We start from the raw sequence: 121,705 nt of genomic DNA, 5'->3' as shown, positions 1-121,705 counted from the left end.
TCAATTTCCCTTCAGGACCCTTGGCAGGGCCTCCTAAATTAGATGGCCTAATCCGGGTGCCTAGATCCGGAGCAAAAAGATCCTTAAGATGAAATTCTCAAAGTTCGCTCTCGAATTTTCGTCACAAATGCACTCGTTAATATTCCAATTGAGTGAGCAACAAATACGAAGTGTTTTAGGCAGGGAAAACGGGATTTCAATAGCCTTATGTCTCAGGATAGGACATATATGGAAGAAATCATAAGAATTGAAAATAGGGAGTTGATTCTTTGCCAGGCACAGTAGAAGGAGACCTTACCAACGTGGTATATTAAAGCCACAATGGAAACTTCTTGTGAGTATTACCTAACACGTGTTTCCCATCTTTTACCTTCCATTTTGGGTTTCACACTACAATCTGTATCCTCTGCTGGTCCCTTCTGCCCAAGCCAGTCGCCGATGTTGTTGAGTAGTAACATTAACCACTAGCCCCAGTTATCGGAGATGGAAAGCCACAGAAAACAAAACTTACTCTAGAGAAGTATTAACCATCAACCTATTTTTACCAGCGGGGGTGTAGCTCAGTGGTAGAGCGCATGCTTTGCATGTATGAGGCCCCGGGTTCAATCCCCGGCACCTCCATGTTATGTGTTGAGTCTACCTTGACTCAGCTTAACTGCTTTTTCAAGAAAACACAGTTTTAGCCTCCTAACCTTTTTTTTTCCTCTTTTTTTTAAATTTCCGTTTATGCACACATAGGAAGCAAAACCTCAACCTGTAGTTTGCCTTGAATTTTTCTCCTGCATCTCTATGCTGTGACTTTCCACATCAGCTAAGACGATTGGGAGAGCAGAAAGAAGACAAAAAGAGAACTCAACAAAGGGATTCCAACTCACTTTGGCTCCCATTTTGTACTATCACTAAAGAGACAGAAAGACGAGAAGAAGGGGAAAAAAGGGCCCTGTGAACATTTTATTATAGTTATTTTTGTTTTCTGGGCCAAATAAACAGAGCAGAAGTACAAGTATTTGTTGACTGATTTCTCGACCAGTCTCTAGGCAGAAAGCGCAGGGGAAAACTCCATCCAGCAATGAACAAGGACTGCTGTGGCTCCTGAGTCTTTTTAGATAAGTGAGTGGCAGGTCGCTGGTCACTGGGATGCAGACTATGGGGAAATTAGAGACCTTCCAATATGACAACAGGAGAAATAAACAGGGAATAACACATTTCCAACTGATATTCCACAAGACTCCTTTCTCTACATTCCTTCTGTCACCCTATTTTCCTTGTTTCAAATTAAAAAAAAAAATGTGTCCTGTGAATCTCCATTAGCAGCAAACAGAGGTCCACAGTCGAAGCAGCAACAGTCAGAATGGAAAACAGTAGAAGGCGAGTGGATCCCAAGGTGTGTTGAGCACTTCCATTGGTAACCAAACAAATATTCCCTCTGTTCTTTCTTCATCAGTCCAATCACATCTGGTTTGTATGAGTAAGGAATTCCTAGGAATTTCTGATCCACAGATGAAAACTTTTAAGAATTTCCAATGCTTTATGGTTCCAAAACGGCTTCTACCTGTGTACACATTTCCTGTTGAATCTATGTATCATAAAGAGCAAACAGAAGGCAATGTTTGCTCCAAATTCATCAGTCTAACTGCCATTCTTTGTCAGGCTGGGATGTCCTGGATTTTCTTCTGCAGTTAAAATATCCTTTGCAGGTATTTGGGAGAAATACTGGTGAAGTCAGCTTGGCTGCATATCGTGGGCCCAATTATTTATTTGTTTTAGGATGGAGTTTTTTGAATGAGATAATGCAGATATTCCACGTAATCTCTCTTTCTATTAGCCACTCTTTCTCTTCAGACACATTAAACAAACAGCGGGATATTAACCGCAGTGGACATTGAACAAAGATTTCTGTTAGGGGCATTTAGGGTTTCTCAAGTGGAATGTCAGATTCCAGGACCAATTCCAAATCTATTGCATCAAGAACTCAGAGTGGAGTCCGGTGATGCTGCTGCTAAAGTTTGAGAAGCTGTGAAAGTCGGAGGAGACAGAGTCAGGTGTACGCTGAGGAGCCAGTCATCCCCACCCCGCCCCCTCGCCGGGGTCTCCAGATCCTGTTCAATCCAGGACTCAAGCCACCGAGGAAGCTGAACAGGGCCTGGTTTTGCCTACTTCAGGAATAGAGAGTGGGTTTCTCCTCTCTTTGAGAGCCTCAGTATTTTTGATGACTTTGGAGGTCACGCGAAAAAGTCCGTGAGTTTTCTGTGAAGGAAGTCAGCGTAGGCACTGGGAAACGCCCTCCCTGGAAGAAATCTTCCATCTTACCCGCCTTCTGCTGCCTTCGCATTGCTGTCTTCTCCGCACGCCCAAGCCACTGCCGTCTTTCTACTCTTCTAAGGGCCTCCTAATTGTACGATAACTGGTTCTTCCCACTCCTTATGCTTCAAGAAGCGGGACATGGGCAACATTGGGACCCTCTGCCAAAGTACACATGGGAGTCTAGAAAGAAACCTGCGAAGAAAAGACGAAGCCGTTAGACTCATCCAGGGGTTCACACTCCTAACCTTCGTAGTCTAAATCCTGCGTCCCTACCGACCCAACTACTTAGAAACAAGCCAGTAGCACTTCTGAAAACTTCCGAATTCAAAATACTCTGCTGCTCCCTTGCCTTGATTGTCTTGTACGCTTTGTATGTTAAGTCCAACAACCTAAAAAGACACTCCTATCCGCCCCTGAAGTGCTAAAGAGGCAAGCACATCGCAAGTCCAGCGATCTCACCGGCATCCCCCGACGCTAAAATCGCCACCACACTCGTGCTCCCGACGGCCCCGAGGAGCTTTGAAAGCTGCGACCGCCTCGGCACACCGAGGGCTGGAGGCGGGTGGGCTTGTGGCTGAAGAGCGCCTTTAGCTCGACTTCTTCCACGCGCCATGGGCGCCCCTGCGTGTCGCCCACACAGAGGGGGCGCTGCGGGGCCAGGCACCAGCCGCTCCCGGCTCCTCGCCCGCCCACACCGTCTGCGGACCCCGGGCTCGCTCGCGCTCTCTCTCTCTCTCTCTCTCTCCCCCTCTCCCTCCACCCCCCACCCCGCGTCCTCCTCCGTCTTCGCGGCTTCCCTCTTTTTCCTCCCTCCCTTCCTCTCATTTTCTTTCCTCCTTCCTTTGTTCCTGCCCTCTTTCCTTCCATTTTCAGTCACATAAAAACAAGACCAGCGGAGCCGCCAGGTGTTTCCGCATCAGTTCTAAAAACTGCCTACCTCTAGAGCTCAAGGATTTTCCACCATGCTTTTTTTTTTTTTTTTTTTTTTTAGCTTTATAGTTTTAAACTTATATCCAAGATCCATTTTGAGTTAAATTTCATGTAAGGTATGATTTATGGATTGATTTATGGCTGTAGATGTCCAATTGCAAGAAATGTCTATTTTTCCTCCTTGGAGTTACTTCAGGACTTTGTCAAATCCAATTGGAAATATTTATGTTTATTTCTCTATTCTGCTGTATTAACCTATGGATCTCTCTGTCTACCAGTGTGTCACTCTTACTTAATAGTCTTGAAATCAGGTAGGCTGATTTCTCCTCTGTAGGCTTAATGATTATTTTAGCTTGGCTTTCTGTATAAACTTTGGAATAATATTGTCTGTAGCAACAAAAAGTCTTGCCATGATGCTGGTAAGAATTTTGTTAAACCTGTATGCTGCATTCATTTGGGGAGAATGAGCGTCCTGCAAGCACTTCTCTCCATTTGTTTGTTTTCTTTTACTTCTTCCATTGTGTTTGTTAGAGTCACATCTGAGTTATTTTCATCACAGGTTGTATGACATTGTATCTAGTTTCACTGCCCACATGTTCATCGGGAGTACACAAAAACATAGTTTATTTTTGTACATTTTCCTGTTATCCTGTGACATTGCTGAACTGAATTTTTAGTTATTGGGGGTTCCTCTCCTCTTTAACTTCCTTGGGTTTTCTATGTAGATGATAATGTCATTGGCCCATGTGGCAGCTTTGTTTTTCCCTTTTTTTCATATATCTTTTCTCGTTTCATTGCAATGGCTACTAAACCATCCTGCACTTTGCTAATGATTGCGGTGTGAGTGGAAAACTTGGTGATGTTCCCTGTCTTGGGGGGAAGCACTCTTTCGCCATATAGTATAGTGTTAGCTGTTTCTCTCTATTCGTATTTTTTGAGAGTTTTTGCTTTTTATCATAAAGAGTGTTGAATTTTAATAAATGATCTTTCTGTTTCAATGGCTATGACCATGTGATTTTATTCTTTAGATTGTTAATATAATGAGTTATAATGATTAACCCTAAAATATTTACCCAGTCTTGCATTCTTGAAATAAACTCCACTTGGTCATGGTGTATAATTCTTTTTACATATTATTAATCTTTTGTTAATAATTTGTTAAGTACTTTTGTACCTATATTCCTTTTTGTACTATCTTTGTCTAATTTTGGTTTCAGGATACTACTAACTGCATACATGAATTGAGAACCACTCCCTCTTGGAACAGATTGAATATAGTTGGTGTTAATTTTTAAAACATCTTTGAAGGACACATTTCTCTCTCTCTCCCCTTGAGTTTTAAAAAGGTTAATTACCTTTATAGTTACAGGGTTATGAAAAATATTTGTCATATTGGGTGACTTGTGGTAGTTTGTGTTTTTCAAGGAATTAGTTCCTCTTATCTAAGTTGTCAAAATTGTGTTGTAGAGCTGTTCATTATATTCTCTTACTATCCTTTTTGATTCCTGCTGAGTCTTTAAGTGATATCCTGTTTTTATTCTTGATGTTGGAAATTTGTATTTCTTTTTTCTTTGTCATTATTGCTGAGGGTTTTATTTGGTTGACCTTTTTAGAGAACTTTTGTTATTTTATTCTGTTTTTTATTTGTGTTCAATTTCACCAATTGTTTTCTCATATTTTTATTATTTCCTTCTTTCTATCTTCTCTGGGTTTATTTTGCTCTTTTTAAAGTTTCTTCTAATGAGCGCTTAGATAGTTGAGTTGAAAAAGGTATTTTCTAATGTATGCAGTTAGTGCTGTAAATTTCCCTCTCAATGCTGTATGAATGTGTCTGAGAAATTTTGATGTAGTCTATTTATTTTCATTTTTATTCAGGTCAATTGATATTTTTCTATCCAGTAAGGCTTTCTTTTTGTCCCATAGACTATTCAGAACTGTGTTGTTTAGTTTCCAGGTGTTTGGGGTATTTTTCTGTTATTTTTTCTGTAATTGATTTTTTAGTTTGATTCAACCATAGTTAGAGCTACTGCTACAGGAGTCAATCATTCTAAATTTGTTGATGTTTGTCTTACAGTCCAGGATATGTTCTACATTGGTGAATGTTCTTGTGGACTTGAAATGAATGTGTATTCTACTCCTGTTGGGTGCACTGATCTGAAGATGTCAATTGGATTCTGTTCATTGATGAAGTTTTTAAGCTGTTCTGTGTCCTTGCGGATTTTCTGTTTAGTTTGTCTACCAACTATTGTGAGGGAGGTATTGAAGTCTCCAATTTTAACTGTCTCTTCTTTCAGTCCTATCATTTTTCTTCACATATTTCACAGTTCTGTTGTTTGGTGCATATACATTTAGAATTATTTTATCTTCTAGGCAAATTTCCTGTTAATTTTCATTGTTCTGAAGTTTAGTTTATGTGAAATTAACAGTCACTTCTGCTTTTCTTGAATTGATGTTTGTATGATATATATTTTTATTCACTTAATTTAACCTACCTATATAATTATATTTGAAGTCAATAAACAGCATGTGGTTGGTTTTTTTTTTTTTTTTTTTTTTGACGGGCAGAGTGGACAGTGAGAGAGAGAGAGAGACAGAGAGAAGGTCTTCCTTTTGCCATTGGTTCACCCTCCAATGGCCGCCTCAGCCAGCGCGCTGCGGCTGGCGCACCGCGCTGATCCGATGGCAGGAGCCAGGTGCTTCTCCTGGTCTCCCATGGGGTGCAGGGCCCAAGCACTGGGCCATCCTCCACTGCACTCCCTGGCCACAGCAGAGAGCTGGCCTGGAAGAGGGGCAACAGGGACAGAATCCGGCACCCCGATCGGGAGTAGAACCCGGTGTGTCGGCGCCGCAAGGTGGAGGATTAGCCTAGTGAGCCACGGCGCTGGCCTTGTTTTCTAATCCACTCTGTCAATCTGTGCCTTTTAATTAATATATTTAAATCATTCATGTTTACTGTAATTATTGATATGTTTGGGCTTAAGTCTGGAGTTTTATTTTTTGTTTTATACTTGTTCTTCCTTATTGCCATTTTCTTTTTCTTACCTTGTAATGGATTAGTTGTACATTTTCTAGAGTTCCATTGTCTACATCCAAAAGATCACTCACCATGATCATGGGACATTTATCCCTGGATGCAAGTATGGTGCAAAATATGTAAGTCAATAAACATAATACATCTCATCAACAGAATGAAGGATAAAAATCACATGATCATTTCAATAGATGTAGAAAAACTCAAAATAAAATAATTGTATTTCAACATAATAAGGGCTGAGACTAGTCCACAGTCAACAAACACCATACTAAATGGGGAAAAGCTGAAAGTGTTTCTTATAAGATCCAGAACAAGTAACGAATGTCCACTTTTACCACTGTAATTCAACACAGCACTGGAAGTTTTAACCAGAGATTTTAGGTGAGACAAAGAAATGAAAGGCATACAAAGCAGAATAGAGGAAGTCAGATTATTCCTGTTTGTAATATGTGATTCTGTATAAAGAAAAACTTAAAAATTTCACCAAAAGACTATTTGAACTAATAAACCAATTCAGTAAAGTTGTGGACTACAAAGCCACATAAAAAAATCACTAGTGTTTTTACATCCCAATAACAAATTTACTGAGAAAGAAATCATAAAGCTATTCTTCCTAATAGCAACAAAACATAAAAATAAACTACCTAGGAATAAATTTAACCAAGGAAGTAAAAGACCTCTACAATGAAAACTACAAAACACGGATTAAATAAATTGAAGACACAAAAATGGAACGATTTCTCATGTTAATGGATTAGAAGAATTAACATTGTTGAAATGTTCATACTACCCAAAACAATTTATAGATTCAATGCAATCCCATCAAAAAACCAATGTCATTCTTCACAGAACTAGAAAAAATCCTAAAGTTTGTGTGGAAAAGCAAAACATTCTAAATAGTCAAAGAAATCTTGAACAAAAAGAACAAAGTTGTAAGCATAAGATACCTGAATCTGAGACATACTATAGAGCTATAGTAGTTAAAACAGTATGGTACTGATGTAAAGGCAGACTCATAGACTAATTAAACAGAGTGGAGATCCCAGAAAGAAACACATCCATCTATAATCAGCTTATTTGCTGACAAAGACACCAAAATATATAATGAGGAAAGGACAAACTCTTCAATAAATGGTGTTGGGAAACTGGATATCTACATGCAGAAGAGTGAAACTTGACCCTTACCCCAACTTTTCACTCTGGAAGTATCAACACAAAATGGATCAAGGATCTGAATGTAAGACCCAGAACTACAAAAATGCTAGAAGAAAACAGGGAAAACACTTTAAGACATCAGTCTAGGCAATCCTTTTTTGGATAAGATCTCAAAAAGCGTAAGCAACAAAAACAAAAATAGATAAATGGGATTATATCAAGCCAAGCAGTTTCTGCATAGCAAAGGAAACAATCAACAGACTAAAGAGACAACCTAAAGAATGGGTGAAAATATCTGCAATCTATTTATATGACAAAGGATTGATATCCAGAATGTATAAAAAACATTAAAAAAAACCCTCAATAACAAAATACTCCAAATAATCCTGTTTGAAAATGGTCAGATGATCTTAATAGACATTTCTCAAAAGAAAAAATACAACTGGCCCAGTAAATATATGAAAAAAGTGCTTAATATCACTAACTTGGTGAAATGCAAATCAAATCACAGTGAAATATCATCTCACCCCAGTTTGAATAGCTATTATTAAAAGAATAAAAATAAAAAATACAAGCAAGGACATGGAGAAAAGGAAACTTATAAATTGTTGATTCTACATATAGAAAAACAATTCAGTATGGGTGGGAATGTAAACTAATACAGTTATTATAAAGAAAAGTACAGAGTTTCCTCAAAAACCCATAAATCAATCTACTATATGATCCAGCTATCCCTGTATATTCCAAAGGAAATGGAATCAGCATATTAAAAAGACACCTGCACTTTATGTTTATGCTGGCACAATTCAGACTAGCAAAGAAGTGGAATCAGCCTGGGTGCCCATCAGTGGATGAATGGGTAAAGAAAATGTGAGATACACACACACACACAATGAAATATTAGTCAGTCATAAAGAATAATAAAACCCTGTTACTTGTAGCAAACTGTAGCAAATTATGTTAAGTGAAATAAGCCAGTCAAACCTTGTTATTTGTAGCAAACTGTAGCAAATTATGTTAAGTAAAATACACCAGTCACTGCATGTTCTTTTTTTTTTTCACTGCATGTTATTTTATCACATGTAGAATACTGCATGTTCTTGATCACACATAGAAACTAAAAAAAAAAGTTGATCTGTAGTGATTACTAAACATAGGAAATGGTGGAGGAGGGGTAATAAAGGGAAGTTGGATAATGGGTAGCAGAACACAGGTAGAAGGATTGTGTTCCAGTGTTCCACAGCATGGCTGAGTGACAATAGTTCTCATCAACCTATTACATATTTCATAAAGAACCAGGACACAGGAGCTCAAAGGCTCCAACAGAAAAAAATGATACAAGGTGGAGATGCTGATGATCATGGTTGATCCATAGATGCTGTATTAATGTTTGAAATATCACAGTATACCTCAAATATACATATAATTATTACATGTTAATAAAAATTCATAAAACTCTTATGAAATGTAAAAATGTTTAAAATAATTTCAGTCATTTATCTATTGTATTTTTGAATAATCTCTGTATACTCATGGGTTCTTTAATGTTCATCTAGGTATCACATTATATATTTAACTTATTACAGTGTATTAGTGTCACTATTTTGCCAGTTTAAATGAAGACTATCACCCTCCCTTTTTGTTATTTTTTCATTTGTATATAATTTTCTTGGCTAATTTCTCTACAATATATTGAGAATCACAAAAGTGTTATACTTTTTACTAAATTATGTCAAACTAATTTAGAAAGCTCAAGTGCAGAAGAAAAGTTTATTATATTTAACCGTATTTTTTCTTATAATATTCTGTATTTCTCCCTTATGTTCAAGATTTCTTCTTTTAGTATTCTCTTTCTATCTTGAGAACTTAAGCTATTCTTGTCAGGTAGTTCTGCTGGCATCATATTCTCTTTGTTTTCTTTCCTCTTAGTATGTCTTGATTTCTCTTTCAGTCTTGAATGTTATTTTCTGTGGATAACGTATTCTGGATGAACAATTCTTAATCTTTCAGCAGTTGAAAAATATTGTTCCACTTTCTAATCTCTACCATTGCTGATGAGATAGCCACTGTTGTCAAAATTGTTTTTCAATATAGTAAATGTGTTATGTCTCTTTTGCTGCTCTTAAGAGTTTTTTCTTTGTTTTTAAAATATTTATTTATTTGAAAGAGTTACAGAGAGAGAAGGAAAGACAGAGAGAAAGAGATCTTCCATCCACTAGTTCACTCACCAGATGATCACAATGGCTGAGGCTGGGCCAGCAGACTGAAGCCAGGAGCCAGGAACTTCATTCAAGTCTCCCACGTGGGTGGCAGGGACTTAAACACTTGGGCCATCTTCTGTTGCTTTCGCCAGGCCATTAGCAGGAAGCAGGATCAGAAGTGGAGTAGCCGGAACTCGAACCGGTGATCAAATAGGATGCCAATGCAGCAAGTGGCGGCTTAACCCGATACACCAGATGCCAGCCCCTTTCTCTGTTTTTAGACTTCAAAAATGTTGATAGAACACTTTCAGTCATCTGTTGAGGGAGACTTCCCTCTTAAAACCATGTAAAACGGAAACTCTCTGAGTCAGCATTCTCTACAGAGTTCTATCCTTGCATATAATGATGTGGGGGAAAAAAACAATAGATTAGGCTACCCTCTGATGGACAAATTAGTCAAATAAATCATTCCATGTCTGCAAAGTATAAAGTGAACAAAGTCCTACTCAAAATGTAAACAGATCTTTGAGCCTCTCTTTGTACTTGCTCAATGAACTTGTAGCCTGGGATCTCAAGTTAAAAGCCCAATATAAATTAAAAGCCCAATAAAAGCCCTTAGTGATATACAGGCTTCTACTTTCTTTCCTTTTCCTCTGACCATCTACTTTAAATTTCTACATTTGGCCAATTCCTTTAATATGTTGTGTTACAATATGCTAATCACATCTTGAGTTCTCATTGTGAAGAGGTATCTGTTTAAGAGAGATGTTGTAATTGCTGGGAACATATGTTTTCCTTCTCTCTTGTTTGTCTTCCTTCTCTGGGTTTTCAGACCTGGAGATGACTCATCTCCTAGACAAATCTGCCAGGATTCAGACCATAGACATATAGGGTTTCATTTTTGCCAAGTACTCTCGCCTGAATTTCTCCATGCAACCTTCCCATCGCTTCAGTTCATGTCTCTCTGCGCTGTCTTGTACTTCCTTCTTGCAACCTTTGTAGGCAAAAGAGAAGAGAGCTGAAGGAGGAATAATCTGAAAACACAAAAGAACATTCCGTAATGGAATCCTTTCTTCTGTGTACGGAACTGCCATGTAGGCATTGTTTTGGTAAGTGGACCCTAGAGTGGCTGACTGGAGAGGAAGAGGCCGACAATACACATCTTTTGGTCTGGCATTCGTGGCTGCATTCCCTGGTGTTATGGCGATCTAAAGGATTTAGAAACACTGGAATCAAACACAGCAAGCCTTTTTTGCCAATTATTGGTTCTCTCTAAACATTCCCAGACAAAGGCAACAATGAATCATGGACTTTTTCTAAATAGCCAAGTGTCTGAGGGCATGTAGCTGAGTGGAGAAGAAGAACTTAGCAAACAAAGGGGTCTGGATTTAATTTTCTGCTTCTGTGTACTTACTCTCATGTAACTGCTCAGCCATGACCCAGCAACCTTTTTCCTTCCTTTCATATTCTTTATCCTACTCCCCCTCATCTCCCTTCTCATCCACTTTCTCTTCCTTCTTGGAGGCTTCACTGTTTATCACATCCTAAGAAAAGGGTTGTTTCTAGCACTCATCTATTTCAACCCTAAGGGCTTTGGTATCTCTCAAGGTGAATTATGTCAGCACAGAGAATGCTGGATTGAATCAGACTACAAAGAAAGACTGCATGGAGGATCTCTCCAATGGGGACAAGCATTCTACCAACTCCATGTAAATCAGCAGTGCTCTTTTGGTTCCAACCATGGTATATTACTGAGGAACTAGGAGACTATGCAGACTAATAGAAAATAGTGCCAGGTTCAGGAAGAGAAGTATTTTTTGCTATTTCCAAATAATTCAACACTTCCAAGAAATCAAAAAGATATAGAAAATGAGAAAATTTGTAGCTGGTTTACCTTAGCAAATTTGTGGATTTCTTCTCTTCCCTACCCTACTAATAAATAGGACATGGTTGGGGGACAATGTGTCACCAAAAAATAGTCCTGAATTATTCCATGGATCAATTGGGAAGGCGAGCTTAGAGCAAAGGATCTTAGGGTAAAATACTTGGAGCTTTTCACACAGGGGAAGCATTTGCTTGAAATTACAGATTTTTCTCCTTGGAGAAAATACCTTCATATCCCTGGGATGGAAAAGTTTGAAATGGATCATATCCTGATATTTCCTGTTTTTTTCCACCCTCCTCATGCTTGAGCCTTCTGGTTTGGATGTGACACTTCAGGGAACTCACCAGGTGGCCGCGTGGCCTAATGGATAAGGCGTCTGATTCCGGATCAGAAGATTGAGGGTTCGAGTCCCTCCGTGGTCGTCTACTTCTTGTTTGGAATTGTTTAAATCTACTCCAACTGGCTAGGAACAAAAGACTTGGACTTTGCCACTGGGTACCTACCAAATAAATGGTACTTGTAAAGCAAAAGTGAGTAAAGAATTGTTACTGATACTATAACAAGAAGCATCACAATTACTTTTGAACTAATTAAAGATGGGGAACACAGCAACCACTTCTTTGTATAAAGTGTTAGGAAAACCTTTGTTGCAGCTTCCTTGAAAACAAAGGCAGGTTTTCAAAATGTTATCTCAATACAAACAGTAACAAGTCATGTTAATAGTACGTACCCTCCTCATCTTTATTAAGGTCTAATCAACAAACAAAAATTGTAAATGTTTAAGGTGTATAATATGATATTTTGATATGCATTATGAAATAATTAATAATAATCAAGCTAGTTGACATATCCATTACCTCATGTAATTACCTTTTTTTTTTTTGGTGGTGGTGGTGAGAACATTTAAAAATCTATTCTCAGCAAATTTTAAGCATGCAATACATCAGTAGTAACTATTGTCACCAAGAACTCCATTAGAACTCCAGAAATTACCCATCTTGTCATTTGAAAGTTTATGCCCTTTGTCCAAAATCTGCTCATTTTCCCACCCCTCAAATGAAATGAACCAGACATGGAAAGACAATTTCACATGATCTCATCTGTGTGTGGAATCTAAAGAGGTCATACCCATAGGAACAGAGGATAGAATGGAGATTGCAGGGGCTAGGGATAGAACATACACGTAATACGTGAGAAAAATGGCACCCTACCACTGTGGTTTTTCTCCCCAAAGCTTATAACCCCAGTCTAATGATGACAAAAACAGCAGACAAATTCCAATAGAGGCACATCCTTGAAATAGCTGAATAGTATTCCAACTATCGTGGTCATCAAAAACAAGAGAAACTGTCACAGCCAAGAGAAGCTCAAAATATGACAATTAAGTGTGACATCCCAGAAAAGGAAGAAAAGGAAAAACATATTAGGCAAAAACGAAGAAAATCCCAGTGAACTATAGATTTTGGTTAATAATAATGTATCAATCAATATTGGTTCAAGCCGGCGCCGTGGCTCAATAGGCTAATCCTCCACCTTGCGGCGCCGGCACACCGGGTTCTAGTCCCGGTTGGGGCGCCGGATTCTGTCCCGGTTGCCCCTCTTCCAGGCCAGCTCTCTGCTATGGCCAGGGAGTGCAGTGGAGGATGGCCCAGGTGCTTGGGCCCTGCACCCCATGGGAGACCAGGAAAAGCACCTGGCTCCTGGCTCCTGCCAGGATCAGCACGGTGCGCCGGCTGCAGCGGCGGCCATTGGAGGGTGAACCAACGGCAAAAGGAAGACCTTTCTCTCTCTGTCTCTCTCTCTCACTGTCCACTCTGCCTGTAAAAAAAAAAAAAAAAAAAAAAAAAAAAAAAAAAAAAAATTGGTTCATGAATGTACCATCCTAACATTAATTATGAGTCTATCAGTTACAAGAGAAATTTGGCTTATGCTACATGGGAATTGTATAATAGTGTTTCACATTTTCTGTAAATTTAAAACTTCAAAAATTGAACTCCACTTATAAAATAACAATTATCTTTCTTTTACATACTTTAGTAAATATTTTTTCTAGAGAATGAATGCATTTCTTTTTAAAAAAAATTTTACTTATTTATTTGAAAGGCAGAGTTAAAGAGAGGTAGAAGCAGAGACAGAGAGAGAGAGAGAGAGAGAGAGAGAGAGAGAGGTCTTCTATTCGCTGATTTAGTCCCACAATGGCACAATGGCACATTTCTTTCTTTTCTTTTCTTTTTTTTAAAGTATTTTTGTTTTTTTCTTTTTTTAACATTTATTTATTTATTTGAAAGCCTGAGACACACTGAGGGAGAGACAGAGAGAGATCTTCCATCTGCTGATTGATTGCCTTTCATTTCTTTAAAGTACTTTTGCTTTTTTAAAAAGATTTATCTGAAAAGTAAGAGTTGCAGAGATCTCCCATGTGACGGTTCAGTCGGAAGTGGTACAACCAGGACTCAAATCTGGTACCCATTTGAGATGGGGGCATCCTGGCACTGGTTTTACATGCCACACCACGACCCTAGGCCTGGTTGAACGCTTTTCTAATAGGGCTCTTGTACCTGTTAGTACCACATTTAATATGACAATGACGTATAGTGGCCTATGCCACTCGCTCTGATTTTTAGAAATAGTTCCTTACTACTTTCAGCACAGGCTAAAACAAACGGTAAATAGCTTAACCCACTGCAGCACAATCCCTATACAAACAAACAAATAAAAATTATTTATTTGAAAGGCAGAGACAGAGAGAGACAGCACTCTGGGTACTGAGGATACTATCACTCTCTTGATCCAAATTTGTAGGTATGACACTTCACTTGACCAAAGTGGAAGCTCCCAGCATCTAAACACAGAGACTTGGGGATCTAGAACATTCCTTTCTTTCTCATTCCGAAAACTTACAAATCTCAATCCTATAGCAACTTTTCAGTCTCGACATTGTGCCAGTCTAGGTCAATGTTTGTTCGTCCATTTGAAAGAAGAGCACAGAAAACTGTGGGTTCAACGGTATTGTAAATCGCATCCCATCGCCAGTCAAAATAGTGTTCGTCAGGTCCCTACGGAGGCGACAGAGCAAGTAAGTAGCAAAACGCACTGCAAGTTATTTCCCGGGCTGCTCCAGGAGAAAGTTAGGTTCCGTAGCCTTTTGTGGGGGAGTTAAAAAGAAGTGTGGGTAGACGGAAAGTGTCCGCACAAGAACTGGATGTGAGCCCTAGGTTCCCAGATCAAGGGCCTGATTCACTTCCAACTGAGCTATGGAGTTCGACGGAGCAGGTGCGTAGCCGTTCCATCCAAAAGCATTCCCTCGCTGCTTAACTTTTCTTCCTCTTTTTTCCCTCTTGCATTTTAAGACCAAAAAAATGCCCAGAAATCAGTTGCGGAACTATTATCGGAACTATTCACACGCAGAGCTGCAGGTGGGTTCTGCTTCCTGGTTGCACGCTGCTCCCGGGGAAGGCGGGGGGGGGGGGGGGGGGTTCTGCGCAACGTAGCCTTTCCAAGGTCTCCAAGTCCAGGGCCAACGCTCCCCAAACCCGCGGCCACAGGCCCTGGAAAACGCTCAGCCTGTTTCCTGCGACGGGAAGGGCAGCGGGCACTCTGCGCAACACGACCTCGGGCCAAGCGAGCCTTATCTTGAACACACGCTTTGAAACTCCCTAGAAAGAAGGAGCCCCTCCCTTCCCAGGCCGGTAGAGAGGGCTGCGGCTCTTGGGGTCACTTTCCGCCTCCTCTCCTGACCGCGCCCTGCGCGCTTAGGGACCCATCCCCAGCCCGTTTCCTCTCCGGTCCTCCTGGCCTGGCCCCCAGCCGCCTCCGCTCTCGAGCCAAGAGCCGGGCACCCTTGATCTCCGACCTGGGTTTTGCGCGCACGCCTCCAGGCTGGCTGAAGCTCCCAGGCATCTGCCTTTTCGGGATACGGTTCCTGGGACCTACAGATTCCGCACACCGGTCCTCTACGCTCCCCATCCACGAGCCAGAAGGTTCAAGGTTTTCTCCAGAAATTCGTATTGGGATTAGGAGTCACATTTTGGCTACTTTCCATTCTCCAGGAACGGATGAAATCTGTGGACCTGTGCGGGGCAGGTGGGTTTACGAAGACCAGATTTGCTGCGCAGTTCGTGCCCAGCGTCTCTTGTCCTTTTTTTTTTTTTTTCCTCGCTGCGCGAATAGCTGCCGCACGTCCCAAGCCGGCGTTGCAGGCAGTGACCAGCAAGCGCGTGCAAAGACCGCGGAGGCGCACGCAATAACTATGGGCGCCACTTGGCACAGAGAGCTAGAACTTACTGTCTTTCCTAACCGAAAGTCTACATGCTTTTAGAAAAAGTCCCCGCTTCCCCCGCCCCGTGGCCCCTGGTGACCGCCGTGCCCCTTGCCCCTGTGAGCCGACGTTAGCAACTTCAGATAGGCGGCATCACGCAGCCCTGGGTCTGCCACGCTGGCTTATTTCACTTGGCAGGTTGTTGCCAGTGGGGGCGTTTCCTTCGTTTTAAAGGCTGAGTAGCATTCCATTATACTAATACAATGCGTTTTCTTTGTCCATTCATCTGCGACTGGACAATTGAGTTGTGTTCTTATTTTTTTTTTTTATCGCGAATTTATAACGAATGTGGCAGTACGCTTTGAGTGCAGGATCCTTTTGAGATCCTGATTGCAATTCTTTTGAATATATAGCCAGAGGTGAGATTGCTGGCTCATATGGTAATTCTGTTTTCAGTATTTTCAGGAACCTCCAAACTGTTTTCCACAGTGGCTGCACCATTTCACATTCTCACTACATTTTGTACAGTTTCCAATTCCGCCACAGGCTCACTAACACTATTTCTTTTTTTAAATAAAACCATGCTAATAGATGTGAGCTGGTATCTCATTGTGGTTTTGATTTGCGTTTCCCTAATAACCTATTTGTATATCTTCTTTGAAGAAATGCCTACTCATGTCCTCTATCCATTTTTAGATTGGGTTATTTGTTTTGCTATTGGGTTGCCTTTTATATATATATATATATATATATATATATATATATATATATATTATTAGATCAACAGTTTGCAGATGTTTTGTCCCATTCTGTTCGTTGCCTTTTCACTCTGTTGATTGCTTCCTTTGCTGTGCGGAAGCTTTTTAGTTTGATGTAGCCCCACTTGCCTATCTTTGCCTCTGTAGTTAGTCTTTTTGGTGTCATATCCAAGAGATTATTGCTTAGACCAAGGTCTAGAAGATTTTTCCCTTGTTTTCTTTAGTGTTTTACGTCTTAAACTATTTTTTGTGTGTGTGTGTATTAATATCTTTTCTCAGCTTCCCACCTGGATCTATGACGATGCTTCAAAAAGTTTGTGAAACAGTGAATTAAAGGACGATACACGTTTTCCAGGAACTCTGGAAGCCGCGGGGTTGCTAGTTACTCCGCAGCACGCACAAGGCTTTACTGTGCTCCCAGGCACCACCTTTTGTGCGTGTTTGACAGCGTCGGGGGCAGAGAAGGACGCTTTAGGAAGGGAGAATCAGGAGGATTCCGTACGAGGACCTCTCCCACCTTGGACTGGAACTGAAGATAGTTGGCTAAAAACAGCCCTTGAAGAAGAGCTGGCTGGGAAACCCAGGGGTCTTTCGGTCCAGAATGCATTGCTTGTTAAAGAGCGGTTTCAGAAATGGAGGTTAAAACGATCAATCTGTTGAAATTCAGGACTTTAGAGAATGACGTAAATTGCAAACATGGAGTATCAGAAGAGCGCACCCATCAGTATCGTTGGGGGTGTAGCTCAGTGGTAGAGCGCGTGCTTAGCATGCACGAGGCCCTGGGTTCGATCCCCAGCACCTCCAGACCTCCTCGTGAACTTGGCTCATCCCGAGCTCATGGGCTATTCAATGTTTTGCTGTGTTTGTGTTCCTACTCCTGGAGTCGGTGAACTATTTGGAAACCTACTCAAGCTAAGGACTTTGCCGCTTCTTGGGGCTTGCAGCACTACTGCTTGCACCTAATTATTTCCTGCAACAAGCGTGCTGGCCAAAGGAGACTCTTGCTGCCATTTCTCGTGATTATTAAGAAGCAGGGAAGAAAAAGACGGAACAAGAGGAACTTTATCAAGTCCCAGCTGTGCTGTGTCAGTCGACAGGTGCATACTCAGCAGGAAATTCCCCTTCTCATTTTCCTTTCCGGGTTCGTCCCTGCTCTGCCCCCCACACTCAGATCCTTGGTTGGGCAAAAGGTCAGTTCAGTTGCACTCATGGAGCCTGTTATCCCAGCTCTCTCTTGAGGAAAGAGGGTTTAGGAAGCTGCCCAAGGGAGAGACGCCTCTGGTGAAAGAGGCTTCCCACTTCCACAGCTGGAAGAGCAGCTGGGTGCTCTCCAAGCCACCCCAATTCAGCAATAAAATAATGTACACGTAGGTGAGGATGGACAGCCAACCTTTCACCTCCTCCTCTTCCAATATCTTCTCTGTATGTCCCTTCACCTCCACTGCCTCATACCTCCCTACTCACCATCCTACTCCTAGCTAACGTCCCAAGTGGCTCGTTCATGCTCATTCACGCCGTGGCCAGCAGCTCCACTTTGTAGGTTAGCACTCTCAGAACTGGCTGACCATCATTTAGGGGAGGCTTTCCAATGATATATATGGATCCTCATCCCTCCCCTAGTCGGGGGTTCTCGGTTCACTCAGGAGCTGTAAAGTGGAAATTATTGCCAGTCTAGAAAAACAATCAGAGACAGATTCTACAAAGAATAGTAATGGTCGCTTGGGTATAACAAAACACACAATGGGAATGCATGTCACCATAAACCGTGGGCATACTCAAAGAGGTTGGGGAAGGGCAAATCTTTAAAAGTAAAACTGTGGAGCATTAATCTGACGTTCTGAAAAAAGTAATCCTTGGGCACAAGGATTAATCACCATAATGACCTTAGTCTCAGGTTGAGCAGAAAACTGCTGGGCAGATGTTCTGGTAGAAGTAGTTTTTGTATGATGCTGTTGTAGACACTGGGTAAGGTTGTGATTCGGACAGGGTCTTTGTGACAGTTACTGTCAGGCAATCATGAGTAAGAACCTTTCTTTCATAATCTCCTAGATTTATCTATCTACTTATTTGTTGGGGCTGACACAAGCGATTCCATTTTGATTCTGACACTGACAATTTTCTCATTCCTTTCACACTGGTATACAAATAAAGTCAAAAATTTCAGGAACCACTGCATTCCAGTCTAAAACCCTTTAAGTCCGTATTGGAGGGCTGCTTCAGTCTTACTCTATTATTCTTTTTGGTGCTTTTTCATCTCTAAGCAAAGGCAGTTGCTTGGTTATTCAAAGGATGGGAGGTAACTAGAGCTGGAAGAAACTGAGAGATTGATATATAATGTATTCTGATATCCAGGAGGATACAGATTATGCTCAGATAAGAAAATATTAGAGTGGAAATTAAAAGAGAAGACACAATGCTTTAGGATTATCCCCTAAAGTTCATTATGTGCATGTATTTGGACACCCTGGATTTTGGCAACAAGGGGGAGCATCTATTCTTTGCTCCTCTGTGATGGCGGAGGTTTGAACCTGCCCAAGAGCAAACAGTAGTAATGAGGAAGTTGCCAAAAAAGTTTGATTTGCTTTGCTTTGTTGTTCTTGTTCAGCTGCAGAAACGCTTTCTTGGCATTTTTGAAATGGATCTCAGGGACAGAACCGCAACGTCCACAAGACAAAGTCACCGCCATGTTTCCCAGTCTTGATGACTGCAGAGTTTGCTAGAGCAGTGATTGGGCAGTATATACTTACATGTTTTCCTTGTGACGCTTTCTCTTTCCAACTAGATCTTGTGCCCTCCTACCAGCTTTTCTCACTGGGCTGATGCCAGAAGCTGTGGGTGTGCAGCAAGCTCAGTGTGATGGCACGGGAAAGCCATGTCATGGCAGAGGGAACCAGAGAAGGAGAAATGCTTCCAGAATGCCAAACTAAAGCCAACTGAAGCTTTGCGGTCTTAGTGTTTAGTTATTCCCTCTTCCCGAAGAAAGGTATCTAAACTACGGATTCCCTCAGGGATTACAATAGCCAGAATTCCATTGCTTTACAGAAACTCCTTATTTCTTGGGACCTTTGACAGCTGCCTGAAAGATTCCCTGAGTGTATGAGGGTTTTATGCCAAAAAGAAAAGGATGCCCTAAAAATCTGTGGCAAAAAAGGGACAAAGTTCCAAGCTAGTTTTCCCTGCTTTGCTGTGAAGATCAAAGTGAAAGAAAGTTCATTCTCTTGTTCTTTGCTCAAAGATAATTTAGACAACAGCATGACCACAATATATACCTGAGGATAACCCGGAGGCAGCCTTGGTATGCTTTGGGGCTTACTTGATTAAAGTGTCTGCCCTGGGTCTGTGTCCCAGAGGAAAATGAGTTTGTGATCAACCCCTGCCTCCTCTCCAGGTTCTCGAGGAAGTAGTAGGGTGCTTTTAGTGTGTTTAAACAAAATAAATCTGATTCATCATTAAACCCACATTTTGAAATCACCCTGTTCTAATAAAAAAAGGTACCATGCAAAGGCTTTGGCAAAGAAGAAATGGAGCTGATTGTGGTACATCTTTTCAACACATGACTTGTACAGAAAACGGAGTGCAGAGCAATGATAAATGAGACATATTGTTTTTACAGGCTCCTTAGTATTTTTTTTAAATACAAGTAACTTACAAATCTATTAATATCTCCCTCCAAACACCTTTGGTCACAGCTGCCTTTGGGACCTCTGTTGTGGTGTATTATTAATGTATTTAAAGATGGAAGAACAGGGGCTGGCATTGTGGTGCCCCCAACCCATATGGTCACCTGTCCTAATCCTGGTGGCCCAAGTGCTTGGGTCCCTGCCACCCACGTGGGAGACCCTGATAAAGCTCTTGGCCCAGCCCAGGCCACTGTGGCCATTTTTGGAGTGAACCAGTGGACAGAAGGAGGGAAGATCGCTCTCTCTCTCGCTCTCTCTCTCTCTCTCCTGTCTCCCCTTCTTCTTTGTAACTGCCTTTCAAATAAATAAGTAAACCAAAATCTCCCAAACCAATGTCTAGGTAAGCAATTTGAGCATACGGCTTGCCAATAGTGAGATTTAACTTCAGCTAGACGTTTTGGGTTGGAGGATAGTAGGGCGTTGATGAGTGTCTTCCATCACTTATTTTGTGCACATTGCCAGTGGATATATATTTACTACGAGGGTACTTCAACAAAAGTTCTGGAACTTCTTCCCCTGAACATTTAAAGGACCCTCTCCCACGGAATAGAAACAACTCTTGCCAAAACCTGAGATCTTCCCTTTGAAATCTGCTGTAGATGGTTGGCTGTAAGCTGGCGCGAATGACAGCTAGCTCTCCTCCGTCTTCCAAATTGTGTTTTCAGCGTTGGCGTGGCCGCGGCTTGGCTCAGTGCCTTGTTAGGTTGGGCCAACCTAACGTCCCACCCACCCCGAAGAACCTGCGACCCGACGCCGCGCACCTGCAGAGCCTCCAGCTGGCGTCGCTCCCCGGAGGCGCCGGCGGGCGCGGTGGGGCAGCGGGGGAAGGGAGGCGTAAGGAAGCCGCAGCCAAATTTTCCCGCTCCCCGACCTCAGGCGTCCCGTGCTCCCGGAACTGAGGAGTTGCAAGGCAAATCGTCGTGAAGCTGTTTGTCTTTATTTTTTTCCCCGTATTTCCGTCCTTTATCTGCTCGACCGTTTAGTGATTCTACTAAATCGAACCCAGAATGAAAAGGTCGTTAATTTGGCTGCAGCGTTGGGGCTTTCAGCTGGAAGCAATCGTCACTGTGATTGCATTTCTTTTTTGTAGTTATTTCCTTCTGTGGAAGCCCACGTCTAGAGCAGCACTAAAGCTCAGGGAGCTGAAATGATTGATTCCTAGACTATCTAAAGAATTAAGGTGCAAACAGGAAAAAACCTGAGTGGAGGAGCCGGGGGTTGAACCCGGGACCTCGTACATGCGAAGCACGCGCTCTACCACTGAGCTACACCCCCTCACACTGCAATCTCTTGGAGGAACTTCTATAAACTAACTTTTGTTTTTTCAGGCGGTTTCCTCTTTCTGCCGGCTGGAGAAAGTCCTCCGAGTTTAGCCCCGCCCGTTAGGAAATGGATTCTGGATGCGGAACGCGTGCTGTCTGGCGGATTCACCGCCAAACTCACTGCCGGTTTCCGACTCGAGGAGTCCCCCACTCCCATTGGCCTTCTCCAAGCTCCCTCGCACCAGCCCGCGCGGCAGGGACTTGGCTCCCCGGGGAAAAGCACAGGTCGTAACAGCCCTGGAATGGAGCGCTCCCAGCCCAAAGGCAGCCGCGGGCCGCCGCGGGGTCGCGTGCTCGGCGGCCGCGCCTCCCAGTCCTCCGCCCGCGCCTCCCGTCTGGGATTGCCTGCAGGCTGGTTGTGCGCCCGCATCTCGAGGCGTCCTAGGAGGATCGTGTACCCAACAGGTTCAGAAACAAACCAGCAAGCAGAACACCCTGGAAGCCCCACTGGCGTTGTTCTAGGCGGCGGGAAGGAACAGGGCCACAGCACAGCCCACTCGCGGGGGAACCGTCTGTGCACACGCAGGGCTCTGGGGGTCTTCCGAGCGTGTCATCCACGAGTTCGGAAATGCGAGCAAGCCCAGGAAGGCCCGAGGCAGAGCGGGTGGACGGGGCAGGTCCGCGAGGGCCGGCCGCTCTCCCCGGCTTTCTCGCAGCGTTGCGTGAGTGGTCGGTGACCTCCACGGTGTAAGCCTCGGGTCTTACCCTGCTGCTTTATCCCGACCTTCCGCGTGGCACGGACGGAAGCACACGAGGACTCCAGCGAGGTTTTCACTGACTGCCTTAGGACACGCACAGTGTTTACTGGGGAGGGTGGGGAAGGCTAAGAGCCCGCACTCTGCAACGTTCACTTGAGAAGCTGGCTTCAGAAGAGTGTGCTAAACAAGGCAGAGCCCGTTTTGACGAAAACTGGGGACCTTTCGAATCATGGGATGGGATTCCCGACTTGAGTCTACACTCGGTGTAGGGCTCTTCCAAGCGCGCCTTGGCTGTGGCCTCTTGGCCTTTTCTGCCCATCTGTTCTCTTTCCCATCATTCAGCGAACTGTGAAATGAAACCCAAGGAGTCTGCACTCACTCTCGTGTTCCTTTGCTTCGACTTGTGCTGAGGGGTAATGTTGGTAGATCTCAGCAGCTTGGAATGGAACTAGGTCAGTTCAAAAGCAGTGTATGGGTGATGGATTTCCTCTGGACGTGAGCAGGGAAACCAGTTATTAAAGGGAATTTTAAAATGGGAAACTTAAATGTGTTCTTGAAATACAGTATCGATGGAGAAAAAAGAATGGAGTTCAAGATGACCTAGAGTCTCCTTCATGCTTAGACCATGTGAATGTTCTACGTAGCCAGCCTGAAATCTACAGTTGGTGATCATCCTGATTTCTGGGTATTCTAGTTGGTAGGACAAAGTCTACTGCATTTAGCTTCACTATTTTGGAAAATCCTAGATAGGATTTCTCCGTGCACCCCCCCCCCCACCATGAGAATGCTAACTCTTCCCACTCCTGTTAGTTCATGCCAAGGTCTACCCACAAATAGATTACCAGAGTGTCAGATCCATTCCTCCAACAGGCAGAGTGTCAGGTTGGAACATGTTCTGTCTTCAATGATTTTCCACTTTCCTTCACGTCTGCCCCAAAAGTGTTAGCAAGACACAAAAGAGAGTGCGGAAACAATTTCGATTATTTTACCTATCCACAACTGCATATCAAACTACTCAAGATCAAGTCATTGAAAAACATCAAAAATCAACCACATTCACTTTATTTGCTTGTAATTCCCTGAGTCAAAAACATGGGCATGACCCAGCTGGGCACCTCTTCTGTTCCCCAGACGTTTGCTGGGATTGTTCTCAGCGCTGCACAAAGCTCACAGCTGAGTTGGATTCAAAGGTCCTGGATGATTTCAATCACGTGCCTGGTGTATCAGTGCTGTTTTGTGTGGTTTTCTTCTAGCCTTTCTCTTTCTGTGGTCCAACTTGAGTTTCCTCAGAGCATGGCGACCACACAGTATTCTGACTTCTTACATTGTGGCTTCCAAAATGGGTATTCCCAGAGAAGCAAAAGTAGAAAATGCAAATATCTTTGGCCATTTGTGAAAAGAAACAGCATCAATTTTCTGGACCCTTTTAGAAGACCTTCTACTATTTCCACAACCTGGATTAGAAAAGGAATTAGAGGGGCGGGCACTGTGGCTCACTTGGTTACGGGCACCGGGTTCTAGTCCCGGTTGCTCCTCTTCCAGTCCAGCTCTCTGCTGTGGCCCGGCAAGAAGTGGAGGATGGCCCAAGTGCTTGGGCGCCTGCACCCGTGTGGGAGACATACCTGGCTCCTGGCTTTGGATCAGCGTAGCTCCAGCCGTAGCGGCCATTTGGAGGGTGAACCAACGGAAGGAAGACCTTTCTCTCTCTCTCTCTCCCTCACTGTCTAACTCTGTCAAATTAAAAAAAAAAAAAAAAAAGGAATTAGAAAAAAAAAAGTAACCATGCAGGAACATTAAACCTTCAATCTTCAATGTTTTTGGTTGACTGTTGAGTTACTCATCAGGTCACATAACTAACTCATGCCCAATGCTCCTACTGCCATACAAAAAGTGAAATCATACAGTGGATCAGGAACTTTCTCTTCCTTACTTTAAAGATATCACTTACTCAAGAGCCTAATCACAATTGGATCAAGATTCAGTAATAACCTTCTGAAACCCCTATTACTTAAAAGTAAAAAACCACAAAATGAAAAAACTTGGTTCAGGTAGCAATGTGACTCCCATCTAAGTTCCTACTAATAGTGACTGGGCTTGAGATGGGGATTCCCAAACTAGGACCCAAATTCAGCAATGAAGTTTGGGTAGATGGCTATAGAAAATGCCAGCAAAGGAGGAGAGTCAGAAAGGTGGTGTAATTAAATGCTTGATTTGCCAAGGAACAGTACGTGCTTGCTCCAAGGAGGGAGAGAAACTTTTCAAAAATGGAAGTTTCTTTTTGGAGTACAAACTTGGATTGTTTCCTGTCTTTTGTTACAATGATTTTATCCTACAGGTTTTAATGCTTTCATATTCAAGGAGAAGATTGAGTACAGACAGGATAATAGGAGAGTTGATTTTACGTAGGTATGTGCGAGATAAAGTGAGTTATTGGAAGTGGAAAAGTGAAACAATCATGGAGGTGCTGGGGATTGAACCCAGGGCCTCATACATGCAAAGCATGCGCTCTACCACTGAGCTACACCCCCACCTTGAAAATTATGTTTGTTTTTTGGATAATATATTAGAAAGCATGTGATGTTCATTTTCTGTATTTTCTTTGTACAGTTATTAAGGGCAAAAGTAAGATTAGTTGAAAGCCTATTCATTAATTCTTCTATTTCTATTGAATCCATCTGTGTTGTTTTGGTTTCTGTTTGTGGTTGTGCTCTTGGAGTCATTGGATTCCAGACCAAATTGCCTTTCTCAACAGCAATCTACAAGTTAAATCCAAGATAGCTACACCTGAAAACACAGGTATACTGATGTCCTATGTGCAAAATGGAGACCAGAGTCTCATTTCCAATGGAGTTGTATCCCTCAATTTCACATTTTGAGAAATATCTTCACATTGGCAAGACTGAGACAGAGAGAGAGAGAGAGAGAGAGAGAGAGAGAGAGAGAGAGAGAGAGAATGAAACTGTTTTAATGAGTCAACCTCCTCCCCAGGCCTCCCTGCCTCTTCATCCCAGGAAACCAATGATTTGCTTCCTGTCTCTACAGATTACTCACATTTTCTAGAGTTTTATATGAATGCAATGATAAATATTACTTTTTGGTCTCGCTTCTTTCATTCATCATAATTATTTTGAGATTCACCCATATTGCATGTGTCAATAATTTATTTCATTTTATGCTGAATTGTATTCCATGGTATGGATCTAACTACCCCAAAATTTGTTTATCTATTCACCTGGTAGATGGCTTGTCTCTCATTTATTGGCTATTACAAATAATTCTGATATGAGCATTTATGTGCAAGTCTTTGTATGGACATATTGTTCCTTTTCTCTTGGGTAAATACTTTGACTGGATATTAGGATTGGTATATAATTAACTTTTTAAACAAGTGTCAAACTGTTTTCAAAGTTATACTACTTTGCATTACCACAAGCAGTACATGAAAGTTTTATTTCCTCTGCATTTTTCCAAAGAGTTGGTGTAGTTAGTCTTCTTACATTTTAGACACTCCAATAGTTGTTCAGTGGTATATTGTTATGATTTTAATTTGTATTTCCTTAATGACTAATGAACATCTTTTCATATGCTTACTTGCCATTCTCATATCTTTGATGAAATTTCCGTTCAAATATTTTGCCTATTTTAAAGTGAGTTTCCATATTATTGACTTTCAAAAGTATCTTATATATTCTATATGCAAATCCTTTACCAGCTACTCATGCTTTATGAAGATTGTCTCCCAGTCTGTGACTTGACTTTTTATTCTCTTAACTATATTTTGCAGAGCAAAAACTAAAAAAAAAAAAATTTTTTTAGACAAGGTCCAAGTTATCACATTTTATGTTCTCCAAAATCTTTTCTTAACCCAGGGTCACAAAGACGTTTTCTTCTAAAAGTTGTATAGTTCTGTGTTTTATACTTAGATCTATGATCCAATTTTGGTAGACACTTTAAGCTGTATAGTACACACTTTTAAAAAAAAATGAACACTGACTTTAAATGATATTACTTCATATATAAAGTTTAGGAACTTGTATCCTCTTCCAGAGTTTGTGCTATTTTCAAACGTTTAACTTCTCCATGTGCTGTACATTGTGTCTTTGTGTTTTAAGCAATAATCTTAAACAGATTAAATTAATGGTCCGAACCCCACACTCCACCTCACTGTATTTATTATATCATTATCATTTCCTGTGCTTTTCATTTCATTCTGTGGATCCACACTTCTTTATGTAGAATCAGGCTGAATTTTTTTCTTTAGTGTTTAAAGATGTTGCTCTTTTGAATTCTCAATTATTTACAACAATTTAGAGTGGAATGATGGGAAAAGACCTTTTTCTACTTTTAATGGCAGCAAAACAGCCAAGTTTTTTAAAATGAAATCTTTCTGTATTTTTTAATCTCATATTATCTTTTTTCTTCTATTTATTTATTCTATTTCTCCATTTCTCTTGGAAAAAATTATAAATTGATCACTGATTTTTGTTTTTTTTTTTTTTTTGTCATTCAAACACATAGTGGACATTTAGACACATCTGTCTCATTTAGACAAATGTAATATGGTGGGGGAGAAGTGGGAGATGAATCTTACAATAATTCATGAGTTTCCTAACTTCTGAAAATTAAAAAAAAAGCTTTTCCGTTGTATAAATAAATATTTTCAAGGGAAATTCACTTCCCAAACTTTCCTTATCTCTAGAAAAAATTAATAAATTATTCTATAAATTCTTATAAATGGAGTTGCTTTGCTGATTTGGCCCTAGGAACTATTAAAAATTTAAATAAAAATAAGAAAACATAAGACTTCTCTGGAGAAAAAGGGAATTTAATGTCTAAGACTTTATAGTGCTATAACTGTTATAGCTAAGATTTTAATCTAATCAAGGCATCCAGTATCCTGATTAATAAAAATGTATTTTGACTCTTGAAAAAATATTCTCTTTCCCAAATTCAGATCATAAATTCTAAAAAATAAATATTTTCATATGCTTTTGCCTTAAAACTACCTTAGAGTTTCTCAGTCAGCTGCTGATCCACTATAAATATTTGTTCCAGTTTTTTTTAAAAAAGAGGGACACTGCAAATAATTAACTATAGTATTGTGCTCCACACTTTAATTAGCTCAAAAACAATTGTGACTGTGTTCCGTGACAAATTTCACAATGTAGAAAACAAAACTCTCTCAACTTAAGAGTCTTACCCACCCTACATGCATTACATACAAGTGATCTGGTATTGGTATAATTGTGTTTCAGCTGCCGTGCACCCTTCTCAGGGAGGGCTGGGACTGTCCTGGAGCGGATACCTTGTCACTGGGTCTGCAGTTCAGCAATCTTTCCTTTGCTGTGGACATTGGGCAGGGTCCAGCATCTCCGTGGGCGGCCGTCATTGGGTTTTTGAGAACCAGAGAGGCGGGTCAGTCACTGACCGGCAACATGGCTCTCAGGAGTGCTGCACGGTGGCGGCGTGCAGACCTAAAATGATCGCCGTCTCCTTCGCCTTCGGGATCCTCCTCTGTTCTTTAGCCACCAGCAGCCGCCCTCCGTGCTGTCCACACCTTTTCTCGGCTCAGGTAAGTGTGGTCCAGCGTCGCCCCACGTGTGCTCCACTGACCTCCGCACCACGCAGGACAAAAGCTGATGGCAGAGGATAAGAGAGGAGACTTCCTGCTCAAAATTACCATGGCAGCAAGAACCTGACGCCGCGTGGACAGAATCAACCTGGGTTTCCGCTTCTCAGCAGCTCCGAAGACGATGGAAGACGAAAAACCTAAAGAAAAGTGCGGAGCCCCCAGCCTTTTCCCTTCAGCTGCCGTCACGTTCCGAACTCCTGTCATCCTCCCTTCTGCCTCCCTCGGCCAGGGTGGGATTTAACCAGCACACGTGACAACAGTAGATTTCAAGTCGCTACAGGTGATAGATGCATTGTACAATTAATAACACTTGGGAAATCCGACTTGCTAAGCGGAAAACAAATGTTCGAAAAGAAGAGCAACAAAACTGCCTTATCAAGGAGCCGAAATAGCTCAGTTGGGAGAGCGTTAGACTGAAGATCTAAAGGTCCCTGGTTCGATCCCGGGTTTCGGCATAAGTTTCCATTTTTTTCCACAACTGCACACGGGTAGCTTCAGCACAGTGTTTATAATTCAGAAATTAGCAGTGTCCGCGTAATTTAATGGAGTTGACCGCTAAAAGCTATTCTCATTGCTTGGAGGAGATGTGTATGGGCTTCTTTTTTTTTTTTTCAATAAAGTGTTACAGAGTCTCTCAAGACATTGAAAAGGTGGAATTACCTGGGAGTCACTGCGGTGTGAGGTGCCCACCGCAGCGGTGCAAAGGGCAAGAGCACCAGATGCCTTTCCAGTCACACCTACGCCTGTCCTCAACGGCAGCCAACACAATACGTGAATGCATGAATTCAGACTGAGGCAGGGACACTAAATTGTGAAGTTCTTATAATCTCACGTGCTACTCTTCATTCACTGTTTTCCTCTCTTAAAATGTAAAATCCTGTGCTCATTTCCATAGCGTACACGCCCATACTGGAGTGCCGCGTGCGGTCTGCCCCGCCGCTGTGCAAGGAAGACCACGAACGGGGTAACTCTTCTAGCCACATGCATGCATTTTTCTCCTACTAATAAAAAGAACGTTTTCAGCTTGCAGGCAATGGTTTATCAACCTGGGGTAGAGGATTCCATTGCAAATACCCCAGAACTTTTGGAGCAAGCACGATTTCAGCAGCCCCTTCCAAGTCTTAAACTGAATTGCAAACAAAGCGGGATCTTCAATCTCTGTGCCTCAAACTGTAGCTACAGAGCTCACTCACTGAGGTACGGATCAGCCAAGCTAGGGCACACACATTTCACTACTTCAGCTGGTAGTTCTTGTCCCCGCCAGTCACTCTCCTCTACATTCTCCCTGTGGCAGAGAAAATTCCATTGTTTAAAAGGAGCTGATATAATCGCTCTCAAGAATGCACGATGAAAAATCCAGAAACATCACATCTGTCTTCTAAGACAAGCAATTCCAAATAAGGCTAAGATAAGCATCAGCTCACCTGTAAGCTGACAGAGGGGAATAGAAATTCTGTAGACAATCTGAGGAAGTATCCGAGTCATAATGGCCAAGAAGCTCCGGGTCCAAGAGCCGCAAGCTCATTCTTTGTTTTTGGAAAGCACTCATGAATGAGCACTTAGTCTCCCAGTCCTTCTTGCTCCTCCTCACTCCTTGCTATACCTGCGTTCCAGGGACCCTCTTCTCCACCAGACTCAGGTAGCAAACTGCTGGGTGTACATTTCAGTGAGATTGCCCCTTAAGCATCTTTGTCATACACAAACCCAGTGTGTCACCTCTTTTTCTAGCCCCAGCCAAAATTCCCAAAGCACAGCATATGCCCAAGAACCAAACAGCAAGCAGCAAATTCTACTCTTCTTGTCTTTACTGGCACCTGAGAGCCACCACCATCCTCAGAGGCCAAGTTGCCACCACCTGGCAGCCCTCCTGGATACATTTCTCCCTCCTCCCCTTCCAATCAACAGGTTTCCAATCTTACGGCTGTAAACATTGCGGCTGTCCAGCCACTTTCCTCTTCATCCTTAAGCTAATCTGGAATTCATCCCCAGGTGCATGCACTGTAAGGGCCTGCCCCTTAGGATAGCAGCCTCCCTTAGGTTGTCTTTGTACTTATGCTAGGACATAGTAGGTGGTGGCTACATAATCACTGATAACTGATGCTCAAACGCACTGATCTTGTTTTTGTCCACGCAACATGTGCTCCCACCACAAGGGCCTGATCAGGACAACCAAACTTTGCTGTGGTTCTTTCAAAGCCTTGGAAACCAGCAACTGTTCTACGGAGAAGAAACAAACGTTAACAACTGTGCCACATGAGCACCCTTCAAAGTGCTCAACCCATCTCTACACGATGGGATGGCCACAAAGATGCTTTGAAACCCAGGGATGTGCTGGGAGAAGGAAGTCGGATGGGAGAGGGGAGATTCAAATGCTTTAACCAACTTCTCTTACGGGTAAAGGGTTTTTGCTCTCCACTGAGCTAACGGAAGTGGATGTCAGAATCACTTTAAACGATAGATTCCTGCTCTTCCCACCTTACCCATGTCTGTAATCCATTCTGGCGCGTGTGCTGGACCCAGGAAGCTGTAGTTTCTATAAAGCTCTCAAGTCATTCCCCATTACTGACAGCTGATCTACAGCAGGAAGCAGTTTCCCTCTTCCTTGGAACCCTGCTCTGGCTGAATCTGGTCTATGAGCTGTATCACTTTGTTAATCTATTACAAAATGTGTTTAGTACGTTACCTAAATTTGTCATATAGTTAATTTTTTTTTTTTTTCAGTAACACCCCCAGCACCGTCTGTGAGTTCATGGGCTGGGCAGGGAGCTGACTCGTGTTATATAAGAGCTGCGGAGTTGGAATTTGTCAATTCCGTCTTCGGGAATTTACGGAGAAAGTAAGGCAGAAGATACGCTGAGCCAGGGTTGCCTGGCGAATTAAAACAAAACAAAACAACAAAAAAAGAGAAAAGTCTTTAAAATGCGTGACTGGGTCGCCTAAAGACCACGCGCGTCTGCTTCGAGGCTCAGCGGCGGCGATTTGGGCACCTGCACGAAGATTCTGACAGAACGCTGGCTCCGTTCTCCGGTAGCGGCTCAACCGTTGCTCACCCTCTTTCTGCCTCCCTCTTCGCCTCCGGATCCACCTCGGCCGAGGCGGCGCTCCGGGTCCTCGCCCCTGGAGCTCCGCCCCCTTCCCGCCGCGGCGGCGCGGCTGAGCGGCTGCGCGGCTCGGGAGCCGGGGGCCGGCAGGGGGCGCTGTGCGGCGGCGCGGGAGCCCCTCGGGAGACGCAGCGGACGACCCGGATGTCGCTCTCGGCGTCTGGGGTGGTTCGGGGTTTGAGGCTTATCCCTGCCCCTAGAGAACATCCGTTCAGAATATTGCTGCCCAGTGGTTTCCCCAGGGAGTCTGTTCGCAGCCCCTTCCGCTTGGGTTCTGCCTGTGGCTTGAGCCGCCCAGAGCGGCGTGGCGGCTCCGGGGCCCACGCAGGGAGATTGCAAAGAATGGCGCTCGGTGGAAGCGGTGACAGGGTCTGGGCGACTCCGGGTCCGGCGAAAGGCCGAGGGAGAAGAACAGGCCAAGAAAAGAACAATGAGTTTACTCCGGAAGGATAGTCAGAATTACAGCAGGAATGCAAAAGTACTAATAAGAAGAAATTAAAAGTAAGGTGCGTGGGCCCCGTGGCTTAGTTGGTTAAAGCGCCTGTCTAGTAAACAGGAGATCCTGGGTTCGAATCCCAGCGGGGCCTTAGGAGTGTAACACTCTGGTCGTGGTGGGGGAGCGCCAAGTTCTGGGCTGTGGTCTCTTTTCTGCCACTGCCTCCCCACTCAGCCAAAAATCTTGAATATACGCGAGTTTGGAATATATACACAAGGCGAAGCCATCCTGTTGCCTTAGTTTTGGAAATTGAACTTCTATTGGCTTTTCCTGTTACATCAAGGATTCCAGTCTTGATTTCATGTAAAGAGTTAAGAACCATGAACGATGTGGAACAAGTCATCGAAATTCAAAGCTGGAATATAGTCTGCAGGCATGGGTTTCAGTACCACACCTGCCAGTGCCCTTGGACTGGAGTTCACCTCTAGGTGTGTGGAGAGATTGAAGGTGGGGGCTCTTGGGTGTCTTTAATCGGGGTCTATGAGTGCATCCTCAGAATGCAGATTTAATGTTCGTGGGGGCTGGCTACATAATGTATGGATCTGCTGCCTCTCTTTGTGCCTGTCATGAAAATTTTTAATTTGCTGTTTAATGTCATTCTAATTAAGAAAAAATAAAATTGGACATTATCAGCATGAAGTTTGTATTGCACAACATAAAGTTTGTAGGGCATCGCCGCAGTTGTATGTCTACAGAGAAGTGAGAAGCAAAAAGCGCCACCTGTGTATTGGGCCTGTTTCCTTTGTTCAAGTGCCCTGCTTCCTGTTCCATGGAGTAGTGATTCCAAAGCTCAACTACAAAAATATAATCATGGAATTTCAAGATGGCAAACTCAGATTGTAGATTGCCGAGATCACTAGCCTTTGATGATGACTAATATTTGTACAAAAACCTGATTTTGAACGAGCAATTTTAGATCTTCTAACCTTGGATCTTAGATCTTCTAACTTTAGATCCTAGTCTAAGGCCTTTCTAGTTGAACTCTTTCAGCTTGTAAAATCATTCTTTTCATTTTTTTCTTTCAGTATTTCAGTTGTTTTCAACTTTTGGTTTTAGAGTTTCCGATTTCCTGTGTTCCTAACTGCCCAATATACTTGCCCATGCAGAAAGACTTGGAGTCTGCTGTTTTCCGTGTGTGCTGATTGGATCCAAGAGACAGAAGAGGCGCTAGGGATCCAAAGAAGACCTTTCTGCTCTTTCAGATCCTGTCGGTTGACTCACAGGCAACTCAGAGGATTAAGGAAGCTGAAGAAACAATTTCTTGGAGTTCCCCATTTTTCTCTTCTTTTAGTTTTGATGCTTTTTATAATGTTCAAAGACGATGAAAAATGGAGCCCAGTGATGCTATGACTTTGCTGAAAGAACACAAGATATGTGAACATCATGAGATCAAGCACTTACCACAATATTCCCATTTTACATGATGGTAACTGTCAGAAAAATTAAAAATGACATTTCTCCTGTCGACAGAATTTGTCTCAAAAATATTTATTCATTCATTTATTTATTTTCATTTATTTAAAAGTCAGAGAGAGAAGACAGAGAGATCTTCCATTTGCATGGCCCCAACAGCCAGGACTGGGGCAGGCTGAGCCAGGAGCCAGGAACTCCATCCTGGTCTCTCACGTAGATGGCAGGGAACCAACTGTTTGAGTCATTATCTGGGCCTCCCAGAGAACACATTATCAGGAAGTAGTAGAGTTATGACTGGACTCCAGGCACTCTGATATGGGATATGGACACAGCATGTGGTGTCTTAACCACTGTACCAAATGCCTTCTCCACAGCAGAATTTATTCACAATTTTTTTTAAATAGAAATAAGACTGTGATCAAGTGCATTTCCAATTGGCTCATCTTTTACCCACGTAAGGAAACCATTTACTATGGCGAGGCAATTAAACAGTTTAATTTTAGTAGGCAAAGAAATGTGTCCAGAGAAAATAAATTTAAGATTATTAGCCTTTTGGTGAGAATAACTGATCAAAGACTAGGGGTGGAAATTTGATGATGAATAAGACACTTATGTATTCTCAAAGTGTTTCCTTAGAGATTTCTTATGCAAATGGTAACTTGAGCAAGAAGGAACACAGCCAACCTCACCTTACTCCCAGATGATCAAATTAACATCACCATAGTAGGAAGATGATCATCACGCACCCCTTGACTCAGCATTACCCCTACGGCACTCTGACCAAGAATGTAGCATCTGAATCTGATCAAGAGGATAACAGTCCACCTTCGTTGCTTGTATGTAGATAGCCCATGTTCCAAACACCATTTTGAAGAAAAACTGTAAAACTTTTAGAAGAAAAAAAATTGGAAAAAAATCTTCAAGACCTAGGACTAGGCAAAGATTTCTTAGACTTCACAACAGAAATATGATCCATAAAAGGAAAGCTTAATTCCATCATAACTAAAAATTATTGTTCTGTGAAAGACGCACGTCGCAATCTGAGATTCTGCTGATCCAACCTCTTTCATCCTGATTTTCAGAGCAGTCACATCAACATCATCATTGTCCTCTGTCTCCTTCTGGTTTTCATCTCTGGCACTTCCCAAAGGTGTGAACCTATAAAACAAAGCTAATTCAGAAGGTTTGAATCAGGAGTGATTAAATGAATTCCAAATCTCACATGAATAAAAAGATATACACAGTCATGCTTCATATTATGTAGTCGGGTAAAAAGCAAATAGCTTTCAGCCCCAAAGCAGTCTAATTTTTCTGAAGATTCATATGAATTAAAAATAACATCTGATTTTTCTAATGTAATTTATGTCTGTTTTTAAGTAATAGTTTTAAAGATTCTTCAAATTGGGGATCAGAAAACTATGGCCTGTTGACCAGATTTCACCTAATGCCTTTCCTTCCTTCCTTCTTTCCTTTCTTGCCTGCTGATGTAGGATGGGTTTTACATTTTCAAATGGTGAACCAAAAAAAAAAAATCGAAAGAATATCTCCTGATGTACACATTATATAATATTCAAATTTCAGTGTCCATAAATTCATTAGGTTTTGTATTTACATACTTGCCTGCTACAGCTGGAGAACCGAGTACTGCAGCAGAGACCCGTATGATCCTCAAAGTTTGATGAATTTGGCCCCGGCTCTTCACAGAGTCCATAGCTGATTCCTGCCATCCACTTCTGGATGTGACATTTGTCTTATGCTTGTCTTGGTGAGAACTTTCGCGTCCTTCTTTCTTATTCTCATATTCCATTTGGCTTAGAGTTTTTCTGGGCCAGATGTGAGAGATGTTATGCCAAAAGTTGAAGCACAAATTCCTACTTCAGATGTAACTCCATGGGGTTCCTGAAGAATAGGCTCCGTTTGGACAAAGGAAACAAAGAACAGGAAAAAAAAATCAGCTGCCTCACCTGAAAGCTGGTAATTTGAAATTGGTTTTATTTGGATTTTCTAAGGAAGTTAATGGAACTTAATGTCAATAAGAATGAATCTTAGACTTTTCCATTTTAGTGGAATTGTTTATTCCTCCTATAATAATAATTAAAAAAATCCTTGGTGAGCTCCTTATCGTCAATTCATAATGAGTGCTTTCCAGTTTTCACTCCATCCACTGACAAGTGGCTGTCTCTTCCATAGCCACAGAATCTGAATCCTCAGATGAGAATCCCCTGCAATGTTTCATCTGGACACAATCCCAAAATTGCACCTTACATTTGCAGGCATCATAAACTCAGCAGCTCCAAACCCAAACACACCGGCTTCCCTTTACTGCCATCCAGCTCTCCAAAAGCAAATATACAGCGACCTGGTAGCTTCAAGCAGCAAGTCTGAGCCTGCTGGAGCTGAGTGAAAGCCATCTCGTCCACACGGGACAAAAACCTGAGAAAGTTCTTTTAAAAAGCATCCCTTCTTTCTTTGTCGCCAAATCTTCAAGTCTAAATTCTGTGCCAGCTGCACTGCTGTCTCCACGCTTTCCACTCCTGATCTTCATGCCGCAGGGAGCAGGACAGACTACGGTGTGGTTCTGCAATGCCCCTGCAAACCAAACTTGGTTCAGACTCCCTCTGATCCGGATGAGAACACAGAAAATGCCCAGGTATGGCTCTCCTGCAACCCTTTACGAAGCTGCCAATTCCAGTAGCTACTGCCCCGAAGACAAAACCTTAACCGTACAAACACCCACCAAAGGGCTCAACCTGCTGATCCGCCAGGGAAAGGCACCGTGAGTTCCTACCAACCACAGTAACCTGCAACAAAACAAACCTCCTCTTCTTTGGAACCTGCACTGTGAGGCTACTCGGGTTCTGTTACCAGGGAAAACGCAGGAGAGGCGTGGAGCTCGGGTGCAACCCTGTGCAAATACTTCCCTGTCCGAGTAACTCAGGGTTTCCAAGTTCACTGCCCCAGGCTGCGGCTCGTCAAGTCCTCCTGCAGCTGCTTCTTCGGCCTGAAGGAGGCGCTGTGTGCAGGGCGCTCGGAGCCGGCCCCTCTCTCCGGCCCCTCCGTCCTCGCGGCGCTCGGAGCCGGCGACGCAGGCCGCTTCCGCGCTCCCGGAACCGGATTCCGGGCGCTGCGTTTGCCGCAGCCGACGCGCCCATGGCTCGTCACTTCTCGCCCACATTGAGTTGCACACGCGGCTTCCCCCTCACTTCCCGAGCAGCGCTCCTGGTGCCGGTCTTTTTTATCCCCGAGCTCTGCTTAAGGTCAAGGATTTCCGAGTCCATCCTGGGCCTGACGGGCGATAGCAGTCCGTGGAGGCCCGAAGTTACGGGACAGCCCAATAGCTGGGTTCAGAACGAAACTCGAGTGTTTCCCAAACAGCAGAGTGGAAGAGAGGAGGCTGACGTCTCGGCGTAAGTCTTGGGGAACACAGAGAGAACCGGAGTAACGGTTATATAGCAAATTTGAAGCCACTTTGTATGTCCGGGGGTGTAGCTCAGTGGTAGAGCGCGTGCTTAGCATGCACGAGGCCCTGGGTTCGATCCCCAGCACCTCCACTTCCGTCGCTTGGACTCTTTTATCCGCACAGTCAGCCGCAAATGTCACCAACTTTGGGTGCACTGTGCAAGTGGTATTGAAAACTCGCGAAAGTGAGAAAAATCAAAATCGGCCAGTCCCGGGACTGTTGCCAGTGCTCTCTCCCCCCTTCACCGTCAGCTTCTTTCTCGTGAAAGATGGAGCGTGGGGGTTTCCTCTCCATTTTTCCTACTTTCTTACCCTTCCACATCTGGCATGAGATACCCTCTTGCACCCTCTAATTTTAATTGTGATTAAATGCACCTATCGTAAAAGTTACTATCAGCAATTTGGAATGGATAGTTCGGTGGCATTAGGTACATTGATTCATATGGTAGTACAACCATCCATTCCCAACACTTTTTATTTTGCAAAACTAAAACTATACCTTTTAAGCAGTGATTCTCATTCTCACCTTCCCCCAGCCACTGGCAAACACCATTTGTGTTTTTGTCCCTGTAATTGAACTAATCTGTTATTCATACAAAGGGAATCATGTAGTATTTGTCTTTTTGTTATTTCACTTAGCATGATCTCCTCAAGTTTATCCTTGTTGTAGCATATAGCAGAATGGCCTTCCTTTTTTAAGGTTTAACAATATTCCACTCTAAGTATATGTCACATTCACGTCTGTGGACACCTGCCTTACCTCCATACTTCAGCTATTGTGAATAATACTGCTGTGAACGTGGGTGTACACGGAGGTCTTACAGACCAGACTCCTTTGTATATATACCCAGATTTACTGGATCTAATGGTCACTGTAATATTTTTAATTTTGGGGGGAACTCCCCATACTACTTTCCCAGTGGTAATATGTTACGTTCTCATCAAAAGTGCACAGTTTCAGTATCTTCTACATCCTTGTCCATATTTGTCATTTAGTTTTTTTTGAAGAGTAGCCATCCTACCAGTGAGGTGGGAACTCACTGCGGATGTGATTGACGGTTCAGTACACCTGGTGACGCCGAGCCTCTTTTCACATACTTGTCCGTCATTTGTATATCGGCTTGGGGAACTGTCTGCTCATGTCCTTCCTCATGTTGGAGTTGCATTTTCTGCTTGTTGTTTGTTGATTTTTAAAGGAATTCTTTATATATTCTAGATATTAAACCCTTATTAAATACACAATTTGCAAATATTTTATCCCTTCTATGGGTTGCTTTTTATTCTACTGATAATGAATTTTGATGCACAAATTTTAAAAAAAGTTCCATGAAGTCTTTAACATTAATTTTGTTATTGTTGCTTTTGCCTTTGGTATCATATTCAAGGAATCCTTGCCAAGTTCAGTGTTATGAAATTTTGTTCTGTCTTCTTCTATGAGTTCTATAGCTTTACATCTTACACATGAGTCATGAATCCATTTTTAGTTGCTTTTTGAGTATGATGTAAGTAATGGTCCAACTTCATTCTTCTGCATATGATTATCTTGTTTTCCCAGCATCATTTGTTGGGAGGATTATCTTTGCCACATTGAATGATCTGGGCATCATTGTTGAAAATCATTGGGTTATGTATGTGGTGGTTTATTTTTGACTATTCTACTCCATTGATTTCTATGTCCATCTTCACAACAGTGCAATAATTTTCATTACTATGGTTTTGTTATGAGTTTTGAAATCGGGAAGTGTGGGTTCTCAGGCTTTGTTCTTTTTCAGGATTTCTTTTTTGGCTAAATGAGGTCCTTTGATATTCTATGTGAACTTTAGGATAGGTTTTTCTACATCTGCAAAAAAAATAACAAAGACATTAGGATTTTGATGGGGATTGCATTAAATCTGTAGACTGCTTTGGGAAGTATTGACATCTTAATATATTAAGTCTTCCATTCCATGAACATGTGATGTCTTCTGTTTAGTTATGTATTTCTTTCAGAAATGTTTTGTAGTTTTCATCAATCTTGTCTTATTTTCTGGCTTGAGTCCTAAGTCTTTTATTCTTTTTTTTTATGGTATATAAAAAAATACATAGAATTGTTTTCTTAATTTTCATTTTGGATTGGTCCTGGTTAGTGTATGAAACTGCAGCTTACTTTTGTGTGTTGATTTTGTGCTGTGATACTTTGCTTATTTGGTATATTTGTTCTAACAGCTTTTGGTTTTTGTGTAATCTTTAAGGTTTTCTGGTATAAGAAAGATCATATCATATGCAAACTGATAAAAATTTTTTCTTCCTTTTCATTTTGGACACTATATTTTTTTCTTTTTCTTTTCTAATTACTCTGGCTAGGACTATCAGTACTAGATCTTAGAGGAAAATATTTCAACTGGTCAGCAGAGAGGATGTTAGCTATAGCTTGTCATATGTGGCCTTTAATGTGTGAAGTTATATTCCTTCTATATCTAATTTGTTGAGAGGTTTTTTTAAATCATGAAAAGGTGTATAATTTTGTCAAATGTTTTTTCCTGCACCAGTTGAAATAATTGTGCATTTTCCCCCTTAATTCTGTTAATGTGATGTATCAGTGTGATTACATCAGTTTTAACATGCTGAACCATCCTTGCACTCCAGGAGCAACCCCTATTTGATCAAGCTATGTAATCCTTCCAATATGCTACTGAATTTGGTTTGCTACAGTTTCTTGAGCATTTTGGCATCAATATTCATAAGGAATATTAGGCTGGCGCTGCGGCTCACTAGGCTAATCCTCTGCCTTGCGGCACCGGCACACCGGGTTCTAGTCCCGGTTGGGGTGCTGGATTCTGTCCCCGTTGCCCCTCTTCCAGGCCAGCTCTCTGCTGTGGCCAGGGAGTGCAGTGGAGGATGGCCCGGGTGCTTGGGCCCTGCACCCCATGGAAGACCAGAAGTACCTGGCTCCTGCCATCGGATCAGTGCGGTGCGCCGCATCACGCTGGCTGCGGTGGCCATTGGAGGGTGAACCAACGGCAAAGGAAGACCTTTCTCTCTGTCTCTCTCTCTCACTGTCCACTCTGCCTGTCAAATAAATAAATAAGGGATATTGGTCTGTAATTTTCTTTTCTTGTACTATTTTTGTTTGACTTGGATGGAAGGATAAATATGGCCTTGTATAATGTATTAAGGAGATTCCCTTTCTCTCCAATTGTTTGGAAAGGTTTGAGAAGCATAGTTTTCTTTAAAGATTTGTAGAATTTGCTGGTGAAGCTATCAGGGCAAGGCTTTTCTTCAATGGAAGACTTTTTATTACTGATTCAATCTCCTTGCTAGTTATAGATCTATTTAGATTTTCTTTTTTAAAATTTTATTTAATTTTATTTAAGTTATACAAATTTCAGATTTAGGAACATAGTGGGATTTTCTCCTCCCCCCTACTCTCCCTCTCACCCACACTCCAACCCTACCTCCCCCTCCCTCTCAGATTTCCATTCTTAATTTTTGCCATGATCTATTTTCAATATACTTAATGATCATATAGTTAACCTTACTTTAAGTAATGGAGTTCAACAAATAGTATGAAGAAAAAGAAAATAAAACAAAGCAAAACTAAACAAAACACTGTTCTTCAATGGAAGAGACAAGGGCTGTAAACAATCATTGAATCTCAAGGTGTCTGTTTCAGCCCAATACATTACATTTCAGGTATTCCACTCATTACATAAGATCAGGGGAAACATGTGATGTCTGTCTTTTGGGGATTAGCTTATTTCACTTGGTATAATGGATTCCAGTTGCAACCATCTTATTGCAAAAGATAAGATTTCATTTTGTTTTTTTATTTTGAAATTTAAATTTCGGATTTAAATTTAAATTTTAAAGTTTGAAATTTCAATTTTTTAAAATAAAACTTTAAATTTAGTTGATATAATTGCCCACATTTATGGGGTGCTGACTTAAATAGAGGTATGGAGGCACCTGGTTTACAAGCCCTGATTAGGATGATAATTAGCCTTTGTTTCTGGTGCAGTCTCCAGCAGTATTTGGGTAAACACTCCCATGGTTTAGTATCCCAGGCAAAGAAGGGGGAAACTTACAAGAATGGCAATACCAGGGAGAAGTTGTACTACATCTCATCACCCCCTCAAAAAATAGTTGCAAACAGTGGTAAGCAGAGGGTTTTTAATCCCCTTCTTTAAGTCTTATAGAAACTTATATTATCCTGATTCACGCCCTTGTTTTCTATTAGTTCTGGGACTCTGATTCTCAATAGTAATGAGTTGTGGCATCCCTTCTCTTATGATTATTAGGGATTTTGGTTGTTTAAAAATATTTGCCTTCCATACTACAGCCTCTTGAGGGCAAATTTCTTGTTTGTTTAGGAACATAGTGGGATTTCTTGTTAAGCTGAGTAATACTCCTTAGTGTATATATACCATAATTTCTTTATCCAGTCAACGGTTGATGGACATCTGAGTTGATTCCATATCTTAGCTATTGTGAATTGAGCTGCAATGAACATGGGGATACAGATAACTCTTTCATGTGCTGATTTCTTTTGGTTTGGGTAAATTCCCAGGAGTGGGATGGCTGGATCATACAGTAGGTCTATATTCAGATTTCTGAGGTATCTCCATACTGTCTTCCCTAGTGGTTGCACCAGTTTACATTCCCATCAACATTGGATCAGAGAAGACATTTTATATGAGATATATCTTTTTAAAATCTATGGAAACTTAATTTGTGGTGTAACCTATGGTTTATCCTGAAAAATACTCCACCTACACATAAAAACAATGTGTATTTTGTTGTAGTGTAGACTGATTACATATGTCTTAGACTGGCTGATTTATTTTATTGTTCAAATTTCCATCTCCTTATTTGTCTTGTTATATTCCCTATCAAGAGTGGAGTATTGATGCTAATTCCACCTGCTGTTCTAGCAATCTTTGCTTCATATAGTTTGGAACTGTGTAGTAGGTGTCAATATACTTACAATTGCTGTGTTTCTTGTTGTCTCTTTTGTTAACATATAATGTCTTTCTTGGATTTCTTGGCAACCACAAAGGAAAACTTACAGTAAATGCACAAAAGATTAAAAGTAGGAAATCAAAATATATTACTATAGAAAATCACCTAGTTACAAAGGAAAATATGAGAGTAGTGTTTATCAATCACTATCTTAAATATAAATATATTAAATTCTCCAACCAAAATACACAGAGCAACAGAACTGATTTGAAAAAATGAGATCCAACTATATGCTGCCTACAAGAAATTCACTCCCTGTTTAAAGGACACACACAGATAGCAAATTAAGGGATGGGAAAAGATGTTTTGCAAACACAGAAACCACAAAAAAGCAGAGGTAGCATGCTTATATCAGGTAAAATAGACTTTACATAGAACTCTATCAAAGGGACAAAAGTAGTGATTATATTCTTTCAAATATCTGTATCTTTAGCAAACTTTCTCTCTGTGTCAGTGAGTCCTGAGAGGGAAGGTAGTTTGACAGCTTTGCTCAGTCCCTTAACTTTTCTCTGTCTTTCTGTGTTTGCCTTTTTAAAAAAATTTATTTATTTGAAAGTGTGAGTTACAAAGAGGGAGAGACAGAGAGATCCTCCATCTGCTGGTTCACTCCCCACATCAGCCAGGACTGGGCCAAGCTGAAGCCAGGAGCTTCATCCGAGTCTCCCACATGGGAGCAAGGGCCCAAACACTAGGGCCATCTTCTGCTGCCCTTCCCAGACTACAAGCAGGGAGATAGATTGGAAGTGGGAGCAGCCAGAACCTGAACCAATGCCCATATGGGATGCCAGCAGGTGGTAACTTTATCTGCTGTGCCTTTATCCCAATCATTCCCCCAGCCTGGACAAAAAGTCACTTCACTTGAAGTTTACTGAGTTGTGATGTTGTTTTAAAAATGATTTGTAGCCCATGGAAACTTGTGTTCAATTCTCTGAGCAGTCAGAACTGCTCAATCATGTCTGAATCACCCAACAGACAAGGGAAAAGCTTCTCCTGACTTCCTGACCCTACTGCCCCTTTCCCTGCTCATCCACTTCCATCAGCCAATCCAGCACAGTCAAATACCAGACCCAAGAAGACGACATGAAAGAAGTGGAGTCCTAATCTTTCTTGGTTATGTAAGTAACTTAGGGAACATGGACACTTGTCAATGCAGATGCTGAAAACCTAGTTGGAAATCTGAGTGCCAGCTGCTATTATCTGATCTATATAGTTCAGTCTGAGAGGGGGGTTAGGGTTAAAGTCTTAAGGACTCTTGAATTGACACCCGGTTTTGGTCTGGCAGTTATTCTGATTGATTGTAAATTGACCCTCAGTGGAGATCTTCACATGCCATGTGATAGAAAACACACAACCCCACCTACCTAGAGGACTTAAGATCCTGAGAAGTATTAGAAAGTAGTAAGATGAAATTCACTCGCTTCTGTCGCTCCCCCTCTTCATGGAGGAACGACACTAAACCCTGCCTAGGCTTCATATCCGAGTCACGGCACAATTATGTCGCTCCCCCTCTTCGCGGAGGAACGACACAGGACCCTGCGCTGTTCTTTTGTCTGCTCGGCCCTCCCCGGGTTTACTGCTGGTTCTTCCCGGGTTGGCTACCGACCCTTCCACCTCCGTGGAAGGGCGGGCCCCCCTGCCACTTTCCCCACTTCCGCGGGGGAGCGGCACACCACCGGCCGGCTCTCTCGGGGGCTGCACAGGTGTTCGTCTTAGATGTTCCTGGTGCATGTTGTCTCTCTCCTCCTTTATAGTCCTCTTCCACCAATCCCAACTCTGCTACCCACACGCCGAGTACGCTGCTCTCCTGCAATCAGGAGCAGGATCAGCTCCTGCAGGTCATCACTCAAGTTGGCGAGAGGCAGCTGCGTAGAAGTTGTTACTCCCTTCTCAGTGCCATATTGTGGGAGAGCAGATGCATAGAATAAGTCTTAATTCCAGTAACAGTCCAGTCCGAGTTGCTCCCCACACGCTTCTACATTTTTAATTTACTCACTCAAAAAAACAAGTTTCTTGTTTACAGAACTTTAAAATCATGAAGTGGAATACATGAATTAACACCACAATGTAGATGCCTGAGGTAGTGTAGTCAAAGGGGCAGTGTGCACTGTGTGTGGCAATTGGAGGGATGAGAAAATATAAGAGATGACTAAATTTTGTGTGTGTTTCCAAACACAAGCACTGACAGTATAAGAAGAGTTGTAAGTAATTTTTTTTTTTGGATGCTAGTTTGTTTAGCAAAAAACAAAACTTCACAAAAAGAAGAAAAGTGTATTGCGTTAGTAGAAACCAACAACAGAATCTCTGTTAAGTCTCACAAAGGCTTCCAGGGTAGGAGAGGGTGGGAATCAGCTACTTCATGGAAAATGAACAAGACTCCATAGACACTGGAGCTTTGCATGTCCTGTTTATCCAACAAACACTGTAATAACCTAGAGCCCCATATCGCCCATTGTGTTGCTTTTGGAATCTCCCGTAGAGAAATGACGATTTCCATTCCATGAACACCAATGCTTCTTTTCCCTCTTACTTCATAACTCCATTGGATTATGTATGAAGCCACATGTAAATCAAGGCAGTAGGCAGGGCCATAACTATAAAGTCTCCAGAGAGCATTGGGATCCTGGCCTCTGTGGTTCCCTAAAGAACCCATATTCTGTACATTTTGAGCTTTTTCCAGGGATAGGAAGTAGCTAATACCTAGGGCCTCCAAGACTCTACCCTGCCCCTGGGAGAGGCAGCACACCTCAGATGGTTTCAACCCCGATCAGTCTCTGTGGTAACAAGAGTTTCCCATTCCATCACAGCAGGATCTAAATTTATATGGAAACAGAAGATAAAACACTCAGCTGCTAAAGAAAAAGCAGCAAGTGTCTGCAGTTCTGACACTATTCGAACTTGATGGGTCTGAAATCTTTATGAAAATGTTACGGGTGAAATGGTGGTGGAGAAAATATTATTATCTCAGTTCTTTGTCTCACATGGAAGAAGAATTTCCAAGCAGAAAAGCCGAGAGGTTTTAAGGAAGGATTTATTAGGGTCAGAGACCTCCAGCCAGAGTGGCGTGGAGGGGGCTTCCAAGAGGAAAAAAACCCAAGGAGCTGGTGGTAATGGGTTTTTTAAGCACGATTTGGGGGGACAAAGAAAGTACAAGGTAGGGACAAAACCCATCAAAAGACCTGATTTGCAATCTTTTATGCTGTCTGGCTTGCTCATGATAAAACAAAAAGCCATTAAAAGGGTGGGATACCTGATTTGTTTTACAGTAAACCGAGAGCTCAGAAGGGTGCAGTCACCACTCCCTTGCTATTCTCATGATAAGATTGGAAGCTCAAAAGAAGTGGGCAGGCAGGCACTTTTTTTTTTTTTTAAGATTTATTTTATTTATTTGAATGACAGAGTTACAGAGAGAAGTAGAGATATGGGTGAGGGGTAGATGGGTTAGGGAAGGTCTTCCATCTACTGGTTTACTCCCCAAATGGCCACAATTGGCCAGAGCTGAGCTGATCTGAAGCCAGGAGCCAGGAGCTTCTTCTGGGTCTCCCATGTGGATTTGGGAGTCCAAGGACTTGGGCCATCCTCTGTTGCTTTCACAGGTGCATTAGCAGGGAGCTGGACCAGAACAGGAGCAGCTGGAACTGGAACCAGTGCCCATATGGGATGCTGGGGGTGCAGGCCAGGGCTTTAACCCATTGGGCCCAGGCAGGAATTTTGACCTTGCTAAAGATAACTTTTGGGAGAAAACAAGCATTCTGCACCCCAAACTTCCACTGGGAACACTCTGACTGCCTATTAACCCATCTGACTCCTCACAAAATAACTTTACAAAGATGTCTGCTGAACACGGTGATAGCTGAGTCTGGAATTCTGCAGAGCAGGAAATCTGGAGAACTGGATTTTCCTGTGACTGTGGACAGGAAGGCCCCTGGGGAGAGAGTAACATAAAGACTTGAAAGGATTTATTATAATTGGGGATTTTAGAGCCTCAAATGTATTTCCTGAAAACAAAAGAAAACCTTGCCTTTCGGCTGACTTTGGATCCTAAGATTCTTGTTTCTCCTGGAGCCGTCTTCCTGTTCCCGTCTGTCTGCTCCACAGCCGCCTCGCCCGTGGGCACATCCATTCCATCACTAGGGAAGCTCACAGGAATGGGGGCATTTTCCTGAGATTTCGGATTCCTTCCTTTCCCCGACTTCCTCCTCATCTGCTATGCTGCTCAAAGGATGAGCAAGGGAGCGTGAAATGATTCCAAGGAGACAATTCAGATGCTGCCTGGGGGAAGTTTAGATCCTTTTGGAAGAGATAAGACAGAACAAAAGAATTCACAAAACTTGGCGAAACAGACTTGTGTGTACGTGCACGCAGCAATGTTGAACAGTTACCGCTGGGTCCTGCAGCTGCTCCTCCCATCACTGAAGTTCTAATTTGAAAGACGGAAGGCAGGATAGGGAGGAAGAAGAATGCCAGCATCAGCCACATAGCCTCTCTCAACCTCCTGGCACTTCCTGCCTTGCACCATTATTTTGCGTGATAGACCAGACGGGAGTTTTGGATGAAGATCGAAAGCACAGTGTAGGAGGGGTTGGATAGTCATTCATTCCATTAGAAACTCTCCAGATCTTGTCTCTAGAGGTTAGGAGCCTTGAACCTTGATGGAGTCGACTGGGGTATTGGGAAGACCTCAACCGGGAGAAGGGTAAAGCAATGAGTGACAGGGGAGAGGATGAGGTGATGTCGGGGCTAGCAAAGTAGGGCTAAGGGACTGGATGTGGATGGAAGAGCAGATAGGATGGGTCTGAGCGTGGCATCATTTCTCTGCCCTCTAGGTATGAGGAAATACTGGAGTCCCACGTGTTTGAAGGAAAGTGGGCAGAGAACTTTTATCCCCTAGGAATATGCACTCTTTTTCACATGAACTGTTAGTTTTTGAGGGCATCTTGGTGCGTTTCTCATATCTGAGCATTTGTGCAGTGTGCCCAAGTCACTGGGTTGTTGTCTGAGGCGTGGTGGTGGCTGGTATTGATGACTTTACAGTCACATGAAACCAAATGGTTCTGTTGAGAGCAGGCTGGTGAGTGCAGAAATGTGACTGACCAACTGCTTTTGACTTGAATATGTGAGATATGTATGCAAGGAATCTGTTTTTAACCCATTACCTTGTACTGGAAAAAAGTTGACAATAACAAAATACAGTCATCTTACTATGCTGTGATAGATACATTATGTGGGCCTGGATAGCTCAGTTGGTAGAGCATCAGACTTTTAATCTGAGGGTCCAGGGTTCAAGTCCCTGTTCAGGCGTGGAGGATGTTTTTTCTTCCTCCTATGTCCATTTGAGTTTGACCTAAGAAAGTAGTCGTGCCTGACTGAAGGACTACATTGGAGGTTCCAGATACTGGCTTTTGTCTGGGGAGGTAAGTTTAATAAACCAAACTTCCTTGAAAAGGGAAATCATGAACCTGGTCCCTTGTTAAGGCACAAGGGAAAGAATGCTCTTTGCTTAATGGTAGTGTGCTTTGCTTTTGCTATAAACAGTCATAAGACTGGGATGGGGCCAGAAAGGAGGAAGAGCCTGGATTTGAGCATGATTCATAGATGCCTAGAAATTTAAGATGAAGTCTTGTGGAAGTATTTGGCAAACAGTCTCATAAGCCCTGAGACAGCAGGAATCTATGACTGGGATTATTGATTCCATGCTACAGAGGAGACAGACAGCAGGTAAAGTGAGAATTGAAAGGATTCATTGTGATTTGAAGATTGGGAGCTCATTACTGGTATCTGTAGAAATTTTTATAGCAAACTAAAGTAATCTTGGCTCTGGATTCATTTTGGATATGTTGCTGAACTTTCCCACAAATCCAAGGAAGGACTTAGATATCCAGATGAGGTGATTGCCATCTGCTCTGCCCTCATGAGACTTTTTTCATGGTCATAAGAATCTCATGAAGTAGTGTTTAGACTTGGGAGGACCCCGTTTGTCTGACAGAGCTTGTCTTCCTGCTTTGCCAAAAGGTTCATTAGACTGTTAGAATGTGAGACTAGGGAGCAGAAAAGAGACGGGTTTCACTAAGGGAGAGATTTAAGCTGCTATCGCATGCAAAGAGCTGCAGGCATCTATGTGTGGAGTGGGAGGATGGGGCTGGTTTAACTTGGCTCTGTCTTGGTGTAAAGCACATCTAATGTGATATCCTGTGCCCCTGGTAAATCATTACTTTATTGCAACTGGAGCAAATTCCATTCCAAGAGCACATTTCTGAATTTCTGATGTGGAATATTTTTCCCCTTGTTTGACTACAGCTGTCCCTCAAACATTATTTCATGAAGTTCTGTGACAACGTCTTATCTAAGTGGATACTCCAAAAAGTTTGTGGGAAAATGGCATTAGAAGATAAGTTTATTTTGGTGAAAGGTTTTTGAAATCCACATGTAGTTTTTCCGTAATACATTTTTATGAGTTTTTGAAGATCCTTCATATTCAATAGAAAGTTGTGGCATTAACTCTTCAGTTACAGAATTTTCTGAGGAACCCAACATTTTGTTCAGAAAACAAAAACATGCCCAGGCTTAATACATTGTCTTTAAAAAAAAAAACCCAAAACATATTAATCAACTCATCTAGGTCCTGAGGCAAAATAGAAGCCAATGGAGGGCATGTTAGAACATCACAGAAGCCATGCTGGAGGATCATTCAAGGTTGTCGGAATGTCATTGCACACACCATGCATAACATCCTTTGATATCACAAAAACCCTTTTACATACATCACCCTGTTCCAAGATATGCAAAGGGTAAAGACATATTTTCTAAAATTTGCCCTGTGTCACCACCTTTTAAATGGTATTAAGTTACAGACTCAGATTATTAAACTGCAAATCTTGAGCTCTTGTCTCATATCCTACTCAATCCAGACTTATACAATTTAATGGTTCTCTTTTATTTTATATTTTATGTTAGGTACAACAGACACATACTTCCATGAGAAACAGGATAAATATAATGTAATTATTTTATTTTCATACATTTTGCTTGAGCATTTTCAATTCAGGCCCATTGGAGGCATGCAATGCTTATTTGTTTAATGTCCCAGCTTTCAGAATGGGATGCCTTTTCATGCCTTTTCATGGCCATCCTGCTCCAAGATTGTTCTGTTTATTTTATGTTGCAGGGAGTGGAAGGATAACTTTTGTATTTCCTTAACAGCCCAGCTTTCTCAAGAAAGAAGAAGGAAGCTCCATATAAGAATAAAGAGTTAACTGGGACAAACTTGTATAAGGAATCCCAGACTAGGACCAACAGACATCTGGTTAGAAGTTGTAACAAGAATCCACCCTCCACATACATTTGGTGTAGAGCCCGACTAGGAGCTTGGTTTATAACACGCCTTTACTTGTGCTTCCAAAGCTAACTGTTCAGGCCTCAGGTTGGTCTTCCCGACTCAACGTGGAATACCTGCTAAAGCACGTAAGCTTTCCTAATGGAGGAGCATCTACAGCAGCAGGTGATCCATATCCTGCAGGGTTGGAGGTAGAGGTCAGAATGGAGGGGAAAACTCAAGGTGGTACTAGTGTGGTTTCACTATCACACAATCTTTGTTTCCTTACTGGATTTATTTAAGAAAATATTTTAGAACCTGTGTCCTACTTACTTACCATTCAAAGAAACTAAATTTGCTATTATTAGCAAATCTATATTATAAAATATACATTCAATCTATAGTATAACATATAGCATATGCATAAATTATGTAGGTACACACACATACACACATCATCACTCGTTAGGAGATATCATTCATCCGTGTACTTTCCTATGCATTATCTAACTTCATTTTCCCCCAAGGCTGTAATGCCCCCAAACTGAGAATTCATTCATTCTAATGACAGTCAAGAAAACACTGGACTCAAAACTGAATTCAAATTTTGTCTTACTTTAGAAACTACACTGTACAATACTTAATAGCACAATAATTGATGCTAATACTCACTTCTTGCAGTTGGTATTCATTTCCAGTGCAAACACATGCTCTCTTTGGAATATAGCAAAGAAAGAAAATTTCTGTTATTTTTGTTTTTTATTTATATTTATTTTCTTGAAAGAGAAAGAGAGTGAGAAATGAGAGAGAGCAAGTGAGATTTTGCATCCACTGGTTTACTCCCAAATGACAGCAACATATAGGGCTGCAACAGGCTGAAGCCAGGAGCCAAGAACTCCATCCAGGTCTCCCACATAGGTAGCAGGTACCCAATACTTGGGCCACCCTCTACTGCCCTTCAGTGTACACATGAGCAGAAAGCTGGATTGGAAATGGAGCAAGACTCGATCCTAGGTGGTCCAACATGGGATGCGGGTGTTTGAAGCAGTGGCTTAACCTGCTATGCTGCAATGCATGCCCCAGGAAAATTTCTTCAACACAATAAGCTATGTATATTCATATAAGATCAGAATTACAGTTATGTCAGAACATAAATGATAGCATCGTTTCTTAAGAAAGAAATAAAAGGAACAAAAAACACGTAAAGGAAAGTTCATACAAAAGTAACAGAGGTTACAGAGGAAATGAATACATACAAGATATTAGTTTTCTGTTGCTATGCAATAAACTACCCCATCTGTTTATTCACATGACCATGTAACAGAGCTGTACATTAAAACTAGATTGATTATGAAGCAAAATTTGCCATCAGCTGATAATAGTGCCTCTGGCTTTATTCTTTTTGTTCAAGGTTGCCTTGGCTATAACAGGGTTTTCAGTGTTTCCATATGAATTATGGAGTTGCTTTTTCCAGTTCCGTGAAGACTGTCGCTGGTATTTTGATGGGGATTTCCTTGCATCTATAAATCACTTTGGGGAATATGGATATTTTGACATTATTCATTATTTTTATCCATGAATGTGAAAAATCTGTTTATCATATTCAATGTCTTTCATTAGCATTTTATAATTTCCATTCCAGAGTTCTTTCACATCCTTGGTTACATTTATTCCAAGTTTGTGTGTGTGTGTGTGTGTGTGTGTTTTGGATAGCTATTGAGAATGGGATTGCACTTAGAATTTCTTCCTCAGTGAATTTATTAGTGGTTCATAAGAATACTACTACTGATTTTGGTGTTTTTTGCTTGTTTGTTTGTTTTTGCTGGGAAAGCAGCGGAAGATGGCCCAAGTGCTCTGGCTCCTGCACCCATGTGGGAGACCTGGATGGAGTTCCAGGCTCCTGGCTTCTGCCTGGCAACCTCAGTTACTGTGACCAATAGAATAGATGGGAGATTTCTGTCTGTCTCTCTCCCTCTCGCTGTAATTCTGTCTTTCCAGTAAGTAAATCAATCTCTTTTTTTTTTTCTTTTAAACGAATACAATTGCTTTTTTTTTTTAATCCTATAATTTTACTAAATTGGATTATCAGTTCCAGCAGTCTCATGGTGGAATCTTTCAGTATCTCTCTATACACAATTATGTCATCTGAAACAGGGATAATTTGATTGAATGACTTTTGTTTCTTTTCTTGCACAAAGGTTCTGGCTAAAACTTCCAGTACTACATTGAATAAGACTGGTGAGAGTGGACAGTCAAGTCTGGTTTTCAGATCTTAGATGAAATGCTTTCGTCTTTTCCCTATTTGATCTGATGTTGGCTATGGATTGTCGTATATGACCTTTATTATGTTATACATTATACATTATACAGGTTATGTTCCTTCTATGCCTAGTTTGTTCAAGGTTCTCATCATGAATGAATGCTGAATTTTAATGAATGCTTTTTCTGCATCTTTGAGAGGATCATATGATTTTTTTTCTTCATTCTGTTGATGTGGTGTATGGTGCCTTTTGTTACTTTAACTAAAGTACCCAACATGAGCTTCTTGGGAAAGAAAAGGTTCATTTTAGCTTACAGTTTGGAGGTTACAGTTCTGGATAATTGGCCCCACAGTGCGTGTCTATGGAGACAGGTCATGGTGGGCGCAGAAGAGCAATTACATGGAGAGCCAGTAAACAGAGCGAGCTAGTCAGAACTTAAACCAACCCTCTCACTAGATCCACCCTCCAAGGGCGTGCCACCAACACCCTCACACCACAGTTAGACCAAGTCTCCATTCATGTCCATCAGCCTTGTCTGACAGGTGCCCGGCTAGCTCAGTCGGTAGAGCATGAGACTCTTAATCTCAGGGTCGTGGGTTCGAGCCCCACGTTGGGCGTAAGGGGTTACTTTTAGCCTCCAATTCAGATATGGCTGTACTTAACCAATGATTGCTCTTTCCTGTCTTGGAAAAACTCATCAATTACCACTATAAAGATGCCAGAGTTTAAACATCTATTCGAGTTTTGGGGACACAAGTCCTACTCTACCCATAACATGTGGTTTTGGAATTAAGGCAATGCTGGCCTTCATAGAGTGTTTGAAAATAATTGGTGTTAGTTCATAAAAGTTTGTTAGAATTTAAGAGTAAAGCCATCTGGTTCCGAGCTTTTCTTTGTTAGGACACTTTTATTTTTTCCCTGATTCAATCTCATTACTCGTTTTTGGTCTGTTCATGTTTTCTATTTCTTCATGGTTCAATTTTGGTAAGTTATATATGAATTTGGAAATTTATCCATTTCTTCTGTTTTCCAGTTTGTTGGAGTATAGTTGTTTATAAGTAGTTCCTAATGATCTTTTGTATTTCTGTAGAATCAGTTGCAATAACTTCTTTATCTCACTGATTTTATTTATTCAAGTCTTTTTTCCCTTAGTCTTGCTAATGGTTTATCAATTTTGTTCATCTTTTCAAAAAATATCTTCATCTTCTTGATCTTTTTTTTTAGTTTCTGTTTCACTTATTTCTGTTCTGATCTTTATTTCTTTCATTCTACTTAAAGTTTGGTTTGTTCTTGTGATGCATTGTTAGGTTGTTTATTTGTTATATTTCTATTTTTGGATGTAGATACTTATTACTATAAACTTATCTCTTAGTACTGCTTTTGTTATATCCCGTAATTTCTGGTACATTGATATTTTTAATAGTTTTGAAGCCTTTAACATTTCCCTTTTTATTTCTTAAACTTTTATTCAGGAGTATGTTGGTCAGTCTTCATGTATTTGCATGGTTTCTGGAAGTCTTTTCATTGATTAATAGTTTTCTTTCACTGTGGTCAGAAAAATGCATGATATGATTTCCATTGTTTTGACTTTTTTAAAAAGATGTTTATTTTTTAACAGACTTAATATAGTTTTTTAAACTTAATATAGTTTCAGTTTTTGACAGACTCAGTATAGTTTGCAGATACAATTCCAAGCATATAATGATATTCTCCTCCCTCCCTCTCTCCCATTCCATCCCTCCCACCGTCTCTGCCTCTCCCTTTCTTTCCTTTTTTAGTTTTGAGATAGCATATTTTAAATTAATGTTACAGTAAAAAGGCCTAATGCTTCACCGAATAAGAAGCTTAACAAGGAAAAGCTGTTTTTACTTCTTTTTTTTCTTTTTTTTTATTTAGTAAATATAAATTTCCAAAGTACAGTTTATGGATTACATTGCCCCCCCCCCGTAATTTCCCTCCCACTCACACCCCTCCCTGTTTTTACTTCTTTAAGCCTTGTTTTGTCTGTCCTATAGAACGTTCCACATACTGATGAAAAGAGTATATATAGTCTACAGTTGTTGGATAGAATGTTCTTTAAATGTCTATGAGGTTCATCTGGTCTATAGTGTAGTTTAACTATAATGTTTCTTTACTGATTTTTTTTTTTTGCCTGAATGATATGCCCAGTGATGAAAGTGGGGTGTTGAAGTCCCTTACTATGATTGTATTACAGATTATCTCTTGCAGACATAACAATGTTTATTTTTCTAAAATTGGGTGTTCTGACGTTAGATGTATATACATTTATAATTACAATGGTTGTATCTTCTTGTTGAACAGATTTTTCTATATTTTGGTAAATGGAACTTTTATTACCTTACCTACAAATTATGTCCAAATGCCTATGGAACAGGTTTTGTTAGAATAAGCCTATTTTGACACACAGCACAATTCAAAGGTGAAAAACTAAGTTTTGGGTTTTTTTTTTTTTTTTTTTTTTGATAGAGAAAAGCCTTACAAATCATGAAGCATTTTTCACACAAAATAAACTGAACCCTAGTTTTGTATCAGGGGCTGCTGGTTTGATTTAATTCTATCACACACTAAGGTTTGCCACAATGGTTAAGGAAACGTGGAGGCAGGCTAATAAAAGTCACCAACACAACAGTGTATTTCAGTTTGAGTGTAGTTGCTGTTAATCACCTGACCAGGTGACAAAAATACCATAGCAGACACCTTAGTTCACCTCCTCTGTTCTTCCCTGTCCCCAGCATCTCCACTCTCCACAACGTAGTTGGTCTTTTTCTTCATCCCACCTCGGGGAGATAACTTGATGCCACAGGAAATCACTTGCTTCTTCCCAGTGTTTTCCAAGGTCTCAGGAAATCCCACCTTCCATGCGGGTGATATCGTGCTCACCAAGAGAACGGGCTGTCGGTTCCCTGGCAAGGCGAGTCACTCATTGATTTTGCTGAAGCCACGCTTAGAAACATGCGCACTTACTGACTTCTGAATCCCACACCCCCGGTCAATATAGGGCTCCACCATCCTCAGCATGGTAATCTAAGTTTTGTTGAGCTTAACAAAATTGCCATTGAAGATGTGGTGTAGGCCAAGAAGCTGCAAACTTTTCAGACTTTGGGTCTCACGTGACTGACACCTCTGCTCCGGATGACAAATGCCAGCTTGGGTTCTGCAGGTACGTAGAAGTTGCCAGGCTGTGCTGCCATCCCCATCATTCGAATTTCAGTTCTGCCTGTATTCCTCGTGAAAGCGCTTAGCTTTTGCATGGATCAGTTTCCTCTTTGCCTTTCCAAGTGTCTTTTGGGCAAACTTCTGTCTCAGGTGCTTGATCTTCAGCTTTGTGAAGTTCCTCCGCTGTTTCTTAAGGATTTCTGGCACCGCAGGAGCCTTCTTCTCTCCCACACCCTCCATGGTTCCAACCAGAAAAGAGCTGAATGGATTATCCGTAACTATGTAGAGACTATTCCCTATTGGACAGCTTCTGAAGCAAGAGACAAAGACCGTTGTGCCCCCGGCTGCTGAAGGCGGATCTGAGGGCTGCGAACCGCGTTCCATGGAGCTCGGCCAGTGCAAATCCCAGCTAAAGCAGGTCCTCCAGGTTCATTCACTCAGCCCTGGGCAGGCAGACGCAGAGCCGGAAGACAGGAAAGAGAGGCTGACGCGAGTGTTAGGGCAAGGCAGACAGAAACACGCGCACCTTCTTAAACGTGGGAGCCTTTGAGAAGCCGAAGTTTACATAGAGCTGCTGCAGTGTCGGGTGGGTTACATGGTCTGCGCAGGCCGAGCCGCTGCCTGTGGGGACAAAGACCGGGCCAGGATTTTCCCATTTTCGTCTATCTGGTCCGCTTCTTCTCAGAGCGGGGTAGGTGGAAACGGCAGCCCGTGCCATCTGCTCAGCTGCAAAGAATTTGGGTTGTATTTTTCTATGAACCTGCGGCTAGCAGAAAAGCAATTTCTAAGTCCTGAAGAAACTCCCTTGATTCTTTGCGACTGGGCTTCGACTTAGACAACAGAAGTATCAAGTGGGCTAGAGATGCTAAAATTGTGCTGCTGCTCCCCAGCGTGCCCCGGAGGGAGGCCACGTGGGCGTAAGCCGACGGGGCCCTCAGGTGCCCTTGGTCCTCACAGCCTGCCGCCCCCTAGTCCAACCCGGATAACGACACAAACTGCTCCGCGCTTTTAACAGGCCAGAAATCCCGCCCCGCTACTTCACAGTATCAGGGGATGTAGCTCAGTGGTAGAGCGCATGCTTCGCATGTATGAGGCCCCGGGTTCGAGCCCCGGCATCTCCACTTTATTTGTTTCCTTGGGCTTAGAGCTTTTGAGTAAAATGTTTCGGTCCTTTCCCATTTCTTTTAGTGATCATTTCCTTTAAATCGAACCATTTCTTAAGCTTCATGTGTATTTCTCTCTGATCTACCGCCACATCTCCTGCTTCCTGGGAACTTCCCCGTCTAAGTGTTTTCACTGAGCAGCACAAAGCCAAAGGGACGATTCAGAAGTAAATTTGTCCTACGATTGCGTCCAAGAAGAGGGAGTCCAGCTGCATTTCGAGAATGATTTATGCCTAATTAAATGACACCCTATCCACTCCCACGCTTCCAGTGGAACACAATGGGAAAAAATAACAAGTCTGTTAGTAATTTGATGTTGAGAGTGATAGGAGAGGAAGAAGTAGCGCTGTTTAGTATCCAGGTGGGAGCTGCATCACAGTACTTGAGGGTCCACCTTGGGACCCTTCCAGGAATTTCTTCATGTGCTTTAATTTTAATCCAGTCACCATTTTATCTCTCCTGCATCTTTGGCTTTCTTCAAGGTTTCAGTGCAGGAGAGCTGGTCCTAGCCCAGCACAGGAAGTTTAGGGGAGTAGTGAGGGTTAGAAATATCCTGTGGAAATGGAGGGTAGGCTTGCCTGGGAAGCCAGACAAGGTGGCCTAACAGTGTGGAGAACACAATTACGGTGGCATTCTGGGTAACTGAAATTGCTGGTTCACTCCTTCAGATGGTTGCAGTTGCAGGGGCTGGGCCAGATCAAAGCCAGGAGGTGCAGGGGCCTAAACTCTTGGGCCATCTCCTGCTGCTTTCCCAGGTGTGTTAACAGGGAGCTAGATTGGAAACAGGGCATCCGGGACTCAAACCGGCTCCCTGATGGGATGCTGACATCGCAGTGGTGGCTTAACTAACTCACTACGCCACAACACTGGTCCCTAGACTCATAATTTTTGAGCTTCAACCACAGTGGCCTTTTTTGTAATTGTTGAACGAACGATAGTCATTCTTCCCTTAGGGCTTATTACCTTATCTTTTCCTTCTCCTTGGAATGTGCCATTTCCTTATCTTTACTTGAGAACGTCTAATCATTAGGATCTTCAATCCATGCTCCTAGAGGTCTTCATCTCTCCCTGGCACTTCCAGTTCAGGGGAACACTCTTCCCAGGACCTGAGACTGCCTTCAGGACATAATGGCACAGTATGAACCTAGTCATTTGACCCAAGTCTTGGTGCCAACTTTTAGGAAAAGATAAGGATGCCTAGTGCGTGGAATGAACATGCCTCCAAAATACATCTACTACAAACTCCCCCTCTTGCTTCTTGAAACAACTCACATCATCAGTATTCTCAGCACTCTGTAAGGTCCTGCTTTTTCTCTCCTAAATAAATTTGGTCAACCCAATCTATTATTTTCAGTAATTTTGTTAAAGGGAGCTCACCTTTCTCTCATTACCAAAGAATATAACAACATAGAAACAATGATTTAAACTTATTTTTTCAAAATCTGTGTAGTACATGGATTCCTTTTTAAGAATTTCTAAGTTGTTGCTTTTCAGATTTGCTAAGTGCTATGGTTTGGATGTTGAATGTCCCCCAAAGGTCCATAAATTAAAGGTTTGATCCCCAGAGTCATGCTACTGGCAGGTCGTGAAATATTTAGGTGAGGTCTAGTGGGTCACCAGGGTATGCCCTCACAAGGTGTTTCTCATGAGGGAGTTGTTATAAAAGCCTAAGTTTGGGCCCATCCATTCTCTGCTTCCTGGCTTATCTCGTGACCCTTCTTCCATACGTGCTTTGCAACCTGCTATGAGGTCTTCGCCAGAGTCTGTGCCATGTTATTTACACTTTCAGCCTTCAAAACTGTGAACTAAATAAGCTCTCTTTTCATGTCCCTGGTATTACGTTGTAGTGATGAAATTCTGACAAGTACATTAGGTGACAGTGTGCCCACCGTTAATAATACTGAAAGATTTGTCAAAGAACAGAACTCAAGTTAAGTGTGCTTACCACACATACACACAAAAGGGGAGGCAAGAGACAACTTTGGAAGGTGATGGAGATGTTTACTGCTTTGATTCTGATAATGATTTCATGGGTGTATGTCTATCTTCAAATCCATGAAATTATACGCCTTAGATGTATGCAGTTTTTTGTAAATCAATTTCACCTCATTTAATACTTTAGAAAAAAAACCCTACTAATAGAAAAAATTAAAGTAAATAGAAACTTTTTAGGCAGAATGAGAGTGATTTTCATCAAATTCTCCACAGCTTAGGCAAGACCTTAGTACTCTGCCTAATATCTCTCTAATATATTTTACAGTCTTGCTGGTGAATTTAGCCCTGTGTGCTCAGTACTATTATTTTAATTCTTGCAGATTGTCCCCCCACCCCCAGCCTTGGGTAGCATCCTCATATGTGTAGTGGTGAATACTGGAAGGGAAGCCTCTGTCGATCTCCTGGGTCTACCCTCTGTACAACCCGCTGTCTTTGGTAGTTTATCTTATGGCCGTTTAGTGCCTTGGTCTCCCAAGACTCAGCTTGGTAATCTAGACACAGAGAGTTCACAGGCCATACCTGTTATATGAGTCAGGGTTTTCCACAGCAACAGAATCTCCCCATGCACCCATCCCCCTGTCTGTTTCTCTCTGAGAGATTGAGATTTATTTTAAGAAATTGACTCAAGTACTTGTGGTTACTGAAGTTTGTAGAGCTTCAGGCTGGAGGTTCATCAGGTGTTCATGTTGCAGTCTTGAGTCCACATGCAGTCTGTAAGCAGAATTGTTTCTTTTTCCCTTTGTCTTAAGGCCTTCAACTGCTTGGGTGAGGCCCACCAACCTTGTGAAAGGTAACTTGCTTTACCCAAAGTCTGCTAATTTAGAAGTTAATCACATCTAAAAAATATATTCACAACAATGGTTAGACTGGCTTCCAACTAAGCAACTGGGCATTTCAACTGAGCCTAGTTGACATGCAAAATTAACTGTAACACATGTGCCAGCATTTCTTAAGAGAGTAAGCTAAGACAATTGTTGTGGTAATCTTGTTTGTAATTTTTGAGATCACTATCCTTTATTGCCTACTGGCCAAAGTTTTGAAAACCATTGCTTCACATAGCTTGCCTTTTTGGAGGCTTTGGTCGATTCAGAGTTGGTAGTAATTCTGGTACTTGTTACTCTATGTTGACAAGAAGTTTCCACGACCCTCACTTACCAGCTTTAAATTTTTAAGTGAATCATGTTGGAACAAACAATAAGATACAATTATGTCCCCAAAAATATCTTGTTTCCATGCATTCTTGTCTGGGTCTTTTGTAAGATTTGCCACTTATCTTCTGAGTAGGTACTAGGGCATAGAGTAGTCCATGGCTAACTATGAAAATGTCAGAACTTGGAAAGGTACTTAGGACTACTACTTCTATGTTCCTGTTAGTAATAAGAAAACTTTTCTGAAAGAATTAGAATTATTATATTCTTTTTCTTGTTTTAATCTTCTAAAGTGTTGAATTAGATAAATGTATTTTATAATACTCATTGACACATGTATTTCTTCAATCCTTAAATTTATATTTAATGATTAATGTTGATCAATTTATTTAATTGTATATCCTATAATAATACACTATTTATAATTAAATCTTTATTATATTTAGGGATAAAGTATTGATTAAGTTAAATTAATTCTTTAATGTTTTGGTAAGTTTAGGCTACCAAAACAGGATGTCATAGACTGGGTGGCTTAGACAACAATTTACTTCTCATAGATCTAGAGACTAGAAATCCAAGATCAGATAACTTTCTATACCCAAAAGTGTGATCAAGTTCGGTTGGAAGACATTTTCCTGGTTTACAGATGGAAATCTTGTTGCCTCAGAAGGCAGAGAAGCAGGGTGCTGGCCTTCTTCCTCTTACAACCACACTTTCCCCATCAAGGGCTCCACCCTCATGATCTATTAATTTCCCAAGGTGCCATCTTCTCATACCATCACACAAGGGGTTAGGGCTTCTATATATGAATTTGGAGTGGGGGGAAGAACAAACAGGTAGCTCTTAATAACCCTTTCCACAATGATATGTTTTTAAATATTTTAATTTTTATTGGCTAACTTATGATTAGGCCTGTATGTTCATTGGTGAAATGGTACTGTATTTTTCTTTCTTATATGATTTCCAGATACAAAGTTATTTCTCTCTGTTTAAAATTCTTTTGAAAGTAATATAACTTTGCATCCGGTTCTCTACAAACTGTTCTCATAGGCCATATTCCTTGAAAATCAAACAGCAATGCTAGAATAAGATGTCTGGCTTTCTTCTCCTATTTCTTTTTTATCTTGTAAAAAGTCTAAAGTCATATAGGCAGACTATCCATTACTCCTTAACTACCGGATGGTCGTAAGTCCACTGTTGAAACAGTCACTGGCAAAGGAAATGGAAAAAGTATGATTAGCTTGATCATAAACTATTTATACAGTCTGCTTTTTGAAGCTCTCTTAGCAAGGAAAAGGGATAAGAATTGCAAGTGTCATCTTGTGAAGCCATCCTGCTCTCCCTCCGAACTGTCGCTGTCCTGAGTATGTCCCCGCCTCCATCTAGCTGAGATCCTTGGTCCTCCCCTCACTTCTTAGCTTTCCTAACCACCCTTCCAGCTTCACTCACAGGGCATCATATCCCAGAACTTCCCTGAACTATATAGGCAGGAATGGAACTTTCTCAATTTCAAATCCATTTTCAAATTTCACACTCATGTCTGGAGAACAACATTCTCTATAGAAAGTAAAGCACCTTTGAAGTGGAGATGGAGCTTCACACTCAGAAGAGAGGCATTTCTAACGCTGGCTCTTCCATTACAAAGAATCAGAATGAAGAGCAGCAGGTCCACAGTCTCTGGATTTGAGTTGCAGTCTCTGAATAAAATGCGGATCCGGTGGTTGCAGGATGCAGTTCAATGTCTTTGCTTCCTAAACCTCCCAGGTGCTCAGAGACTGAAAGAAGTTTATTTTTGTATAGAAATCCCTCTATCAGCTTCTTGTTTCTTAAGATGTATCGTGGATTCTGGAGCCCAGGAATAGGGTGCAGAGATGGGGAAAGGAGTTGGGCTCAGGTCACTAGTGATTCAAGGAAGTCATTAGCAAAGCATTTTATCCTTTGTCCCTAATATCTTTCGAAGAAAAAGGGAAAAGTACTCAGAAAGGTAGGACCTGGGAACATGTTGTTTTGTATTTGTGTGTGTGTGTGTGTGTGTGTGTTTTAAATTGAGATTTTCTCAAGCCCGCTCTGGTCTCATCAGTTATCAAATGTCTGCAAGATGCAGAGTAATCTGAGTTCTTTGGTGATAGGTTTCTGCAAGAGAGAGAGGGGGTGGTGAAAATTCTAACAGTTATGGCAGGACAAATACAATCTAAAAAATACTGAAGGGGGGTGGTGAGTCTCTGTTATATTTCATGAAAGTAAATTGGAAAGGCTATTTTCTTCATGAGGGGGATGTAGCTCAGTGGTAGAGCGCATGCTTAGCATGCATGAGGTCCTGGGTTCGATCCCCAGCATCTCCACTTTTGCATCTAGTCAGGAAGCACATTATGATCACAGCGCATTTCTGCAGAAGCCAAAAAGTAATCATCTTGTCCTCAGTCACTTACATCATACTCTGTACTTGCAGCCCTTCCACTTTCTAAATTTCATTTTACTCTGTCCTCAGTGTGTACCTAGGGGGACCCGCAAAGTGGAAGCAAGAAGTGTCAAACTATTCCATGAAAAAAAATAATGGTTATTCATATAAACCCTAAATTAGATTTGCGAATGAATTTGACTTTTTTTTAGTTCTAGTGATGGGGTTTGAGTTGAGGGTGGGACGGCAGGCTGAGCTCCTGTCTCAGGTTTCACATTTTGAGACTCAGTGAGAGAAAAAGTTGGATTTCTTGGGAAGCTGGCCTGAGGCAGTGAAATTATTCGCTAATCTAGTGTCTTCAGACACAACAGTTCTCAGGAATGGAGCACAAAGGGGAAACAGAAGCTTTTCAGTGGCTGCATTTTGCCAGCGAATTCAGAGCATTCACATGGCTGTGTGGACTTGATCCCTTCCGAACAGATCTCTTTTATAATCTCTATAGTTGCCTCATTCATTCTTAAGCAGCTCACTTCTCTTCTCTCTCTCTCTTACATGGAAGAATCCATTTCTGTTCATGAAGCTGGCACTTTATGCCATTCATGTTCCTAAGACTCTGTGGCTCACTCAGTTGTGTGTGTGGTGGAAGGTCTGGCCCCCTTTTGGAATGACAGCATCATCTCAGCTCTAGCCTGTAGCACCCTATCTGTCACATTAGCAAATAAAGGAAGTTCAGCAAACTGTTTTCCTGGGGTTTTATTTTAGCTGCTAGAGCACTTATTCAAACCGAAGTGCAGGCTACTGGGAAACCTAATGATGACAGAAAGGAATTTCTGCAAGCCAGAAGACTACTATTAAAAAAAATACACACTGGCTAAACTTACCGGCTGCTTTAAGCAAAAAGACAGAGCACACATCTATCTCTGTGTAGGTGCTTTGGCTGTGGGATACAAGAGCTGGTGAAATTATGCTGGCCAGAACCCCCAAGGAAAACGTAGATAAACAGCCTAATGCTGTACTGCTCAGTTTATGGAAGGCCCTACCTAAGCATGAGCAGTTCACTCTGTTGTCACATATGCCAAAGACCAAGACCACTCTGCTCAGCTGAGTGCACCTCCTATGCCAGGTATCCACTGGGGGAATCTCTCATGCCCTTAGACTAAATGGGGATAAGGTTGCCCCTTTGTGAGGGCCATTGTGGGTGACCAGAGGCCTTGGTGGACACAGTTGAAGGCATTTCTTGTTTATGGCAATCCATCTCAGTTTTGGGAGGAGAGATATTATTACAGAACAACTCACCCCAAACTAATTGGAGGAGTTGCTACAGAACCCCTAAAGCTAGGTCTACTTGCCTGATGTGCAGAAAGCTAATCACTGACAACCGGTGGTGAAAGAGTAGGTATTTATTTGCAAAGCACAGAGCAGGGAGCTGGGCAGCTGTTGTTTAATCCCTGGGCTTCCCAAGAGGTTTGGGGTGAAGGTTCTTTTGGATTGAAGTTGGAGCTGAGGGGTAAATGTTCAGATTGTGTGCGAGTTGCTGGTTGGGCAATTGATGCTTGCAAACTTCCTTTGATTGGTTGGTGACTTAGGGAACTTTTACGATAGCCAGGTATGCTTCCCTTGGTGGTGGTGGTGGTGGTAGGGGTTACAAGCAGGTGGTAGTTATGTTCTGCCCCAGACCTGGAATTTCCCCTAAATAAACCCATCCCACCACCTACCCCACCCCACCCCACCCCCAGACAATACTGGCCATCAAGGTTTTATAAATCGGAAAAGAAAATGACTTCTTGAATCTGGTGATTAGAACCTTGTAGGGGCTGCACCACTTCCTCAATTCAGTGATGGACAAGGACACTTGGGCTAAGGGATACAGGATGGGCTGTGTCCTGGTGATATCTCGCTTCTACATTAGAAACATTTGTATAGGGGTTCAGTCTCAACACCAGTTATTGAGGATATGGTGGCCACACAATTACAGAAAAACAGCCAGCTGTGGCTGGGCCAGGCCAAAGCCAGAAGCTTCATCCTGGGTGGTAGGCTCAAGCCCTTGGGCCTTCTGCCGCTGCTTTTCCCAGGCCATTAGTAAAGAGTTGAGCTGGATCACAACATGAGCCAGTGCCCATTTGGGATGATGGTGTCACACGCAGTAGGTGGCTTTACCTGTTATGCCACAGTGCTGACCCCAAGCTTGGTACACCTTATTTATTTATTTATTTATTCATTCATTCATTCATTTTAAGATTTATTTATTTATTTGAAAGGCAGAGTTACAGAGAGGCAGAGACGGGCAGGGTGGGGGTGGGTTTCTTACATCTTCTGTTTCACTCCCCAGTTGGCCACAACAGCCAGAGCTTCGCCGATCCAAAGCCAGGAGCCAGGAGCTTCCTCCGCGTCTCTCATGCAGGTGCATGGGCCCAAGCACTTGGGCCATCTTCTGCTTTCCCAGGCCATAGCAGAGAGCTGGATCGGAAGTGGAGCAGCCGGGACTCAAACCGGCACCCATAGGGTGGCAGCTTTACCTGCTTTAAACACTTTAAACAGAAAATTAATCCTAGAGGCAAAATATGAAGTTCTGAGTGGCAAGATGGAAGCAGCCTTTCAGAAGGGAAGTCTGTTCTTTAAACTGTCTGGCAGCTGTTATGGTGGTGAAAGAGTTGTGTTAATATTGGAGGGCAGGATAGTGACCATGGTTCAGTTACAGATAATGAAGACACCAACTCCTTAACTGAAAGGGATAATAATGAATTTGATGAAAGAGGCTTCTATGAAAAATGCCAGAACTGGCTATAAAAGAAGAATGTGTGGGGACATGAGAGGGCTTTTATCCTAGGCTGTGTTAACTAAAATAGTAGACGATTTTTTAAAACCAAAATGTGCTTCCTTGCACACTTGGGTACATATATATGTTGCTGAAATATAAATTCTATAATGAGAACTAATTCTTGGGACCAAATTAGAATAAACTCTAAAACAAAATAAAGATGATGTTTCATTTGAAATATTTTAGTTTGTGTTTGAAAAACACATTATTTATATTTTTGGTACTCCAAATAAGTTATTCACCAATAAAATTGAAAATTAAAAAAAAAAGGTAGACAGAAAAAAGTGACTGAGGGAATTGGTTTGCTCAAATAGAACTTTCTATGCTTAATCCTTAATTTTCCCTTAAAAGTTTTCTTTTAGGATAAATCTGTTATTTGGATTAGTTGCATTATAAAATATGGACAAGTTAAATATTTTTGGCAAAAGTTGCTATTTTAGTTTTTCCCTTGTTTTTTTTTTTTTTTCCTTACATACTTGACATGAAATGCTGGAAGATTTGCATTTCCTTGTGTCTATATTGTAGGTAAAGACCATTTTCACATCTGTTCTAATTAAGTTATAGTGTCACTACCCATCCATGCATTTTATTTTATCAACTAGCATTTAGGGACTTAATGGCAATGACCATTTCTCTTCCTTTGTTGTTTCCCTCACGGATTAATTAATTCCTCACTGGAATCATCTAAGGAAGAACTGCAGCTCTCAGCCTTCACTTGCTTTACAGAGCTGCCTTGGAAGGTGCTACACCTCCTGCTGTCTCCTTGGATTCTTCTTAACTGGGGCTTTAGATGTCTTCTCCTCCTCTTCCCCCTCCTCTGCACTGCTGGAGCTGTCTGAATCAGAACTGCCATCCCATCAGCCTGGGGAGTCTGGTTGGCAGGCGCAGATGGAGCTGCTTTGGCAGTCACCTTGGACTTGGGGGTGGCTGCAATCTTCCTCCTCCTCCTCACTAGAGATGCTCTCCATCAGCCTCTCTGCTCAGAGGCTTCTGGCCACCACCTGCAGGTTGCCTGAGAGCGGAACTGGTTTAGCGGCAGGCGGCTTGGGAGTGGCACCGGCTGGCTCGGCAGGAGCTCCATCCTCAGAGCTGTCAGTCTGAGCTGTCTGCAGAGCAGCCTTCTTTGCTGGTGCCGGGTCAGGGATTGCTTTAGAGACGATTGCCCTACCTGGAGGTTTCTTCTCTTCCTCAGAGCTTGAATCAGACGCATCACTGCTTCCTCAGGCTGTTTCCTCTCTGCAGCCTTCCGGGGGGCTGGGTTCCTGGGGACTTCCTCCGTGCAGGAGCAGATGGAGGGGTACTGAGCTGTGAGGACCTGGTTCTTTTCTTCATAGGTTTGTTCTGCTCCTTCCTGCCCACTGGAGGAATCCTCGCTGCTGGAACTCTTCTGGGTAGGGGTGGCAGCTGCTTTCACTGGCGCCTTGCCACGGTTTGCTTTTTAGGTAGAGCCTTCCTGGGAATGGCCATAGCCTCTCCTCTCAGTCACCACTGCGGCTGCTGGCTGCTTTGCCAGGGCCACCATTAAGGGCTGCTCCAGCCGCCGCACCTGTCTGGGTGGAGCTTTAGCCTGAGCCTTAGGTGCCACAGGGGTTGTCTTTGGCTGCTGCTTTGGTGCCTCGTCCTGTGGCCTGACCTTCTGGCCATGTTTTTTTTCTTTTTCTCCTCCCCATCGCTGCATTCTTCGCTGCTGCTGCTCTCCGATGCTTTGGTTGCAGCCTTTCCAGGATGCTGAGGCAGATCGGCCCGCTTGGCAGGTGCAGCAGCTTTCTTAAGTCGCTTTCTTAGCCTTCTTAGTCGCCGGTCCGTTTGCCTGTAGCTGCCTCTTTGGGGCCTTGGCTGACCTGTTGAGCCAGAAGCTATAGATGTCCAAGAGAGAAGAGGCATTAGCATCCTGTTGTGTAGCACCTGTCGCTTTGGCGAACTTATTGGCCGCCTCCGAGAGCTGGTTATCGCGCAGAAAGCCAAGCAAGAGGGGATACAGGTTGCTGGAACCACACAGAGCCAAGTCGGCATCCGCCATCCTCCAGGCCGTACACGTCACTACCGTTGGCAACATGCCTTGACCTGCACAGAATTCCGATGCCTGGCACCCACCAAGCATTCTGTAATGTTGCTCTCGTTGGACAATACCTGTACTGTATCTCACTGCGTATGATGTCATCCCCTGAAGATTATATGGTACTGTTAGCAGAAACCGGCTGCTCAGGAAAGAATTCAGATGCGCTACAGAAAGTAGCGGTAAGCGAATCAGCAAAGTGTAATGAAGAGGAATGAGAGACGTATTCCTGATGGACCAGGCATGCATCTCAGGAAAGGGCTGAGAGCACGGGCTGCACCCAGATGTAAGGGCCCCCCGATTCTTCTCCCATCCTCCCTCTTCTGGGAAATCAGGGGTGGGTGATTCCTTGATGTGGAGTTCCAGAAATCCTCCCGGAGCCTCATCAGCACGGTGTGATGGGGCCTAGTAGCCTCCCTGGTGCAGGGCAGGGGGATTCCCCTGAGCCGCCCCCAGGGAAGGGCTGAGACCCACATAACAGCGCTGGGGGCCAGGAGCTATTCCTGCAGGTGTCCGTGCTGCTGGACTGCTTTCACCGCTTGCTTCCTCGTTCCATTGTGCAAAATTTCATTTTCTTTAAAAATCCTCATTTTCTTCCCTTTTTCTTCAGCCTCTCTTATACACGCAGGCTAATATCTACCTAGCTACCTTAGCAATGCTGTTCATGACTCAGCTAATCAGAATTCAGAGACAACCTGATTCCTGGTCTATCATAGTTTTGTGAAGCGCTGCTTTCCAAATTGAATGAATATACAGCAAGTGGAATATTAGTGTACTTTTATAGCTGTTCGTTAATGTAGATTAAACTCAAGAGTTTGTATCCTACTTGATGAAAAAGTTAAGTTTATGTTCACTAGGAAAGCTATAGGGATTCAGCTTGGCAGGACCAGTCATTTTGATTGTACCCACATCTTGTCCTCTGGGTAACCCTAAGTCAGTTAGACAGCCTGCTGAGAATCTCTTTCAGGGAACTGACACCTGGGATGTCTCCTATCTGACGCCTGGAATTTTAATATTTCCCGAGGAAGCCCACAGGCTTTCCAGTTTGCCACAGCCCAGTCTAACTCAATATATAACCCTTTCTCCTCTGGCTTCCTGGAGTAGAAATCCCCTCTTCTTGAGGTGCCCCAGATATTCCATAAATTCCTGACAAATTACACTCTGTGTACTCCTGGGTTTGTCCACCGCTTTCTTCCATCTCACTAGACTTCGGCAGCTTGTTCCTGAGTACTGCTCCCCCCACCCCCAACACACACCTGAAAAAATCTTCGATGTGAATGGGATAGAAGATGACATTGCCCCAACATTTGACTCAAGATAGAAGAAGGACTCTGAAATTCAAATGGGTTACTCTCAGCCTTTGCTTATTCCAACGAAGAATTTTAAAGTCCCCTCTCTTGTTTGGTAAGGAGGCAGTGGGAGATGGCTAGATGTGCAGAGAATGGCACTTACTTCTTGCTGAGTTCACTTGCTCCCTTTCCACGCCTGCCTCTCAGTTCAAGTTTAAGACAGAAAACCAGGACACAATTGTTAGTTTAAGAACAGATTCTTAATTGAGGGAATTTTCGATCCTGTATTTGTTGAGCTTCTGCAAGTGAGGATCATTGAACAACCAAAGTGAAGAAGGCAGACTGGCCAGGAGGAAGTCCCTTGTCCAGTGATGCCCCCCCCCCACCCCCCGAGTGTGAGTTTTTGGTTTCTGTCTAGGGATTTTCCCGAGAACCACAGGAACAGGCATCACTTCCCTCAGGCAGGGAAAGGCTCTTCAAGTTTGACTCACAAAACCGTTAACCAACTGTGACAAAGTCGCCTCCTTGAGTCTCCTACTTTCTCAAACAGAAAAGATCTGACAGCTGTTTGTGGAGTCTGAACATAATGGGAGTTTTTGTTTTTCAGAGTACAAGTGTGCTATCTTCACAGCCTAAAATGCCATTAATGTGAGGAAGGCTCTACCCGAACTATTTTTCTGCAAAACCCTTTTATTCCACCTTTAGAATATCCAGTCACTTGAGATTCTAAATCCCAACAAAGCAGACGGAATGTAACAACTGTTCTGGCGTCTTCTGGAGACGCCCTGCTCCACAGGGAATACCTGGCTCCTCTCCGATCCTGTGCTTCTCTCTGCCTTCGGTCACACTGACCTTGTGCTAACTGTGTGAGTTCGGGTATGTGTTAGTCTTGGCCTGTAAGGGAGTCTGATTTCCCAGACTTCCTTTCAGAGGTTAGTTTTTGAGCCATCGACTTGAAAAGCGCATGCACAGTAACTCTAATTGGCAACATAGCCCGGCTGTTTAATCAGGAACGATTGGATTAAAAAGGAAGTAGTTTTACACCACAGCTGGCTCTGTGGCTTAGTTGGCTAAAGCGCCTGTCTCGTAAACAGGAGATCCTGGGTTCGAGTCCCAGCAGGGCCTGGTTTACTTTGGGATCTCTGTTTTGCCAATCTCCTGGAGCTTGAATATCTTTTCATGTGAAGACTCTTAGGACTGCAAGTACGTTTAGATTGTATGATGAGCTATCATCACACAGTTGCATTTCATCGTGCTTAGGGGTCTAAGAGCAGTCATGAGTCGAGAGTTTCCAAATGAAACTGAAAAGGCTTTAATTCAAGCCGTTAAAAAATTCTGATTTCCCAAAATGCAGTCTTAAACGTCAATGAAAAATGTTTGCAATTTATTGAACTTACTGTCTTATATTTTGTGTATTTTCTCATGTAATTTCAATCTCTAGAAATAGTAAGCATTATCGTAAATATATTACAGATAAAGACATTGGAAATCAGAGAGAAGTGAAGTAACTTGCCCAAATCTCACAACCAATAAGAACAAAATCAAGCCAGGATTTAAAACCAGTGTTTCTCAGTTTAAAGTTTTAAAGTGGTCTTATTTATAAAAGCTAACAGATTCAGTATGGCCTAGAATAATGCTTCCAAAAACTATATGGCATAGATACTCATTAGATTATCTGATGAAAACTTTTATCTATGAACACCAAATAAAGAAAAAATATATACATTTTGCATATTCTCTTAAAGTGTTCCCTGGGCTCCTGAAGCTTTTGGGTGTCCTTAAACCCCTGGAAAAAAAAAAAAAAATCCTTGACTTTTAGAAACAAAGAGTAAATTACAAACTGGTGTTTGCTTTGGGGACTTGGTTGACTTCTTGTACATGACTCTTTGTAAATGATCATGCCCTCTCCTCAGTGAATTTAAATGGGGCTCTTGGGGGCAGACATCTGGCCAGAGGTGGCAGGACTCTGGACCAGCATGCTAATTCCAAAAAGTTACATTTCTGAATGTGAGATCACTCACACGACTTCTGGAAGGAATCTTCCATGGCGCACAGACCCCTCTTACAGCCAGTCTCAAGCAGTCGAAGTTATGCCTTTATCCATGTTAGTTGATAACTATGGAACCCTAGTCATCCCCTCATTCATTTAAAAAGTTATTGTGTGACTATAGTAAGGTGTGGCAAGGTGAGTTGATCGGATCCCCGAGGAAACACGAGTTTAGTCGTGTATGTTGAGTGGGGGTGGGGAGAGAGTAATTATATAAGGATAAACATAAATACAATTTTGTGGCTGTGTTAAGTGTCGCCAAAAGGGGTGACTGGCATTTAGGAGAACATGTGTGAGAGATTCGGCTGAATCAGGGAGCTCAGAGAAGGAGAGACTTCAGGCCCAGGACTGGCTAGAGTGGGAAAGTAACTAAAAGCCATGTGGAAATGAACACATACTCACTTCAAAATGTTGCTAGCCAAAAACACAATATTGTGTATGCTGATTTATCTCCTAAGTTCATTATTGTTTTTTTTAAATAGATTTACATTTAAAGAAAGAGAGCCTATTACAAGCAACATAACCAGAGGTGCAGGAAATGTAAATGTATGAAATAATCAAAAAGGAATTCGCATTAAGACTTAAGGGGACCCCCCCCCCCCACACACACACACAAATTAAGAAAGAGCCTATTTCTGCAACCCCAGCAGAGGTCTTGCTCACAGGACTCCCTTTCAAAATGCGGTAAGAGGAAAACTTCGGCAGAAAAATAAGTGGATACATCTATTGCCTTTGTGTAATTAAAGATCAACCACACTCTCATCTTCTGTCTCTAGTGCTGAGGAATTCACTGTCACTTTAATAAGCATTTAGGTTGTATTAACTGAGATTTCTCTTTGAGAGTTTTAGCTCCCTAGTCAGTCTCTTTCCAGAAGTTCCTAGTTGCTAAACTAAAAGAAGTTGAAGGTCAAGTCCTGTAAGGTCTTCTGAACTCCAAAGTGGGCTATCTAAGAATCTCTAAATGAGATTTGTAATCCCCTTAAACTCAGCAAGAGCAGAGTGAGCCTCCCTAACATGCCAACTCAGCAAAGGAATATTCTGCACTGGCGCAGGAATTGAAAAGTGAAATGGCTTATGATTTAATCCAGGGTTGTTTTCCTCTCTCTGGGGAGAGAAATATACAAGTTGTTATTGAAAAAAAAAAAGTTGTATACTTAAATGTAGAGAAAAGGCTGGCAATCCAGTGACTGACCATGTACAGGAAGAGAGAGAGTATGAGTGCCTGTATGCGTGTCATGAATGTACAGTGCCCCAGATGGGGACCCTAGCTAAGTGAGCTGACCGTCCTGTTCTACATCTCGTTCTTTTACCATAGATAGTTTTATTTTTACAGAAAAGTTGCAAGAACAGGACACAGATTTTCTATATCTCCTGCCCCTGAACTTTCCAATAGTAACATCCTTCTACCCTTCTCTCTCCCCAAACCATTTGCCATTTGGGAATAACTTGTACCTATGATTACCCTTTACCTGTAAATACGTCAGTGATTATTATGTTACATGACCAGAACATAACAGTTATCAAAATCAGGCTTTATTCATATTTTGGTAATTGGCCCTAAAATGTCATTTTAGATGTAAGAAAATCTTTAATCATGTGTTGAATTCAGTTAACTTTTTCATTTCATTTCATCTGTAGCCTTTTTCTTGTATGACATTTGCATTTTGAATAGCACAGGCCAGTTGTGTTGTCGACTATGTCTCAGTGTGAGTGAGTCTGCTGTTTCCATATGATTAGATTCAGGTCACAGGAATACCAGAGAATGGCACTGTGTCCTTCACAGCGCATGGTGGGAAGAGAGGTGTGATGTCAGTATCCTGCTGCTGGGGTATTACCTGTGATCACCTGTTAGGATGGTGTCTGCCAGCTTTCTCCAGAACTGCGTGTTTTTTTTTTTTTTTTTTAATTAGTTCAAGTGTCTTGTGAAGAAATATTTTGAAATTAGGTAAATATCCTCTTAATCATTCAACTTTGCCTACCTAATTTAGCACTCATTGACAACACTTGCCAGAATCAATTATTAATGTGAAGGTGGCAAATGGTGATTTTCCTAAATCCATCATTCACTCTCTATTTACAGATTGACTTTCTACTATAATAAGATGAACATTTTCTCTCTTCCTGTTCACTTGTCTTATGAACTCAGGGGTTTCTATACTCTGTTATTACCCTTAAATATTTTGATACTTCTTTTTTTTTTTTTTTAAGTCCGAGTGAGCCTGTGCTGAGCTATATATCTCCTCCCTCTCTTATTCCCACTCCTATGTTTAACAGAGATCACTTCTCTGTTAATTTTTAAACGCCTAAGAATGATTGTGTATTGATTACAGAGTTCAACCAGTGGTATTAAGTAGAACAAACAGAGCAACAACAACAACAACAAAAAATACTAAAAGGAATAAAATAGTAAGTTGTTCCTCAACAGTCTAGACAAGGGCTGATCATGTCATTGTCTCTGATAGTGTCCATTTCACCTCAGTGGGTATCATTTTAGATGCTCGTTTAGTTGCCATCGATCAGGGAGAACATATGATATTTGTCCCTTTTGGACTGGCTTATTTCACTCAGCATGATATTTTCCAGCTTCCTCAATTTTGTTGTAAATGCCCGGATTTCATTGTTTTTTTACTGCTGTATAGTGTTCCATAGAGTATATATCCCATAGTTTCTTTATCCAGTCATCCGTTGATTGACATTTAGGTTGCTTCCATATCTTAGCTATTGTGAATTGAGCTGCAACAAATATTGAGGTGCAAATGGCTCTTTTTTTCTCCCCTTTAATTCCATTTGGGTAAATTCCAAGGAGTGGGATGGCTGGGTCCTGTGGTAGTGCTATATTCAGGTTTCTGAGGACTCTTCAAACTGTCTTCCACAGTGGCTTTACCAGTTTGCATTCCCACCATCAGTGGATTAGTGTCCCTTTTTCCCCCACATCCTCGCCAGCATCTGTTGTTGGTTGATTTCTGTATGTAAGCCATTCTAACCGGAGTGAAGTGAAGCCTCATTGTGGTTTTGATCTGAATTTCCCTGATGGCTAGGGATCCTGAGCATTTTTTCATGTGTCTGTTGGCCATTTGGATTTCCTCTTTTGAAAAATGTCTGTTAAGGTCTTTTTATTGGGTTGTTTGTTTTGATTCTGTGGTGTTTCTTGATCATTTTATAGATACTAGTTGTTAATCCTTTATCTGTTGTGTAGTTTGAGAATAATGTCTCCCATCCAGTTGGTTGCCTCTTCACTTTCCTGACTGTTTCCTTTGCTGTAATTCTTTTGTTCACTCACTAAGTAACTTTCCCTGCTTCTCTCCCTGGCTTCCTGCCTTCCTTTCACTTGAAACCTAAATCTGTAAGTGATGCTATAATTTATTCCATTGAACTGAAAGCAAGTGTCATTGCCCAGTGGGAGACTTTCAGACAAAATATATTCAATTCTGTGCAATACCTTAAGTCAAAACAAATGGCACTTGTGTCCCACTTTAGATTGAAACATTACATGCACACACCCAGTAATGCACTTCCCTGTGTATCAATGTAACCAACCCAAGTGCCACCTTCATCGAAATTGTTGGTTATATTTTTTAAAAGCTATTTTATTTCTTTTCTAATTGGTTTGCTTTGAAAGTTGATTTATAGGCATTACTTACTTATTTTTCACAAAAATGTTCATCTTTGTAGATGCTGAAACAAACTTTACAATTTATTCCTGGCTTTTCAGTTTGACAAAATATCATATTAAATTTGAGTTATGCAAATGAATTAATATTTTTGTGTAAGTAGCTTTTGGTGTCTTAAGAAGGCTGTCCTTATGCTAAGTTCAAAAACTTTAGTTTTAATCAAAAGATCATCTTCTGTTTGCTAACCTCACAATATCCACTTTTAGCTTCTACAGTCAAAATATTAAATCTCAATTGTTCAGTCATAAAGCAAAATAGATTAATACTTGCTTAGGCGAGAGAGAAATGCAAATAGAAGTATAGGGTTTCACAAAAAAACAACAACAACAACAACACAGCGTTACTATAGGATTTAGGCAGGAGTGGAATTTAATTTAACTTTAGTTTACTTTAACTTAAGCAAGGCAGTGTTTTGACAGAATTGAACCAAGGGCCCAGATAATCTAGGGAATAAAGGCGGATCTTATGCCACATCCAGCAACGTCTTACTGTATGTTTCCAAGAGCAAGTTTTCTCAGTGAATTCTTTTAGAGAACACCATTTCTAGCCCATGTTAATTGATAAAGGCAGCTTTTTTCTAGTTGACAAAAAGAACTAAGTGGTGGATAATAAAAAGCATTCTCATACCCCATCTTCATAAACATTTCTCACCACTCTCTTCTTTCAGCTGAACACTGTTCTTTGGTTTCTCTTAGTTTACTTTCATAGCTCTAGGAAGCTAACTAATTAAAAATTAGTCATCCTGACACCACTTATGCCAGCAATGTACTTTGTATTCAAAAGTTGACTTCAATTATGCTGTCCTCTAAAGTAGAAGGAATGAAAAATTCTTTATTTAAGCCTAGGAATGCAGAAGCTCTTGTGACAAAGATCCTAGATTTGTGGGGGAGGGCAGGAGTGGAAACAACCTTCTGTCTTACCCACCCACTTTCTACCTCTTCCAAAAAACAAAGAAAAAAAAAATGGAGAAGAAGCGGTTATTACCGCATGAGTGATCTTTATTACAGCATGAGTGATCTTGGCAGTGAAAGCAAGCTAAATGTTTTTGCAGAGCATTTGTCTCTCAAGCTAGGGTAAATGAAGTCTGATTTGATTTAGAACTTGAAGTTTAATTGCTTAGAAATATAAAAGCCAAGAATCTCTGTTTATCAAGATTGAGGCATTGAAAAACTTGTGAGGTAGCTATTTAAGAATAAGAAGCTGGAGATGCCGGGGATCGAACCCGAGACCTCATACATGCAAAGCATGCGCTCTACCACTGAGCTACATCCCCAATGTGCTGCTATGTAGCAAGTGCATGCACACTTCCCTTTATTGATAGTTGGTCAATTTTTTTTCTAAAATATGTTTTTTTTCTTTTTTTTTAAGAGTTCACTGATCAAGAATTGTGTGAGTGAATTTTATAGGCATTGAAAGTCAGAAAGCTATACATAAATTAGAGTCAATAAGACTAAATTCATCTGAAACTGACCAGCTTAGAACAAGCGGCTGTAAAATTGGCTTTTATCAGAGCAGGACCATGCATACAAGTCATTTGGATCAAGAGCCATGTGGGAAAGCTAGCATCAGAAAAAATGAAAACCGTTGATGCTTATAACAAACCACTGGGAAATGTCCTGTAGTATAGCACAGTCTAACTGTAAATAGGTGCCAAGCCAGCAAGGTAAAGATCCCGGACAGGTGCATCTTTCAAGGTGGACACAGTGTTAGATCCTAGACTTCGGATTATCCACAGTGACCATGTGCCTAACAGCCTGGTCTATGCAGGAAAACTTGACTCGGTCGATTGAGTCAACCTGTGTCTTGTGTAATAAAAACTGAGCAAGATACCGAAGAATCAAATATAAAGCCTGGTTATAACACTTTAAAAATGGGCTGTAGTGTAAGGCACTGGGTCTCAAAGTATGGTCTTGAGATCAGCAACACCAGATTTTTTGCTAAAAATACAAATTCTCCTAACCATTCTGATCCCTGGGGTCAGGAACCCTGTGTTTTAAGAATCCCTGGAGACAATGTTGATATGTGCTAAGTTTAACCAACTGTGAAAGGTATTGCTAACTTTGACATAAATGTATCATTATCTACCAACACAGTACTAAGGGGTCTCTGGAACTTAAAGTAAACTGATATATTTGTTTTAAATGTTATAGCTATAGGGCCAGCGTGTAGATGCCATTTGGGGAGTGAACCAACAGAAGGAAGACCTTTCTCTCTGTCTCTCTCACTGTCTATAACTCTAATAAAAAAATGTTATAGCTATATATTAGAGGTAAAATGTTTCTATATATGATGAAAATAGTATACCAATATATCTAAATATTAATTTTAAAAAGTAATAAACTATGCATTAGGCAAAGTAAAAATAGCAGCAGATATTTCTCTGGGTATCTGAGAAGCCCTTGAACAATAAAGAATGTATCCTCTAGTCATGTCAAGAGAAGAAAAGATTAGTCAACAGTCTGAACTTCAGCTTTGAGTTATACATGTAAGGGGCTGGGGAGTTGCCACTCTGTCTGAAAGACAAGTAAAAATCTGAAGGGACTGGAAGATCAACAACTCTCCTTAGATCTGTGAAAGAAGAGAGGTCCTATGCCAAACTACTGCCCTAGATCTGGAGAGACAGACAGGTAGACACGGAGCATCCCAACACACCTGAACAGAAACCTCAGTGGAAACCATTGCACGGTAAAACCTGCCCTGTGGTTGGTGGAATGCTAGGTGTAGACAAGTCTCCAGGAAAACCTAGTTTTTATTGTGAGTGGTCCCCACACTTTTGTGAGTTTTTTCTCTAAGAGCTTGCAAGGTTCTCATAGCAAATATCAGAGAAAAATTCCCTTGTGCTTTTGGCAGGTGGAGGGAAAAGGAAGGATGTTGAATACATGGGCATACTCTGTTCTTCAAAATACTGCCCTCCAGAGAAACTTGTTAACCAGTCTAACTTCCTGGGCTTTTATCTGATCCTTACTGACCTGTTGAAGGGAAATACCCAACTCCAGCTTACTCTGGTTTCTTTCTTCCCAAGGAGGAAGAAAAAAAAAAATCTGAGAAACACTTAACTTGATTCACAACCCAGAGGCATAGGCAGAAGTTCCCTGAAAGATGGAGCCCTAATCATAGAACTGCAGAACACCTGCCCTCCTCCTTCACATTATCGTGTTACTAGAGACCGGTTTATTCCAGTTCCTTAACCCAGTACATCATGTTAGACTGTCGGGAAAACATTATAAGGCACAACAAAGGCAAAGAACAACAACAAACGCTTGTTCTAAAGAGCAAGCATTAGAACCAGATATGGCAGACGCTAGAATTATCAGAGAATGTAAAACAACTAAGATAAATATCCTAAGAGATTGTATGGAAAAGGTGTAGACAGGGTGCAAAAACAGATGGGCAATCTAAGCAGAGAGCTAGAAATCCTGAGAAAGAACCAAAAAGAAATGTTAAACATCAAAAAACTGTAATAGAAACAAAGAATGCTATTGATGGGCTTATTAATAGACTGGACACAGGAAAGAAACCTTGCAAACTGGAAAACAAACAGAGATTGAAAAACAAAAACAAAAACAAAAACAAAAAAAAACCTGGAACAGATAACAAATAAGTGCATGAAAAAAAATGTGCTCCATATCATATGTCATCAGGGAAATGCAAATTAGAACAGCAGTGATAACACTATACGCCTATCAGGATGATCCAAATCCAGAATGCAGGCGACACCAAATGCTTCTGAAGCTGTAGAGCAACAGGAACTCTCAGTCGTTGCTAATGGAAATGCAAAACAGTACAGACACTTTGGAAGACAGTTTCTTACAAAACTAAACATAGTCTTCCCATATAATCTAGTCATTGTGCTCTTCAATATTTACTTAAATGAGCTGAAAAATTAAGTCCACCCAAAAACCTTCTTTCACAATTGCCAAAACTTGGAAGCAACTGCTGTAGTGTCCTTCAGTAGGTAAAGAAATAAACATTCGGACAACGGAATATTACTCAGTGCTGAAACAATGATCAGTCTGAACTGCTCTGCATGGTGCACAGCTGGACATATCAAGGTCAAACTCAAGACCACACATATGCGAACCACAGGCTCTATTTCCAGGCAATCTAGAAGAGAGAAAAGGGGATGGAAGGAGGTGGGGGAGGAGGGAAATGAAAAAATATTTATTCTCCAATCTTTGGCTAACGTGTCTTTCAAAACATTAACTGAGAGGATTAAGCTTGCTTAATTCCGGGGACACTTTTCTTTGACTAAGATCAGTGTAGTTTCACAAATACACACGATGTGTCTACCAACCATAGCTGCTGGTTTTGTTTGTTTGTTTGTTTGTTTTCCCTTGAAGATATTTGAAAGGCAGAGTTGGTGGGGGAAGGGATGGGGGAGGAAGAGAGCAACATCTTCCATCTGTTGGTTCACTCCCAAATGACCACAATGACCTCATTTGAGTCTCCTACGTGGATGCAAGGGCCCAAGCAGTTGGGTCATCCTCTGCTGCTTTCTCAGGTACATTAACAAGGAACTGAATTGGAAGTGGAGCTGCCAAGACTTGAACTGGCACCCATATGGTATGCCTGCCAGGACTCAAATCCAAGCCCACATCTATATGGGATACTGGTGCTACAGCCGGTGACTTAGGTACCCACAACACCACAATGCTGGCTGCCACAGCCGTCTTCTTTCACCTCCAGGGCTATGGACTGCCTAAACAGGACTTCACTCAACCACCCAAGATCTAACAGTCGGGCAAAAAGGACCCATTCTCTCTCAGTAAGTTCATGACCTACCTCCCATACAAGAAATTCCTTGTTCATGGGGCTTCATTGGTTCCCATCACAAATGGGATTCAAAGGTTAAAAAGTTAGCACCTTCTGGCAGGGACAGTGTAGTGAGCAGTCTGAACATCCAAAGGCATTTAGACCTGGCAGAGCTTAATCTCCTTGGCAGGTGTGGGGTAGGAAGAGAGTCTGCTAAGAATTTGGGAAAGTCGACTGTGGGGCCGGATGTTGCAGTCTCACTTGCTATTTAAATTCATTGGAATAATCCCTTCCACACCGAAAATGGCCAGGCATCACCAGTGATGGGTTAGGAAAGAGCTACCTTGTGCCCATTCATTCCATGTAGCCCCAGCAGGCTTCCCCTGGGGGTGGCAGTGACATTTGGCAAAGCCTCAGCCACACTCTTGGTGGTGCCTTCCGGTCTGTTCTCTCACTGGAACCCATGGACCCCTTTTCTATTGAGTGTCGGAGTGAGGCCTTCAAGTTCACTGATGTTGACATCTAAGAAGATGCTCTGCTGTTCTTTGACTCTGTCCTTTGTTCCTGGTTAATGAAAGTGTTCTTGGCTTTGTTCTTCCTTGTGCTCGAATTGTACCTCTGGCAGTATTATAGAATATCCATGGCCACCTCCCTTAATCATGACCTCAGTTAGAAATTCAGTAATGTAGAATCCAGTCCTGTGCCATTATTCCTGGCTACAATATCCACACTCTGGGGCCTGCCTGGAACACCTCCCAAGATACAATGCCTTTTACCTACAGCATCGTGAATATATGATCTCGCAGCTGGAATCACTGGGCCTAGTGCCTCCCAGTGGATCTTAGAGGATTTGAAGTATGCTTCCCGCATTAACAAGTGCAACAGAGCGCCCGGCCTTGTCATCTTCCTCACTACATGTTTTGGTGGGGTGTGGGTTGGCTGTACTCCTTTTGCCTTCATCGGATGTGGCCGTCCGGGCACCAGCCTCCTCACCCAGAATCCAACCATCATTACGATTCAAATCTCACTGCACAGTGTGTGCTGGTGAGCCCACTGCCCCCGGGCCCTGGCAAGGTCTGGGAAGGTGCAGATAGGAGGCAATCGCTTCCTTAGCGCCGGCCTCTATCTGCCAAGTGGTGCCCCTCCAACGTGAAATCAAACCAAACTTCTGCATCGGTGTCGACGATTAATACAGCAACCTGAGTTGGAGAGGAGCGAGAGACCCCAGCAGGTCTTCTTGGAGACAGACTGTGACTTGAGAGGATGAAGCAGTCAGGAGTCTCGCCTGCAGTTGATCTGGGATGCAAGGAGTCGCACGAACTTGACAGAGAAGCAAAGGGGAACTTTCAGCACCACTGCGAACGCACACCAGAAGGGCGACCTCTGCCCTGGGCTCCGGGAGGAACCCGCCGCTTGGGCCCAGGAAGCGATGTCTTGCGCTCACACGCCAGCCCGGGTCTATCTCCTTGGGATCAACCCTCGCCACACCTCCAGCCGATAACTACCCCCTCAGGCGCCAAGCACCGTCGAGCACGTGTCCCTGTGCGTCCCTGCACCGACTGAACCAGAGGGCGAGACGTTCCTAGCACCAGACAGGGAGCTGAGGCTGAGGCCGAGAGGAACAGGAAAGGACGCGGTGTCTCCACGGCGAGAGACGCCACGGCCCCCAAGGCACGCCTCGTCTCCGCGGGTCCCTTTCCTTCCACTTCTTGGGGCCGCGACGACTCTTGTCCCGGTCACAACTGGACACGAACGGGACCCGCGATTTGTACGCAGTGGGAAAATCAGAGGCGCGGGGCGCCTGTCACCGCACACAGGGGACTGAGATCCCCCGAGAGCCCGCACGGACTCGTTGGTCTGCAGCCGCTACCTGGGCCGCACGTTTGAGTCAGGACGCGCGGAGCTCCCCTGCACCCCACTGGGGTCTTCTTAGAAACTGCTTGAGGCCACGAGGAACAGCGGGTGGTGGGTAGAGGGGAAGCGAGCAGCAGACACGCGCCGCCACCGCTGGGGACCCCAAAGCGCTCTGAGATCGCGGGGGCGGGAAGAGGAACCTGGCCACACCTTCACCTGCCACAGGTGTCCATGAAGGAGGGTCGCCCTGAATCTCCGCCACGTTAGGCTCTGCGTCCCGGCTCCGGATGCACTGAGGAGGTAAGATGTTCTCCTCGCTGGATAATAAAACTAATCCCTCCCTTCCTTCCTTCCTTCCTTCCTTCCTTCCTTCCTTCCTTCCTTCCTTCCTTCCTTCCTTCCTTCCTTCCTTCCTTCCTTGTTCCTCTCTCGGTTGCAAAAGTTTCGCATGAACTTTTATCTTTTTTTCACTATTGCCCTTCTGCTCTGCATTTCTACGGCACCGCTGGGGCCAGATGGGTTCTGGGAAGGGGCAGGGCCCTCTATCGCTGCCCTTGGCCATGTTGGGGGCGGCTTCAAGCGCTCCAGAGGTTCCGCCAACTGGCGGTCCTGAGAAGCTGCCTCCTTTGGGAGATAAACCCAGTGAACCCAAGCAGTATGCACAAAGGAGGAAAAGGCGGATGGAAGGTGAGAGTCTCCCTGAGACTGAGAGGCGAGGCTGGGGGGGAGACACAGGCGAGCACCCGAAGGGAATCCTAAGGCACAGAGCAACCTTGGCTTAAGAGTGCAATCAGAAGGCTGAAATTAACCCCCTCCCCCCAAAAGCAGGGAGCAAGGGCCATGTTTTTGTCGCTGATGGGTAGAAGGCCAGGTGGTGACACCTGGGCCTGTGACAGTTTCGGAGAATACTCCAGGATCCCCTGCAGCCAGCACAGGGACGCTGCACAGGGATACTCATGTCCCCAGCTCCAGCCTCAGTGGTGGAACATGGGTGGCCCTGGCCAGTCTTGTTGCCTCACAATTATCTCACAAACCTTGCCCATCCATGTCCACAAAAGAGTGTCAGTGTCACCGGGAGGCCAGAAAACTCTGACCCTCCAGCAAATTGGAGCTCAATTTTCAGTAGATCTCCATCGAGTGAAATTTTTGCAAAACCAACTGAGGCATTTGCCTGCAGTTTCTGCTGCACTATACTTGTTGGCCATCGAGACCACGATCAGGAACCTGAAGATATTGCTGCTGGGTGTTTATCCTGGGTTTTCACTCTTCTCTGGCACTCGGAACACAACTCCACTCTGGTCCTGGAGCATAACTGTTGGCCTTTAGTCACTTGGCCATCTTGATTTTCAAGACCCCAGGAATCATCACTTTCTGATCAACAAAGTGGTATAGTTCTGTCTAGCACTGTAGTTACATGTGCTGTCTTCACCCCAGCACTGTATTACAAGGGTCTGTTTATATATTTTTGAATCATTTCCCTCCCCACACATCATTGCAAGGTTCTTTACTATATGTATACCGAATGGAGCACACCTGTGATTTTTGGCTCAAAGCCATGTGCCAGGTGCTATGCCAGGGACTTGGGATAAAATGATGAGTAAAATGTTACAACCCCTACCCTGGAAACTATCTTACTACAGGAGGACAAGAACTTAAATAGCGTAAGTTTGCACTTGTAAACCATGCTGAATGATGTTGAAGGAAATGACAAGGAACTTCTGGATGGTATTACTCACTGATAATTTGTTAAACAAATCTGATTATGTTTCTATGAGTCTAGACTGAAAAAGCTGGTAGGATTGTCTATCTCTACACCAGTTTAGGGACAGCTATTGGACAAGAATAAAAGGGGAAAACATTTCTCTGTGTGGGGATGTAGCTCAGTGGTAGAGCACATGCTTTGCATGCATGGGGTCCTGGGTTCAATTCCTGGCATCTCCACAAATGAAGGGCCTGTAGTGTTTATTCCTCATTGCTTTAAGATTGTCAGTGAATGTTTTATTCTTCGAATACTTTATTAGTATTTTTCTTCATATGCTTAAATTTTAAAATACTAGGTGCATGAATTTAATTACATATTTGGAACACCTAAAGAATTTGGCAATGCAAACATTTCCAGTTAATGGAAGTTATACATCTACATCAAAATAATGTAACTACGCTTAGAACACCTTTAAATCTTACCATCCATTAACAAAATCAGGTTTACCTTGTTATGACTAGAAGTAGATGATTTGTGATCAGAGATCCAATTCTCTGGAACATAGCTGAAAATAATTCTGCCCTCTTTTCTTAACTATTTGGATCATTACCTCTGAAGAGTTAGACTGTGAACTTTATATTAGGAACAATCTGAACTACTTATCTAAGATACATTTTGTTGCTACTGTTACCCTAATCTTTTCTACAATATGTTATCCTTTTTGATTGTCACATATACTACCTATTGTAAGCCAATTTTTCAGCAGCTTGTTGAATGAGGTCTGGTCTGATTTAATGCAATCTGAGGTCACTTGAGTGACCTAAAGGATAGCTTTTTCTTCTCATCAAGATGGGAATTATTGACACAGTCTGGAATAAAGAGCCATGTAAATCACATTAAATTTTTTCTGACCAAAGACTGGTGTGAGAACTGAAGTAATTGCAAGGATATAATAAGCGGCAGAGTTTATGCTTTACACACCTGGGATTCCCAGTTCTAAGTATCTCTACTTAATGTCTTCCTAGAAAGGGGTAAAATGTAGCAAAACCTCTGCCTGCTCACATTGTTGGTTTATTCATGGCTTATTTCAGTCATCTTTTTAACAAAGATTCAGTTATTTGAAGAAAGAGAGACAGAGAGAGAGAGAGAGAGAGAAACATTCTCCCCAAATGGTTACAATAACTGGGGCTGGTCCAGCCTGAAGCCAGGAGCCAAGAACTACATCCAAGTCTTTCATGTGGGAGGCAGGAACCCAGGACTTGGGCCATCATCTGCTGCCTCCTAGGTGCACTAACAGGAATCAGAATCCGAAGTGGAGGAGGGACTCTATCCCAGGCACTGCTCTATGGTACATAGGTGCCCAAGCAGCACCACGATGCTGGCCCCTTTCATTTCTCTTGTCATGTCACTATGTGTCTTTACTTTCCACTTTCCTTCCCACTTCCTGGTAGAGCTACTTTACAAGAAGTTCTATAAAGATGCCATTTTGGTAGCAGCAATTGGAAGGGTCAGTATTACCTGTAGAGGGAACATGGTTCAACAGGGGAAGGAAGAGCTCTGCTATAAGAATCCAGATTTGAATCCCAGCATCTATTCTTCCTACTTGCCTCTTTAAAGGATGAGACATTGCCTGAATTCTGTACTGGAAATAAGGCTTTGGGTCTTCTCCCTTTAGCAATTTAAAACACCAGGGTGGTTTTCAAAGTTTGTGGAAAAATTGAATTAAAAGATAAGCTTATTTTAAAAAATTGAAATTCATATACAATTTTTTCATAATATACATTTCCCATGAACTTTTTGATGACTTCTCATGGATTAGAATGACAGAAATACAGGCAGCTAATACAGACATGCATGCCTATTTATTGCTTATGGATGGATCATTCCCTGTCCTAGCTAGCTCAGTAGGTTACGTGTTGATCCTGATAGGCTTTCAATACACGAATGAATCTTTTTGAGTGGTGAATTTATCCTTTTGCATAAGTCCAGAGTGTCTTTTTATAAATGTGTCTGTCTAACATCACAGAGTGGATGCTTTCTCCCTTTTGGATCTGGAAAAGAAATTTCTGTATTTCCAATTATTGTGTCTATTATTTTCAATGTGTCACACTTTTTCTGGTATGCTACCTACTGACCTAAGGGATAAGAACTTGACAAATTGAAGAATGATCATTTATTGGCCATATATGTCCATTATTGTTCTGTTCTGCAAAATGTAAACACGGAGCATTTCTAAGTAGCTTAACTGTAAACTAAGCCAGTACCGCTTTTCTTGATTTTAGTTAGAAAAGGAAATTCAGATGCTTAAATAAAGCCAATTGCTTCTGATGCTAAACCTCTTGCAGCATTAACTCTTTGGTGGTAAAAGGACAATATAGGGAAGAAAAATGCTTGGGCATGTATCCTACTTGGACATTCGTCTTAACATAACCTATGATCTCTCTCACAGGGAAGCTCTTTAAACTCCCCTTTTTCTCTGTTTCCTTTTACAACTAACTGCTTTTAAATAATACAAAGGTACTTCAAAAAGTTCATGGTAAATGTAATAAAACACTACATATTTTTCATCAACTTTTTGGAAACCTTTTTGTGAAAGCTGTCATAATCAAAATGGAATCACTTATGTCAGACCCTAATAAAATGGACTTGGAAGGTCATGAAGGGAAGCTCCTGTGTGTATTTACTTGATAACAAGAACCATTGAAAGATCTTGCAAAAATCACAACCTTGCAGTTAAAGCCACTTTTTTGAGGACATCTTCTTACAGCTAATCCTAATCCTAACCAAAAGGCTCATGAAAAATGACAAATAAAAAAAAAAACTATGCATAGGTCTCAAATGCTTTTGTGCTACACTAAAATAAACTATGGAAAATATTCTATTTTCTGAAAACTTTCTGAAGTATACTCATGTTGTTTATCATAGAATACATTTCATGTGGAAGAGGAAAAATACATACTTGATTCAATGCCTTCTTTTTTTTATAGAAAGCTTTTATTTAGTAAATGTAAACTTCATAGGTACAACTTCAGGAATATAGCAGTTCTTCCCACCATACCCGCCCTTCCACACCACTTCTGACCCACCTCCTAGTCCCTCTCCCATCCCATTCTTCATTAAGATTCATTTTTCATTATCTTTATATGCAATTCAATTCCTTCATTTGTCAGCTTTCAAAATAAGGGATTGATAATCAAAAACCTTCAAAGGTTGGATATCAGAAGGCTAATGTGAGTGTGTGTCTGTGTGTTTGTTTGTGTTAATTTTACAACCAGACTCTTTACAAAATTCTTTATTTGTAGTAATGTTTCTATTTTTAGAGATGGTCTCTAGATATATAATCCTTCATATTTAATCCTCTAGTTACTTTAATTATCTTTAATTTGTCTTTATTTTTGTTTGCTTGAGAGAGAGAAAGAGAGAGATACTGAGCAGCTTCTGGTTCAGTCCTCAAATGCCCACAAAGAGCCGGGGCTGAAGCCAGGCTGAACGCTGTACGTGAATCTGGATCTCCCATGTGGGTGGCGCAGACCCAACTACTTGAGGCATCGCTGCTTCCTCCCAGAGTGCACATTATGAGAAACCCTGAATCCAGAGTGGGGCCAGGACTCAAACCCAGGCCATCTGGTAAGGGATGAGGGTGTCACAGCAGTCTTAACCACTGTGCCAAACACCTGCCTTTTAATTATTTTTTAATGTTGAAATTCTTTGGTTAATACCTCCATTACAATATTAAGTAGTACTGAAGATAATGGATATCCCTGTGTTGTTATGAAAAAAAAATTAAAATTTGACCACAAAATATCTTAAAGAGGCTTAAATAGGTGGTATAGGTCATAAGCCCAATTAACAATGTATATTACAGTCTTTTCCCTCTCATGTATTTAATTAATATTTTAGACTAGCTCTGACTTAGGCAAACTGGCTCAAGAAAATGTAATGTGGGGAGAGGGAAACTCAGAAGAATCACCTTTCCCTGTGATCTTTACTCCCAGAACTCTTCAGGATTCAAAAAAGATTAAAAAGTGTAAGGGTCTGTCCTTTCAACCTTTTTCTATTTCTCAATAATAACGCAGTATGGAATCCCAAGAAGCTGAGCCAATTAGTTTGCAGAGTGGTTCTTTACATAGGATCTAGGAAGGTCCTGGGATGTGAGAGTTGTCAGAAGTCACAAAGGAAATATAGGCAGATCCAAGGCTGACTCAAAGGATCAAGTTCAGCGTGAGAAATCAAGGTGTGAACGGGTACTCACACAAACGCGGACAGAACGTACCCTGTTCACAAGTGCGTGCTCCCAAAACTGATGGAGGAGCTGGGGATCAAACCCAGGACCTCGTGCATGCTAAGCACGCGCTCTACCACTGAGCTACACCCCCGACTGCGAGAAGTCTCACGTTGGACTCCTTTCATGATTTATAATCCTTATTTCTCTGCCTCTTAAAATCCCAGGAGAAACCTTCCCACAGCTGAGCTGGATCCTGTAGAAGGAGAAAGTGTGTTGCCTTTCGCTCTCCGCGGCTTCTTTCCAACTGATGATACCAGGAGAGCAAAGCAGGGGGTAGCGTAGCCCCGAGTGAGGGCGGAGAGGGGAGCTGGGAGTAGCCCAAGGAGGTCCCAGCTTGCAGCCCACCCGTCCCCACGCCCAGTGCCGCCTCCAGGGGAACAGAGAGCATCCAAAAGCCAAGAACAAAGTTTACCTCCTGCAAAACCCTGCCGGTCCCCAGCTGACCGGAGGTTGTGGGGTTGCAGTGGAACAGGGCTGTTATTTGAAAAAAGAGGCAATCAGGTAAGGCTAGTGTGGCCTGTTTGTGGGCTACGAATCCGTGGGACACTGTGGGAAGATGAGGCAGCACTGGCTCCTCGGATGATTTCCATAGTTTGAAGAGCTGGCCTGGTCGGGCTGGACCCATATTCATGGCCGCTGACTTCACAGGCATCCCTTTTATTTGGATACAATTTCAAGCTCCCCAAGAAGTTGAAAAAGAGCAAATAGTATCAAAATATCCAACTATCCTTTGCTCAGATTATTTTACTGTGTTTGCTTTTAACATTTGCTTGCTTCCTCAGAGGATCAAAAGTTGCATAGAGCGTGGCCAGTTGTTTAAATGCTGCATAACCCAGCGCTATTAACGCATTTCAGTTCCTCTTTCACTGTGGCCTGGCTGAGGTTTTCTCGTGATTAGACTCAAGTTCTGCTTTTCCCACTGGAATACTACATTAGGTAATATTGAAGTATTGTATCTGGAGACGGGTGTGTCCATCTGCCCAGCGTTGGTGAAGTTAAGTTTGATCACCTGGTTTGTAGGGAGACGATGGAAGACTGCAAATATCCTACTCCTTTTCAAAAACTCCCCCAAGAGGTCATGTCACTCTGGGAACCCATCTTGATGGTGATGGCTGCGGGATGATCTCCCAGCTCCAGCCCTCCTCCCAGGTTTGCTCAGTGCTTGGCTCGCTGCCCTAAGCGAGTTTCTGCTTCTGGCCCATTTGCTTCTTCACTTGCCAATGTATTTGTATGGAGTCTACTTTTGTCAATGATTTATCATTGATCACTACACTCATTTATTTATTTGATGCTCAAACAGTCCCAGAGTTGACCTGTGAGAGTCCCTTCACGCTGACGTCTAAAATACCCCCAAGATTTTGGGAGCATTTCCTCATTTGCTCCAGACACTCTCTTGCTCCCACTCTCCTAGGCTGAGTATGTTGCTCTGTCCAGTAAATCAACAACCAGCACCAAGATTGTCTAGGATTCACCTCCAGAAGGTAGAGTATTTCTAATTGACTTCATGATTAATCTTTTTTATAGAAAGCTTTTTATTTAATAAATATAAATTTATAGGTACAACATTTGGATTATAGCAGTTCTTCCTTCTCATACCTGCCCTCCCACCCCCAAATTGTCACACCTCCTACTCCCTCTCCCATCTCATCCTTCATTAAGATTCATTTTTAATTATCTTTATATACAGAAGATCAACTCTATACTAAATAAAGATTTCAACAGTTTGTACCCACACAGACATACAAAGTATAAAGTACTGTTTGAAGACTAGTTTTACCATCAGTTCTCATAGTACAACACATTAAGGACAGAGGTCCTACATGGGGAGCAAGTGCACAGTGACTTCTGTTGTTGATTTAACAATTGACACTCTTATTTACGACGTCAGTAATCACCCGAGGCTCTTGTGAGCTGCCAAGGCTATGGAAGCCTCTTGAGTCCACAAACTCCTACATTATTTAGACAAGGCCGTAATCAAAGTGGAAGTTCTCTCCTTCCTTCAGAGAAAGTTACCTCCTTCTTTGATGGCTCCTTTTTTCCACCGGGATTTCATTCACAGAGATCTTTCAGGTAGGCCATTTTTTGCCACAGTGTCTTGGTTTTCCATGCCTGAATTACTCTCAAGGGCTTTTTAGCCGGATCTGAATGCCTTAAGGGTTGATTCTGAGGCCAGAATGTTATTTAGGGCGTTTGTCATTCTATGAGTCTGCTGTGTATCCCGCTTCCCATGTGAGATCATTCTCTCCTTTTTAATCCTATCTATTATTATTAGCAGACACTTGGTCTTATTTATGTGATTCCTTTGACATTTATTCCTATTTTTATGATCAGTTATGTACTTAAACTGATCACTTTAACTAGTAAGATGGCATTGGTACCTGCCAACTTAATGGAATTTGGAGTTCCATGGCAAGTTTTTAGCTTTGCCTTTAGGGGTAATTCTGGATTAATCTTGAAATAATAGAAAGAGAAGCTCAATATTGTTGCTTGTGCCAAAATACACTCTTCAGTGGCTATATGATACAACAGGATGCACTATCAGGATTCAGTGAGAATCTTTTTACTCAGGTGAATTAAATGAGTCACTTTTTAAAAGCTTATGTCATCAGAGTTTTAGGGATTCACACGTCATCTGAACTCCTGACCTACTGCTTCTTCATTTAGTTGAAATTTCTCTTTGTTTCCTTTCTTCTGCTTCCCATTCTCTCTTCCAGACAATGCAATGGGAAATGATTTGAACTGTCCCCTCCTAAAGCCACTAGTAGAGACATGGCTCTCTTACTGCTCACTCTGAGGGTGCCCAATGCCACCAGCAAGACCTGTCCTCACAGGGCCTGCTTTCTCTTCCACACAGAACAGAGTAGTGCTCTAGAGAGTATACCTTTTCCACTTTGCAATCCATGTTCATTTTAGAATTCTGTGAGTTTTAAAAAGGTTTCAAGAAAACACAAAAGAGACCTGAAGGGTTAATGAGCAGAATCACTTTTCCCTAATGAGAGCAATGTTGGAAAATTTTACTTTATGGCTAAGAAAAGGCCATAAAACCTAAGTTAGATAGCCATTTCTTCAGGAGCAAATGCTATTAGAGTTCTTCAGCGGAGAGCCTGGCCTGGGGAGAGAAAGGAAGTGGTGTTATCATTGTGTGTCTTTTCCAGAGCCCACATTCTGTCAGGAAGGCCTTGATGACGCCTTTGCTCTCTGTGTTGGACAAAGCATTTACTCTCTCAATCTCAGCTTCTTCACACAAACTGGAAAGGATAATAGCTATATTTCAGGATTGTTGTGAGGTTTAAAGAAGAAATCTACATAAATTGCTTCCTCTGGGGCCTGGTACAGAGTATGGCTTTATTATTCAGTGGCTTTTCTTACCTTTGTTGAATTCAGTTGGGGCTCCTTAATTTGGAGGAGTGTATATATATGATCTGCACGTCTTCCCCAGCTCAGGCAACCTCCAGGTGTCTGGCATTGGCTATTGTTCATTGGCCAGAGGGATCTCAGGTCGCAAGGGAACCACATGGAAATAGATGACTCCTCTGAGAAATGAATCATCTCACAGAAAAATGTGTTTTATATACATTTCCTCTGGAAGCTTGGCATGGACAACAATCTCACTGCTCTTAGAGAGATTGAAGATTTAGTCCATCCTTAGGAGGAAAAAAGAGAGCGCCTTCTTTTGCACATGAAAGCAATTATAATTTTTAAATTGATTTTGTATAGGAGAAGGCAAAGAGGAAGGCACTATTGTGAGAAAATAGTGTTCAGGAAGAATTGAAAATCAAAACTAGTGACAATGTCTGATTTTGAGGGGTGTATATGTGTGTGTGTGAGAGTGACACAGAGATAGAGAGTGACACAGAGAGTACTCAAATACAAATAATATTTACAATGAGAAAAGGGCTAAGGACCAGATTTAATTACATGCCATGCCTGCTAGATCTGTCCATTAATGATAGAGAGGTAGGAAGTTTCCAGCTATAATAGTGCATTTATCAGTTTCTCTTTGCGAATTTGTCTCACGTATATTGATGCTCTGTTGTTACATGCATGCACGCACCTTAAGGATTATTACGTTTTCTTGAAGAACTGGCCCCTTTATAGTATGTCACACCTCTGTTTGCCCCTGCTAATTTTTCTCGCTTTGAAGTCTGCTTTGTCTGAAATTGATACAGCTATTCAAGCTTTCCTCTGATTGGTGTGAGCATGATGTATCTCTCTCCATTCTTTTACACTTAAACTATTTCTGGTGGTTTGTTTAAAATGGGCTTCTTAAAGCAGCGTATAGCTGAGTCTTTTTTTTTTTTATTTAAATCTACTCTCACTTTTTTTTTGTTTTTTACTAAATGTGTTTAGACCATTCCCATTTAAAATGGTAATTGCTACACTAGGTTAATATCTTGCATAATTGTAACATTTTCTATTTGCTGTGTTTGTTCTTTGTTGCTTTTTTTCTGCCTTCCTTGTTTTTCACTGAACATTTCATGTGATTGCATCTGTTCCTTGGATGAACTCTACTTTAAAAAAAATGTTTTTAGTAGTTCCCCTGAGCGACCCATGATGGATGGGTATGCTGAGGATGAGTGTATGAAATGCAGTAAAGGAACATAAGGGACAGAAGACAGTCCCTCTTGCCCAAACAGAGAACAGAAGCAGGGATTTCATTGGAAGGAAAAAGCAATTTTGGCAGAAAGAATCTCTCCAAAGTTCTCCACAAATATGGAAAAGCAGGCAAACCCTGTGAGGAAGCGAGGTTTCCTGATATTGGATTTGTTTGAAGCTGTCAAATTCAGCTCCTTCTTGTAAAGTTAAAAAAAAAATTACGGGGGTGGAAGGGCGTGGGGGTGGACAGAGCCGCAGCCAGGACTCAGGCATTCCTGCTCCTGCAGTAGTAGGGAGTCCCTCACTCAATCCTCGCTAAACCGTCTCCTGCTGTGAGATTCTAATCCACTCCAGAACGCCAAGGGCCCAGTGGGTGCTTGCGTCTTTTTTTTCCAACCACGTTGTCGCTCACCGCTTCTCGTCTCAAGCGGATCACTTCCAAGTTTCAGTGAAGAAACGAGAGAAACGAAGGCATCTCCGAAATGTCTGGCATACTTCAAAAGCAAATATCAGAGAATCACAGAACCGGATTCTTGGTTTCTCGGTACCTCCAGAAAACAGGAATCCTGGAAGATGTTCTCACAGGAGGCGGGGGATAAGGTTTCTGGAAAGCAGAGAAAGACTTAAGTCTGGGAAAAGACAGGGTTGCTGGCTGGAGCCGAGTTAGCAAAGCAAGACTGAAATTCTATTGTATTGATTCCTGTTTTTAACCAGGATCTACGTGTTTATTATCAAGGTATACTGGTTTTACCTGTTCGTTTGTTATGTGCCAAGTAACTCAGCCACCCCAAGCGTCATTATGTAGTTTTGTGTTTGCTATGAAACATACCTAAAAATATTTGATTCTGGGTGTGGTTGTGAGTTGTCAAGATTCATCCAGGAAAGGTATAAATCAAGAGATTACTACAGAAAGAACTGCAGGGAGGAAGTAAAAGGTTTCGCTGTGCTTACGTGTGACGAGGTGGCCGAGTGGTTAAGGCGATGGACTGCTAATCCATTGTGCTCTGCACGCGTGGGTTCGAATCCCACCCTCGTCGGCGGGTGAGGTTTTAATTCCTTAAGTGAGTGATTTGAACATATATCAATCTACAATTCTTTATTCACCTCCAAACCCAGAAAATTACCAAGTGTATCTTCGCTTGACCTCAATTTGCAATGTAAGAGTCCCAAAATTTCAAGACCATCCCTCCTCAGTAGCACTGACCATGGTTGTAAATTAAACGGTCAGCTGGATGGTTTGCAGATTGTTTTCTTTTCAGGTGGCAACTTCGCTGAGGGCAGAGATATTCCCTTAGGCAGTCTCCGTTTCTGTTTTTTTGTCTATTTTTTTGTTAAAGCAGTTGAACAAGTAACTGAGGGCCATAGAAAAGCATTGCCTAGTACATTTAAATAATGCAGATACTTCCTCCCCAAATAAAAAACTTAATTTTTATTGTCTAAGGATCTGCAGCTTTGAGAAAGAGTTTGTCTCCTTTTAGAGACATGACAAAACTGAATATTACACTTCATGCAGCAACCCCTGTAGATCTAAAGATTCCTTATTAAGCAAGGCAGTGAAGTTGGCCAATATTGTTTAGTTTCTACTTGCAATTTTTCATCTGGATGGCATTTGGGGAAAAGAGAAGTATGTGTATTCCTTCCTTATATTTTTAGATTTTATTTAAGTTTTTGAATAGGCACTATATTCACACATTTCCAGAAGTCCAAAATGCCAAGCAGAAAATCATGCACCCACTTTTATCCCCAACCACATTTCCACAGATAGCCATTGTTATTCATTCTTCCTAGAATTGTGTTAAGTGCATATGAATATATTACACACAATACTTACTTTTGTAGATAAAAAGAGATAACACAAATGACATATTATGCACATTGGTCTTTCCCTGCCCTTTCCCCATAACGAGTATATCTTGGAGATGTACAAAAAGTATATCTTGGAGATACACAAAAAGGGACTACTTATTTCTTCTCAAGTATGCATGGTATCCCAATGTATCTTCTAGGTAGGTCTCTACTGGGCAATTCAGATTTTCATCTTTTTTTTTTTTTTTTTGCTATTACAAAAAATTTTGTGATGAATAACTTCATATATGTACATAAATACTTTCACATGAGAGTGCTTAAAATGTTCATGGAAATATGTTTTAAATTTTAATTACATTTTCCATGAACTTCTTGAAGCATCCTTGTATATGTGTGTGTGTGTGTGTGTGTATATACATATGTATATAAAACTTGGATTGTGTGTATACAGCAATATGAATTTTTAGAAATAGATTTGCTGTGTCCTAGAATATATGCAGCTGTAGTATTTATAGGTATTATCAAATGATCCATAAAAGGAATTTTATTTATCTACACTCAAAACAGCAGTGATTGCAGTCCTGTTCCTTTCACCTTACCTAATATGTTGTTTTGGCTATTTGGGGTTATCTGTTAATTTAGAAGGGGACAGTCATTGAAGTACAATTTAATTTTACTTTCTTATTACTTCAAAATATTTGTTGCATTGATAGAAATCTAATCATTTTTGCTTTCATCTTAATTTAAAAATACTTTCTGAAGCTGACAGCAATGTTCGTAGTATAGTTTCTGAACTGTTTCATCAGAGGATTTGAAGCGTTTGTTATGAATGAAGAATTCTGGGCCTTGATCTTGATGTATTACGTTAGAATCTCAAGGAGCATGTTCTTGCCTGTGATTTAACAAAGCATACAGCTGTGTCTTATGTTAACGTCTGGTACTGTCTGACGTGTAGTGTCTACATGTTGTAGCCAGTCATCCAGAATTTTCTTTGTTTCTGTGAATGTCCAGCCCAGGAAAGCTATCCCTGCCTTCAGTCTTCCCAGGCACACCTTTCACACACTGAACAGCTTGTATTGTTTTACTTAATTTTTAATTATTGACTCTAGTGACCCTGCTATGCAGTAGATCTCAGAACTCACTCCTCCTGTCTACCTGAAACTTTGTACCGTTTGATCAGCAGCTCTCCTCCCCGCTCTCATTCTCCCTCCCCAGCCTCTGGTACCCATTATTCTTTGTTTTACTTCTATGAGTTCAGCTCTTTTAGATTTCCCATTTAAGTGAGATCATAATATTCGTCTTTATTGGCTTAATTCGCTTAGCATTATGTCCTTCAGATTTCCTGACTCTTAAAGCTGAACAATATTTCCGTGTGTATTTATACCACATTTTCTTTATCCATTCATCCCTTGATCAACACTTTTGTTGATTTTTAAATCTTAGCTATTGTGAATAGTGCTGTAATGGACCAGGGAATTATATTAGTCAGCTTTTTATTACTACAACAAAATACCTGAGGCACTCTACTTAGGAAGGAGTTTACTTAGCTGACACTTTTGGATATTCGAAGTCAAAATGGCATAGTGCAGGCTTTGGCTCTGCCCAGGGGCCCGTGGTGACTGGTGGAGCACACACGGAATAAGGATCACAAGGCAAGCAACGAAGCAGAGAGAGGGACTGGGCCCAAACCCGGACATTTTTTTGAAAGACAGAGAGACAAGGAAGGATCATTCACCTGCTGATTTACCCCTAAATACCTGCAACAGCTAGGGTTGGACCAGGGGATCAAGAATCTGGTTCTCCCCTGTATGTAGCAGGGATTCAACTGCTCAAGCCACCATCTGTTGTCTCCGGGGTACCCATTAGCAGGAAGCTGAAATCAGGAGTGGGGGAAACTCAAACCCAGGCACTCTGCTATGGGTTGGGGGAGTCCCAGGCAGTCTTCACTGCTGGGCCAAATGCCCGCCCTTTCCTGCTGGAACTGCCTCTCAGAGGCATGTCCCCAGTGACTGAAAGACCTCCCCTTAGGTCCCACCTCCTACACACCACAATTCGATCACATTTCTATCCTCTTAATACAATTAATGCATAACTTTGGGGTTTAAAGTCCTGTATGAGTTTGGAGGCCAATTTATATGCAAACCATAGGTTCCTGGTTTTGTTTCCTTTGAATATATATTCAGATGTGAAGTTTCCATGAAATTTGTAGTATGGTCATACTATTCTAAAATTTATTTACTTATTTTCATTTTACTTGAAAGAGACAGAGCGAGCTTCCATTTACTGGTTCATATCTCAAATGCCCATAACAGTCTGGGCTGGGCCAGACTGAAGCCAGGAACCTAAAATCCAATCTGGGTCTCCCATGTTGGAGGGCAGGCACTTTGATGTGGTGGTAATTCGATGACCTTTTTCATTCTATTTTTAATTTTTAAAAAGAAGCTCTATACTATCTTCCATAAATTGTTCTACCCAGTTTTATTCCCACCAACGGTATACAAGAATTCCCTTTACTCCAAACTATCACCAATTCTAGTTACTGTTTATCTTTTTGTTGATGGTTACTCTATCTAGGATTTTGTGGTGTTGCCTTGGGGTTTGTCTGCATTTCCATGATGATTAATGACATTGGGTATTTTTTCATCTGTCTGTTGGCCATGTGTATGTCTTCTTTTGAGAAATATCTATTCAAGTCCTTTGCCAATTTTTTATTTTTATTTTTTTTAATTTCAGGAACAGAGAGACAGAGAAACAGCTCCCCTCTCTTGGTTCACTCTTCAGATGTTTGCAATGCAACTGGACTTGGCTGACACCAGGAGATGGGACTCAGCAGTTGTCTTCCCTATGGACAACAGGCACCCAGCAACTTGAACCATCATCTGCTACCTTCCAGGGTCTTTATTAGTAAGAGGCTGGAGTCAGGAGTCAGTGCTGAGACTTGATCCCTGGCTCTCCAATATGGGACATGGGTTTCAACACAGGTCAACACTAAGCCATATGCCCACCCTTCTTTCCCCATTTTAAATTGGACTATTTATTTCCTTATTCGTGAGTGTTTTGAGCTTCTTATATACCTCGGATGTCACTTTTGTATCAGGCATGTGGTCTGCCTTCTTCCCCATCTGAGAGTTGTGTCTCCACTTTGTTTCCTTTCTTTGCTGTGCAGAAGCTTTCGTCTGATGCCATCTCATTTGTCTGTTTTTGTTTTTGTTACCTGTGCTTTGGAATCATATGTGTTGTGGAGATTTTCCTTTTTATTTTTTTCTAGTAGTTTTACAATTTTAGGTCTTAATTTAAGTCTCTAACCCATTGTGAGTTGAGGTTTGTATATGTTGTGAGATAAGGATATGATTTCATTATTTTGCATGTGGATAACTAGTTTTCCTGATACTGTTTATTGAAGAGACTGTCCTTTCCCAATATGTGTCTTGATAGCTTTGTGAAATCAACTGACTATAGGTGTGTGGGTTTATTTCTAGGCTTTCTATCTTGCTCCATTTGTCAGTGTGTCTGTTTATATGCTGGTACCAGACTGTTTGATTACAATCCTTTTATTATCAAAATTAGGGCATGTGATGCTTTGTTTTGTTATTTTTGCCCAAGATTATTTCAACTATCGGGAGTCTTCTGTGATTCCACATGAATTTAAATATTGTTTTTCTATTTAATATATAAAATGCCATTGGAATTTCTTCAGCATTGAATCTGTAGATAACTTGTGTAGTGGCCACATTGTGGTGCAGTGGGTTAAGCTGCCACCTGCTATGCTGGCAACCAATATGTTGAGTCCTGGCTGCTCCACTTCCAATCCAGCTCCCTGCTAGTACACCTAGGAAAGCAACAGAAAATGGTACAAGTGCTTGTGCCCCTGCTACCCAGGAGGGAGGCCCAGATGAAGCTCCTGGCTTTGGCCTGGCCTGGCTCTGGCCATCACAGCCATCTGGGATGTGAACCAGTGGATGAAAGATATCTCTCTCTCTTTCTGTCTCAACTTTTCTCTCTGTAACTCTGCCTTTAAAATAAATAAATAAATAAATAAATAAATACTTAAAGACAGAAATTTAAAAATCCCTGCCCCCAAAAAGGTAGCTTTGGGTAATATGGACATTTTTATAATATTAATTCTTCTAATTCGTGAACAAGGGATATTTTTCCATTCGTTTTTGGTTTTCCAGTTTCCGTAATCAGTGTTACATATTTTGCAGTGTACAGATTTTCCCCCTCCCCTTCTGAGGATGTAGAGGGGAGACATACCATTTTTCCTTCTATATATATATATATATATATGCTCATAACACATATCACTTCTTCAATTTTTTATTCATTTCTTTATTTGAAAGGCAGAAAGATGCACAAAGACATACATACAGAAGAGGGGGCTGAAGGAGAAACTGAGGTACAGATAAACAGAGAGCACTCCCATCCACTGGTTCACTTTCCAAATTCCTGCAAAAATGGGGGGGGGGGGCTGGTCCAAGGTGAATGCTAATAATGAGCAGGGAACTCTATTCAAGTCTTCTACATGGGTGGCAGGAACCCATGTGTCCCTTTAGGGTGCATTAGTAGGCAGCTGAACTACTGAGTGTAACCGGGATTCAAACCCAGGCATTCCAGTGTGGGATATGGGCGACTTAACCACTGGGTCAGATGCTCTCCCGTCCCCCCACCCCCATCCCTGCACAGGTCACTTCTGTGGTTTCAAATGTGTGGGGATTTCTCCCCAGCAGCAAGCAAGCAGCCGGTTCTGTAGTAAACATCGGCTGGGTGTTCGCTGACCAGTTCAGTTCAGTTCTGATGCACCAGATCCCAGAGTGAAACTTGCAAATCCTAGCCTCTGGAACTTCTGACTGAACAGCTACCAACTGGAGTTCCCAAGGCCTCCTCCTTGGGTTCTTTTAGTGCACTAGACCAGCTCGCTGATCTCAGGGGAGCACTTATACTTAGTAGCTTATTCATAAGGGGTGTTTTAAAGGACACAAATAAGCAGCCAGTTGAAAAGAAATCTAAAACAAGGATGAAAGGTCTTGAGCAGGACCTTTAGCCACTGTAGAGCTGGGCTGCATCACCTTTGCAACACAAGCGTGTCCTCTTGCTCACCCTCCCCTAAGCTCCTGTGTGTTTACCTGTCCAAACCTCTGAGCCGTGTCCTTTGGGGTCAAATCTGTGAAGACTTGCTGTGTAACAATGACCGAAGCATGGACAAGTGTGTAGAAATGCAATCGGAGAAAAGAGTATGATTATGCTGATAGACTGCGTGGGGAAAACCCAGACAGGCACTTCTGCTCAGATTCCTCTTGACTTCTCTGTGAAGCATTTCTTCCTTTCAAGCACGGGGAAGGACCCCTTTCAAAATGTGAGTCTCACGATCTACTATCTGACTTCTCCGTGAAGCATTTCTTCCTTTCAAGCACGGGGAAGGACCCCTTTCAAAATGTGAGTCTCACGATCAGACAAGGTGGTCAGAGAATGTTATAGCCAACTTCAAGACAAAAAAGGTAGGAGATTTATTTTTAGGTCTTATGCCCCACCTTAGGGAAGAGAAATTCTAGTTTCTATAGACTGCTTAGGGGAGAAAACACAGCAAGGGAAAGAAGAAGATCAGAGAGAGATTTTGCTTTCTGAGCCTAAAGTGCCCCAACATTAAAACAAAAGACCGCCCTCCACCTTTACTGTTCTGGAGGAGTTCCCAAATAACAGCAGCTGTGGGAGTTATGAACCAGGAACCACGGGAGAAAACCAAAAACCTGTTACGATATATAAATATATACACCTCCATGATTAAATTTATACCTATGTGTTTTGTTGTGGTTGTTGCTATTATAAATGGGAAATGCTTGTATTGTATTTCTTTTTCAAATAGTTCATTTTTATTATACAGATTTTGTAGCCTCTGACTTTATCAACTTTATAAGTTCTAATTTTTTAAATTTAAACAGTCTTTAGGGTTATTCTTTATATGAGATCTTGTCAGCAAATACAATTTTCCTTCTTCCTTTCCAATTGGGATGCTTGTTCTTTCTTTCTCTTACACAGGTGCTCTGGCTAGGACTTCCAGTTATATGTTTAGAAGAAGCGACGAGAGTGGGCATCCTTGACCTGCAAGTGATCTTAGAAGAAAAGCTTTCAGTTTTTCACCATTGAGTATGATGTTAGGTATGAGTTTATTATATATGGACTTTATTGTGTTGAGGTACATTCTCTCTAGATCTGGTCTGCTGGAATTTTTATCATGAAAGAGTGTTGAATTTTGTCAAATACTTGTTCTACATCTACTGAGGTGATCATATTACTTTAATCTTCCTTTTGCTAATCTGGTAGGTCCCATTTATTGATTTGAACATATTTTGAAATTTGTTTTTATTTTCTCAGGAAACTGGCTACCATAATTCTCTCAGTCCTCTATTTGACACACATTCTCTCTAGGCAGCGAACCACTTTCTCAGTTATGAATTGGTACCAGGTGGAATTTAACAGGCAAGGACAACTTTACTCAAGACTATAGCATGAGAGAGAGAGATTAAATTTACTTGTAAACACAGCAGGGGCATCTGGGGATTTATTGCCAATGGATAGGGTGAGGGAGTCATTGGATGGAAAATTTCTGGGTGGAATTTCATTGGCTATCAAGAGTGGAGGAGGAGACGCTTGATTGGAGATCAAGGGTAGAGAAGTCTGACCAAAATGGCTTAGCAACATTCTTTCTAAAACTGGGCTCAGTTGGATTCTTTGTCAAAACCAGGCTGGAAAGGCCAAGGATAGGACCTAGTAGAGCAAACAGTTCAGAGAAGCCTGACTGAAGTTTGGTCACTGATGAAGTGCTTGTACACAGCCACAGGAATTTTTCCCACACAACACGTAAGGTACCAGAGGAAGCATCTGCATGTCCCTCAGCCCCTCCCAGCAGCCGCGGCGGGTTCTGTCTCCCTGTAGAGAGCTCGCCAGGAACGTTTCCTGGGTGTCTCGGAGGACGCCCTTGGCGGTTCCCTGTGTTTCACCTTGGTGGAAAAAGCCAGATGCGGAGAGGACAGCGGAAGGCAGAGGACGCCGTACCCACTCCGTTTCCCTCCCCCTGGGTTGGGACTGCCAGCTCCGCGTAGCGCGAGGCTCAGGGCCCGGAGGGAGGGCAGGTGCTCCCGTCCGCGGGGAGCCCCTGAACCTGCGACGCCCGGGACCCGTGCGCTCTGCGGCCGGCTCTGGGCGGGGGTGGGGGTGGGTGTTGAGAACAAGAAGGGGAGAGAACCGAGGCAGACGGGGGTGAGTAGCAGGACGGGAAGAAGAGGGGGCGAGGAATGACGGAGACTGGAGGTCCGCTGCGAAAGGTGCTTAGGAGCGGGCGGGAGGAAGAAGGGCTCCGAACCTGGGGGGTTTTGAGAAGTGGAAGCCCCCCTCCCGGGAATGGGGCGTCCTCGTTGCTGCTGGGGCTTTTCTGCTCGGCCCCTGAAAAGCTCCTGCAGTCAGCAGAAGCAGCGTGCTTTTCAGTGTCTCCTGTTAACTTAGTGCACTCTGAACGCTTAATCACTCCCGGGCGAATGTGTTCGGGTCCTGAGTTGGGAGAGAGGAGGACAATCCAATACTGTGCACACGGCTACAGAGCTGTTACTGGAAGAGGCTTCTATACTAAGCAGAGGAACGAGTTTTTCCACGTTTCAACGCCAATCCAATCCAGGAACTGCAAAAAGTTCACGTTTGAAAGGTCCCACCGAGATTTGAACTCGGATTGCTGGATTCAAAGTCCAGAGTGCTAACCATTACACCATGGGACCAACCGCAGAGAAGGAATATGTATCCACGGTTGTGATTAAATATCTCCTCCATAACGAACTTTGTAGTTGTTCCAATACAGAAGAATTAGACTTCATTCGACCAGCTGATAAGGAAAGGCTATGCTGAAGAGAATGAGCAAAACATGGACGACTCTCTTGCTTGCTGTCGGGAGCATAAATAAGATTTCAGACGACAGCTGAGGAAGTTTCAGATTTCATGGGGTCTGAAATTTACATAATTTGGGATGGTCTCTTTAAGGTATTACAACACACAATTAGAGGTCTACTCCAAGGCGCGCATCTGAAGATCAGTTTGAGTAGAGGCAGCTGTCTTAACTAACATCCATTAAAGCTGCACCCTTTTGCAAATGTTTCAGAACTATGTGTCATACAGAGTGAGCTCTCCCAGGGTCTTGGGGTTATGCAGTTGAAGGCTCTTGATACGTCTAGCGAGACACTTGATAAATAGTACTCTGGGGTGCAATTGGCAATAGCTATCAAAATAACCTGTACTCAGCAATTTGTCTTCTACAGAAATAAAAAAAAGAAAGAAAGAAAATGTATTAGCACTCTTTGTTCATTGCAATATAGAAACTTGGAAATCTGACAGTGTATTTAATAGAAATACTATACATCCATTAAAATGAATGGGATGAATGTATGTACCCACATGTTGGCATAGCAGTTCTAGGGAGGATTAAATAAAACCCAACCACTTGATGCATTTTAATGTATAACATCACATAACTTTTGTAAGTGTATGAATCTATTTTCTGTTGTCAGTAACACAATACCACCGATTGAGTAGTTATAAAGAAAGGAGCCATATTAGCTCAAGGTTCTGGAGATGCAAAGACTGGAAGCTGCATCTGCCAATGACTTTCTTGTCAGAATCCAGAGGGGACACAAAGTGTCACATGGCAGGAGACAAGGAGTGCCTGTGGATGAACCTATGTGCTTTTCTAGTCTCTCTCCATTTCTTATAAATCCACTGGGATCCAATCATGGGGGTGCCACCCCTAATGACCCTATTATCAAAACCCAATCAATTTCCACAAGCCCCATCTCCAAACACCTTCGTCAGATTAAATATCCACCCTCTTAATACCTCACAATGAGGATTAAATTCAATTTATGAAGCCTTTGGAGACATTCAAACTATATCCAGACCATAGCAGTAAGTTGGAATTTATGATTTTAAATATTCATTTTAAAATAGGTTGGAGGAATATACCAGATTCTTGGCATGAATGTTTCTGACAAAGTGAATTGAGGATAAAGTATTTTTTACTTTATGCTGTTATCTTCTTTGTGGCATCTTTTTTTTTATTTTTACAAATGTACCTGTATATCACTTTAATAATGAAAAATCCAAGTCCACAAAAATATTAATGTCCTTCCATGGAGGATTTAAAAAGCATGTTTCTTCCATGTTGACTGCCACTGTGCTCACCTATGTGCAGAATATGAAAGAGGCAGATAGTAGAATCTCTAACTACAAGATTGACAGTTGGTAAGAGGGGAAACACAAAATATAAGTGCCATACGTTAATAGTGGTTATCAAATCAAAGGAAAATCACAGAGGAGGCTCCACGTCAGAGCTTGGAGGATCTGATGATTTGGGCACCAAGAGAAAAATTTTACTTACAGTTTAACTGCTCTTGAGAGACTTAGTCAAGACCATTCACGGACTCCATGGGTAAGAATTTTATTTGGAGATTTCCAAAAGAAATATTCGGACTACTCAAAGCCTATGCAATCAGAAATGACAAAATATGAGGAACCAACACAGGGACCGCAGAAGGGAAGCCACTCAGCACGATGCCAATATTTCTTGGGCATTTGTTGCTTATTGAGCGTTGGTAAGAAGGCAGTGGGGCCGACTGGGGTGAACAGCGGGGAGGACTCCGGGGCTGCTTGAAGAGGAACTCTGAGCTCCCAGACCGCCAGTTGCATCCGATGTCTGCAGCCTTCGCCTCTTGCAGCCGCGGTCCGTCCTCGCTTTACTAAAGGCGTGCACTCCGGCATCGCCCATGCGCAAACCTAGGCATTCGCTTCAGGCAGCGCACGCTGTTTGAAAGAGCGTGGGCCGGGTGGGAATTTTCTGGTTATCCCACACTCTGAAAACCATTGTTAGTTTTCCCACAGTTGTTTACAGTCACGGCGCGCAGAGCCAGACATGGCTGCTTTCATCTAGAGACAGCGCATTCTCTCGGCATCGCGGTTTTCGCCTCCGTACATGAGAATGGAGTTAGATCTTATAGTTCTTTTTCCAATCCGATTTGCAATGGTGGGGAAAGGAGAGAGTGGCCGGGAATGAAGGAGAAAAGGCAGGAGCGGGGACCCTCTTCCCGCTTTGCTGGCGGTCGCCGGGGCGAGTACCGCCGGCGGCGGGTCACGGTGAGCACGCAGCCTGTGTACCCCACCACTCACTCTGTGAAACGCCTTTCACCAGGATGACCAGGCGACTCGACAGTTCATTACCGGCAGTTTCCAGAACGCTTGCCTCGGCGGTACCGGTAGCGGCTACCGCAACCACTGAGATGACGGCACCACCTGGAATCCTAGAGCGGACCGGAAGTGAGCGCAGCTCCCGGGGCCCGGCCGGAGCGTGCCGACCCCCGAGGCGGGAGTGACCGGGGAGCCGCTGCCGTCCCCGGAACGCTGCCCCGGGTCTGGCGGGTCTGAGGACCTTCGAGGCCAAAGCTGCGGCCGGGAGACTTGTGGGCGCGCGGCGACCATCGGGCCTGCTTTTCTTTCGGGCAGCTCGTGGGGCCGGAGGGGTCCTGCTCCCTCTCGGTCCGGGCCCAGGCTGCTGCGAGCTCCTGTTTCGGGGCGACTCTCTCGGATTCCCTTGCCTGGCGTCGTATACCCAGGTTTTATTTAGGACCAAAATGACCTTGATAACCTACGTGTTCTGTCTCGCAAGTATTTGCCGCTCAATTTGACCCCTCTACCCCAGTGAGTCCTTGTGTCTCCCCATGATTTCCGGTCTTATCAGGATGGCTTCACTTTGAATGGAATTACTTGAGTTTCCGCCCTGTGTCGCAAACACGTCTTTTTTAAAACTGCCTGTGATCGTTCCGTGTTAAAATTGTTTTATTGTATCGGAAACTTTCCGATTAAAGACGGGAAAAGGAGCTCAAATAAAATCACCCTAGACCCCAACTGGAGAAAGCCTTGCCCTGAGCTAAGTGCGGGATGGAGGCAGCCTCTGGGGGCCCCCCAGCCTTGGCTGGCCAAGATTCAGCCAATCTAGGGGAGATGATCAAAGGGCAGGTTAAAGAAGAAGACCCTGTTTGGGATAAGGAGTCTTGCCTGCGGAGGAATATATCTCATACTAGGGAACTCTCTCATCAGCGCTTCAGGCAGCTCTGCTACCAGGAGACCCCTGGTCCCAGGGAGGCAGGGAGACACTGAGTCACTTGCGGGAGCTTTGCCGGCAGTGGCTGAACCCCGCCAAGAATACTAAGGAACAGATCCTGGAGCTGCTGGTGCTGGAACAGTTCCTCACCATCCTGCCCGAGGAGCTCCAAGCATGGGTGCGGGAGCACCACCCCGAGAGTGGTGACTGTGCTGGAAGATCTGGAGAGGCGCGTGACGAACCCAGACAGCAGGTGAGGCACTGCAGGTGCTGCCCTGTGTGGGGAATTCGGGTGCTGAGTCCAGAACGGAGTAAGTGGCTTAACTTCACTGATGGCTGCAAACTCTGGTTTTGGGCACTATTGATCACTGGTGTAGATGAATAGATATGTATCTGTTTATGAGAATAACAGTCTTTAAGTGACAGCTAATCCAAATGACATGGTGTGGAAACCTTAATCTATTATCAGAGGAAATATATACATATATTTTGTGAGATTAAAGAAATAGATAAAATTATAAAAAATTTACTGTGACTTCTTAAGATGCCCACTGCTTTTATCATCTATGAAAATAAATCGGTATATGAATATAAGGACCTTCCGGGTGAGACAAATAGAGAAATAGGCATTAACAGGAAACTCTGGGTTGTAAGATCTGACTGAATCCTGTGAAAGGCTCTGTCGCCGATTAGCTATGTGACCTTGGGTGTGTCACATTTTCTCTGGGACTTTAATATCTTCATCTGTAAAATGAAAAGATTAGTTGCATGATTTTTTAGGTTCTTTTTATTTTCAGTGTCTAGAGCAGTTGATAAGAAGTGTTTTGAGCCCATTATTGAGAAGAATTTTAGAAGTCTTATCATTACACTAGAGCTGTTTTTAAGAGATTATATTTGCCTTCTATGACAGTAATTTTAGAACATTTTGGATATTGCCAGATGCTCTTATCTTTCTATAGTGATAGTATCCATATATTTACCTGACTTTTTTTTAAAAAGTGAACATTTTATATATACAATCTGATTTTTTGAAACACCTGGAAGACTAAGTCTTTAATGTGAGATCAGAATAATGCTGAAAATGAGTCAATATAATGCTGAAATTATGCTGGGCTCTTGAGTTTTACCAGCGGGTTAATGTTTTGCACTACCACGTCAGAGTAGCTATGTTCTAACTGTCTGATTATATCAGAACGCAGCAAGTCCTGAAGACATGAACTATTGTACATAATGCCTATCTGCTCCCCTATGTCTTCCTTTTGGCCCTCTTGTCCACAGTCTGTCTTGAAAGTGCTTATTTGTTTGGTTCCTTTTCATCTTTGTGTGTTTTTTGCTAAACTGTTTTGTATTCCAGAAAGTGAGCAAACAGAGGAGTTTGCAAGTACCACAGAAACATGCTGGTGATAAAATTTCTGCTAGTGAGTGTAAAAGAAGAAAACCTTTAGCAACTGAAGAAAAGCTTGAAATTATAAATAATTTCAAAAGACCTCAAAGAACTTGTGACAGTGGTGGTGCAGCTGGCATAAAATAACCTAGTTGAAACAGTTGTCAGTGCTGCAAAGTCTGTTAGAACAAAGCATAAAGAAATGGAAAATTGGAGCACTTGTTAAGTATATGAGTGGAATACAAAAAAAAAAAAAAAAAAAAACAGGTGTAACCTTTCTCAAAATTAAAAAGAAAGCCTTAACAATATATGAAGACAATACAGCTTTTTAGCTGTATTGTTAAATCCACAACAGGAGTCACTGTGCACTTATTCCCCATGCAGGATCTCTGTCCTTAATGTGTTGCACTATGTGAATTAATGGTAAAACTTGTCTTCAAACAGTACTTTATATTTTGTGTGTCTGTGTGGGTGCAATCTGTTGAAATCTTTACTTAGTATATACTAAGTTGATCTTCTGTATATAATGATAATTAAAAATGAATCTTAATGAAGAATGGGATGGGAGAGGGAGTAGGAGATGAGAAAGTTTGCAGGTGGGATGGTGGTTATGGGGGGAAGACCGCTATAATCCAAAAGTTGTACTTTTGAAATTTATAATTATTAAATAAAAGTTTTCTAAAAATTATTTTAAAAAAGAGAATAAAAAAAGGAAAAAGTTGTAAGTCTCACAGAGATGCCTCATTTACTGCGATTAGTGGCTAGTTTAGTGGCTTCAGGAACTGCTCGGCTCTTCACAAAGCTAAGTTCTTCGATGAAGCTGTAAAGACATTCCCCCAGTGTTAAAAAATCTGACGAAGAAGGCTCTACACTGGATCAGATTTTCAGTTTTGATGAAACCAATCCAAATTGGAAGCAAATGCCCTCAAGGGTCCACGCCTTGGAAGATGAAGCACAAGTTCAGGGTTTCTGTCCACAAGCTGATTATGATGCTGGGTGCAAATGCCAGCAGAGATTTAAAGCTAAGGCCTGTTGTGATTTATCTCTCTGTTAACCTACAAGCTTTAAAAGGAGCTATACATTTTAGCACTGGTGTCTGCTATACATCTAGCAAGAGAGGATAAATGACAGGTATATGCCCAGGACTTAGAGCCCAGGACAAGCAGATGCAGGTCAGAGAACAACTTGGAGCCATTTGTGGGTTTATACCTCCTTTACGGTTGCAGTGAGAAATGCACAAGGAACAGCCGTTTGTCCCTGATGTTAGTGGAGCCACAGAAGATATCCGCTTTTGTGTCCATGGTGGCAATGGGACATGCATACAGACATCTACATAGATCCACATGTAGGCAACTGCAAATGTGTCTGTATCCGTGCATAGGCCACTGCCTGCGTGTCCACATCCATCCACAGCAGCTGCACCTTGCCATGCCCACCAGATACTCAGATGAATTTACAGACAAAAGTGGCCCAGAACCAAATCGTTACATAACAGGTATGTGGGCAGCTAAGCAAGCAGGTGGACCAGTTGGTTACCATGACACCAGTTAACATAGACAGACAGAGATATGGGAGCACAGAGATAAGGGGGGAATGGGCAGAAAGCATGGGAACTCGATAAACACCATCTTCCCAAATTCATCTTAACAACAGGGCAGATGTTTACTGATCTAGGTCACGTGTTTGTAGATTTTTTAAAAAAATTGCAAAAGGAAAAATTTGTATTTTTATGTTCTTAAAATTCTCAGTAACACACCAAGCCACTCTCCAACAGTCATTGAGCATTCTTCAAGTATCAAAGTTCCTTTTTACCTGCCAATACAACTTATTTTTATAGCCCCTTGATTAGGGTGTGGTTGCATCTTTTAAATTTATTATTTGAGGTGAATATTCAAGATGTTGCATGCATCTACAGTGGCTGACAATGCCCAAATAGTTTTTGAATTCTTGAATGGCTTTGACATTAAACATACCATTGATAATATTCTAGAGGCTAGGAACAATGTCACAAAAGCCTTGTGTAGGGTGTAACATAAAATTCTCCCGGATTCATTTCATGATTCCACAGGCTTTCAGCCTTCAGAAGAGCTCACCCAAATCAAAGCAAGCTATGTTGCTCTTTCAAAGGAGTTTGGATTGACAGAGTTGAGAATGAGGATATTGCGGAGCTGCTGCAGTCTTATGCAGAGGCTATTTCTATACAAGAGCTACATCAGTTAGCTGCTGAGGCCCAAATAAAGATGTGGTTGAAGAAGATGACACAGTTCAACAAGTTTTACATTACTCAGTTACCTTCTGCTTTAAGTATGATAGCGATCGCTTCTCGGCCTTTTGGCTAAGATCAAGTGAAGTATGATAGCGAAATAGTTACAGTTGATAGAAGATAATGACTACACTTCAGAATGCAATAGAATTGCACTTTGTGGCATAGGTCCTATTTGGAGCTATATAAGTAGCTTCTCTGTGGAAAAAGGAAAATGTTAAAACTGCAAGCAATGGGTATCTTTTTGTAAACCACTGTCAAGGAAAGAAAATAAGATGGTGATCCAGAAGCATCATCATATTTCCTGTATCACAATATTTCTTAGAAAGTGTACAAGAGCTTCTTCACTTGAACTTCTGTTGATGAAACCCTTCTATCTCTCCATTACTCTTTCCTTACATCTTTAACAAGGTTCTATCACCTTTCTAGGATGAAAATCCTATACTTACTGTAGTATTTATTTATTTAATGACTTCTTGTTTAGTATTTTTACTGGAGTTTTATTAGTACTCTGGTGACAAAGTTGTGTAAATTTTACATAATCTGTCAACCTTATAGTCCCCATAAATCCTGTTATTTTTTGAGCAGTTTTGCAGAAAACATGTTCCATGAGTTCACATATTACATTTTAGCACAGATGCCTATACATGCAGTTTTTCACTTCTAGCCAACAAATTTTTTCTTTATTTCACATAATATATATATATATATATATATATATATATATATAAATTGTGCTTGTTGCTTTAGAATTTCCTCTTCTAGCTTTGTTAAAAATGCAACACTGGTAGAACTTGGTATTTGGCCAATTCCCTGGGTAGTGTTCAGGTTTATATCCTGATCATGTTTCATAGTTTTTCATATGACTCAGGTAACTAGGTAGGTAGGTAGATAGATATCTTTTAATCTTGTTCACAGTTAAGTTTTCATAAATATTTCTCATTGTTCTTGTGTGATTTCTGAGACACTAGGGAAATGCCTTTGTCATAGACCATTGAGCTACCAACCCAATATCTATTTTCACCTTTCTTCCTAACAAAATGTTGGCTTTGGTCATGCTTGCAATATACCACAGCCTTCCTTGTACTGGAGTTAGCTGGGCAATCTAGTTCAGGCCAGGGAGGAACAACCATATTTCCTGCTGTATTTCTGGGGAAGATTTTAGTTTTCTGATAAAAATGGAACAGATACGTTCAGTTCCATGTTTTGGCAATTCTTGTCTTAAACATGAATGTGATAGTTGGAGCTGTGGTAGCCATCCTTGTGACCATTACATAATGATAAGTATGAGAGTAAGTACCATTATGTTAAGAATGCCAGAGCAGAAATATAGACAGATAGGGTTCCTGACAAAATTGTTAGGTAATTGAGCTATGGCCAGCAACTGCCTTCTCCTAAACCCCTTGTTGTGTACCAAAAATAAAGCCCTATTGGTTTAAGCCACTGTAAGCTAGGCGTTCTAACTTATTAGAAACAGACCTGTACACACTTCTAATGAATACAGCAATTTTTACTTCACCATTTCATAACCAAAAGTTTCTTGTAGGATCTTAGAACAAACCAACCTAGGTATTGTATAATGAAAGATAAATCATTATCATAACTAGTTTGTGGTAACTTCAGTGTTGCAATTTGTTATTGCTGTCTCCATGGCACCTTACAATCTTCTGTGTTAGGGATGGAAGTGGCTCCCCTCTTGTTCCTTCCAAGAGGATGCCCACCTATCTTGGACTATTCACTCTGGGGGAAAAGTGGAGGAATCTAACGGCTATGTGTATGCATATGGTGGAAGTGGAGGAGTCAGTTAAGAATAGATTCTTGGAGACAAGGGTGACAATAGTAGAAACAAAATAATTTCTCTCCGTGGATATTGCTAATGAAGTTGTAATTATCCTTGATTTACTGTACATTTTAACTAGAACATTTACACCATATAATATCCGAATAGTGGTATGGCTTCTGCTTTTCATTTTTTCTTTTAAAGAGAAAAACATTTCAGCATTCAGCATCAGGGATGATGGATTGTTACTAATACACAAGTTAATACCTAAATTACCTTTACTAATCTAGCAAAAATTAGGTAATTCTAAATTTTATTATCAAATACAGGATAACACTTGATTACTTAATTTTATATTTCTTTTCAGTGTACACAAATGGAAAGTTGAGCAACCATAGTCACTCAGCTTAAATAAATCAGAACCCGCAGGTCAGCAGTATTTTATGGTAATTTAGGGTGTGTCACACTTCATTGTAGGACTTGTGATTTAAACTAACCAATGAATAGCATTTCTAAGACATATTTAGGGACTTAAATATGCATTGAAATTCACTTTTGCTCTCATTTCATGGCAACTTGTCCTTTTATAGTATCGCTATATACAGAGCTTTTAAAAATGTAATTTATTTGAAATTTGTTTTATTTATTTGTGAAGCAGCAAGAGAGAGAGAGAGAGAGAGAGAGTTCTTCCATCTGCTGATTTACTCCACAATTGCCACAACTGACGTTAGGCCAGGCTGAAACCAGGAACCTGGAATTCTATCTGGTAGCAGATGTAAGCCATCCTCTGCTGGTTCCCAGGATGCACATGAGCAGGAAGCTAGATCAGAAGCAGAACTGGAACTGGAACCCATGCGCTCTGATTTGGAAGTTGAAGTCCCAAGCAGCAGCTTAATCCACAGCACCACAATGCCCGCCCTCAACACTTTTTTTTTTTCTTCTCTATGCAGGTTGATGTGTTTGAATTTGCCATAATAATTATTTTCTTTTGCTTAGAGTGTCAGTGCTTGGCATTGAAAATCCCAACAGCCTAGACATCAATAAAAGAAGAACTTCTAAACAACAATACTTTATCATCTTAGCTTATTTTTCCCTATGCCAGATCCAAATTACATACAAAAAACTCATGTCTGAACATATGAAGTATGACAAATTAATAAGAAGACAGATACCCTGTGGTGGAATGAGAAGGCCATGCCAAGATGGCCACTGGCAAGCGAGGGTCAGTTACTCAGGAATGGCTTTGAAACCCACCTGGCAACGGAGCCTGCCTGGCAACAGGCTGTGATTGGATGGCTTTGAAACCCACATGGCAAACGGAGCCTGCCTGGCAACAGGCTGTGATTGGATGGCTTTGAAACCCACATGGCAAACGGAGCCTGCCTGGCAACAGGCTGTGATTCGATGGCTTTGTAAACTGCCTGGCAACAGGCTGTGATTGGTTGGGGCATAGACCGCCCCTTGGCCTTGATTGGCTGGTCTTGGCTATATAGGCTGTTGTACCAACTGAAATAAACGGGTCTGCAGGCTACTTGCCTCAAGCCTGCTTTTACCCAACTCCCGGAGTCTATGTGGTGACTCCGCACCTCTTGCCCCCACTATGCTCCTCCTCTCAGAAACGAATCCACTGCAACATTGTTGAGAAATCAACTGCAACAATACCCTATAGAAAAACCAACAAATACCTGCTTTACCAACGAAAATTAGAAAAATGTAAATTCAAGCAACATGTAGTATCATTGTATTCGAACAAGAATGGTTTAAAAGTGCTGACATGACCAAGCTGGTGTCTGCTGAGCCATTGGAATGTTATATATTACTGACAGGAGTAAATTGCTATGACCACTTCAGAAATATCTACCAAGATATGACTATACTCCATATTCTAGCAAATCTACTTAGAATGTATATCTAGCAATAGCAAATTCAAAGAGATATAGAAGAATATTCATAGCAGCATTATTATAATTGCCAAAAAAAACCTCTAAACAACTCAAATCCCACTAAGAATGGAATAAATGTATTGTGATATATTTATACAACTGAATACTGTGCAATGATGAAAATGAATGGATACTGCTACATTCAACAGCATGAATGAATTTTTAAAACAATGTTAACCAAAGAATTCAGACAAAATTGAATAAGCATTGCATAATTCTGTTTATGTCAAGTTCAAAAAGCAAAATCAATCTTTGATGATCAAAGTTGAAGTAGTAGTTTCTTTTACCAAAGAGGATAGCTTAATGAGATGGTGGACATGTTCTGTTCCTTAACCTGCATGGTTTACTCTGAGGTAAGTGGTTGAGCTCTCCACTCTGTGTTGTGCACTTTTTTTCTAAAAAAGTTTATAAAACTTCAATAAATTATATTAAGAGAACTATATTCCATTGTAATGTCTCCTATATGGTAGCTAGGGGTATTTGACCATATATACATTCTTAGATTCATGTCATGAGGAGATGAATTTATCTTTAAAAACTAAGGTCTAATGAGAGAAATTTTCAGAATTAACCAAATTCACAAATACCACCAAAGGAAAAGCTAAGTTTTCACTTGGATTTTGCCAGATACAGAGCATGGGTTGACTAGTTTTCCATACTAGGATCATATAATTTGGTACTCTAAATCATTTGCCTTTGCTTGATCTCATGAACATTTGGCAAGGCAAACTATCCAAATGGTTGTTGGTTGGAATGCAAGGTGGCTTCCACAAGTATACGACTATATACAAGAATGAAGGCATGGCAAGAATGTGAGGTGGCCTGGCTGCTTCCATGTACGTAGCACCTTCATAGAGGTAGAAGCAGGATGATCATAATCAAAGATTCCAGATGAAGGGTCCAAGCCTATTATTTTCCTTTCACTGCAAGGTATATTAAATAAGTAAATCAGAATTTATGTTCTCAAGGAGATAATATTGTTATGTGTGTGTGAGAAAGTTTTATTTACAATATTAGAATTAATCCTGGAGATGTGATTAATCCTAGAGCCTACAATTTTATTGAGCCAGCTTTAAGAGATTAATGATATTGAATATTTGTTTTCATTAAGTACCCACAAGGCCAACACACTATTTTGGTGGACAAATTTACAATAAGTTGATAACACAAAGAGAGAGTTACAGTGAAAGAAATGAAAATAACTAGTTTCTGCTAACTGTCAATGAGCTGTTAGTCATTTTGCTGATTTGCCTAATGTATGCTCTTTATCATTTCTAGACTTGGCACAAATATGACTGATCTGACAACTGAATTTATAGGCCTATATTTTACAAATATTTTGTAAATGAACTTAACAAAAATGATGGAAGGAATGCAATACAGATTTAAATAACTTTTGGTTTTCCAAGAAAGTGAAACCTAATCAAACACTATTGTGACAAACATTGCCATCTGGATAATTTGGAAGTAAACATGCTTTATATTAAAGGTACTGTTCATTTTATGCATTCTCTTAACCTCTAATCAATTGGCTCCTGGCTTCAGCCTGCCCAGTCTCAGCTGTTGCAGCCCTTTGAGGAGTGAACCAGCTGATGAAAGATCTCGCTCTTTCTCTGTCTCTCCCTCTCTCTCTCTGTAACTCTGCCTTTCAAATCAATAAAATAAGTCTTTTTAAAAAATCAGGTAAAGGAGGGATAAAAGCTGTTTACAGAAAACTGCTAGATAATAGATGTAGATGAAATTATAAAAGTAAGTTTGCATTTTGCAACCCCCAAAATAAAAATAGATTCAGGTATGGGTGATTAATAAATACTAAAGTCACTGGAGAATAGAATATTCACATATCCCCAAATTACTGTCCCACAACTAACTTACTAATTATAGTGTGACAAATGCAGTTTTTGAATGGATAGGTCTAGTAGTCACTGCCTTAATCAACTTAACCAAGTGATCAAATTTAGTATTATTAATAATGGCATAACTTGATAGAATATGTCCTGTGATAAAACACAAGTACACTGATGTATAGTATTTCAAAAAATGTCTAATCAGATCTGAAGAAACAAATTCTTTTTTTTTTTTTTTTTAAGATTTGTTTATTTAGGAACCGGCAATGTGGCACAGTGGGTTAAAGCCCTGGCCCGAAGCGCTGGCATCCCATATGGGCGCTGGTTCCAGTCCTGGCTGCTCCTCTTCCTATCCAGCTCTCTGCTGTGCCCTGGGAAAGTGGTAGAAGATGGCCCAAGTCCTTGGGCCCCTACACCCACGTGGGATTCCCAGAAGAAGCTCCTGGCTTTGGATCTGTGCAGCTCCAGTCGTTGCGGCCAACTGGGGAGTGAACCAGCGGATGGAGGACTTCTCTCTCTCTGCCTCCTTCTCTCTCTGTGTAACTCTGCCTTTCAAATAAAGAAATATTAAAAAAAGATTTGTTTATTTATTTGAAAGGCAGAGTTACAGAGAGGCAGAGGCAGAGAGAGAGAGAGAGAGAGAGAGAGAAAGTCTTCCATCTTCTGGTTCACTCCCCAGATGGCCACAATGGAAGGAGATGCAGTGGTCTGAAGCCAGGAACCAGCATCTTCTTCCAGGTCTCCCACACAGGTGCAGGGGCCCAAGGACTTAGGCCACCTTCTACTCTTTCCCAGGCCATAGCAGAGAGCTGGATCAGAAGTGGAGCAACCAGGTCTCGAACTGGTACCCATATGGGATGCTGGCACTGCAGATGGCAGTTTTACCCCCTATGCCACAGTGCTGGCCCCTCAAATTCTTAATATAGTATATTCTATGACAAAACTGGTTCTGAATCTTCAAAATTTAATGTAAAATAGCAGGAAATTTTTATATTAATAGGGCAATGGACAATTAATTAAAAATGATGCATAAGCATTGATTGAATTAAAACAATTGCATTAAACCAATTCACAATTTAATTGTGAATTAAGAAAATATGAACGTCTATTGGGAACAATTGGACAAATTTCCACATTAACAGATTATTAGTGTAAGATGATAGTAATGTTTCCTTTTTACCCAACTCAACTATCTAAGTTGATTGGCTATTTTTTCCTGCCCATAACACATTGAGTTAATGTTTTTCACATTTAGGCTAAAACAGTTGTCAGATTTCTTGCTGGTTTTAACATCTCATCAGTCTCAATTACATGAATTACATCTCCCAGACTCGACTCAGTATTTACTTTTAATTAGTGACACTGAAACTCATTTACAATTTTATTTCAATTATCAACAGTTTGGGAGAGATCTCTTTAATGTGTTTGTTCCTCTTGTTTCCAAAAACAAGAAAGGGATGTACATCAGCTCAGTGGAGAGAGTCAGCTTCTGTTGTGTGGCTCTGGCTTTATTTGTCCCGACAGTTTCCGTTTCTTTTTTTATTTTATCTTGCACTCTTAAGAATTCAATGCAAACTATTTTCCCCCTCTTACATTCTATTTCAGTGAAAGAATATTTGAGAGTTTATGTAGGAATTGTTTATATTGGTTACCAAATATACTTATTTGTCCCCAGGTTCCTACAGACAAAATGACTCCTCTGGATTCTGCGAAGGAGTCCTTAGGTGCCCAGCTCCAGTCTGTGGAAGACAGAATGGAATGTGACTCTCCAGAACCACAACCACTTCAAGAAAATGGTGAGAATAATTTAGTCCTGGGAACATGTGAAGCTTGGAGTGAGAAGAAGCTAAGCATTGAAAAGTTATCAAACCTCGTTCCATTTCTGCTTCTACTGAATGTAGCTGAAGGGAAAGCCAGTCAGTAGAGTAAGTATAATGTTGTTGAAGGAGTTACATTAAGCAGTCAGGTAATGTCAAAAATACTTGATTCTACTAACTTCTAGAACCTATATTCTGGGTCTCATTTTCATTGCTATGTATTCCTTTCTCCTCCAAATTCATCCTCATTTACCTTCCTTTTCTTCATAGTTCATACTCGTAACATGGCACAAAATGGACCAGCATGGAAAGAAATGCTGTCCATGTAATGATCTTTTCCATCACATTTTGAGATGACAATCATGAGTATTGTCATTTCATTATAAAATTAGACAACAAATTTTTATTGAACACTTTTGAATGTAATAAATGTAGTAATGCATTAGAAAATGAAAGATATTGAAGAAATAAGTGATGCCTTCTTTAGAAACTTAGTCTTGTTTGATCTACCTATGAAGCAGTTCAAGAAGACCAGGTCGTAGTACTAACTTGTGTTATGAACAAATTATGTTTTTCAGGGAAGGAAAATTCACTGAGAGCTTAAATTTAATGACCAAGGAATTCTTATTGGAAAAATTGAGTTAGGTGATGTCAAAACACATGGTAACATATATCAGTAATTTTAACTTAGCTTTAGATTTAAGTTTACTAGCTCAATATTTAGTATACAAATTGGTAGTTGACCTGAAAGACAGATCTAAGAGTACCTGGAAACAATATGCTAATCCTATTTTATTCTTTCTGACTTTTTTCAAAGTAGTTTTCTTAAGACTTAGTAAGCCAAGGTTGAAATATTTTAAGTATCTCTGTGATTATGAATCTTCTACACATTACTTCTAATGTGCGTTGTTAAGTCAAATGTTTCACTAGTTTAGGCTCATATGCTACTCTTCATTAAAATTAGCAATGAGGATATTTGTATTGGCTTTACACTTTTACAAGCCACAAAGGAGCTGATATAAATATATTGTCTTGGAACTTAAGTAAAAAATGTTGAAAATGTGGTTGTAGTTGGAGGCTTATAAAACATTTATCATTGAATTGCTGAAATGTCTATAGCCAAAAACTTGCTTATGTAGTAAATAAATATATACAAGTATTGATTTGTCTCCTTTTAATATAAAACCGTGCTTTACATTGTTATTAAAAAGATTTATCTATTTATTTAAAAAAGCAGCAAAGAGAAGAAGAAATGAAAACCTTCCAAAAACAAGAAAGGGATGTGTATCAGCTCAGTGGAGAGAGTCAGCTTCTGTTGTGTGGCTCTGGCTTTATTTGTCCCGACAGTTTCCGTTTCTTTTTTTATTTTATCTTGCACTCCTCTTAAGAATTCAATGCAAACTATTTTTCCCACAACAGCCAGGTCTGGGCAAGGCTAAAGCCAGGAGCCAGGAATTGCATCCTGGTCTCCCATATTCCCATATGGGTGGCTGGGGCCCAGATACTAAGCCTTGCCCTGCTGCTTCCCAGTCACATAGACAAGAAGCTGGTTTGGCAGCAGAGCAGAGCTCCAGCCTGGGCTGCCTGCTCTGCTGGTGGCGGCTTAACTTGTGGCAACACTACAATGTCAGCCCCATTTCACTCCCCCACTTTTAAGGATTTATTTATTCATTGAAAGAGCAATGGGTTTGGGGTGGGGGTGGGGAGAGAGAGTGCTTTACTTTCACGCTAGCTCTGGGTGTTGCTCTGGACAGTCACATCGGGCTTTCCAGTCCTTATTGTATCAGGACTTTTTATTTCTAGCTCAAGTTCTTCATTCAGTCTCTCTTCATTCCACTGAAGCTGGACTTCCTAACCACAATTCTATCTCCCTTTTGTGTGTCCATGACCCCTACTTCCACTCAAGCTCTATGGGCTATATAATTATATATATGATTATGTTTCCAAGTATTCTGATTTTTTCTTTATGTTTCAGGGTCATTTTTGTGGCTTTCCATGATGTCTCAAAGCATGGGTGTAAACAACCTCAGTAGCTTAGATAATAAGGAAGCAGAAATTGAACCAGAAAACATGCGAGAAAAGTTCTTCAGAAGCTTAGCAGTGTTGCTGGAAAACAAAAGTAACAATACTAAGATATTTTCTAAAGCAAAGTACTGTCAATTGATAAGGGAAGTGAAAGGAGCTAAAGCTAAGGCAAAAAAGGAATCAGTTGACTACTGTCGCTTGGCAAGATTTGATGTAATCCTTGTACAGGGAAATGAGAAGCTGATTGAGGCTCTAAATGGGGAAACAGATAAAATACGGTATTATTTACACAGCGAGGACTTATTTGACATTCTGCATGATACACATCTCAGCATTGGACATGGCAGATGAACATGCATGGAAAAAGAATTACAGGCAAAATATAAGAACATCACAAAGGAAGTTATAATGTTATATCTGACACTTTGTAAACCATGCCAGCAGAAGAGAGCTCTAACATCAACACCAATTAAGGAAGTTAACTCAAAAAGCCAAGTAGATCTTATAGACATGCAATCGAATCCTGATGGGGAGTATAAATTTATTATGCATTATCAAGACTTTTGTACAAAATTAAGCTTTTTGCGCTCATTAAAATCCAAGAGACCTAAGGAAGTTGCATTTGCTCTTTTAGATATTTTCACAATTATTGGAGCACCTAGCGTCCTACAATCTGATAATGGGAGGGAATTTTCAAGCCAAATTGTCAGTGAACTCAGTAGTATTTGGCCGGAATTGAAAATTTTCCATGGAAAGCCTCAGACCTGTCAAAGCCAGAGTTTTTTAGAACAAGCTAATGGTAATATCCAAAAGCAGATTTTCTCCTGAAATCAAACCAACAATGCATCACACTGGGCTACATTTTTGTGGTTCATTCAGATGACTCTAAATCAATCCTATCACAGAGGCATGCAACAGAGTCCAAGTAAAGGTACATTTAGCTCTGAAATGAAACTGGATCTGTCTCTTTCTCAGTTAACTGAGGGACGTGTTGCCAGCCTACACACAGAAAATGAATTAGATCAGGCAGGTAAAGATTTAGAAAATAATCTAAGAGCCCAATATGAAGAAGCCTTTGAGACTGGGACAGACAGTAGTGATACTGAAGAAAATCTTTCTATTACTCCTAAAATGGATGAGAAAAACATTCACGAAAGAAGATTAAGATTTTTATCCTGTGTAGTTTGTGATAAAGAATGCCCAGGTGCTAATAGTTGTGTATCATGTCTTCGATATGTCCATGCAACCTGTGGAGTGCCTTCTCATCACGAGACTGAGGGCTGTGCTCACCAAATAATGTGCAGTCTTTGCTATGAGATGAGTACAATGAAAAGGAAACATGATGAGAGCCAGAGAAGTTGGCCTGTTCAGCCTTCCAAAATGCTAAAACCAGCAGTGACACCATTTTCACCAAAGTAGGAGATTGGGTAAGAGTTTGAATATGTGCTAGAAAGAAAAGCAGGGGGAAGAGTCTCACTACACTTTTAAAAAATATATATTTTATTTATTTATTTGAGAAGCAGAGTTACAGACACAGAGAGGGAGAGACAGAAAGGTCTTCCATCTGCTAGTTCACTCCCCAAATGTCCACAATGGCCAGAGCTGGGCTGATCCTAAGCCAGGAGCAAGGAGCTTCTTGGTCTGCCACATTGGTGCAGGGGCCCAAGGACTTGGGCCATCTTCTCCTGCTTTCCCAGGTGATAGCAGAGAGCTGGATTGGAAGAGGAGAACCGGGACTAGAACCAGTGTCCAGATGGGATGCTGATGCCAAGGAGGCTTAGCCCACTGGGCCACAGTGCTGTCCCTCATTACACTTTATTGGGATCAGCATGAATAAGAATTATTTAAAAATCTATATGAATGCACAACTTGGTTACCCTGGATATATTTCCCTCAAGGAAAAACCAATTATTTTTAATGCCACCCCGTTCTTTCCCGATAGGAATTTATTCCTTCAGTGCTATCTTACTTATTGTTCTGGCATGATGAACAGTATTTCTTCTACTTCTTCCTGACCTTGGTCATTTCTTGGGGGAATGAGAAAGTTAACATCAAGGTGATAAACAGTGTGTACATGTAATGTTTCTACAGCAGAACAAATTTGGGAACAGATGAATTTAGTGCTACTTTGTTTTGATTATATGGGAGTTTCTGTGGGGAAGTAAGCTAAGAAATTATTTTGCTTCAGTGAAGAGACATTTAGGAGAGGTGGGGATAATACATTTGGTCAGAGGTTGTGAGTTTGAATTGGGTGAGAATTTAGTTTTGAGATTTTAAGGGAGAGCATGAGACAAGTCAAAAATATTTTAAATTTATTTTCTAAAGACTAATTTGTTTGAAAGGAAGAGTGAGAGGGAAGAAGAGGAGGTGAGAAAGAGAGAAAGAGAGAGAATCTTCTACCTGCTGGTTCACTTTTCAGCCACCCACAACAGCCATGTCTGGGTCAGGCTGAAACCAGGAGACAGGAACTCCATCATGATCTCCCACATGGTTGGCAGGGGCCCAAGTATTTGGACCCTGTTCTGCTGCCTTCCCAAGGGACATTAGGAGGATGCTGGATTGGAGGCAGAGCAACTGGGACTCGAAGTGGCACTCTAATACGGGATGCCAGCGTTGCAAGCAGCGGTTTAATCCGCTGCACAATACCAGCCCCACAAGAGATTTCAAGTCAGTAGGCTTTCTGAGGAAAGGGTAACGGTTTGAAATATGGAGGTCACACATGATCTAGCCCAAGGGTACTCAAAGTGTAATCCTGCAGGCCTGTGCTAATCTGTAAACTATTCTTGCCAGTCTGCAGTGATATAACAATTAAAGTATTCATAAACATTTATAACAATTTGGCATTGTTTCAACATCTGAGCACATGATTAGTGAATTTACTGAAAAGAGTTTGGACCATTGGTTTAACTCTCATTGTGAATCACAGAAAGCAAATGTTGACACTAGACAAACAAAATAGTTTCAAATTGCAATGTGTGATATTTTATACTTCATTTCTCCACTGTAGCCCCCATGTGTAGAAAACTCTGAGGAAATGTAAACATTTAATTCTTTGTCTAGTTTTGAATTTGTAGTATAATGTTGTTAGTTGAAGGAAGTAAATTTGTGTATTTATCTCTAATCTGAATTTGCAGATGGTAAAACAAGCTTCCCTGGATTTTTTTTTGTCAAGAAAAGACATACCTTTTCTGAATACAGCAGTAATAATAAAAGAAATGCTAATAATAGAAGTCATCCCAGAGAAGTGAAAGCCGAAAGAGTTCATACTAGCTTCACTCGGAAATATGATCCTTCATATATCGAGTTTGGTTTTGTAGCTGTAATTAATGGTGACGTGCTAAAACCACAGTGTATTATTTGTGGAGATGTACTGGCTAATGAGGCAATGAAACCATCAAAACTTAAGCGGCATTTACATTCAAAACATAAAGATTTAAGTTCACAACCAAAAGAATTCTTTGAAAGAAAGAGTAATGAATTAAAAAGACAACCAAAGCAAATGTTCAGTGTTTCTCATATAAACATTAGTGCTTTGTGAGCTTCATTTAAAGTGGCACTTCCAGTTGCTAAAGCTAAAACGCCATACACAATTGCTGAGACGTTAGTAAAAGACTGTAGCAAAGAAGTTTGCTTGGAAATGCTTGGTGAGTCTGCAGCAAAGAAGGTAGCCCAAGTACCACTTTCCAATGACACCATATCTCATATTCAAGAACTGGCTAATGATATGGAAGACCAACTCATAGAACAAATAAAGCTAGCGAAGTATTTTTCATTGCAACTAGATGAATGAAGAGATACTGCTAACATGATAATTCTTCTAGTCTATGTGAGGTTTGAACACGATGATGATATAAAGGAAGAATTCTTTTTCTCAGCCTCTTTGCCTGCAAATACAACTAGCTCAGAACTGTATGAAGTGGTGCAGAATTACGTTAACAATGTGGTTTAGAATTTAAGTTGTGTGTAGGAGTGTGTTCTGATGTGCAGCTTCAATGACAGGAAAACATTCTGAAGTCATTACACAGATTAAGGAACTTGCCCCAGAATGTAAAACCACACACTGCTTCATTCATTGAGAAAACCTTGCTATGAAACAAATATCAGCTGAACTAAATAGTGTGCTTACTGACATAGTAAAAATTGTGAATTATATAAAATCTAATGCATTAAATTCAAGATTATTCTCTTTATTATGTGATAATATGGAATCTGATCATAGCAACTGTTACTGCATGCTGATACACGTGGTTATCACAAGGGAAAATTCTGTCAAGAATGTTTGAAATACGAAATGAACTTTTAGTGTTTCTGCAAGGCAAGAAACCTGTTTGGTCTCAGCAGACTTGCTTATTTGTCTGATATCTTCAGTATTTTTAATGATCTTAATGATTCTATGCAAGGGAAGAATGCAACATGCTTTTCAACAGCAGATAAGATTGAAGGACAAAAACAGAAGTTAGAAACTTGGAAAAGCAGAGTTTCTACAGATTGTTATGACATGTTTCATAATTTAACAACAATTCTCAATGAAATAGGCAATAATCTTGATATTGCACACCTGCAAAACGTTATCAATGAACACCTTACAAATTTGTTACAATGTTTTGAATTTTATTTTCCATCAAATGAAGATCCACATATAGGAAATTCATGGATCCAAAATCCATTTCTTTCACCAAAAGATAATTTAAGTCTAACTGTAACTCTACAGGATAAGTTGTTGAAGCTGGCTACTGATGAAGGATTGAAAATAAATTTTGAAAATACAGCATCACTTGCTTCATTTTGGATAAAAGTTAAAAATGAATATCCTGAACTTGCTGAAACTGCTATAAAATCTCTTCTTCTGTTCCCCTCAACGTACCTCTGTGAGACTGGGTTCTCTACTTTAAGTGTTATTAAAACAAAGTGTAGAAACAGTTTAAATATACATTACCCCTTGAGAGTAGCATTATCATCAATCCAACCTAGGTTAGACAAATTAACAAGCAAGAAGCAAGCTCATTTATCACATTAAAAATGTTAAATTCTGATATATGCGGTGCTTGTTCAAAGTATGTATACAGGCATTTAGTGTGAGGAATTTTCAATTTCACTTCTGTTTTAAAAGTTACAATTATGAAGTAGAAAAAGTTATGAGTAAACCTGCAGTTTTCTATTTAACTTGCTTGTACATACATTTTCAATGAGAATGTGTACAGTTTTTATAATTCTTTTATTTCTCCCTGTTATATTTGTTAAAATATAATTTTAAGTCTGTTGATTCAAATATTAAAAAGTTGTTCCTGAATTTTGTGTTCTTTTATTGTATTTCATAATTGTTAGACAATTTTGTGATGGGGAATGATTTCCTTGCAATGGCAGGCTAGGTCGAAGGAAGTAAATTTTAAGGGAATTCAAATGCAAGGGAGGAGGTCAGTAACATATTAAGCTGTTAAGTTGTTCCAGAGTAGTTAGGTTGGAAGCTGGTGTTGAATTTGTTTCACAAATGCATATTTAGACAGTATATAAGTAGGTGAGTTTGGAGGAAATATTTATTTTGTAATGTTTTTATGTTGATGAATTCTGATTTCAAAAGGTGAGGGATTAGGCCATAGTGACAAGTATATGTCTGAAGGTTTTAGGTTTTGCTGGAGCTCATGGCCTTTAAGGTGCTCTGGAACAAAGTCAGGAATTATTAGCACCTTACATAGATTTAAAAACCTTTATTTCTGTTTGGAGGTGGTTCTTAGAACAACTGAAAACAAAGTGTTAGTACAAGGCAGATTTTTCAGGGTAAAGCATGTCAGGATAGCTATGAAGAAAATGACAGTCTTTTTCTAGACAGGGAAGCAACTGATGGTTAATATTTCTTTTCAAACAAATGT

General features: G+C 41.5%; 1 long non-coding RNA gene, 19 other non-coding genes and 1 pseudogene across 20 annotated transcripts; 15 read left to right on the top strand and 6 right to left on the bottom strand.

Annotated features, from left to right (window-relative positions):
- Positions 1-549: 549 nt before the first annotated feature.
- TRNAA-UGC (transfer RNA alanine (anticodon UGC)) lies at positions 550-621 on the top strand. The gene has a single exon. It is a non-coding gene; the product is annotated as a tRNA-Ala (tRNA).
- An 11,237-nt stretch (positions 622-11,858) lies between these two features.
- On the top strand, positions 11,859-11,931 carry TRNAR-CCG (transfer RNA arginine (anticodon CCG)). The gene has a single exon. It is a non-coding gene; the product is annotated as a tRNA-Arg (tRNA).
- Positions 11,932-17,257: 5,326 nt separating this feature from the next.
- On the top strand, positions 17,258-17,329 carry TRNAA-AGC (transfer RNA alanine (anticodon AGC)). The gene has a single exon. It is a non-coding gene; the product is annotated as a tRNA-Ala (tRNA).
- A 4,079-nt stretch (positions 17,330-21,408) lies between these two features.
- TRNAA-CGC (transfer RNA alanine (anticodon CGC)) lies at positions 21,409-21,480 on the bottom strand. Its single transcript has one exon. It is a non-coding gene; the product is annotated as a tRNA-Ala (tRNA).
- A 3,201-nt stretch (positions 21,481-24,681) lies between these two features.
- TRNAA-UGC (transfer RNA alanine (anticodon UGC)) lies at positions 24,682-24,753 on the bottom strand. Its single transcript has one exon. It is a non-coding gene; the product is annotated as a tRNA-Ala (tRNA).
- Positions 24,754-28,239: 3,486 nt separating this feature from the next.
- Positions 28,240-28,312, top strand: TRNAF-GAA (transfer RNA phenylalanine (anticodon GAA)). Its single transcript has one exon. It is a non-coding gene; the product is annotated as a tRNA-Phe (tRNA).
- Positions 28,313-31,471: 3,159 nt separating this feature from the next.
- TRNAT-AGU (transfer RNA threonine (anticodon AGU)) lies at positions 31,472-31,545 on the top strand. The gene has a single exon. It is a non-coding gene; the product is annotated as a tRNA-Thr (tRNA).
- A 4,178-nt stretch (positions 31,546-35,723) lies between these two features.
- On the top strand, positions 35,724-96,858 carry LOC138849830 (uncharacterized). Its single transcript, XR_011389046.1, has 2 exons — positions 35,724-36,274; positions 94,385-96,858. It is a non-coding gene; the product is annotated as an uncharacterized lncRNA (long non-coding RNA).
- On the top strand, positions 36,347-36,418 carry TRNAA-AGC (transfer RNA alanine (anticodon AGC)). The gene has a single exon. It is a non-coding gene; the product is annotated as a tRNA-Ala (tRNA).
- On the top strand, positions 46,550-46,622 carry TRNAK-UUU (transfer RNA lysine (anticodon UUU)). The gene has a single exon. It is a non-coding gene; the product is annotated as a tRNA-Lys (tRNA).
- TRNAK-CUU (transfer RNA lysine (anticodon CUU)) lies at positions 51,439-51,511 on the top strand. The gene has a single exon. It is a non-coding gene; the product is annotated as a tRNA-Lys (tRNA).
- TRNAA-CGC (transfer RNA alanine (anticodon CGC)) lies at positions 55,121-55,192 on the top strand. The gene has a single exon. It is a non-coding gene; the product is annotated as a tRNA-Ala (tRNA).
- Positions 60,648-60,719, top strand: TRNAA-AGC (transfer RNA alanine (anticodon AGC)). The gene has a single exon. It is a non-coding gene; the product is annotated as a tRNA-Ala (tRNA).
- Positions 64,246-65,613, bottom strand: LOC108177332 (nucleolar and coiled-body phosphoprotein 1 pseudogene; annotated as a pseudogene).
- Positions 67,990-68,063, top strand: TRNAT-CGU (transfer RNA threonine (anticodon CGU)). The gene has a single exon. It is a non-coding gene; the product is annotated as a tRNA-Thr (tRNA).
- Positions 73,858-73,929, bottom strand: TRNAA-UGC (transfer RNA alanine (anticodon UGC)). Its single transcript has one exon. It is a non-coding gene; the product is annotated as a tRNA-Ala (tRNA).
- TRNAA-UGC (transfer RNA alanine (anticodon UGC)) lies at positions 81,132-81,203 on the top strand. Its single transcript has one exon. It is a non-coding gene; the product is annotated as a tRNA-Ala (tRNA).
- On the bottom strand, positions 85,269-85,340 carry TRNAA-AGC (transfer RNA alanine (anticodon AGC)). Its single transcript has one exon. It is a non-coding gene; the product is annotated as a tRNA-Ala (tRNA).
- TRNAS-GCU (transfer RNA serine (anticodon GCU)) lies at positions 90,801-90,882 on the top strand. Its single transcript has one exon. It is a non-coding gene; the product is annotated as a tRNA-Ser (tRNA).
- Positions 96,859-99,342: 2,484 nt separating the features above from the next.
- TRNAQ-UUG (transfer RNA glutamine (anticodon UUG)) lies at positions 99,343-99,414 on the bottom strand. Its single transcript has one exon. It is a non-coding gene; the product is annotated as a tRNA-Gln (tRNA).
- A 1,313-nt stretch (positions 99,415-100,727) lies between these two features.
- Positions 100,728-121,128, top strand: LOC100346546 (uncharacterized). Its single transcript, XR_011388786.1, has 4 exons — positions 100,728-110,502; positions 111,428-111,638; positions 113,672-117,265; positions 118,973-121,128. It is a non-coding gene; the product is annotated as an uncharacterized protein (transcript).
- The last annotated feature ends 577 nt before the right edge of the window (positions 121,129-121,705 follow it).

This window comes from Oryctolagus cuniculus, chromosome 5, assembly GCF_964237555.1.
Source record: "Oryctolagus cuniculus chromosome 5, mOryCun1.1, whole genome shotgun sequence".
Lineage (NCBI taxonomy): Eukaryota > Metazoa > Chordata > Mammalia > Lagomorpha > Leporidae > Oryctolagus > Oryctolagus cuniculus.
Note: the sequence above shows the minus strand (reverse complement) of the source record. Positions and strands in the feature narration are given on the sequence as shown.